The sequence below is a fragment of the Capricornis sumatraensis genome, chromosome 14, assembly GCF_032405125.1.
Source record: "Capricornis sumatraensis isolate serow.1 chromosome 14, serow.2, whole genome shotgun sequence".
Taxonomy (NCBI): domain Eukaryota; kingdom Metazoa; phylum Chordata; class Mammalia; order Artiodactyla; family Bovidae; genus Capricornis; species Capricornis sumatraensis.
The window spans coordinates 14,708,061-14,852,239 of NC_091082.1; the positions used below are offsets into that span (position 1 = coordinate 14,708,061).

Genomic DNA, 144,179 nt, shown 5'->3' on the forward strand with positions numbered 1-144,179 from the left:
GATGGTGCTAGTGGTACAGAACCTGCCAGCCAATGCAAGAGATGTAAGAGGGTAGGTTTGATCTCTGGGTGGGGAAGATCGCCAGGAGGAGGAAATGGCAACCCACTGCAGTATTCTTGCCTGGAGAGTCCCATCGATCCAGGAGCCTGGCAGCCTACAGTCCATAGGGTCTCACAGTCAGACATGGCTGAATGCACAACAGCCTGTATTTTGACTAGATGATTCTTATGCAACTGTATAAACTGGTCAAAGTTTTAACTCTGTGCAACTCAATTCCTCCATTAAATATAATTACTTTTAAGAGTGATTTTGAAAACTATTTTATTCAATATATTTTCATAATTAATAAAAGATCTTAGACTTAATTATCCTTGCTGGATTTAAAAGATTGATTTCTCATAAGGCATTAGTGTAAACCTAAATTTCCTTCCAGGTGTTAGACTTGGGCTGTATAATTTATCATTTTCATCTTAGTATGTGTATAAGGCCACTTCTCCCAAAGAGAATTGACTGTGTGTAGGATCTGTTCACAATTCTTTAATTTAAAAAAAAAGAAGTTTGACATATACCGACTACTATATATAAACTAGATGGCTAATAAGGACCTGCCATGGAAGACAGGGAACTCTACTCCATACTCTGTTACAGCCTATATGGGAAAAGAATCTTTAAAACGTGTGTATCTTTAACTGGGTCACTTTGCAAGGCATCTGATACTACACATTATAAATCAACTATGCTCCAATAAAAATTGTTTTTAAAATAAGAAAAATAAGTCTGAGATTTGTTCATATTCTCATATGTGCATGTAATGATCCATGCATCGTACATACTCATCTCATGTTTAGCTTAGAAAATCATAACCTTTCACTGAAACTGAAAAAACAATTTGTGTTCTTACTGTCCAGATTACTTTCTTAGGCTCACTATTCATTATTTTTTCCAGACTTGCATCTTGTATGTGATCCTTTTTCCCCTGGTGTTTCACATTGCAGACTTACAAAATATGTCTAGATTCTCCTCTCTAGTACTTATTTAAGGTGCCAGATCATGATCTGTTCTCTAGTACCTCAAGTGATGATGCTTTCATTTATCTCCTAGAGGTACATATTTATAGATATATATTTTTTGTCCTATGTTTTCCAAAAAGATTAGATATCTTAGTACAATTAAGAAAAGACTAAAAAGAAAATTGTAACAAATTTTATTTATAAGTGGCCTTCTGAAATACTGGGACAACTGTAAAACAATTCCACTGTTTTACCTCCCACACCTGCACACCGGATTCATGCAAACTGTTAACTTTACAGCACTATTTTGACTTCTTTAAAAACAAAACCCTCAAAATACGCTTAGTTAAAGTCCATCACAGCTTGGAAATTAATACTCCTTACTCAGTGTAAGCATATAAATATGGATGAATATGAATCAAATTTAAATCTCCTATTCCCTAGATTACCTTCAATAACCAGGACTACACTGATAAAAGGTATGATGCTTTTCTTGTCTTTATAGTAGATTTAATTAAAACCACTAATTATGTATATATATATACACATACATATACATATATGTATGTGTATATATTTACACAAGGGTTTAAGTAACTACAAAAAAGAAAGAATTTTTGTCATTTTATACAACATGATTAGACTTGGAAGGTATTATTTTTTGTGAAATTTGTCATACAGAGAAATACAAGTACCATATATATCACCTATATGTGGACTTAAGAGAAAAAAGTAATTGAAGGTGACACGTGTAGCTCAATGTTCATCACAGCACTGTTTATAATAGCCAGGACATGGAAGCAACCTAGATGCCTATCAGCAGATGAATGGATAAGAAACCTGTGGTACATATACACAATGGAGTATTACTCAGCCGCTAAAAAGAATGCATTTGAATCAGTTTTAATGAGGTGGATGAAACTGGAGCTGATTATACAGAGTGAAAGCCAGAAAGAAAAACACAAATACAGTATACTAACACATATATATGGAATTTAGAAAGATGGTAACGATAACCCTGTTTGCGAGACAGCAAAAGAGATACAGATGTATAGAACAGTCTTTTGGACTCTGTGGGAGAGGGAGAGGGTGGGATGATTTGGGAAAATGGCACTGAAACATGTATAATATCATATATGAAACGAATCACCAGTCCAGATTCGATGCAGGATACAGGATACTTGGGGCTGGTGCACTGGGATGACCTAGAGGGATGATATGGGGAGGGAGGTGGGAGCGGATTCAGGATGGGGAACATGTGTGTACCCGTGGCAGATTCGTGTTGATGTATGGCAAAACCAATAATGTAAAGTAATTAGCTTCCTATTTAAATAAATAAGTTTATATTTAAAAAAAATTTTTTTAAATGAATGAATATAACAAAACAGCAACAGATTCACAGATACAGATAATGAGCAAGTGGTCGCCAGTGGGGAAAAGGAAGCAGGGAGGGGCAATAGCCGTATTTGATTAAGAGGTATTATGTATAAAATGAAGAATCTCCAAGGACAAACCATACAACACAGGAAGCATAACCAATATTTTCCAATAACTCTAAAAACAGTATAATCTTTAAAAATTGTGGATCTCTGTGCTATACACCTGAAACTTGTAAATCAACTAGATGTCAACTACAAATTATTTAAAAACAAATTATTTTAAAGATTTGCTAAAACATTTTAGGTTAAAGTTGATCATGAACAGAGTCTGCAAATTAACACTCATCTTTACACAGAATGACAATAAATGCAGAAAAATGATAGAAATGATCTTTAAAAATCACCATTTTCTAGACAACAGTGAAATAACTGTTTGCAGCCTTGGGTCATAAATAGATTCTACAAACATTAGTTGAAAAATTTGGAGAAATAATATCTTCAAAAATGTTGACATTTATAGCAAAGATAACTTGTCAACTTAACAATTTCATTAAAGGGTGAGAAAACCAGCTGTTACCAGCAATTCAGATTTAAATCAATTAGCACCAATGCTGATGGCCATGCTTCTTAGACTAACAAGGTCACTTGACTTGATGCAGTACAAAGTAATAAGATATCACCTTCAATATTCTAGCTTGATTATTTAAATCTATTTTAATAATAAAATTTTTATGATATTTAGAAATTTAAAATGTTTATAGTTAACTGATTTAAGCTTAATATGCTGTTTAAAATGTATGAACAGAAAAATCACCTTTCAGACTGGTGGTGAATGTTTCTAAAATGCTCTGTACCAGCAAAATCAGGAAAACGTTACTAGACCTGAAGTTTATTACCAAATTGATCTCTAAAGCTCCTGTTGTGTCATTTTGCATATTTATTTTAGAAACTATTTTGAGGTTCAAAGTTGATATACACTGAAGACAGAAAAATTCAAGAATTCATGTAAGTAAAAAGAAGTAAAACACCTTTTACACCGATTATCTGTGCATTCAACTCTAGCTATACTAAATAGTTTCTTACATTTCTTGCCAGTATTTTCTATAAAAGTTATTCAGTGTTTAAAGCAGAGTGTCTTTATGTGTGTGTGTATATTTAATGTTGAATTTTTAAATCACTTATATGTCGTGTTATAGTAGTTATGCAATGTGATTGTCATTGTTCTTTATTTGAATTATATGCACTTTGATAAGCATCTTGTAAAATATTGAGAGATCCAACCAGTCCAGCCTAAAGGAAATCAGTCCTGAATGTTCATTGGGAGGACTGATGCTGAAGCTGAAACTCCAATATACTGGCCACCTGATGTGAAGAGCTGACTCCTTTGAAAAGACCCTCATCCAGGGAAAGATTGAAGGAGGGAGAAGAAGGGGACGACAGAGGATGAGATGGTTGGATGGCATCACTGACTCAATGGACATGAGTTTGAGTAAGCTCCGGGAGTTGCTGATGGACAGGGAGGCCTGGAATGCTGCAGTGCATGGGGTCGCAAAGAGTCGGAAACGACTGTGTGACTGAACTGAACTGAAAATATTATGTATTTCATCATTTTTGGTTTATTCATCTATTGATGAGCAAAAGTAAGATAAACTACTTATATTTAATTGCTGACATAAGTATGACATAGTTTGCTTTTATATGTTTGATAAGTGATATTATCAATATGTTGAATGTTTTCCATTTCATTCCACACTTTTTTCCCATGTCTTCTAAAACAGAGTTTCAGAAACCCTCAGAAGTAATGGAGAAAGCTTTAAGAAAGTTAGGAAACTGATGGATGGAAGGAGGCATGGAAGTGATTGAATCTCATTTCTTGCTGTAAATGTTTCATGAACAGGACACATAACATTTTGATTTGCCAAGTTTAATGAGGTACTTTTAAGAAGTGATTCATTGGACCCATCTCTCAATTACACTGTCCCCATAATATTTAACACAAATCTGATTTATGATTCAAGATGAGTTTAAAAATATTGATAAAATAAACAAAATTGAATTAATAAGGAAAAATCTGAATACATGTACATATTTCAGTTTTACAACTGCATTTAGTCTATCCACATTGAGGATACACCACCTTTCCTTCCCGACAAGTTGTTCGAAATGTATGTAGTGCTGTCCGTGGACGATAACCATATCGACACGTAAATTCAATAGTATCCTCTGTTTTGGAGTAAAGTTTTTTATCGTGTTTCCATTTTAACTGTATGTGATGTTTTCTCATTGTTTCTTCTGAAATTACACATGCCTCTAAAATTAAAGAAAATAAACATAAACCTTTGAGTAATATGCAAATATTTTCTACAGAATTTCAGGGTTTCAAGAGCTTTGGTTCAAAAATTCTTCCTCAAACCTTTTCCAAACCAATACACTTGAAATGTATAATGTAGGTTTCATCATATTTAAAAAATTAATGTTATAAGCATGAGATACCTTGTTTAGTGTAATCATTAAGTGTTATAAGATTCATAATGTCAGTTATCATATGAAGAGCTTTCATAAAGGAGCCATTGTTGCTTGAACATGAAGTTTTCTAACTTTATTTCTATATACAGATATTAATCCTTGGTGTGCAAGCATTAACTGGTTGTTATTTAATCCATGAAAACTCTGTTATAAACAGTTAAACATTATGCTGTGTACAAGGACTATCCCAGGATCCAAGAGAAGTTTAAAGCATTTACCTAAGCATTTTGGTGGTTCTGACCACTCTCCATTCCGACATACTACGTTTCTGTTTCCCTGAAGTTCATAGTAGGCCTGACACCGGTACTCAACAATCATCCCTGGAGGGTACACCGATTGCAGGAGTGAGGTAATGTCTCCGTTGTCTATCGGTGGAGGAGGCCCACATTTCCCTTTAGAGTCTAAAAAATAATGGCGTTTGCTTTATTCAAAGACAACTCCTACAGTTTTAAACAAATAAAATAAAAATGCAGCCAAATATGTCATATCAAACCTTAAGATTTCTGATGACAGAAATGTTTTATAGAAGGAATTTCAATCACTTAATCAGAAATACACATTTTAAGACCTTATTTTACTACCATGGAAGCACATACAGTACTTTAACGAATATGTCTGCTTTGCAGTGTCCTGATGTTCAAACATGTTTCCTTTCAGAGTATATGCTGGGAAGACGGATAGCTAAGATTAAAAAAAAAAAAATTTACCCTTTTATACAACATGTGGCAGTGCCTGTGAAACGAAACTTTGGCTTCCATTTCTGGACAAGATGAGGTAAAAATATTTGTGCTTACAGCATCTGCTAAGTATTCCTTCTGCCAAATAAAGGCCCTGAACATATTATAAAAACCAACACAGGTGACTGTGAAACAAGTAGTAAGTCAATCTGCTTAGGGACCTTGGGATTCAAAGAGTTACACTGAAGAGAGTCCTTGGGGGTTTCATTTTGCCTTCTATGTTCCCTAATGGGCCACTGAGACAGCAACCCAGAAATAATACAAGTCCAGAAAGAAAACAAGTCTCATGAAGCAGTTGATCTCTTTAAGAAAAGGCCCAGAAAAGAGTAGCCTAGCAAGATAAAAATAGTTTTCACAATACTGAATTAGTCTAGAAATACTACACTAAGTGTGCACACTACATTCTTGTGTGCACCAGGACCCAGAGACCCAAAAGAGACTAAGCCAGAATTATGTCTGAGTGTCTCCTGCAGAAGTACGGGTGAGCAGTGCACTGCTACAGGTGCAGGGGCTCTGGGTGCAGTAGACTTCCGTATTGCATAAGCCCTCTTGGAGGAGGCTGCAGTTAACTCCACCACAGAGCAGAGGAACCTACACAAGACAGCAGAAACAGACTCTTAGAGTGCACAAACAAACCTTGTGCACAAAAGAACCCAGGAGAAAGAACCAGTGACCCCACAAGAGACTGACCCAGACTTGCCCATCAGTGTCCAGGAGTCTTCAGCAGAGGCATGGGCTAGTGGTGGCCTGCTGCAGGTTTGGGGGCATTGAGTGCAGCAGTGCATGCATAAGACCTTTTGAAGGAGCTCACCAGTATCCTCCTTATCTCCACCACTGTTTTGGCCACAGGTCAAAAAACAAGGAGGGAACACGACCCCACCCATCAACAGAAAATTGAACTAAAGATTTACTGAGCATGGCCCCTTCCATCAGACCAAGACCCAGTTTAATCCTGAGTCAGTCTGTCTCATCAGGAAGCTTCCATAAGCCTGTTATCCTCATCCATTAGAGGGCAGACGGAATGAAAACCACAATCTCAGAAAACTAACCAATCTGATCACACAGATAAGAGCCTTGTATAACTCCATGAAACTCTGAGCCATGCCATATAGGGCCTTCAAGTTGGACGGGTCATGGCGGAGGATTCTGACAAAATGTGGGCCACTGGAAAAGGGAATGCCAAACCACTTCAGTATTCTTGCCTTGAGAACCCCATGAACAGTATGAAAAGGCAAAAAGATAGGACACTGACATATGAACTCCTCAGGTGGGGAGGTGCCCAATATGCAGGAGATCAGTGGAGAAATAATTCCAGAAAGAATGAAGAGATGAAGAGAAAGCAAAACAACCTCCAGGTGTGGGTGTGACTGGTGATGGAAGTAAAGTCTGATGCTGCAAATAGCACTACTGCATAGGGACCTGGAATGTTAGGTCCATGAATCAAGGCAAATTGGAAGTGGTCAAACAGGAGATGGCAAGAGTGAACATCGGCATTTTAAAAATCAGCCAACTAAAATGGACTTAAATGGGTGAATTTGACTCAGATGACCAGTATATCTACGACTGTGAGCAAGAATCCCTAAGAAAAAATGGAGTAGCCATGATAACCAACAAAACAGTCTGAAATGCAGTGCCTACATGCAATCTCAAGAATGACAGAATGATTGCTGCTCATTTGCAAGCCAAACCATTGAGAAGCACGGTAATCCAGGTCTATACCCTGAACAGTAATGTTGAAGAAGCTGAAGTGGAATGGTTTTCTGAAGACATACAAGGACTTCTAGAACTAACAAGCAAAAAGCTGTCCTTTTCATTATATTGGACTGGAATGCAAAAGTGGGAGGTTGAGATATCTGGACTGGCAGGCAAGTTTGGAGTTAAGAGTACAAAATGAAGCAGGGCAAAGAGTAACAGAGTTTTGCCAAGAGAACACACTGGTCCAGCAAACACCTTCTTCCAACAACACAAGTGAAAACTCTACACATGGACATCACCAAATGTCCATGGAAAACTCTACACATGGACAATAGCAAAATCAAATTGATTCTATTCTTTGCAGCCAAAAATGGAGAAGCTCTATACAGTCAGAAAAAACAAGGCTGGGAGCTGACTGTGGCTCAGATCATGAACTCCTTGTTGCCAAATTCTGACTTAAATTGAAGAAAGATGTGAAAACTACTAGACATTCAGGCACGACCTAAATCAAATCCCTTACATTTAGAGTGGAAGAGACAAATAGATTCAAGGGATTGATAAGACAGAATGCCTGAACAACTATGGACAGTGGTTCCTGACTTTATACAGGAGGAAGGGATCAAAATCATCCCCAATAAAAATAAACATAAAAAAGGCAAAATGATTGCCTCAAGAGGCCTCACAAATAGCTGAGAAAAGAAGAGATGCTAAAGGCAAAGGAGAAAAGGAAAGATAAAATGATCTGAATGCAGTGTTCCAAAGAACAGCAAGGAGAGATAAGAAAGACTTCCTCAGTGATCAGTGCAAAGAAATAGAGGAAAACAATAGAATGGGAAAGACTGGAGATCTTTTCAGGAAAATTAGAGATATCAAGGACATTTCATGCAATGATGGGCACTATAAAGAACAAGAATGGTATGGACCTAACAGAAGCAGAAGATATTAAGAAGAGGTGGCCAGAATACAAAGAAAAACTATACAAAAATATCTTCATGACCCAGATAAACACAAAGGTGTGGTCACTCACCTAGAGCCAGACATCCTAAAATACAAAGTCAAGTAGGCCTTAGGAAGCATCACTGTGAACAAAGCTAGTGGAGGTGATGGTATTCCAGTTGAGCTATTTCAAATCCTAAAGATGATGCTCTTTAAGTGCTGCACTCAATATGCCAGCAAATTCAGCAGTAAACAAAGGTCTGCAAAATATCAATTTTCATTCCAATCCCAAAGAAAGGCAATCCCAAAGAATGTCACAACTACCGTACAATTGCATTCATCTCACACACTAGCAAAGTAATGCTCAAACTTCTCCAAGCTAGGCTTCAATATTACGTGACCCATGAGATTCCTGATGTTCAAACTGGATTCAGAAAAGGCAGAGAAACCAGAGATCAAATTGCCAACATCCACTGGATCATCAGAAAAGCAAGAGAGTTCCACAAAAAAATCCACTTCTGTTTTATTGACTACACCAAAGCCTTAGACTGTGTGGATCACAGCAAACTGTGGAAATTAAATAGATGGTAACGCCTGACCTGCCTCTTGAGGAATCTGTATGCAGGTCAAGAAGCCACAGTTAGAGTCAGACATGGAAGAACAAACTGGTACCAAATCAGGAAAGGAGTACATAAATCTGTATACTGTCACCTGCTTACTTAACTTATACGCAGAGTACATCATGCAAAATTCCAGGCCGGATGAAGCACAAGCTGGAATCAATATTGTCAGCAGAAATATCAACAACCTCAAATATGCAGATGGCACCACCCTTATGGCAGAAAGTGAAGAAGAACTAAAGAGTCTCCTAATGAAAGTGAAAGAGGGGAGTGGAAAAGTTGGCTTAAAAATCAACATTCAGAGAACTGAGGTCATGGCATCCAGTTCCATCACTTCATAGCAAACAGATGGTGAAACAATGTAAACAGTGAGAGCTTTTATTTGGGGGCTCCAAAATCACTGCAAATGGTGACTGTAGCCATGAAATTAAAAGACACTTGTTCCTTAGAAAAAAGTTATGACCTACCTAGACAACATATCAAAAAGCAGAGACATTATTTTGCCAACAAAATTCCACCTAGTGAAAACTGATTTTTTCAGTCATCATGTATGGACGTGAGAGTCGGACTATAAAGAAAGCTGAGCACCGAAAAATTGTTGCTTTTGAACTGTGGTGTTGGAGAAAACTCTTAAGAGTCCCTTGAAATGCAAGGAGGTCAAACCAGTCAATCCTAAAGGAAATCAGTCCTGAATATTCATTGCAAGGACTGATGATGAAGCTGAAGCTCCAATACTTTGGCCAGCAGATGAAAAGAACTGACTGGAGAAAATCCTGATGCTGGGAAAGATTGGAGGCAGAAGGATAAGGGGATAACAGAGGATGAGATGGTAGGATGGCATCATTGACTTGATGGACATGAGGTTAGTCAAGCTCTGGGAGTTGGTGAAGGATGGGAAAGCCTGGTGTGCTGCAGTCCATGGAGTTGCAAAGAGTCAGACACAACTGAGTGACTGAACTGGACTGATTTAGTCTAGAAACATACAATGGCAGAAACCTCAGACCAATCCTTTCCATGCCTTGATCTACAGGGTCCAAGGAAGCAGCCCCTATTTCCACCCACATAATGAGAGAACTCTTGAGAGTCCCTTGGACTGCAAGGAGGTCCAACCAGTGCATCCTAATGGAGATCAGTCCTGGGTGTTCATTGGAAGGACTGATGTTGAAGCTGAAACTCCAATACTTTGGCCACCTCATGTGAAGAGTCGACTCATTGGAAAAGACCCTGATGCTGGGAGGGACTAGGGGCAGAAGGAGAAGGGGACAACAGAGAATGAGATGGCTGGATGGCATCACCGACTCAATGGACATGAGTTTGAGTGAATTCCCCGAACTGGTGATGGACAGGGAGGCCTGGCATGCTGCAATACATGGGATCGCAGAGTCAGACATGACTGAGCGACTGAACTGAACTGAGCTGAATGATCGAATAAGAAACCTCTGTCCTTTCTCCTGGTGTGAGAGGAGCCCAGGTGGGAACCTTGGACTTGCCCCCTACATGGCAGTAATGGAGGCCTGATTAGTGAAGGAGACCAATAACATCCTTAGTCTCAAGATACAAAAGCTCAAGTGTCTGAATACAGTTGAAGATCATTTATCAGACCAAAGACCAGGTAAACCTCAAAAGAAAAAAAGCAATCAACAGAAGACAACACTGAGATGACACAGATATTGAAATCATTGGATGATGGTTTTTAAAAATCTAGTCCAATTGGTAGAACTAGAAAATAGATTATTAGAAAACCACATGGTTTGACAATATATTGCAGATGGCAGAATGATCAATAAGTTTGAATATTAACTAACCTTGAAAATAGACTGAAAAGAAAATGGACATAGCTTCAAGGACCTGTGGAAGATAGCAAAGAAGGTTGAACATGAAGTTGAAAATAAAGAATAAGAGATAAAAAAAAAATAATGGCTGAGTTCCCTGTGCCATCATTCTCTGATGGTCTAAATGTAAAGGAAATCCAAAAGAATGGGGATATGTGGATATGTGTATATGTGTAGCTGATTCATTTTGATGTACAGTGAAACCAACACTATACTGTATAGGAAATACATTCCAATTTTTTTTTTAAATAATGGCTGATAATATCTCAAATAGGGCATATGACTTAGTGACTAACCAAAAACAACAGCTACATGTAAAACTGCTCAGTGAATTCCAAATGGGACAGAGCCAAACAACTTAATGTCAAGATACAACATAATCAGTTCCTGTTGTGTTGTTCAGTCGCTCAATTGTTTCTGACTCTTTGCAACCCCATGGATTGTAGAAAGCCCGGCTTCCCAGTCCTTCATTAACTCCCAGAGTTTGTTCAAAGTCATGTCCATTCTGTTGATCATGCCATCCAACCATCTCATCCCCTAATGTCCTTCTCCTCCTGCACTTAATCTTTTCCAATATCAGGTATTTTTCCAAAGAGTCAGCTCTTCTCATCAAGTGGCCAAAATACTGGAGCTTCAGCTTCAGCATCAGTCCTTCCAATGAATATTCAGGACTGATTTCTTTTAGGATTGACTCGCTTGATCTCCTTGCATTCCAAGGGACTCTCAAGAGTCTTCTCCAGCACCACAGTTCAAAAAAATCAGTTCTTTGGTACTCAGCCTTCTTTGTGGTCAAACATTCACATCCATATATTACTGCTTGAAAAACCATAACTTTGAAAATATGAACCTTTGTTGGTAAAGTGATGTCTCTGCTTCTTACCATGCTGTGAAGGTTTTCATAGCTTTTCTTCCAAGGAGTCTTTTAATTTCATGGCTGCAGTCAGCATCCACAGTGATTGTGAAGCTGAAAAAGAATGAAGTCTGTCACTGTTTCCATTTTCCCCCATTTTTGACAGACAGTGATGGAACCCGATACCATGATCTTCCTTTTTTGAATATGGCTTTAAGCTAGCTTTTTCAATCTCCTCTTTCACCATTATCAAGAGGCTCTTTAGTTCCTCTTTGCTTTCTGCCATTAGTGTGATGTCATCTGTGTATCTGAGGTTATTGGTATTTTTCCTGGCAATCTTGATTCCAGCCTGTGCTTTTTCCAGCCTGGTGTTTTGTGTGATGTTTAAAGTAGCAGGGTGATAATATACAGCCTTGACACACTCCTTTCCCAATTTTGAACCAGTTTGTTGTTCCATTCCGGTTCTAACTGTTGCTTCTTTACCTGCATACAGGTTTCTCAGGAGGCAGGCACAGTGGTCAAGTATTCCCATCTCTGTAAGAATTTTCCACAGTTTGTTGTGATCCATACAGTCAAAGATTTTAGTGTAGTCAATGAAGCAGAGTGTTTCTTCAATCCCTTTCCTTTTCCTATGATCCAACGGATGTTGTCAATTTAATTTCTAGTTCTACTGTCTTTCTAAATTTAGCTTGTACATCTCGAAGTTCTCGGTTCACATGTTGTTGAAATTTAGCTTGAAGGATTTTGAGTATTAACTTGCTAGCATGTGAAATGAGCCCAGTTGTGTTGTGGTAGTATGAACTTTCTTTGGCATTGTCCTTCTAGAGACTGGAATAAAATCTGACTTTTTTAAGCCCAATAGCCACTGCTGAGTTTTCCAAATTTGATGGAATATTAAGTGCAGTACTTTCACAGCATCATCTGTTAGCATTTGAAATAGTTCAGCTGGAATCCCATCACCTCCACTAGCTTTGTTTGTAGTGATGCCCACTTGACTTCACACACCAGGATTTCTGGCTCCAGGTGACTTGTGGTCATCTGGGTCATTAAGTCCTTTTCTGTACAGCTCTTCTGTATATTCTTGCCACCTCTTCTTAATACCTTCTGCTTCTCTTAGGGGCATACTCCTTCTGCCCTTTACTGTGCCCATCGTTACATGAAATGTTCCCTTTCTCTCTCTAATTTTCTTGAAGACATCTCTAGTCTGCCCCATTGTATTGCTTTCCTCTATTTTTTTGCATTGCTCACTTAACAAGGCTTTCATATCTGTCCTTGCTATTCTTTGGATTCTGCATTCAGATGGGTGTATTTTCCCTTTTCTCCTTTGTGCTTTGCTTCTCTTCTTTTTTCATCTAGTGTAAGGCCTTCTTAGAAAGCCATTTTGCATTGTTGCATTTCTGCTTCTTGGGGATGGTTTTGCTCACTACCTCCTGTACAAAGTTACAAACCTCTATCCATAGTTCTTCAGGCACTCTCTAAGATCTAATCCCTTAAATATTTTTATCCTTTCTGCTATATAATCATAAAAGACCCAAATGGCCTAGTGGTTTTCCCTGCTTTCTTCAATTCAAATCTGAATTTCACAATAAGGACCTCATGATCTGAGCCACAGTCAGCTTCCAGTCTTGGTTTTGCCAACTGTATAGAGCTTCTCTATCTTTGACTGCAAAGAATATAGTCATTCTGATTTCAGTACTGACCATCTCGTGATGTTCATGTACAGAATTGTCTCTTGTGTTTTTGAAGAGGGTGTTTGCTATGACCCATGTCTTCTCTTGTCAAAACTCTTTTAGCCTTTCCCCTGCTTCATTTTGCACTCCAAGGTCAAACTTGCCTGTTACTCCAGGTATCTTTTTATTCATACCTTTGCATTCCAGTTCCCTGTTTGAAAAGCAGATTTTTTTGGTTTTGATGTTTTGATCTAAAATGTAATATAAGTCTTCATAGAACCAGTCAACTTCATATACTTTGACATTAGTGGGTGGAGCATAGACTTGGATTACTGTGATTTTAAGTGACTTGCCTTGGAAATCAATGGGGATAATTTTGTCGTTTTTGAGAATGCACCCAAGTACTGTATTTCAGTTTGTTTTGTTGGCTGTGAGGGCTACTCCATTTCTCCTAAGGAATTCTTGCCCATAGTAGTAGATATAATGGTCATCTGAATCGTTTGCCCATTCCTGTCCATTTCAATTCACTGATTCATTAAGTCTTGATGTCATAATGAGTATCTTTTTTTTTTTTTTTTAATGTCTAGAGCTTTGTAGTATAGTCTGAAGTCAGGGAGTGTCATTCCTCCAGCTCCATTTTTCTTTCTCAAGATTGCTTTGTCTGTTTTTGGTCTTTTGTGTCTCCATTCAAATTTTAAGGTGTTTTTTTTTTTTTTTTCCTAGTTCTGTGAAAAATTGCCATTGGCAATTACATATGGATTGCACTAAATCTGTGGATTGCTTTTGGTAGTACAGTCATTTTGACAATATTGGTTTTTCTAATTGAAGATAATGGTATATCCTTCTATCTGTTTTTGTCTTTAATTTCTTTCATTAGCATACTATAGTTTTCAGATTATAGATCTTCTGTCTCCCTAGGTTTATTCTCCAAAGAAGACATTCAGATGGGCAAGACACCCATGAAAAGATGTTCATATCACTAATTATTAGAGAGATTCAAATCAAAACTACAGCATGATATCCCTTAACATGAGTCCAAAGAGCTATGCTGGCTGGCGAGTATGTGAAGAGAAGGTAACCCTCCTACACTGTTAGTTGAGACAGCCACTATGGAGACAAGTATTTATGCTCCTTTGAAAACTAAAAATAGAGCTACCATATGACCTTCCAATCTTGCCCCGGGCATGGATCTGGTGAAAAACTTGGTCTAAGAGGAAACACACACCCTAATGTTCATTGAAGCACTATTTACAATAGTCATGATATGGAATCAACCTAAATGTCCCTCAACAGAGAAACGGGTAAAGAAGATGTGGTACATATACAATGGAATATTACTCATCCACTAAAAGAATGAAATAATGTCATTTGCAAAAATATGGATGGACCTAGAGAGTGTTATACTGAGTGAAGTTAGAGAAGGAGAAAAATTGTAAGACATTCCCTATATATGGAATCTTCAAAGAAATTTTGCAAACAAACTCATTTGTGGAACAGAAACAGACTCACAGACTTAGAGAAGGAATTTATGGTTGCCAGGGGGAATGATGGGAGAAGAGACAGGGAATTTGGGTGGACATGAACACACTGCTATTTTTTAAGTGGATGACACATAAGGACCTACTGTATAGCACAGGGAACTCTGGAGTGTAATGTGGCAGATTTGACAGGAAGGGAGTTTGAGTGAGAATGCTCACATGCATATGTGTGGCTGAGTCCCTTCTCTGTTTACCTGAAGTGAGCACAACAGTGTTAATTGGCTATATGCCAAAACTAAGTAAAAAGTTAAACAAGATACGTCATGTTCAAATTCCTGAAACTTACAGAAAAAAAACTCATCAGCAGCTTCATAGATATGCAATACTTATTTGGGATAAATATTATGCAATACATATTTGGAAAAAAAGATTCAAGCATCAGTGGAAATTTCATTAATGAGCATAGAGCCAGAAAGATGTGAGAAAATTTTTCCAAAGCTGGATGAAAATAATTGTCAAGTCCAAATTCTATATCATATAAACTATCCTTTTGAATTAATGGGAGAAAGAAAGAATTTCCTGAACAAAGCAAAACTGAGAGAATTTGTCTCCAGCAGAACTATACTTAAGAATTTTTCAAAAGAAAGCAAAGTAGAAAAAGAATCGAGATTTTAGAATGGAGTTTTGTGTTTTTTTTAAAAAAAGGTAAATATAAGAAGAATATGATTTCCCTGGGATTTCTTTGGAAGGAATGATGCTAAAGGTGAAACTCCAGTACTTTGGCCACCTCATGCTAAGAGCTGACTCATTGGAAAAGACTCTGATGCTGGGAGGGATTGGGGGCAGGAGGAGAAGGGGATGACAGAGGATGAGATGGCTGGATGGCATCACTGACTCGATGGACGTGAATCTGAGTGAACTCTGGGAGTTGGTGATGGACAGGGAGGCCTGGCATGCTGCGATTCATGGGGTCGCAAAGAGTCGGACACGACTGAGTGACTGAACTGACTGACTGATGATTTTCCTGCTGATTTTATTATAGTTGTACAAAACTGTCATCTGATATGGTGCTCAATGTATATAGAGAGGATACTACAGACATTTATGTTAAAAATGTTGAGAGAACCAATAAGTCTAAATGGAAGCAAGCATTCCACATTTCATCTGAGGTGGTAAAATGTCAGCAACAGTAGGGAGTGATAAACTACCTGCTGCTGCTGCTAAGTCACTTCAGTCATATCCGACTTTGTGCGACCCCAAAGTTGGCAGCCCATAAAGCTCGCCTGTCCCTGGGATTTTCCAGGCAATAGTGGACTGGGGTGCCATTGCCTTCTCTGGATAAACTACCTATGTGTATCTTAATACCTAGAGAGACTAAGAAAACCATGTAAAGACATATACTCAAAAACAATGCAGGTCCAAGTCAAATTATTTTATAATGTTCAAAAATCCACAAGAGAGTCAAGAAAAGAAAAACGTTGAGAATTGAAGGAAACACACACAAAACAAATAAGAAAATGGCAGACTGTCCTTAATAGTTAATAAGTTTTGCAAAATATAAATGGTCCTAAATATATCAATTAAAAACCTGAAAATGGCAGGGTAGACACCTAAACAAGACTCAGATGTATGTTGTCTAAAACAAAAGTCGCTTCAAACATGAAAATATGTTCAAGTGGAGATTGCAAAAATTACACACCAGGCAAAAGTTAACTTGAAAAGTTAGAAGTGGCTAATGTACATGGAATAATAGACTGGTTTCAAATAGGAAAAGGCTGTATATTGTCACCCTGCTTATTTAACTTCTATGCAGAGTACATCATGAGAAACGCTGGGCTATAAAAAGCACAAGCTGGAATTAAGATTGCCAGCAGAAATATCAATAACCTCAGATATGCAGATGACACCACCCTTATGGCAGAAAGTGGAGAGGAACTAAAAAGCCTCTAGATGAAAGTGAAATTGGAGAGTGAAAAAGTTGGCTTAAAGCTCAACATTCAGAAACCTAAGGTCATGGCATCCAGTCACATCACTTCATGGCAAATAGATGGGGAAACAGTGGAGCAGTCTCAGACTTTATTTTTGGGGGTTCCAAAATCACTGCAGATGGTGACTGCAGCCATGAAATTAAAAGACGCTTACTCCTTGGAAGAAAAGTTATGGCCAATCTAGATAGTATATTGAAAAGCAGAGATATTACTTTGCCAACAAAGGTCCATCTAGTCAAGGCTATGGTTTTTTCAGTGGTCATGTATGGATGTGAAAGCTGGACTGTTAAGAAAGCTGAGTGCCAAAGAATTGATGCTTTTGAAATGTGATGTTTTAGGAGACACTTGAGAGTCCCTTGGACTGCAAGGAGATCCAACCAGCCCATCCTAAAGGAGATCAGTCCTGGGTGCTCACCGGAAGGACTGATTATTCTGAAGCTGAAACTCCAATACTTTCACCACCTCATGCAAAGAATTGACTCATTGGAAAAGATGCTGATGCTGGGTGGGACTGGGGGCAGGAGGAGAAGGGGACAACAGAGGATGAGATGGCTGGATGGCATCACCGACTTGATGGACATGAGCTTGAGTGAACTCCAAGAGTTGGTGATGGACAGGGAGGCCTGGCGTGCTGCAGTTCATGGGGTTGCAAGGAGTTGGACACGACTGAGCGACTCAACTGAAATGAACTGAACTGAATGTACTTCTTGTTTTGGATTCCCATCCTGTCTGATCTCTAAACACTGAAGTGTCCCAGTACCAAGTTCAGACTCTATTTTTATGTGTACACTCATTTCCTGAATGAGTTCAGCTAGTTATCGTTCAGTCGCCAAGTCGTGTCTAACACTTTGTGACCCCACGGACTGCTCACGCCAGGTTTCCAGGTCTCTGACCTCTCCCGGAGTTGCCTAAGTTCATGTCCATTGAATCAGTGATGTCACCCAAACATCTCATCTTCTGTCACCCCCTTCTCTGTTTGCCTTCAACCTTTCCCAGTTTCAGGGTGTTTTCCAAGGAATCAGCTATTCACATTGAACATAACCTTACTAGCATGGGAGATGACTGCAATTGTCTGGTGATCTGAACATTGTTTAGCACTGCCCTTCTTGGGAATTGGTGAGGACTGACCTTTTCCACTCCTGTGACTACTGCTGGGTTTCCCAAATTTGCTGACGTAATGACTGTAGCACTGTAGCATCATCCTGTAGGATTTTAAATAGCTCTGCTGGAACTCAGCTAGTAACCTACCTTTAAATATCATCCATAGGTACAGCTGCCCACATTTATGTCAGATTTTGTGATCAGGCCCCAGCTGCTTATTCCATGTCTCAAAGTGGAATTTCTTGGGCTGTTAAATGTAACTATGGTTATCTTTTACACACTTATCTTCAGAAAACAACTGATTATCTTAATGTTTTAAGACAGGAAATGTCCCATGATTCCAACTGCTCAAATTTGGTCAACACTGTCATACAATAAACATGTTAGATTACATAATCGGACCACAAAAAAACTGGATTTTCAGCATTATTTTTTTTTTTGCAACTAAAAATTATTCCAGAAAGGCTACTTCATCCTAATTTTGATTCAATATAGTTTGTTATTATATTCTCTAAATTGGGTGGACATGGTGAGTAAGATACTCTACCTTTGCACTGAGGTGGTTTTGTCCAAGTTCCATTTAAACACACGACATCTATTTCCCCAAAAAGGTCATAATTCCCAATGCATTCGTAACGGGCTCTCTCACCACTTTGATATCTAGACTTCTGATTTTGTATAACAGCATTTTCCACTTGAGGTGGATTCACACAGGAAACATCTGAATAGAAAGGGAAAAAAGTATCTCTAATCTAATGATTATCATGAACAGCAAGGAGGAATTAGAATGTCAAATACATTCCATGGTTGTTTTGATTGAACAGTTAATCTGTCATGAAAGACTGCTAATTGTCATCAGTTTATATGTAAGGTTAAGGGAAAGGAAATAAAGCAATATTTTTCAGCATGAATTGAACTTATGTATCTTAAATCTCTTCCCTATACTTCACTATAAAAGTGATACACAATTTTTAGGGCACTGAAAAAAAAGAGTTTTCCTGGAAATCTCTTTTTGAGGTTAGTAAAATAAAAATTATAAAGTATATAAATTCAAAATGTATTTATAAACCATAAGCAAAACATAATAAAAGTATCATTTGACATCAAGATTTGGTTTACATTCCTCCTGTTTATGAGATATAACTTTAGGGCCTTTCAGAATATAAACACAGGAGGTTCTTCTTTAGAGACTTGATCAAGAATTAACACACGCTGAAGAATACTATAGTTGCAAAGAGAAGATTAATTAAAGATTTGAACAGAAAATCTGGAAAAATATTAGAAAAATAAAGTGTAAATTTACAAAACTATACTTTAATTATATTTGGGGGCAAATGCTAAGGACACCACCATCAATGATGTGCATTCCTAACTGTGATTCAGGGGATGAAGAAGCTGTAACTTCAAGAGGCTGTAGCCATGGGTCCTAAACTGAAATATACACAGAATTCCTTGGGAATCATCAAAACATTGTCAGAGTTGCAGCCCCAGAGGTTTAGATTCAACAAGTCTGAGTGAGCCTGTGAATCTGGTTGCATATCTAACAGTTTACAGAATGTGCTGAGAATGCTCTGCCAGGACTGTGCTTTGAGAACTATTGGGCTACATCTCCAAACACTGGGAACACAAGTCCATCCCTTATGTTCAGGCACAAACTGGTTTTGACCTGGCCTAAAAGTAATCTATGTCCATTTAATGATAGTGGAGGCAATTTTCTACATTATATTACTTCAGATACTTATATACATTTTAAAATTTTACCAAAGTACCTCTGCATGCTGGCCTTCCTATCCATTTGCTCTTAATACACTGTATAGTATTAGCTCCATCCAACTGATAATATGATACACACTTAAAAGCCACTTGTTCTCCTGACTTATAGGAATCCTTCTCCTGATCTATGAGTACAGCATCATCAAAGGTGGGCAAGTTAACACAATTTGTGCCTGAAAGAAAAAAGAATATGCATTAGTTTAGTACATCTTTAAAGATTCATAGTGATACTGATTATATTAGAGAAAATAAATAGTCACATATCAAACCAACGAATATTCTACAGCATTTCTCTTATACCTTGAGACAAATGTCAGAAATCTTGATTTAGTCACGTTGATCATCTCTATATTATCAAAAATACAATATGGGAATGGTGACATTCTAAGAGGTAGAGCTGGATACTTCTTAAATTTAAATTCTCTTCTCCCATGACAGCCCACCTAAATTATGAATGTTTCTATTTTTCGCTTTTATCAAAATGTTACCTTGAGTTATGTTAAATGTCTTAGAAAACTGCATATTACAAAGAGATGATTGACAAATTAACAGCAAATTGAGTAGTGATAAGAGCAGAGTTCAGCCATAGGACAGGAACAGAGACCAGAAATCTGAGATGTATATCAGAGGATGTTCAAACTGCACCCAAGATGATGAGAAAGAGATCGTTCAGTGTTATCAAATTGCCAGCCTCCACTGGATCACAGAAAAAGCAGGAGAATTCCAGAAAAACATCTACTTCTGCTTCATTGACTACACTAAAGCACTTGATTGTGTAGATCACAACAAACTGTGGAAAGTTCTTGAAGAGATGGGAATACCAGACCACCTTACCTTCCTCCTGAGAAAACTATGCAGGTGAAGAAGTATCAGTTAGATCCGTACATGGCCAATTGACTGGCTCAAAATTGGAAAAAGAGTACTTCAAGGGTGTATATTGTCATCCTGCTTATTTAACTTAAATGCAGAGTACATCATGCAAAATGCCTGGCTGGATGAAGCTCCAGCTGGCATCAAGATTTCCGGGAGAAATACCAATAACCTTAGCTGTGCCTCAGATGACACCACCTTAATGGCAGAAAGTAAAGACAAACTAAAGGGCCTCTTGGTGAAGGTGGAAGAAGAGACTGAAAAAAGTTGGCTTAAAACTCAACATTCAAAAAATGGAGATCATGGCATCTGGTCCAATCACTTCATGGCAAATAGAGGGGGGAAAAATGGAAACAGTGACAGACCGCGTTTTCTTGGGCTCTAAAAGAACTGTGGATGGTCACTGAAGCCATGACATTAAAAGATGCTTGCTCCTTGGAAGAAAAGCTATGACAAACCTCAACAGTCATGTATGATTTGAGAGTTGGACAGTTCAGAAGAGTCAGGCTGAGTTCCAAAGAATTGATACTTTCAAACTATGGTGCTGGAGAAGACTCTTGAGAGTACCTTGGACTACAAGATCAAAGCAGTCAGTCCTAAAAGAAATCGACCCTGAATATTCGTTTGAAGGACTGATGTTGAAGCTGAAGCTCCAATACTTTCTTCACCTGATATGAAGAGCCAACATATTGGAAAAGACCCTGATGCTGGGAAGATTGAGGGCAGGAGGAGAAGGGGACAGCAAACGATGAGATGGTTGAATGGCATCACCGATTCAATGGACATTAGTTTAAGCAAACACCAGGAGACGGTGAAGGACAGGGATGCCTGGCTTGCTACAGTCCATAGGGTCTCAAAGAGTCAGCAACGACTTAATGACTGAACTACAACAACAAATCAAACTTTTATTATTTCTAGGGTTATTAATTCTCTACCAGAATTCAGAACTTTTCATAGATACTTTGTTAAATTCTAGAATTACTGCTTAATTTCATATTTGGGCCATTTATGCTTTGAATTAAAAGATATTTGTCAGCTTTAGAATAAAAGGAAAAATACTATACTTATGCAATCTTGTGGACGAGACCATTGCCCCCCTAAACATCTTATAGATGCAGGTCCATCAGTTCCAAACCCTTCATCACAGTCATAAGTAACTTCTTCTCCATATTGGTAACTGTCGTTCTTGTGAGATACAACACCATTCTGAATATAAGGTGGAAGTCCACAAGGAAGTCCTAGGAAGAAATGAAAGAATGATTTCATGTTTTGCTATCTTTGAAATTTAATTTGATGTACTGGTCAACATATTTGGTAGTGTTACTTGAAAATAATAAATCCTTATACAGGAACTTCCATGACATGGGAGGAAAATGCACAATTTTTTCCTAAAATTACCATTCTGGTGTGTGTCCACTTGAGCAAGAACTTGAAACTGAAGTTTCCAATATATGAAAGAAACCATCAGTGCTTCTCTAACCAATCATGAATAATGAAAGAAAAACACATTGAGACTCCACACATCATCTTAGGAAACGTACTATATATTGTAAGAAATTAAAAGGGACATTTTAGGGAAGACATAGGACATTTTTTTGAAACTTAAATAGATAGGAATATAAATGGGTTTACTAATATAAATAGTTAGGTTTGGTTTTATTGCATATCCAGTGCTAATACAAAATAACTGCCAGATTGAAAAGCGATTCTCTATAGAAGGAACAATATTATTAATAACAAAAATGATTAATTTTATATGTCAAATTTAATATATAAATATATACATTTTAATACATAAATGACCTATAAATAGATAAGTTACTTGATGTATTTAGAAATCTAATGGATCGAGTCTCATGACTTTGATGACAATTGATTAGTTTTAATGAATGGTACTGAAAATAGATTTTGGTTTGCCTAGTGTCCGCACCTACACACTGAGGCGGAGAGCTCCACTTTCCCATGTGGCATATTATCACATTATTTTCAGATATCTCGAAGCCTTCTTCACAAGTATAACTTAACTTCGTGCCATGTGCATACAGCCTTTGTTCATGTATTTCTCTCCTTTTTTCTGCAGATTTAGATGAGTTAACGGTTCCATGGTCTATTTGAGGTGGTTGAGAACATCCAATTTTTTCTATATGAAGTACAGAGGTCAAAGAGTAAAGTACAAATATAATCTTTAAATTTAACATGTTAATACAATCAAATATTACTTTGGATTTTAAAATAAGAATAGAAAGAAAAGAATACTCAGAACAATTTACAGAATTTTAAAACTGACAGATATTTGAAACTTGCAAGCTATTTGTCTCCATAAACACTATGCTACTACCACTTGTTCAATATGCCCCTTCATCCTTTTTTAAATGAATTTCTTATTGAAATGTTGGATGTATAACAGTATGTTAGCTTCAAATGGGCTACAGAATGATTTTACTTTTACATACATTATAAAATGACTAACAATATGTCTAGTAACAATATTTCCTAACAAATTTATTACAATATTATTGACCACATTCTGTATGCTGTATATTACATCCCCCTGGCTTCCTTATTACATAACTGGAGTTTGTACTTCAAAATCCCCTGTATCTACTTTGCCAACCCCCTCCTCCTTTCTTGCAACTCACTAATTTTCTGTATCTGTATGAGCCTGTTTTCCTTTTATTTTTAGATTCCACAAATAAGTGAAATCATGTGGCATTTGTCTTTTTCTATCTGACCTACATCTCTTAGAATAAATACATCCTAGACATATCCACCTTGTTGCAAATGGAAATGTTTCATATTTTATGGCTCGGTCATAGTTCATATAGTGTGTATATATAAAACGCCTTCTTTATCTACATATATATCAGTGAACTCTTTAGGTGGCTTCCAAACCTTGGTTATTGTGTGTAATGCTGCAGTGAACATTGGAGTGCATATATCTTTTCAGATTAGTGTTTTCGGTTCCTATGAATAAATACCCAGTAGTGGAATAGCTGGATCATATGGTAGTTCTAGTTTTAATTTTTAAAGGAAATTCCACATTCTTTTTCATAGCAACTCTGCCAGTTTACAGTCCCACCAACAGTGCACATAGATTCCCTTTTCTCCACATCTTTGACAACACTTGATGTTGTCCTTTTCATGGTAGCCATTATGACAGGTGTGAAGGGACATCACACTATGCCTGCAATATGTTTTTCATGGATACTGTAGTCTTGCCTGAAAGTTTTTTTTCCTTTCATTACTTTGTATATGTTGTGCCAGTCCACTGTGACCTAAAAACTATTCTTCAGAAGCTGTTGATACTTGTAAGGGTCTCCTTGTAGGTAACTACTGCCTTTCCTCTGGAAGGAGAGGGTGACAGAGGATGACATGGTTGGGTGGCATCACTGTTTCAATGGACATGAACTTGGGCAAACTCTGGGAGATGGTGAGAGACAGGATAGTCTGGCATGTTGCAGTACATGGGGTCGCAGTGAGTTGGACATGACTTGGCAACTGAACAACAAATTTCTTTCAATTAATTTTTAATTTAATTTTTTAATTTTAATTGGAGGCTAATTACTTTACAATATTGTGGTGGTTTCTGCCATACATTGACATGAATCAGCCATGTTTGTACCCCCATCCCAAACCCCCCTCCCACCTCCCTCCCTATCCCACCCCTCTGCGTTGTCCCAGTGCACCAGCTTTGAGTGCCCTGTTTCATGCGTTGAACTTGGACTGGTAATCTATTTCACATATGGTAATATACATGTTTCAATGTTATTCTCTCAAATCACCCCCCCCCTCACCTTCTCCCACAGAGTCTAAAAGTCTGTTCTTTATATCTGTGTCTCTTTTGCTGTCTCGTGTATAGGATCTTTCTAAATTCCTTATATATGCATTAATATACTGTATCAGTGTTTTTCTTTCTGACTTATATCACTCTGTATAATAGGCTCCAGTTTCATACACCTCATTAGAACTGATTCCAATGCAATCTTTTTAATAGCTGAGTATTATTCTGTTTTGCATATGTACCACTACTTTCTTATCCATTCGTCTGCTGATGGACATCTAGGTTGGCTCCATGTCTTAGCTATTGTAAACTGTGCTTTGATGAACACTGGGGTACATGTGTCTCTTTCAATTCTGTTTTCTTCAATGGGTATGCCCAGCAGTGGGATTACTTGGTCATATGGCAGATCTGTTTTCAGTTCTGTTTTGTTTTTTTTTTTAAGGAATCTCCACACTGTTACCCATAGTGGTTGTAGTAGTTTGCATTCCCACCAACAGTGTAAGAGGGTTCCCTTTTCTCCACACCTTTTCCTGCATTAGACTTTTAGATAGCAGCCATTCTGACTGGCATGAGATGGTACCTCACGGTGGTTTTGATTTGTAGTTCTCTGACAATGAGTGATGCTGAGCATTTTTTCATGTGTTTGTTAGCCATCTGTATGTCTTCTTTGGAGAAGTGTCTGCTTAGTGCTTTGGCTCATTTTTGGATTGGGTTGTTTGTTTTCCTGGTATTGAGCTGCATGAGTTGTTTCTATCATTTTGAGATTAGTTCTTTGTCAGTTGCTTTGTTTGCTATTATTTTCTCCCACTCTGAAGGCAGTGACCTTGCTTAGAATTTTCTTCATTGTGCAACACCTTTTACGTTTAATTAGGTCTCATTGGTTTATTTTTGCTTTTATTTCCATTACTCTGTGAGGTAGGTCATAGAGGATCTTGCTGTGATTTATGTCAAAGAGTGTTTTGCCTATGTTTTCCTGGAGGAGTTTTATAGGTTCTGATCTTATATTTAGATCTTAAATCCATTTTGAGTTTACTTTTGTGTATGGTGTTGGAAAGTGTTCTAGTTTCCTTCTTTTATAGCTGGTTGACCACTTTCACAGCACCATTTGTTAAAGAGATTGTGTTTACTCCATTGCATATTTTTGCCTCCTTTGTCAAAGATAAGGTGTCCACAGGTGCATGGGTTTATCACTGGGCTTTCTATTTTGTTCCGTTGATCTATATTTCTGGCTTTGTACCAGTACAACACTATCTTGATGACTGTATAGCTTTGTAGTATAGTCTGAAGTCAGGCAGGTTGATTCCTCCAGTTCCATTCTTATTTCTCAAGATTGCTTTGGCTATTCGAGGGTTGTTGTTTGTTTTTGTTTTTGTTTTTGTTTTTGTTTTGTATTTCCATACAGATTGTGAAATTATTTGTTTTAGTTTTGTGAAAAAAATATTGTTGGAGCTTGATAGGCATTGCACTGAATCTATAGATTGCCTTGAGTAGTATACTCATTTTCTGTATGTTGATTCTTCTGATCCATGAACATGGTATATTTCTCCATCTATTTGTGTCATCTTTGATTTCCTTCATCACTGTTTTATAGCTTTCCATGTATAGGTCTTTTGTTTCTTTAGGTAGATTTATTCCTAAGTATTTTATTCATTTCATCACAGTGGTGAATGCTATTGTTTCCTTAATTTCTCTGTTTTCTCATTGTTAGTGTATAGGAATGCAAGAGATTTCTGTGTATTAATTTTATATCCTGCAAATTTACTATATTCATTGATTAGCTCTAGTAATTTTCTCATGGTGTCTTTAGCGTTTTCTATGTAGAGGATCGTGTCATCTGCAAAAGATGAGAGTTTTGCTTCTTCTTTTCCAATCTGGATTCCTTTATTTCCTTTTCTTCTCTGAGTGTTGTGGATAAAACTTCCAAAACTATGTTGAATAGTAGTGGTGAGAGTGAGCACTCTTGTCCTGTTCCTCACTTTAGGGGAAATGATTTCAATTTTTTGCCATTGAGGATAATGTTTGGTGCAGGTTTATCATATATGGCTTTTATTATGTTGAGGTATGTTCCTTCTATGCCTTCTTTCTGGACGGTTTTTATCATAAATGGATGTTGAGTTTTGTTAAAGGCTTTCTCTGCATCTATTGAGATAATCATACGGGGTTTTTTTCCTTCAATTTGTTAATGTGGTGTATGACATTGATTAATTTGTGAATATTGAGGAATCCTTGCATCCTTGAGATAAAGCCCATTTGGTCATGATGTATGATCTTTTTAATATGTTGTTAGATTCTGTTTGCTAGAATTTTGTTAAGGATTTTTGCATGTATGTTCATCAGTGATATTGGCCTTTAGTGTTCTTTTTCTGTGGCATCTTTGTCTGGTTTTGGAATTAGGGTGGTGATGGCCACACAGAATGAGTTTGGGAGTTTGCCTTCCTCTTATATTTTCTGGAAGGGTTTGAGTAGGATAGGTGTTGAAAAGAAAAGTGAAAGTGAAGTTGTTAAGTCGTGTCCGACTCTTTGCGACCCCATGGACTGTAGCCTACCAGGCTTCTCCATCTGTGGGATGTTCTAGGCAAGAGTATTGGAGTGGGTTGCCATTTCCTTCTCCAAGGGATCTTACCTACCCAGGGATTGAACACGGGTCTACCACATTGCAGGCAGATGCTTTACCCTCTGAGCCACCAGGGAAGGATAGGTGTTAGCTCATCTCTAAATTTTTGATAAATTCACCTTTGAAGCCGTCTGGTCCTGGGCTTATGTTTCTTGGAATATTTTTGATTCCAGTTTCTATTTCCATGCTTGTGATGGGTCTGTTAAGATTTTCTCTTTCTTCCTGGTTCAGTTTTGGAAGGTTATATTTTTCTCGGAATTCGTCCATTTCTTCCAAGTTGTCTATTTTATCGGCATATAGCTGCTGATAGTAGTCACTTATGTTCCTTTCTATTTCTGTGTTGCCTGCTCTGATTTCTCCATTTTCATTTCTAATTTTATTGATTTGATTCTTTTCCCTTTTTTTTCTTGATGAGTCTGGCTAATGGTTTGTCTATTTTACTTATCTTCTCAAAGAACTAGCTTTTAGTTTTTGTTTTTGTTTTTTTTTTTTGCTATAGTCTCCTTTGTTTCTTCTTCATTTATTTCTGCCCTAATTTTTATGATTTCCTTCCTGATACTAAACCTGGGGTTCTTATTTTTCTAGTCGCTTTAGGTGTAAAGTTAGGTTATTTATTTTTGTATGTTTCTTGAGGTAAGCTTGTAAAGCTATGAACCTTCCCCTTAGCATTCTTCTTACTGATTCCCATATGTCTTCAGTTGTTTTGTTTTCATTTTCATTTGTTTCTATGCATATTTTGATTTCCTTTTTGATTTCTTCCATTATTTTGTTAGTGATTAAGAATCATGTAACTTAACCTCCATATGTTTGTATTTTTAATAGTTTCTTTTTCCTGTAGTTGACATCTAATCTTACCACATTGTGATCAGAAAAGATCTCTGAAAGGATTTCAATTTTTTTGAATTTACCAAGGCTAGATTTATGGCCCAGGATGTGATGTATCCTGGAGAATGGCCCTTGTGCACTTGAGAAAAAGGTGAAATGCACTGCTTGGGGGTGAAATGTCCTATAGATATCAATTAGGTCTACCTGGTCCATTGTATCATTTAAAGTTTGTGTTTCCTTGCTAATTTTCTGTTTGGATGACATGTCCATATGTGTGAGTGGGGTACTAAAATCTCCCACTATTAATGTGTTATTATTCATTTCTCCTTTCATACTTGTTAGCATTTGCCTTCTGTATTGAGCTGCTCCTATGTTGGGTGCATATATACATATATAATTGTTATATTTTCTTTTTGGATTGATCCTTTGATCATTAGGTAGTGTCTTTCTTTGTCTCTTTTCACAGCCTTTATTTCAGTCTCTTTTATCTGATATGAGTATTGCTACTCCTGCTTTCTTTTCGTCTCCATTTGCATGAAATATCTTTTTCCACCTTTTCACTTTCACTCTGTATGTGTCCCTTGTTTTCACGTGGGTCTCTTTTAGACAGCATATATAGGGGGTCTTGTTTTTGTATCCATTCAGCCAACTCTTTGTCTTTTGGTTGGGGCATTCAACCCATTTACATTTAAGGTATTATTGATCCCACTGCCACTTACTTTGGAACAACAACATTACTAATTTTTTTTTTCCATTAAATGATAATGTGTTCTGGTATGGACCTCTTCAGGTTCATCTCTTTTTGGGACTGTCTGTGATTTTGAGACCTGAATGTCTCTTTCTTTCCCCAGGTTAGAAAAGTTTCGCTATTATTTCTTCAAATAAGTCTCTGTCTCTCTCTATTTTAGATCCCCATAATGAGAATGGTACTGATGTTGTCCCAGATGTCTGTTAACCTATCCTCATTTTATAAATTCTTTTTTCTTTTTCCTATGCTGTTTGGGAAGTTTCCACTACCCTGTCTTCCACATCTCTGATCCATTCTTCTGAATCCTCTAAACTACTAAAGATTTTCTCCAGTGTATTTTTCATCTCAGCTGTTGTAATCTTCAGTACTGTTTAGTCTTTATATTTTTCTTATTCTTAAAATTCTGCTTTCATCCATTCTTCTCTAGAGTCTACTGAACATCTTTATGGTCATTACTTTGAATGCTTTATTGGGTAGGTAGATTGCTTATCTTAACTTTGTTTACTAACTTTTCTGAGATTTTGTCTTATTTCTTCATTTGGAATGCATTTCTCTGTCTCCTGATTTTACCTAACTGTGTTTATTTCTAAGAGTTAGGTGTATTCCTGATCTTAGAGAAGTGGTCTTATGCCAAAGTCTATGGGGCCCAACAGAATGGTCCCCTCTGTAGGATCTGTGCAGCAGATCTAGATGATATAGGGGTGCCCTTCTGTTGTGTCAATGCCAACTACTCTGGGTGCACTGGTAGGCAAGGTTCCCACCTCCTCCCCAGGTGCCTGACAGACTGTGCCTTATGTGGTGGCTGCCAGCCGACTCATAAGCAGGATGAAGTGTTGATGGAACTGGCTTCAGGGCCTAAGCATATTTGAGCTGGTGATATCACACCCAAGAGCAGGGTGAGATGCAGGTGTAGCAGCTGTGGAGCCCAGTGGAGTCTGGGGTTGGTGTTGTCATGCCAGTGAGTTGTTAAGCCTCTGGTGCTAGTAAGTTATGTACGTGTGTGTTAGGGAGAACTCTAAAGTGGTACTTGTCTCTCATGATGGCTGGTACCAGTATCTATGATCCCAATTGTCTCCTATCTCTCTAGAAGTTTCACTAAGATAAACAAATTAGTCTAACCCAAGCCTCTTTCCCACTGATGCCTCTTCACTTGGACACAGAGTATGTGAGATTTTGTATGCCTTTAAAGAACAGAAGAAGCTCTGTTTCCTAAAGCCCTCTGGCTTTCTTGTGCACAAGTTACTCTGGACTTCTAAGTCAGAATTTCTGGGGGCTTATTTTTCAGGACCATGACTCCCAGGCTGGGCAGCCCAGTTGTCCCTTCATTCTTGTCTTTTGATCATCAGGAATAAAATTTGCATAAACATAAAATGCACCTGTTATTTGCACAGTAGCCCAAGGAGTTTGTCTGTGTTTCACATCAGAAGTTAAAGAGTGTTCATCAGTTCATAAACTGAAACTGTGATTTACTGTTTCAAGATAAATTGGAAGAAACAGAGAGGACTTAATCTTGCTGATCCATACAAAGATTGTGTGCATGATCAGTCACTTAGTCATGTCCAACTCTTTGTGACCCAGTAGACTCTAGTCCACCAGCTTCCTCTGTCCATTTAATGTCCCAGGCAAGAATGCTGGAGTGGGTTGCCACCCTCCTCCCCAGGGGATCTTCCCCATCCAGGATTTGAACCCATATCTTCTGCATCTCTTGCATTGCAAAAGTTTCTTTACCACTGAGCCACCATGGAAGGATACAAAGCTTAGAGGAGTATTAATCTTCTTTAAAGAATATTTTAAACAAACTTATGCATGCACTGCTTACCAATACAACGTGGGATTGACTGCCATCTCCCATCCTTGCACACAATTTCTTCTGCATCTTGAATTAAATAATTTTCTTTACATAGAATTGATATTTTTTCTCCATCCTGATATTTCACAGTAGTTGTCATACCTCGAGCATTGGGAATCTGAGGTGGAGGTGGGCATGTTTGTATTTGTGCTTCTGAAAATATTAAATTTAGATTTCTTGATTAAAAAGCATAAGTTCAAATATTAAAGGAAAATTTTTCAATAAACAGAAAGCTCTAATGTTATATCATAAATGATCAAATAATATGATACTCTGTAATTATACTCTTAAACTTGTTTAGCACTTCAGTATATCACATTTGGTTCATTGTCTCATGGTCTTAGTTTCTTCCTTTTATTCTTCCTGTGCTTAATCTTGCATGATTTACGTAAAACAGATTTTATGTTTTTTCTAACCTTTAGGATGCCCTAATTGAATTGCTCACTCAGTTATAGGTACTGAGGAAAAACTGTTATCAGGGTCGTTGTTGGGTTTTTTTTTTTTTTTTAAAGCAGGTATTTATGATCAGATATTTTGGAATTGGATTGAAGCCCTCACAAATTTTTCTATCATGCGAGTTGATTAGCCAGATGAGAAACTACATTTAGTTAATAACCTATTAATTTGATGCTGATTCTTGAACCAGGTAAGAGTTAGATAAGTTCACTGGGATTTAGAGTGTATTGTTTACAGTTCAGTACTCTCCTGGAGGTACAATTCACTAGCTCGCCTGCACTGTCAAATGATATATACATAGATGAATGAACCTTCTTTAATGGATTAGCAAGCCTGGCTTTTTCTATGTGACCAGAGGGTATAAAAGATCCCTCTGTAAACTGTGTCTGAGTCCATCAAATGGAGATACCTCAAATATCCAGTTCATAATCTGAAGACAAAGCCTGTTCTGCTCAACTGAGGGAAGACTGTGTGAATACACCTGGAAGAATTTGGAGCCCTCTATGACTCCTTGGTTTTGCTTTCTCCTGTCATACTTCATTTCTATTTCATTAGAAACACTATGCAAGTATAGGCTGGAAACTCATAAATCCTTCCAGCGATCCAACATTTTGTATTAAATTCAGGGAAATATTTGACTGAATACACTTTATTCATCATTAGTAATATCATCAGATTTTCTATTCTGATCTAAGTCAACAGGAGTATTTTTTGTGCTGTGTTGTGCTTAATCACTCAGTTATGTCAGACTCTTTGTGACCCCATGGACTACAATCTGCCAGGCTCCTCTGTCCATAAGGATTCTGGATTCTCCAGGCAAGAATACTTGAGTGGGTTGCCTTGCCCTCCTCCAATAGATCTTCCCAACACAGGACTTGAATCGAGGTCTCCTGCAACTCGGGTGGATTCTTTACCATCAGAGAGCCACCAGGAAAGACTTGGAATCTTTTATGTTTCATCAGAAATATTTCTCTTATTTCTGTTTTAACTATTTTGACATTTTTATCAATGTATTTTCAAGAATTTATTTTCTTTTATGTCTGATGTTTAAACATTTTTGTCCTAATAATTTTAATTTGTTAAAAGTCTTACAAAAGTTAGTCTATATACTACATTTTCCCATAAACTGAATATTTTGCAAATCAGCTACTTATACTTTTTAGCTAATTATAAAAATTGACATTTTACTTTTAGGTTTTTTTTTTCCTTCTATGTTCTTTGGATGTATGTTCTTTTCTAGATTCTAGATTGTACTACCTATAACTTAAGTCCCTTTATTTTGTAAAGCAAGTTTTAATCTATACATATCTTTGGTTTTTTTGCTGTATACCATAGATTTCAAAATATACAGTTTTCATTTTACTTAATTTAACATATTTTCTGTCAGTAAATCATAGAAAAAAATTTTTTTAATTTTCAAGTTTTGTTATATGGGTGAATAAGTTGTTTAGCTAGCTTTCTTTTAATTTATAATTGCTTTTAATTGATAGAGAATAATTTGAGGACAAATTACATGCAATTGATTAGGAATTCTTTTATCACATGAAAATAATCAGGTGTTTTAAATTAATTATCTACATTTCAATAAATTAATGTGGACTTCCAGAGAAGGCATATTATGATAACTATGAAGACCTATTTTATAAATATTAAAAAGGTAATTCACAAGGACTATGCCATTATAAATATATAATGTATCTAAGAATATATCAGAATACATGAAGCAAAGATGGGCAGAACTGAAAGAAGAAATAGACAAATCCACATCCCTTTTTAGTAATTCTGAGAGCCTTCCTACTCTGATGGATAAAACAACTAGAAAAAGCTATTTTAAGACATAGGTACATTTTAGAACACTATCAACAATGTTAACCTGATCTAGAAACTAGAATTCACATATACTTTATATGAAATGGAAACATCACAAAGACAGACAATATGCTGCGCAACAAGAATAAAATTCAAAATATTAAAAATTTACAGAGTGTGTTCTATGACAAGGGAATTAGATTAGAAATCAATAAGAATAAATTATCTATGTAATCAACGATGATAATCTTCAAATTGTGTACAGTAAATATAGGCAGCTCTCTAGATAAAAATCATACCACAGTATTACTGTTAATGGAGAATGAATTATTTAGAAAACCATAAACGTGAGAATTAAACAACACATTTCTAAATAACTGTTACATCAAAGAAGCCACTAGGAAGATTAGAACATATTTCACATACAGTTAATTGAAAATAAAATTGATACATATTTATAAATTTTTGAGGCACAGGTAAAGCAATGCTTAGAAGTGAACAAAGGTAGTTTTACACAGGTAAAGCAATACTTAGAAGTAAAAAAAGGTAGTTTTACAGGCTTAGATTTAAAAAGCAGGATGGTTTGAATCAATGTTTTCATTTTTTATCTTAAAAAATGAGAGTAAAATTACAATGAAGCGATCAGAAAAAAGGAAAATTAAGTCCACAAGAGAGAAAAAATTGAGAAAGATTAATAGAAAACAGAAAACAGAAAATTAAGAAAGTTAAAAATCATGAATATTAACAAGGTAAAAATTAGACAAGAGAGGAAATGGAAGAAGCTGAGTGTGTTTAAAAGGTTAATTTGAAAATGATAATGTTGAAAAACAAAACTTTATTCACAAAATAAAGGAGGAAACTACTCTCAATACCAAAAATGAAAGAGGTGATATTACCAAATATACTATAGGATTAAAAGAAAAATAGAATGTTAAGTGACTATTAGAAATGATTTTTCATCAATTAATTTCGTAAGTTGGGTAAAATAGAGATATTTCTTGAAAAATGCAACTTTCACACAGTGATAAGACAATGTAGAAAATGTGAATAGCATACTCCCTATTAAAGAAACTGAATTCTTCAAGGGAATTTTTTGAAGAAACAAACTGCGTATCAGATCTCACGTGTGCTCAGTCGTGTCCAACTCTCTGCAACCCTATGGACTGCAGCCTGCCAGGCTTCTCGGTCCATGGGATTCTCCAGGCAAGAATATTGGAGTGGGTAGCCATTCCCTTCTCCAGGGAATCTTCCCTACTCAGGGACTGAACCCGGGTCTCCTGAATTGCAGGCAGATTCTTTACTATCTGATCCCCCAGGGGAGCCTATTGGTATGTCTGGAAAAATTGAAGCAGAAATAGAGACATATCATGTTTATGAATTCAAAATTCAATATGGTAAGGAAGCCAATTGTCCAAAATTCGTTTCTCATTACAAAGTCATCCTGTTCAATATACAACCCAATATTTTATCAAAATTTGTAAGTTTCCCCTGAAATTTCTATGTTCAAAACCAAAATAACTAAAGGAAATTTGAGTGAGAGAAACATACTTGGAGACTATTATGAGACTTTCAGCCTGCTAAAAAGCTAGTTACAAAGGTAATTTGGCAGCAGTGAAGATAGTTAAATGACTAAATAGAAAGTTCAGAAATAAATCAACACTTTCATATTTAACTGATTTTTCACTTCAATGGCTTTTCCATGCATATTCTTAAAATAATTGACAATCCACCCATAAAAAATCAACTTGTACTTTATGCAATCCTCAAATGTTAACATGAGACAGATAACATACTTAAAAATACTCACTTAAAATTATAGTTTCTAGAAGAAACTGTAGAACATATGTACTTCACTACCTGTAGATGTTATTCGTTTCCTTAAAGATGCAGTTGTGTAGCAAGCTCTTTTAATTTTTTATTTGCTACTAATTTAGAATAATTTATAAACATGAATTCCTTGATATATGTTGGGAATTCCTTCATCATATGAAATGATAAATTGTTTTAACTATATTTAATAAGCTAATACAGATTTCCAGACAAGGTGCATGACAAAAATTAAGAAATACTTTATAATTATGAAAAAGTTAATTCACAAGGACCAAGCAATCATAAATATATAATGATTAATATACAATGCTGTGCTTAGCCACTCGGTCATGTCCCACTCTTTGTGATCCCATGGTCTGCAACCTGCCAGGCTCCTCTGTCCCTGGGGCTTCTCCAGGCAAGAATACAGGAGTGGGTTGCCTCCATGGGATCTTCACAATACAGGGACCGAACCCAGGTCCCACCCACTGCAAGCACATTGTAGACTGATCTACCAGGGAAACTCAAGAACCCTGGAGTGTGCAGCCTCTCTTCTCTAGGGGATATTCCTGATCTAGAAATTGAACTGGGGTCTCCTGCATGGCAGGCGGATTCTTTACCAGCTCAACTACCAAGGAAGCCCATAATAAACAATGTACACTATGTATCGTCATGGCAGTTATTTAGAAGCTTGTTGTTTAATCTCCAAATAGTTATGCTTCTCTAAATAATTTATTTTCCATTAATACAGCTTTATTGTTGTATGATTTTTATATTAGGATCTTTATAAAAGTATGAATTATGAGGTTGAATATTAGACAGTAGATCTGGCTTTCTATTGATTTGAAGCTTCTTTCTAGATACTCTAGGCTTGTAGAAACTGGTAAACATATTGAGGATAGGGAGTCAAGATGTCATAGAGTCAGAGAAGAGAAACAGATATTAAAAGTGGAAAACTGAAATGAACCTATTCAATTGGAATTCATCATGTAAACATAACTCAAGACTTTTCAAGATAGTTAAACAAATAGAGAAATTGATGAATAGATAGATAAATAAATATATATAAATAGATATATAGATTGATACGTATAGATATGCCAATAAATGCATAACAGTTCAGCATAAGCATAAGTACATTTATGTGTAATACACAAAATCAAAAACAATGGCTTTCCCATAGAAATGAGCACACCTACTGCCCAGATGTTAATTTAAAGTCACAAAGTCTCTGAGTGGTTTGTCACATAGCTGACTAAGGCACATTATACAATTAATATTTAGACACAGTATTTTGATTAACTTCTAAATTACCTTGCAGATGGAAAATATTTGGAATGATAAATAGCTAAATTTCCTTGAAGGAGACAAAGATACTACTTTTACAAGTTAGAGAGATATAGAATACATTTTTTAGAACATTATAGACAAGAGATTACCTTCTTTGCAGTCTACTTTAGGATCCCATTCTCCATTTATACAGATTGAGTGTTTGTGTTCTGATTTTCCTCGACATTGGTAACTTTTGTTGGTGTTATGGTCATATTCAATCGTATGTGCTGGTTTTCCCTCAGGTGGAAATAATGTTGACCCTTTACACTTCTTAAGTTCATCTGTTGCTATAAAATGAAAACATTCTCTTGAAAAGACTAATTCTAAAGAACCAATTAGCTAAGTATGGCAAAACCAAACAATACTGTAAAGTAAAAAACAAATAAATAATTTTAAAAAATAGCTATGGAGTGAATAAAATAATGATGTTAGAATTTATGCTTACAAATTCCACCAGCCAAGTTCTTGCTGATCAAATTGCATGAGATGAAAAATTATACATGAGCCTGAGTCTTGCGTCCAGCTTTCGAAATTTCAGAAAAAATACCCATCCTAAAGATTTCTGCCTTTTTGACTAGAATACTTTTTGATGATCTACATAGCGAATAGTTATCACATGAATAACTTTGGTCCCAAACTTGACATCTGTGCAAATGTTCATAAAATTTGCTTGTTGACCTTAAGCATCTCTGCATTATTTTTAATTCACAATCTTAAAACAATAAAATAAAAACAATTTTCTGTGGACAAAGCATACCAAGTTGCTACTCTATAAATGTTTTTTCAAGAAATGTAATGAAACATAATAAGAAAACTACATCCAAGGTGTTTTGTAAGAATCTTAACTTCTAAGCAAATCTTTTATCTGACACCAAAAATAAACACTTGAAATAAGAAGATGGGTACTTAAAAGTTACAACCTATCTTGTATATATACTTAGAGTCTTTGAGCCACTATGTTATGTATCAGATCATTATAATGCAATATAAAGCCATGATAACAATTTTTCCTAGCTCCAGGATAAGTTAAATATGGACTAAAAAAGCTTTATATATATATATATATATATATATATATATATATACACACACACACACATATACACACATATATATATACACACCTATTTCATAAATTTAGTGCAGGTGGAAGTTCTTTTTGAATTTGAAAAAATACCCATATAGGTCATTGGCAGTATATGTTAACGATTTGTTAATGATAAAGGTTAAATGAAATGAATAAAATAAGGAAAGTCAAGTAGGTAGTCAAAGAAAAGAGATGATTTCAAAATGAAACTCTGAAAAATAAAATAACAAACTGAATTGAAAACACACTAGAGGCTTGAGAATTAGCCTGTTTTTAAGTTTTGTTCAGGGTGTAGAGGGACATAAAACCAGTAGTATTCTTCAAGGAATGGTGGCCAAAGGAAGATGTATACTCAAAAGGAGAAATAGTGGCTGCGGACCTCATCCTATGGTGGACTGGTTTCTGGAAGGAAAGCAGACTTATTTTATTAGGAGAAAACAAGCATAGTAGGAAGAAAGACAAGCTAGATTAGACAGAGTTACAAAATAAACCTTGAGAGAAGAAAACTGGAATAAGGTCTATTATAGCAAAGGGGGACTATAGTAAACTGAATACAGGTAGAGGATTAACCTTTGCAAGGAAAACTCTGAGGTCAGAAGAGTAATAAGAAGCAAACATTTTGGCATTAGGTAGAATTAAAAGTCAAATGAGGTGAGGTCATTTGAGGAGATAGAAGAGGGCAAAGATGAGGTTTGGTCTTGAAGAACTGGCAATACCTAGGACAGGAATGTGTTCATGAAAATACAGGGATTAATAAGCAAAAAAATTACTATGTAACTAAATAAACTCCTACTGAATGTCTCCCATCTGTCAACTAGTCTTTTGAGTATGGGTCTTTCGACATACTGTTGGCAAAGAAAACAGTCAGTCCCTGCCCTCACTCAGGGCCCTAGCCTAAGTCCTACCTTCTTCTTGGAATAATTAATGACTAGAAATATAATGAGTTAATAGGCCTGGGCGTCCAGGCCTCTCTTTGAATGCAGAGCCCAGGAAAAGTCTATTCCAAGAGAAAAAATGAAAGAAGGCAGCTAACATTGATTCTCCTGGTCAGTCATCAAAGACTTGGTCATCCAAAACTCAGTATGAGTCTCTTACAGGGAAATGTGTCAGGGCAGGTTCCTGGGCCCACCCCAAGTGCCTCCCATGACAGAGTTACCTACTAATAGGGAGGGCTTGAGCCCACCCTCCCCAGCACAGTAACTTCTCTTTGCAGAATTTGAAACAGATAGAGAAATATTCATTATTAGAAGCTTGACAAAGGCAAGACTCCTACACAAATGTATCAAATGGGTGTTTTCCTCCTCAACTATAATTCCTGATTTCAAATGTTCTAAAAGAAAGAGTATCATATAAAAGCAAAAATGGCATTTCTGCAATGATAGTTGTATTTTCCTGGTAACTAGTTCAGTTCGGTTCAGTTTAGTCGCTCAGTCGTGTCTGACTCTTTGCGACCCCATGAATCGCAGCACGCCAGGCCTCCCTGTCCATCACCAACTCCTGGAGTTCACTCAGACTCACGTGTAAGAGAAACCCAAGTAAGATGGTAGGTGTTGCAAGAGGGCAGACACACTGGAACCATGATCACAGAAAACTAGTCAATCTAATCACACTAGGACCACAGCCTTGTCTAACTCAATGAAACTAAGCCATGCCCGTAGGGCCACCCAAGATGGGGGGATCATGGTGGAGAGGTCTGACACAATGTGGTCCACTGGAGAAGGGAATGGCAAACCACTTCAGTATTCTTGCCTCAAGAACCCCATGAACAGTATGAAAAGGCAAAATGATAGGATACTGAAAGAGGAACTCCCCAGGCCACTAGGTGCCCAATATGCAACTGGAGATCAGTGGAGAAATAACTCCAGAAAGAATGAAGGGATGGAACCAAAGCAAAAACAATACCCAGCTGTGGATGTGACTGATGATAGAAGGAAGGTCTGATGCTGTAAAGAGCAATATTGCATAGGAACCTGGAATGTCAGGTCCATGAATCAAGGCAAATTGGAAGTGGTCAAACAAGAGATGGCAAGGGTGAACGTCAACATTCTAGGAATCAGCGAACTAAAATGGACTGAAATGGGTGAATTTAATTCAGATGACCATTATATCTACTGCTGCAGGTAGGAATCCCTCAGAAGAAATGGAGTAGTCAACAAAAGAGTCTGAAATGCAGGACTTGGATGGAATCTCAAAAACGACAGAATGATCTCTGTTCGTTTCCAAGGCAAACCATTCAATATCACAGTAATCCAAGTCTATGCCCCAACCGGTAACGCTGAAGAAGCTGAAGTTGAATGGTTCTATGAAGACCTACATACCCAAAAACTAATACCCAAAAAATGTCCTTTTCATTGTAGGGGACTGGAATGCAAAAGTAGGAAGTCAAGAAACACCTGAAGTAATAGGCAGATTTGGCCTTGGAATACGGAATGAAGTAGGGCAAAGACTAATAGAGTTTTGCTAAGAAAATGCACTGGTCATAGCAAACACCCTCTTCCAACAACACAAGACAAGACTCTACACATGTACATCTCCAGACAGTCAACACCAAAATCAGATTGATTATATTCTTTGCAGCCAAAGATGGAGAAGCTCTATACAGTCAACAAAAACAAGACCAGGAGCTGACTGTGGCTCAGATCATGACCTCCTTATTGCCAAATTCAGACTTAAATTGAAGAAAGTAGGGAAAACCACTAGACCATTCAGGTATGACCTAAACCAAATCCCTTATGATTATACAGTGGAAGTGAGAAATAGATTTAAGGGACTAGATCTGATAGATACAGTGCCTGATGAACTATGGACTGAAGTTTGTGACATTGTACAGGAGACAGGGATCAACACCATCCCCATGGAAAAGAAATGCAAAAAAGCAAAATGGCTGTCTGAGGAGGGCTTACAAATAGCTGTGAAAAGAAGAGAAGCAAAGGAGAAAAGGAAAGATACAAGCATCTGAATGCAGAGTTCCAAAGAATAGCAAGAAGAGATAAGAAAGCCTTCCTCAGTGATCAATGCAAAGAAATAGAGGAAAACAATAGAATGCCAAAGACTAGAGATCTCTTCAAGAAAATTAGAGACACAAAGGGAACATTTCATGCAAAGATGGGCTCAATAAAGGACAAAAATGTTAACTAGTACTCCCATTTTAATCACATGAGTATCTATCAATAAGATTTAGTTTCACACTTGTCAAGATAAACAATGTTAATATCAAAACAGAAAGATGCATAAAATTCTATTGCTAGTTTATATTTTTCCTCTTTAGACACGTATTGGACTATAAAAATCAAATGTTTGGGATCATTATAATTTAAGATCTGACATTTTTCAAGGATAACTTTAAATTTCAACAGAATTGCTGCAAATACTAAAGGTCAATTTGAGATGTGTATTCTGACCAATGCACTGAGGAGGCTGGGTCCACTCTCCACTAATACACGTGATAAATCTGGGTCCAATCATTGTAAATGCTTCTCTGCAACTGAACTCTACTGAGTCTCCATGGTGATAGGGAGGGACAGAAGGCTTGATATCGCCGTGATCAAGGTCAGGTATATCTCCACAGGTACGCTCCTCCTCTGAAAATCCACAAAAATATGTTCATCTTTAAAATATTATTTAAATGTGTATATGAATACAAAATAAGAGTAATGTTTTACCTTTAAATATTACTACTTTTAATACATTACCAATACACACAGGTAAAGCTGTCCATCTTCCATCAACACACTGAATTTTATGAGAACCCTTCATCAGAAATCTGGGGTTGCAAGCATATTCCACGACCTCATTGTGTGCATATTCTTCTTTGTGTATTTCTTTCCCTTTCCCATTGAGAAGTTGAGGAGGTGGAGCACACGCTTTTACTTTCTTTGCTGTAGAAATATTGCATAAATTATGGTTACATTGTGTCTTATAACTGAAAAATCCAGCTAATGCAGAAATTTATTTCTCTAAATGATCTTTTATTTGTTATATAATTTACTTTAGCATTCTTAAACAATGAAAAAAGAACAGTGTTTACTGATTCTGTTACTCATCTTAAACTAGCATATTGAAGTTATGTATGCTCAGAAAGCATGTTCATTATCCAGACATGCTAAATAAATATGCAAACCAGTTACTCAATCTGGGTGTACGAATTATAGCAATACTTTTATTCCACAGAAATACTGTATGAAAACATTTTGAAAAAAATATCATTTGAGAGAAGCATTTGAACAGTTTAACTTTGATTCATGTGATTTGATACATGTGACTGTATTGACTTTAAGTTACTTGAACACTCTTTAGACATACTTGAGGACATTAGATGCAAAGCCCACAGTATATGAACTCTCCAATATTAATGGTGGAATTGCAGGAAAAAGGAAAACTAACAAGAAATCCTGCCAGTGTCAGGTTCCTCATGCATTTCTGTGGATTCTCCACCACATATTTCAAGAACCACCCAGAGGTTAATTTCTTAAAGAAGGAAAACTGAGGTATCTACTACCCAGAACATGTCCTCGATGAGTATGCTCCTGCTAAGTCGCTTCAGTCCTGTCCGACTCTGTGCGACCCCATAGACAGCAGCCCACCAGGCTTCTCTGTCCCCAGGATTATCCAGGCAAGAATACTGGAGTAGGTTGCCATTTCCTTCTCCACCTTGGTGGGTATATCTCTGCCTTAATGCATTAGACTATAGATGCACTAGAAGTGGACAGAAAATTAAGGGAGGGAAATAAAAAGGTTGATATCTGAAATCCCAACTCTTGCTCCAACAACTGTCAGATAAATATTTACCTTTACACGCTGGAAGTCTAGGGGACCATCCAAAGTGGTAGCACTGAACTGAATCTGCTCCAACCATAATACGGCCTTGACTGCAGGAGAATTTCAGCACATCCCCAACTTTGAATGTGTCTTTCCTGGGATAAGCATTTAAGTATGTATCCATTTGGGGAATACTGCATTCTCTTTCTATCGAAAAAATTGAGTGAGAATATTTAACCATTGCAAAATAAATATTTGTGTCACATAAAATGAGGTGCTGGGTACTGCATACACAGAGGACATACATTAATGCACATTAATGTTCTTCCTTGAAAAACATTACATGTTAGGTTTTATACACCCTCTGCACTCATCTGGGGCTTTTGAGAAATATTAAGGTATTGAGCAGCAACATATATGTCCTGATAATTTATTTGTAAAGTCAACTTGTTGATACTGGATCTGATTTTATCACTGACATTTATAAAATATAATGCTACTTTTTTGGTCTCAAAATGTATAAATATTCTCTCAGAATAAAAGTAAAAGACAATTTTAAAATTGAAAACAAATGAAAAAATGGTATTATATAAAATATAACTGGGAAACTAGAACACACAAGAGAGACATTTCTCTTGTATTTGAGTTACAGGTACATTAAAAATCACTTAATTTTATCTACAAGTGTAGAAATCAAACCGAAACATGAAACAAACTGAGTAAACATGTTCAAGGTCACACAGGCATATTTTAGGTGTCTTGATTATGTATATGACAACACAAACATCTAGTCTTATTGTACCTATAAATGATCTTAACTATTAATATATGCTTAATTATTGATTCATTTTAAAAATTATATTTATCATTGAAAATGTGTAAAATCTATGAAATTTGTGACATTGCTGTGTGTGGCTTAGTCGTCCAGTTGTGTCTGACCCTTTGTGACCCCATGGAGTATAGCTGGTCAGGCTCCTTTGTCCATGGAATTCTCCAGGCAAGAATATTGGAGTGGGTAGTCATTCCCTTTTCTAGGGGATCTTTCTAACTCAGGGATCAAACCCAGGTCTCCCACATTATGGGCAGATTCTTTACTATCTGAGCCACCAGGGATTGTTACATATTATCAAAAATTTCATTATTCTTTATTTGGAATCTTCCTATTGCTAAATCAATTATAAACTTCAAAACTGGAATTTAAGAATTAGAATCTCACCAAAAAGAAGGGTCATACTATCTAAAATTCTTCAAACATTATCATAAAATTATATATAAGCTAACTAGTTTTAAAAGTAATGCCCCCTCCCCCAAAATCAATAACTTTTTTTCTGCTTTTGTTTTAATGTTGAGTTTTGTAGCTTACATGAAAGGTTACTATTGATGAGAACCATTGGAATTCCTTTCCTAAAATTCTATTCCAAACTTCCACATAGCAATACTTCTAATGGTATGTGACTTTGTTTACATATTTTATGCTTATCTTATGTAAAATTCCTATTTTATCATACTGTGTTAAATACTGCTTTAACAACAACAAAAAGATCTTGGCGTTAGGCTGTTTTCCAACTGCTGTCTTCACATAGAGTGACTGTAAGAAAGCCATGATCATCTTAAAAGCCTTTCCCTTTACTTAGAATTGTCAGTAGCTCAGTCATGTCCATCTCTTTGTGATCCCCTGGACTGCAGCTCGCCAAAATTCCATGGAATTCTTCAGGCAAGAATACTGCAGAGGGTTGCCATTCCCTTCTCCAAGAGATCTTCCTGACCCACAGATTGAACCCAAGTCTCCTGCATCACAGGCAGATTCTTTACCATCTGATCTTTGTAAAATAAGCCAATTGCTTTGCTGTCTCGGCTGCTGCAAAGGCGTGTGTCTCTGCTGATAAATGGTTTCCAGGCTTTCTTTGCATAGACATCTTCCTACATAAACTTGACCAGCAGTCCCTCCTACTTTCTAAGCACTTGGATTCTTTTGTTCTTAGAATACACTTATTGGAACAATATAATAGAAATATTTTTACTTTTTGGTTCATTATTTGCCTTAATTCATCTTTTTTTTTTTTTTTTTCCATACTGGCATGAAAGCTCTTGAAAGACATACCACCGTCCCCCACTGTATTCTTCACAATTACTCTTAGGCAACTTCTGGCACATATTAGGTGCTTGCTGACAGCCTGAAAGTGAAATTACCTGGGCTCTGGACACTGTTGAACAAGCCTGGCCCGTTCCTCTAACAAGCTTCCCCTGTGTGTCTATCTGAAATCTCTATCCTGAACCTCTTGTTCTCTGTCACAGCCAAGCCTTTTCAAAGTTATGTCCGCATGCTGTATTGCATTTCTTACTAATAATTTATTTAGCAGATTCTAAGTAGGTTTTTCCCTGTCTACTCCATCTTAAACCGTCTCTCTCACAACTAATGTTGGCACCACATTTGTAGTCTTTTAACCTGGCTTATTAACTGAATTAGAAGTATTCATTAGTATAACTATTCTAATGTAATTAGTTTACAATTTCCTTGACTAAACTGTATGGCAGGCATTATGACAAGTGTATATGAATAATTTATTTTAATAACTAAAAGATCTTTTGAAATATTAGAATATTTGTAAATATTAAATCTTTTTACAGATTCAGAGGAGTGAGCAAAGCTTCAAATAGGTTGTTGCCCTTAGATTCATAATTAGCAAATGGTGGAATTGGATATAGAGCCATTTCTGGCTGATTCCATAGGAATTACTATTAAGCCAATTTATTATCCCTTATTCTTACATCATTTTCTTCTGTCCAATCTATGCAACATTCATTCTGACATGTTTTCTCCTAAATTCTCTGGGTCCTCCTTTCTTTCTGTCCACTTTGTCATCTATTCTTCTTCTGTCAGACACCTCAGTGTTGGAAGCTTCAGGACTCAGTCTTGAGCTTTCTTCTATTTTCATTCTACATTCTTTTCTAATCTGAGGTCATCATTTAGAGAGTGTTAATCTCATGTGTATATATCCTGGTTAAACCTATGCATTCAACACTACAGTTGATGTATCCTATGTTTATGGTCCCCATTGGCCCAACCACAATGTGTTCAGGTCAAAGTTGTGATGCTCTTGCGAGAGTGTGCTTTCTCCTGCCAGTACCATGTACAAAGTCATTTCCATTTGCTCGCTAGCTTATGAGAAAATGGTATTCAAAACATGAGTCCTTTCAACTTTTGCTCTTTCTGACAATCAACATTTAGCAATGTTATGTGCATTTATGACCAGGAAAATATATCCCAAATCTATTCTCTGTTTGGAATCACTTCAGCCAAAAATTTATCTAATCCCCACACTTTTTCACCCCACATGATTTCTTGAATCTTCTCTCATCCATCATAAGCACAGCATACAGAAAAATCCACAAACAGCCTTCAAAAATCCAAATAAAATTATATCAATCCTTTTATTAAAATTCCCTATGCCTTTTCATGAATCATAAAATCAATCAATGTTAATATGTCTTGAAATAACCCAGCTCATCTTTCCTTTGCCTCATATCAGTTTCAGCTCATAAAATCCTCTCTCATTCAATCGAATCTGCCCACCTTCATATATTCCAAATATTACTTTGCTGCCCAAGTTTGCACATAACGCTTCTCTTGACTTGGGACACTCAACATCCACTCAGCTTACCAGAGACTGAAGCCCTATTTCCAACCCTGGATAAAACACATCTGATTGGCAAAATAAAAGAGATCCAGGCCACTGTCCTCAGAACTTGTCAAAGTCAGAAAATAAAAAGCACCTGTCAAAACCTGCAGAAGTTAACATTCAAGGTAGGAGATATAAGCAGAAACTCAAGAGCAAACTTGAACAGGTTGCAAGACCCTGTCATTTTGGTATTGAGTGAGTCGTTGGACTTTAAAACTTCTCCTCCTTCCAGTTTACATTAAAGTAGAAGGAAGCATCATTCCTTAAAGATGATTCTAGATCAGCGTAATTTGGTAAAAATAAAACACTTCTGACAATTACTGTTAAATTTTGCTTATCTTGAAGGAAAGAACATCTGGAAAAGAGCACTTACCATAGCATGCAGCTTTATCGGACCAGCCGTCTTGACCACATACTATGGAGTCTGTGGTTCGTCCCTCTCGAGTCTCATACCCATCAAAACATTCGTAGTCCAGCCTGTCATTCAGCCTGAACCACGTGTCATCACTTTTGACTCTGGCCTTCTCAAATACTGGCCTGTCACAGGATTCTAAGGGATAATGGGATTGTGATTTCATTTCTAATATTATTTAGTGGGCAATTTGACTGAGTATCATCTCAAGGGAAAAGGGCTTCCCAATTAGTATGTACTAATCATAAAAAATTAGCCAAGAATCCCAGTGATAAATCACTGTCCTGAAATAATTACTCAAAGTGAAAACAAGTATATTTCTTGCAAAATTTTTCTCAACACTTAATGTTCCTGAATTATTTACTTTATGAACATGTTCTTCAGTTGCTATACTTATGCATGTTTTTCCAATGCTAGTATTAAAATAAGCCATTACAGAAGTATTATACTATTTTCATAACAGCGTTTTCTGAATTAATATGCCAAATTAATTAGCAGTTCTGACATATTTGCCAGAGAAAACTTCATTGGAAGGGGTTTAGGGTTGGGAACTCATGTACTCCTGTGGCGGATTCATGTCAATGTATGGCAAAACCAATACAGTATTGTAAAGTAAATAAATAAATAAAGTAGGAAAAAAAAAAAAGAATTTCTACACCATTTCTAGATCACAGAAAAAAAGAAAAAAGAAAAAATGTAATTTTCAAAAGGCAAGTTAATTTTTTAAAAATGTTATAAAATTTTTAAAATTCACATGCTGACTTTCCTTTTCCAATATATTTCTAATGGTTGTATATTCTTTTATAGTTACCAAGGTTGAATACAGACATAATTCTTTATTTATAGCTATTTACAAGAAAATATGTTAACAATTAATCTGTTTTCACTAACACCATAGACTGATGTTAATAAATAGTTTACTTCAAATTTTCATAATGTGTTAAAGAAAAATTGTACTAGTAAAATATAATAATAGAGACATTTTTCATAAGAGTGTTAAAATGGAAAGCTGTCATATATTAAAATAAAATAATTTTGATATGTGCAACTTTTTTCATTTTAAGGGTGTAGTGCCTGTAGCAAGTATAGACACTGGAAAAAATAAAATGGAACAGTAGAAAGGGATATTATAAATACTCACTTCACTTAAAGTGAATATGTAAAATATCACTTCAAAAATATCATTGTGTAGCTTTGGGATGAATAAGACAAACTCATTAACTGTTCTTAGAAAATCTTCATAAACATCTATGTGTTGCTACAAGAAAAACCTTCAGCACAGCAGAATTTGGTCCTGTCTAGAAGTGTTTCTCTGTCTCCACTAACTAGATGCTTATGAAGATTTCCTAAGAATTTTTCACAAGGATATCTATCCTAGAGACTCAAACATATAAATTATATATCATATTATTTGAAGTTTATGCACCATGGCCTCACATCTTTACTTAAAAACATAACTTTTAGGCTTAGGAGCAGAGACTCTGGCTTAAGAGTCTCCTAAAAGAAAAGCAGATGCAATCAGCATAAAGGTATCAGCTGAAAATAAATGAATTTATCCCGGAAGAAAGGTAAGGCTCTAAGCAAAATTAGCTTTTAGTCACAGGATGTTTTGAAGTGACGTTGAACTAAATAGTACAATGATATTCTACTCCACTAGTAATTAATCATTAAGGCAAAAAAAAAAAAATTTTTCAAAGCTTTGTAATTGATCTTTTCAAATACAGCCATGGAACCACAAAACACTTCATATGACCCTGCCCCAGAAAAAAAAAAAAAAAGAAAGACAGAAAAAAGGAAAAAAGAACAAAGTTAAAGAATACTTCTGTATAGTTATCATCAGGATAAAGAATACTAAGATAATGAATTACTTACTGATGCATACAGGTTGAGCTGACCATCCATCTTGCAGACATGTAATTAACCCTGATGTCTTACCATCTGCTGTTACATATCCTGGTTTACACTTATATTCTGTTTGTTTATTTAGGGGATACGTAAAGGCAGATTCAGACAAAAATCCATTCTCAATTCTTATTTCAGATTTTGAACATGTTTCTAAAAGGGAGAAAGCATAAAGAAAAGGTAAGCATATATTTGATACATATTTCATAAGAACCCAAATAAGGTAATGATACAAAAAAGGGGAGTTGCTTATGACTATAAACCAAGAAAATTTCTAATCATTTAAGGTCCTGTGTAAGAGAGAAAAAAAAAAAAAAAAAGAACTATGAGTTTCCAAAGATATTAAACCAAAACACTTGATTTCCATTTTCTAGAACTAAGCAAGATTTAAAATACTCTGGATCCCTTCTAGGAAATTATTAGAAATCTGTTTGTCTAAAGGATCTGGAATCCCACAGCATGTCAAAAATCTTTTAGCAATGGGTTTCCTTTCCTGGGACTTGTTGAAACTATTGCCTAGTCTGGATTTCTTACACAACCCAGAATACAGATCAGGTGACGATCACAGAATCTTCCATCATAGTTACCCCAGCCTTTGTCTCTGAGAATTTGAAATGCTGTCATCAAAACTGAGTGCTTAAAGCCATATCAGTACATGGAGTTCAATGAAGATGACAAAGATCAATACATCCATTCATTTTACTAAGGACAAAATGTTGATCCTTCAAACCATGAATAACTAAACTTGGGAAAGTACAATTCTGTCACCTAATAGATATCTTCATAGAATTCAGCTAATTTTTTATAGTACTTCATGGATAAAGAAGAAATCAAAAGAGAAAACTTTGAATATTTTGAATTTAAGGAAAATAAAACCATGATAAGTAAAGTTTTATATGGTTTATGAGATGACACAAAAGTGTGCTGAGGGGAATTTTAAAATTACATAGCAATAATAGTAATGATAAAGACTGAAAATCAATCATTGCTTTTCCTTAAAACTGAAAATAGAAAAGCAAACAAGCCCAGCACATATAATTTGGAAACACTGCAGTGACATTAGTAAGAGAGTGGAATAGGCCACCTTGACCTTTCCTTCCCTCCACAGACACACTGAATTAACAACTATGTGTGTATCAGCTCCTTCTATTCAAAATAGAAACAGTAGATGAGAAGTTCTGCATTCAAGGCAAGTGAGAAAATGCCAAAATCCTAAGTGGGAGGGAAAACTAAGACACATTCCTGCAATAAGATCCATGCAGCAGAGGACCATACAGTTTGAAGGGAACACTCAATTCCCAGCTTCTCCTGGAGGAGCAAAGAGTTTGATCCACCATCTAGGTCTCTGATTTTGCAAATGCTAGTCCAGGGTCCAGCTTCCAATTTACCGGCCTCTGGGAGGCCTAGGATTTTCAGTCTCCTGGGATTACAGAAATGAAGTGGCAGTTATGAATCTGTACCAGCACTTCTCACATGTCTTCCCCTAGCTTAATGGAGAGTGAACAACTCCCAGTTTCTCCATGGAAGGAGTCAGAAGGCACATGTGGACCTTCATCTTTTCCCGCTCTGCCTGAGGAGTTGGCTTCTAACTAACCTGTCCCTGAGAGCTGATGAAACCCAACATTTGCATTTGTGCCTGGATACTACAGAGAGCCAAATCATGGTGCAGAAGGCACAGGGTTTGAAGTAGCATGCAAGCATTAACCACAGCTCCTTTCCCTAGGTCAGTGCAGAGTGAGCTAGGTGATAAACTCCAATTGCCTGTTCCACCAAGTATTCTGACTTGTAGATCACTGCATACTCTGGACTCCTGGAGGAGGCTGACTACAAACATAGAAGTTTGGATGAGCAGAGAGGTTAGAGAGGTAACCAAAATTCTGGCCAGGCTGATTGAAATGGCTGAATTCTGGAAAGGCTCTAATTCTGAGGCCAATCTGTGAAGTACAAGTGGATGTTTAGTCTAATGCACAGATATCAACAGAGAGAGTCAAGAAAAATGATCAACTGAGAAGTATGTTCAAATGAGAAGAGCAAGATATCCATTGCTTTTTATCCTGACCCAACAACAGAATTCAACAACTGCCCACAGCAATCCTGACTTGGAGTGAAGTGTGGGCTCTATACCATACTGAGATCCACGATGGAGAATAGTAGGTGCACGTGGAGGTCATCTCTCTCCACGGATACATCAGGAATACACCTCCAGACACAGAAGATCTTGCAGAAGCCAGCTGAGAACCTGACCACGGGAAAAGAATATATAGAACCAGGCAACACTCAGCAGGACAAAGGAAGGAGGGCAAAAAAAGAGGAGAGTGAGTAGAACTGGATCTGCATCTGGGATTGGGAACTGAAGCAGGGACAGAGCTGCAAGGGAGGGCAAATGTTTGCAACAAAGGTGAAGCACTGAGACTGCTGGAGAGTGAAGCAGCTGACCAGTGAGAGTCTCAATGGAATGAGGATCACACAGACAATCCTTGCCACAGCTGTACCAACACCAGACAGGGATGCAAGTCTCCTAGAAAGTACTTCAGGTTGGAGCTGGAACATAGAGATTGGAAAGCAATCCCAGGGCAAGGTCTGCTGTTGACTGAAGGGAGATGGTGTGAGGAAACCTGAGAGAGGAGAGAGCAGGGGGGAAATGCTTATGAAGGAAAGCCAGCTAACCTGGAGGCATCGTGATACTGCTGAGTCACACACAGAGGATGGAGTCATCTCTATAGCCTCTGTCTCTGCACATATCTGCACCAGACAGCTGAAGCAACACAGGGAGGGTGGCCCTCTAAGGACCTGACGTGCAAAGCAACACAGAAGGACCTCCAGCCAGGGTTATCTTTAAGTCCCTGATGCGAAGAACAACAGACAATGACCCCAACTGGGGGGCCTGTAAGCGCCTGAAGGGGTCAAGCAACAGAGCAGGACCAGCCAAAGAGGCCCTCTGATGGCCAGGTGCCAGAAGCTAGGAAAAGACTCTAATAGGACCATTGCTTCTGCAGCTGAGTCAGTTGGTTTCCTTGCACGCGTGGCACTGCCAGCGTTCCCATAATTCAAGCAGCTGTGTCACCTCCATGCTCAATTCTCACTGGGCAGAGCTGTCAGAAGCTAGAAAAATCCCTAATAGTCACATACCGCCTGTGACAATAGCCACAGCTAGATCCGAAATTGCCATGGTCTTCATTATCCAAGCTCCTGTGTCACTCCCTAGCTCAATCCCACAAGGACAGTACGAGCAGAGGCTACAAAAATCCCTAAGGGCACCATATTTCCTGCTGTCCTAGCCAGTGGCTCCCCTTAGTACCTGGTACTGCCAGGGTCCCTGCAGACCAGGCAACTGCACCACCTCCACATTCGGTTCTCCCTGGGGCACACCTAAGTCCTCCAGGGGAGCCTCAGGAGTAACTCCTGTGGACGACTCACATGCAAAGATGGAGATAAAACCACAAGTGAAATCCAGGGGCAGGTGGCTAAGGAATAGAACCAAAACATTCCCATCAGTGGTATAAGCTGAAGATTGAATCCACATGATCAACTGGCAGACTTTGTACCTATGGAATATATAAAGGACAATGGGAGTTCCTGGAAAAGAAAACACACTAGCACTGGCAGATGTGGACATTAGAGCAAGAACATGCAAGAGTAGGACCAGATTAGAGTGCAAGCTGTGGCCACAACAGGTAAGAGACCAGCCCAGAACTGGAGGGCAACCTAGGGAGGTGAGGTGGGCTGTGACTGACATTGAGGAAAAGGATGCTGACAGCTGATCCAAGAAAAATATTTATTATTCTTATATTTTAATTTATTTAGAAGTTGCTACTGGGGTTTTAAATTTTTGCTTGTTTTTTGCTCTCTGTTGTTGTAGCTGTTGATTTTAATACTACAATTAAATCTATTTACAATTTTGAGAAATTTTTTTAACCACACATTTAATTTCTTTTAAATACTTCTGCCTCTACATTAGTCTTTTGTGGTTTTGAGGGTTGTTTTCCTCTTTAATTTTCAAAGATTTTTAAAAAACTTTTATCACTTTTTTTCCACATATATTCTTTTGCTTGCTTTTCTTATTCTTTTTCTGTTGTTGTATTTCTTTAATATATGTAAAACTTCTTTATCTACCTCTATTTAAATTTGCTTTTCTAGCATTTCTTTCTTTTTCTCCTTTTCTTGCTTTTCCTCATTATGTTTATTAGTCTGTTTTGCTTTAGTTGTTTTATTCCCCAGTTGACATATGGCTCTGATTTTGTTTTCCAGTTTATGCTTTTAGTCAGATTTGTTAATAACTAGTTGATATCATTCTTACTTTCCTTTGCTCACTGAATCAATCTCTTCTACTTTTTTTTTTTCCCACTGTTTTGGTTTTGTTTATGTGTGTATACATGTGTGTATATTTCTCAGTTTTTGTTAGTACTTGCCTGATTTGTATCTGCCATTTGTCTGAGGTTTGTAGTTTGTTTCTTGTTTTAGTGTGTTTGTTTTACCCCTTTAATGCCATTACAAACTATCTGTGGTATCTCACTTGCCCAGCCAGATATCAGACCCAGAACCTTTGAAGTGGGAGCACTGACAAGAGTCTAGACTGCTGTAAACCTCCTAACCCCAGGGAGTATCTATTAGTGAGAATTCCCATAAAAGCCTCCACCTGTATACACCTGGCATCACCCAACTGCCGGCATCACCCAACTGCCAGCAGCACCCAGTGTAGGATGCCTCACCCCCCCAAAAAAAAAAAACAAGATAAAAACACAAACCCAGTCATCAGCAAACAGGACTGCCACCTCATATGGCCCTGCCCATCAGAGGGGAAAAAAAAAGGAAACTTATCTCCTTTCACCAGAGTACAAACAAAAGTCACCTCAAAAGAAGCCTACACAAACCAGTGACACAACCTTACACAGCAAGGGCAGAAGCCAAAAGGAATGAGGAACTCGACATGAAAGGCTGAGAAGAGGAGACATCAAATGTAATAATGAAAAAAAGAAAAAAAAGCAAAGGTAAAAAAATATTGCTCAAATGAAGGAACAAACTAGAAGCACACAAGACCTAAAAAAAATAAAATAAAATAAACCCTAAGAGGAAGTAGTTCAAATACCTTAAAAAAAATTCGGAATAATGATGGTAAAGATGTTCCAAAACCTTGAAAATAGAATGCATAAAATGCCAAGAAGCAATCAACCCAATTAACACAATTACCAAGGATATAGAAGAACTAAAGAATAAACAAACAAAGATGACTAACACAATTACTGAAATTAAAAATACTCTAAGGTAAGGTAAGGTAAGGTGAAGTCGCTCAGTCGTGTCCAACTCTTTGCGACCCCGTGGACTGTAACCTACTAGGCTTCTCCGTCCATGGGATTCTCCAGGCAAGAATACTGGAGTGAATTGCCATTTCCTTCTCCAGGGGATCTTCCCGACCCAGGGATCAAACCCAGGTCTCCCGCATTGGAGGCAGGTGCTTTTAACCTCTGAGCCACCAGGGAAGCCAAAAATACTCTAGAAGGAAACAATAATAGACTAACTGAAGCAGAAGAATGGCACAATAAGCTGGAAGATAGAATGGTTGAAATAGTTACTGATGAGCAGAGTAAAGGAAAAAGAATGAAAATAAATGAGGAGAGCTTCAGAGACCTCTGGGACAGTATTAAACACAACATTTGAGCTATAGAGGTCCCAGAGGAAGAAGAGAAAAGAAAGCCACTGAGCAATTTTTTGAAGATACTATAGTTGAAAACCTTCCCAGCATGGGAAAGGAAATAGTCAATCAAGTTCAAGAAGCACAGAGAGTCCAATACTAGATAAATTCAAGCAGAAACACATCAAGACACATACTAACCAACAGAGATTAAACACAAGGAAAGAATATTAAAAGCAGCAAGGGAAAAGCAACAAGTAACACACAAGGGAAAAACCATTCAATTCACAGCTGATGTTTCAGCAGAAATCCTGCAGGCCAAAAAGGAATGGCAGGATATCTTTAAAGTGCTGAAAGGGGGAAATCTACAAGCAAGATTACTTTACCTGGCAAGGATTTCATTCAAAATTGATGAAAAAATTAAAACTTTACAGACAAGCAGTAGTTAAGAGAATTTAGCACCACCAAACCAGCTTTACAACATATATTAAACAGACATATAGGCAATAAGCATAAGACAAAGGAAAGACCTACAAAACCCCAAAACAATTAAGAAAATGCTAATTGGGGAGCAGTCTTAAGATGGCAGAGGAATAGCATGGGAGATCACTTTCTCCCCCACAAATTAATCACAAGATCATTTGAATGCTGAGCAACTTCCCCAAAACAACTTCTGAACACTGGCAGAGGACACCAGGCACCCAAAAAGGTGGCCCATTCTCTTCCAAAGGATGTAGGACAAAATGTAAAAGACAAAAAGAGAGACAAAAGAGTTAGGAACAGAGACCCATCTTGGGGAGGGAGTTGTGAAGGGGGACAAGTTTCCAAACACCAGGAAACCCTCTCACCAGTGGGTCTGTGGGGAGTTTTGGAATCTCAGAGGGCAACATAAAGTGAAAGAAAGAAAGAAAGTAAAGTCGCTCAGTTGTGTCCAACTCTTTGCGACGCTATAAACTGTAGCCTACCAGGGTCCTCTGTCCATGGGATTTTCCAGGCAAGAATACTGGAGTGGGTTGCCATTTCCTTCTCCACGGGATGTTCCCAACCCAGGGATCGAACCCAGGTCTCCTACATTGCGGGCAGATGCTTTAACATCTGAGGCACCAGGAAGAAGGCAACATAACAGGGAGGGAAAAAACAAAAAACAAAAAAAAACACAGAATACGTGCCTTAACCACAACTCCAAGCGGAGAAATATCTCAAACGCTCACATCTGCCACCAGTAAGTGGGGGAGGCACTGTTGCATTACTTAGGGTTAAGGACCAGTCCTGAATGCCCTGAGGACAATCTGAGGGAGCTAACATGAGATAGCAGCACAAACTGTGGGACAGAGAGAGAGAGGGATAAAGAGAGAGAGAGAGAGAGAGAGAGAGAAAGAAAAGCTCTAACATAAGCCACATACTGGCCTGCTCACAGAACAAAGGATTGAGCGAATGCCAAAGGAGAGCTAGCAGGCTGCAGACCAGCTCCTTCCCCACCACCCCCCCACCCCCTGCCCCACTGGAGGCAGAGAGGCAGGCAGGTGACAGCCAGAGCCAGAAGGCAAGGGGCAATTTTGGCCCCAGAGACGGCATCCTCCAACAAACTGGGAGTAGGCTCCCACTTGCTAACCACGTCTTCCTGGGATATTGGTCAGTTGACATCTGCCAGGACGGTTGCAACCTGAGATCAGCCCCTCAGGGGAGACACACGGCACACCTGAGACAGTGCTCTTGCAGCGCACCCAGTAAACCAAGAGACTGGGACCAGAGAGGTGATAAGACGCACTGCACACCTGGGACAGTGTGCTTGCCAAGTACCTGGTTACCTGAGCTCCTTGGACTTGGGAAAGACACAAAATGCAGGCCCAGCCGAGTCTATGCCTTTATGGAGAACCTGAACCTGAGCAGCTTAGACCTGGGAAGTGCACGCAACCTAGGGCCTGCTTTGGAAAGTTCCCCTTCCAAGCAACCTGGAGTCTGAGCAGTGTAGACAGGGAAAGCGCAGGCACCATGAGCTAGGGCAACCCAGTGTGGTCCATACACTGTGAGCACTCCTCACACATGCCAGTGATATTTGTTTGCAGTATTCCTCGCTCCCCACAGCACTACTGAACAAGTGAGTCTAAATAAGTGGCCACCTCACCCCCTTGTGTCAGGGTGGAAATTAGACACTGAAGAGACTTGCAAACAGAGGAGGCCAAAATAAACAAATAACAGGGAACTGCTCACGAAGTGACAGGCACAACAGATTGAAACCCTGTAGTTAGCATTGACCAAGCACTGGAAGGGGCCTGTAGACCTTGAAAAGAAGTATAAGTTGGAACAAGGAACTATGTGAAACTGAACTGACCCCACACTGCCCTCAAGAGCTCCAGAGAAATTCCTAGATATATTTTTACTATTATCATTTTTTAATTTTTCAGTTCTTTATTATTCCTTTAATTTTCATTTTTATAACCTATTATTACCTTGCAAAAAAGACCCTATTTTTTAAAGCAAATTTCACATATGTATTTTTTATAATTTGTGATTGGTTTTGTATTTTTAGTGTTGCATTTTTCAGAGTCTAACCTCTACTCTAGATTTTAAATCTTTGCTTTTTGTTATCTGTTACCAATTTTGTACCTTTAAGAATCTAATCTTCAGCACCCATTTTTACTTACGGGTGTGATTACTGGTTTGATTACTCTCTCCCCTTTTGACTCTCCCTCTTCTCACCCAGGTCACCTCTACCTCCTCCCTCCCCGTATGCTCCTCTACTTAACTCTGAATCTCTCTGGGTGTTCTGGGCTATGGAGAACACTTAGGGAACTGATTACTGGCTAGATTGGTCTCTCCCTTTTTGACTGCCCTTCTTCTCCTCGTGGTCACCTCTATCTCTCTTCTCCCTCTTCTCTTCTCTATTTAATTCTGTGAACCTCTCTGGGTGTTCCAGACTGTGGACAGCACATAGGGAATTGATTATTGGCTAAATTGCTCTCTCCCCTTTGGATTCCCCTCTTCACCTCCTGGTCACTTCTGTCTTCCTCCTCCCTCTTCTCTTTTCCATGTAACTCTGTGAACCTTTCTGGGTGCCCCTCACTGTGGAGATTCTTTTCACCATTTATCTAGATGTTTTATCAGCAGTGCTGAATGGATGGAGAAGTCTTGAGGCTACTGTAAGATTAAGACTGAAAGCATGAGGTAAGAGACATATATCCAAAACTTGAGAACACCAGAAAACTCCTGACTCCAGGGGCCATTAATTGATAAGAGCACATCCCAAACCCTGCATACCTACACTGAAACCAAGTTCCACCCAAGAGCCAACAAGTTTCAGAGCAAGACATACCATGCTAATTCTCCAGCAACACAGGAACATAGCCTTGAGCTTCAATATACAGGCTGTTCAAAGTCACACCAAACCCATAGACACCTCAAAACTCACTACTGGGCACTTCATTGCACTCAGAGAGAAGAGATACAGCTCCACCCACCCGAACATGGACTCAAGCTTCCATAACCAGGAAAACTTGACAAGCCAAATGTCCAACCACACCCACAGGGAGCAACCTTCCTTTATTTTTAGTCAACAATAAAGAGGAACCACAAACTTACAGCATACAGAAAGGCCACCCCAAACAGAAAAATCTAAATAAAATGAAAAGGCAGAGAAATATTCAGAAGGTAAAAGAACAGAATAAATCCCCAACAAACCAAACACAAGAGGAAGAGATAGGGAGTCTACCTCAAAAAGAATTCAGAATAATGATAGTAAAGATGATCCAAAATCTTGAAAACAAAATGAAGTTACAGATAAATAGACTAGAAACGAGGATTGAGAAGATGCAAGAATGTTTAACTAGGACCTAGAAGAGATAAAAAAGAATCAATCAATAATGAATACTGCAATAAATAAGATCAAAAGAACTCTGGTGGGAACCAACAGGAGAATAACTGAAGCAGAGGATAGGATAAGTGAGGTAGAAGACAGAATGGTGGAAATAAATGAAGCAGAGAGGAAAAAAGAAAAAAAGAATTTTAAAAAATGAGGACAACATCAGAGACCTCTGGGACAATGTTAAATGCCCCAACATTTGAATCATAGGGGTCCCAGAAGACAAAAAGAAAGGCCATGAGAAAATACTTGAGGAGATAATAGTTGAAAACTTCCTCAAAATATGGCAGGAAATAGGCACCCAAGTCCAAGAAAGCCAGAGGCTCCAAAACAGGATAAACCCAAGGTGAAACACCCCAAGATACACATTAATCAAATTAACCAAGATCAAACACAAAGAGCAAATATTAAAAACAGCAAGGGAAAACCAACAAATAACACACAAGGGGATTCCCATAAGGATAACAGCTGATCTTTCTACAGAAACTCTTCAGGCCAGAAGGGATTGGCAGGACATACTTAAAGTGATGAAAGAGAAAAGCCTACAACCCACATTACTATACCCAGTAAGGACCTCATTCAAATATGAAGGAGAAATGAAAAGCTTTACAGACAAACAAAAGCTGAGAGAATTCATCACCACCAAACCAGCAGTTCAACAAATGATAGAGGAACTTCTCTAGACAGGTAACAAAGAAAAGGTTTATAAGTAAGTAAGTGTTAGTCACTCAGTTATGCCTGACTCTTTGTGACCTCAAGGACAGCAGCCCACCAGGCTCCTGTGTCCATGAGATTTTCCAGGTAAGGATACTGGAGTAGTTTGCCATGTCCATCTCCAGGGGATCTTCCCAAACAAGGGATCGAACCCGGGTCTCCTGCATTGCAGCCAGATTCTTTACCAATTGAGGTACAAGGGAAGCTATTAAGGTTTATTAACTTGAATCCAAAACAACAAAATAAATAGCAATGGAATCATACTTAACAATAATTACCCGAAAATGTAAGTGGGTTGAATGCCCCAACCAAAAGACAAAGACTGGCAGAATGGATACAAAAACAAGACCCCTATATATGCTGCCTACAAGGGACCCACCTCAAAACAAGGGACCCACCTCAAAACAAGGGACACATACAGACTGAAAGTAGAGGGTTGGAAAAATATATTTCAAGCAAATGCAGACCAAAAAAAGCAGGAGGAGCAATACTCATATCAGACAAAATAGACTTTGAAATAAAGGCCATGAAAAATTACAAAGAAAGACACTAAATAATGATCAAAGGATCAATCCAAAAGAAGATATAACAATTATAAATATATATGCACCCAACATAAGCACACCGCAATATGTAAGGCAAATGCTAACAAGTGTGAAAGGGGAAATTAACAGTAACACAATAATAGTGGGAGACTTTAATATCCCACTCACACCTATGGATAGATCAACTAAACAGAAAATTAGCAAGGAAACACAAATTATAAATGATACAATGGACTAGATAGACATAATGAATATCTATATGATATTTCACCCCAAAACAATGCATTTCACCTTTTTCTCAACAGCACATGGAACCTTCTACAGGATAGATCACATACTGGGCTAAATCTACCCTTAGTAAATTCAAAAAATTGAAATCATTCCAAGCCTCTTTTCTAATCCCAATGCAGTAAGATTAGATGTCAACTACAGGGGAAAAAAAAAAAAAAACTATTAAAAATACAAATATATGGAGTCTAAGCAAAATGCTTCTGAATAACCAACAAATCACAGAAGAAATTTAAAATGAAATCAAAATATCCATAGAAACGAATGAAAATGAAAACACAACAACACAAAACCTAAGGGATTCAGTAAAAGCAGTGCTAAGGGGAAGGTTCATAGCATTACAAGCTTACCTCAAGAAATAAGAGAAAAATCAAATAAATAACCTAACTGTACACCTAAAGCAACCAGAAAAAGAAATGAAGAACCCCAGGGTTAGTAGAAGGAAAGAACTCATAAAAATTAGGGCAGAAGTAATTGAAAAAGAAACAAAGGAGACTATAGCAAAAATCAACATAACTAAAAGCTGGTTCTTTGAGAAGATAAATAAAATAGAAAAATCATTAGCCAGACTCACCAAGAAACAAAGGGAGAAAAATCAAATCAACAGAATTAGAAATAAAAATGGAGAAATCACAACAGACAACACAGAAATACAAAGGATCATAAGAGATTACTATCAGCAATTTTATAACAATAAAATGGACCACTGGGAAGACATGGATGAATTCTTAAAAAAGTCTAACCTTCCAAAACTGAACCAGGAAGAAAGATAAAATCTTAACAGACCCATCACATGCACAGAAATGAAACTGTAATCAGTAATCTTCCAGTAAACAAAAGCCCAAGACCAGATGGCTTCACAGCCGAATTCTACCAAAAATTTAGAGAAGACCTAACACCTATCCTACTCAAATTATTCCAGGAAATTGCAGAGGAAGGTAAATTGCCAAACTCGTTCTATGAAGCCACCATCACCCTAATACCGAAACCAGACAAAGATGCCACAAAAAAACGAAAACTACAGACCAATATCACTGATGAACATAGATGCAAAAATCCTTAAAAAAATTCTAGCAAATAAAATCCAACAACATATTAAAAAATCATACATCATGACCAAGTGGGCTTTATCCCAGGATGCAAGGATTCTTCAATATTCACAAATTAATCAATGTGATACACAATATTAACAAATTAAAAGATAAAAACCATATGATTATCTCAATATATGCAAAGAAAGCTTTTGACAAAATTCAACATCCATTTATGATAAAAAAAAAAAACCCTCCAGAAAGCATGCATAGAAGGAACATAACTCAGAATGATAAAGGCCATATATGATAAACTCACAGCAAACATTACCCTCAAAGGTGAAAACTTGAAAGCATTTTCCCTAAAGTCAGGAACAAGAGAAAGGTGCCCACTCTCACTACCACTATTCAACATAATTTTGGAAGTTTTAGCCATAGAAATCAGAGGAGAAAACAGAAATAAATGGAATCCAGATTGGGAAAAAGTAGTAAAACTCTCACTATTTGCAGATGACATGATCCTCTTCATAGAAAATCCTAAAGACACTACCAGAAAATTACTAGAGCTAGTCAATGAATATAGTAAAGTTGCAGGATATAAAATTAACACACAGAAATCCCTTGCATTCCTATACGCTAACAATCAGAAAACGGAAAGAGAAATTAAGGAAACAATTCCATTCATCAGTGCAATGAAAACAATAAAATAGTTAGGAATAAATCTTCCTAAAGAAACAAAAGACATATATATAGAAAACTATAAAACATTGATGGAAAAACTCAAAGAACACAAATCGATATAGAAATATACCCTGTTCATGGATCAAAAGTATCAATATAGTAAAAATGAGTATACAACAAAAAGCAATCTATAGATTCAAAGCAATTCCTATCAAGCTACTAACAGCATTTTTCAGAAAACAGGAATAAATAAATTCACAATTTGTATGGAAATACAAAAAAATCTCGAATAGCCAAAGAAATCTTGAGAAAGAAGAATGGAACTGGAGGAATCAACCTACCTGACTTTAGACTATATTACAAAGCTACAGTCCATAAGACAGCATAGTACTGGCACAATGCCAAAAACATAGATCAATGGAACAAGATAGAAAGCCCAGAGATAAACCCACACACCTATGGAAACCTTATCTTTGACAAAGGAGGCAAGAATATACAATGGAGAGAAGACAATCTCTTTAACAAGTGGTGCTGGGAAAACTGGTCAACCACTTGTAAAAGAATGAAACTAGAACACTTTCTAACACCATACACAAAATTAAACTCAAAATGGATTAAAGATCTAAATGTAAGACCAGAAACTATAAAACTCCTAGAGGAAAACATGGGCAAAACACACTCTGACATAAATCATAGCAAGATCCCCTATGACCCACCTCCCAGAGTAATGGAAACAGAAGCAAAAATAAACAAATGGGACCTAATTAAACTTAAAAGCTTTTGCACAACGAAGTAAACTATAAGTAAGTTGAAAAGATACCCTTCAGAATGGGAGAAAATAATAGCAAATGAAGCAACTGACAAGGAATTATTCCCCAAAATATACAAGCAGCTCATGCAGATCAATTTACAGAAAAACAAATGACCCAATCAAAAAATGGGTCAAGGAACTAACAGACGTTTCTCCAAAAAGACATACAGATGGCTAACAGACACATGAAAAGATGTTCAACACTACTCATTATCAGAGAAATGCAAATTAAAATCACAATGAGGTACCATCTCATGCTGGTCAGAAAGGCTGCCATCAAAAAGTCTACAAACAATAAATGCTGGAGAGTTTGGAGAAAAGGGAACCTTCTTACACTGCTTGTGGGAATGTAAACTAGCACAGCCACTATGGAGAACAGTGTGGAGATTCCTTAAAAAACTGGAAATAGAACTGCCATATGATCCAGCAATCCCACTGCCGGGCATACACACTGAAGAATCCAGAATTGAAAGAGACACATGTACCCCATTGTTCATCGTAGCACTGTTTACAATAGCTAAGACATGAAAGCAACACAGATGCCCACTGGCAAATTAATGGATAAGAAAGCTGTGGTAATGGTATACACAATGGAATACTACTCAGTGATTTAAAAACGCATTTGAATCAGTTCTAATGAAGTGGATGAAAATGGAGCCTATTGTACAGAGTGAAGTAAGTCAGAAAGAAAACACCAGTACAGTATATTAAGGCATATGTATAGAATTTAGAAATATGTTAATGATGACCCTAAATGTGAGACAGCGAAAGAGATAGGATGTAAACCATAGACTTTTGAACTCTGTGGGAGAAGGCAAGGGTGGGATGATTTAAGAGAATAGCATTGAAACATGTATATTATAATATGTGAAATAGATTGCCAGTCCAGGTTCGATGCATGAGACAGGGCCTCAGGGCCAGTGCACTGGGATGACTTTGAGGGAAGGGATGGGGAGGGAGGTGGGAGGTGGCTTCAGGATGGGAGACACATGTATACTCTTGGCTGATTCATGTCAACATATGGCAAAAACCACTACAATATTGTAAATTAATGAGCCTCCAATTAAATTAAATAAATTAATTTTAAAAATGCTATAGGAACATGCAGCATTAGATTATAACAGTAAAAGGCTAATAGCAATATATAAATAATTACTTTAAATGTAAATGGATTAAACTTTCCAACTAAAAGACACAGATTGGCTGAATGGATAGAAAACAAGACCCATATATAGGCTTTCTTCAAGAGACCCACTTCAGACCTAGAGACACATACAGACTGAAAGTAAAAGGATAGAAAATATATTCCATGCACATGGAAATGAAAAGGAAGTTGGAGAGGCAATTCTCATTTCTGACAAAATTGACTGTAAAATAAAGAATATGATACAAGATAAACAAGGGACATTACATAATGATCAAGGAATCAATCCCAAAAGAAGACAAAATTCTAAGCATCTATGTACCCAGCATAGAAGCACCTCAGTACATAAGTCAAATACTAACAAACATAAAAAGTGAAACTGACAGCAACACAATAATGGTAAGGGATGTTAACATCCCAGTTATACCAATGGGCAGATCATCAAAATAGAAAATTAATAAGGAAACACAAACCATAAATGAAACATTAGACCAAAGGGACCTAATCGATTCAGCATTTTCCACACAAATCCAAAAGAAGACACTTTCTTCTCAAGTGTGCTTGGAACATTTTCCAGGATAGACTATCAGATCAGATCAGTCACTCAGTCATGTCCGACTTTTTGCAACCCCATGCACTGCAGCATGCCAGGCCTCCCTGTCCATCACCATCTACCAGAGTTCACTCAAAATCACATCCATCGAGTCGGTGATGCCATCCAGCCATCTCATCCTCTGTTGTACCCTTCTCCTCCTGACCCCAATCCCTCCCAGCATCAGAGTCTTTTCCAATGAGTCAACTCTTCACATGAGGTGGCCAAAGTACTGAAGTTTCAGCTTTAGCATCATTCTTTCCAAAGAAATCCCACGGCTGATCTCCTTCAGAATGGACTGGTTGGATCTCCCTGCAGTCTAAGGGACTCTCAAGAGTCTTCTCCAACACCACAGTTCAAAAGCATCAATTCTTCAGCGCTTAGGTTTCTTCACAGTCCAACTCTCACATCCATACATGACCAATGGAAAAATCATAGCCTTGACTTGAAAGAACTTTGCTGGAAAAGTAATGTCTCTGGTTTTCAATATGCTACCTAGGTTGGTCATAACTTTCCTTCCAAGGAGTAAGTGTCTTTTAATTTCATGGCTGCAGTCACCATCTGCAGTGATTTTGGAGCCCCTCAAAGTAAAGTCTGACACTTTTTCCACTGTTTCCCCATCTATTTCTCATGAAGTGATGGGACCAGATGTCATGATCTTCGTTTGTTGAGCTTTAAGCCAACTTTTTCACTCTTCTCTTTCACTTTCATCAAGAGTCTTTTTAGCTCCTCTTCATTTTCTGCCATAAGGGTGGTATCATCTGCATATCTGAGGTTATTGATATTTCTCCCGGCAATCTTGATTCCAGTGTGTGCTTCTTCCAGCCCAGCATTTCTCATGATGTACTCTGCATAGAAGTTAAATAAGCAGGGTGACAATATACAGCCTTGATGTACTCCTTTTCCTATTTGGAAACAGTCTGTTGTTCCATGTCCAGTTCTAACTTTCGCTTCCTGACCTGTATATACGTTTCTCAAGAGGAAGGTCAGGTAGTCTGTTATTCCTATCTCTTTCAGAATTTTCCACAGTTTATTGTGATCCTCACAGTCAAAGGCTTTGGCATAGTCAATAAAGCAGAAATAGATGTTTTTCTGGAACTCTCTACCTTTTTCCATGATCCAGCGCATGTTGGCAATTTGATCTCTGCTTCCTCTGCCTTTTCTAAAACTAGCTTAAACATCTGGAAGTTCACGGTTCACATATTGCTGAAGCCTGGCTTGGATAATTTTGAGCATTACTTTACTAGCATGTGAGATGAGTGCAATTGTGTGGTAGTTTGACCGTTTTGGGGCATTTCCTTTCTTTGGAATTGGAATGAAAACTGACCTTTTCCAGTCCTGTGGCCACTGCTGAGTTTTCCAAATTTGCTGGCAGATTGAGTGCAGCACTTTCACAGCATCATCTTTCAGGATTTGAAATAGCTCAACTGGAATTCCATCATCTCCACTGTAAAGGAGCAATATTACATAGGAACCTGGAATGTCAGGTCCATGAATCAAGGCAAATTGGAAGTGGCCAAACAGGAGATGGCAAGAGTGAACATCGACATTCTAGGAATCAGCGAACTAAAATGGACTGGATTGGATTAATTTAACTCAGATGACCATTATATCTACTACTGTGGGCAGGAATCTCTTAGAAGAAATGGAGTAGCCATCATGGTTAACAAAAGAGATTGAAATGCAGTACTTGGATGCAATCTCAAAAATGACAGAATGATCTCTGTTCGTTTCCAAGGCAAACCATTCAATATCACAGTAATCCAAGTCTATGCCCCAACCAGTAACGCTGAAGAAGCTGAAGTGGAACGGTTTTATGAAGACCTACATGACCTTATAGAATGAACACCCAAGAAAAAGAGGGTAGACTATATTTGGGCCAAAAGTCAAACCTCAATAAATGATTAAACATTGAAATTCTATGAACCGTTTTTTCTGTCCACAATACTATGAGACTAGATATCGATTACAGTAAAAAACACAAACACTTGGAGATTAAACAATATGCTTTTACATAATGAACAAGTAAGTGAAGAAATCAAATGGGAAATCAAAGAATTCTTGAAACAAATGACAATGAAAACATGACAACTCAAAACCTATGGAATGCAACAAAACAGTCCTAAGAGGGAAGTTTATAGCATTAAAAAAAAAAGAAGAAGAAAAACATCAAATAGACAACCTAACTTTACACCTAAAACAACTGGATAAAGAAGGACATAAAAAAAAAAAGTTAGTAGAAGGAAAGAAATCCTACAGATCAGATCAGAAATAAATGAAAAAGAAATGAAGGAACAATGGTAAAGATTAATAAAACTAAAAGGTGCTTCTTTGAGAAGATAAATAAAATTGTCAATTAGTCAAATCCATCAAGAAAAAAAGGGAGAAAAATCAAATCCACAAAATTAGGAATGAGAAAGGAGAGGGTAACAGACAACACAGAAATACAAAGGATCATAAAGGGTTACTATAAGCAACTATATGCCAATAAAACTGACAACATCTATTCTTAGAAAAGTTCAATCTACCAAGACTGAACCAGGAAGAAATAGAAATTATGAACAAGCCAATTACATGCACTGAAATTGAAAATGTGATTTAAAAAACTCCCAGAAAATTGAAGCACAGGGCCGGATAGTTTCACAGGTGAATTCTCTCAAACATTTAGAGAAGAGCTAATGCCTATTCTTATAAAAACTCTTTTAAAAAACTGCAGAGGAAGGAACACTTCCAAACTCATTCTATAAGGCCATCATCACCCTAATACCAAAACCAGACAAAGACAAAATAAAAAAGAAAATTACAGGCCAATATCAGTGATGAAAATAGATCGAAAAATCCTCAACAAAACTCTAGCAAACAGAATTCAAAAATACATTAAAAAGATAGCACACTATGATCAAGTTGTGTTAATCCCAAAGATGCAAGCATTATACTTGTGTATATCCATCAATGTGATATACCATATTAACAAACTGCAAGATAAAACCATATGGCCATCTCAATAGAGGCAGAAAAAGCTTTTGAAAAATTTCAGTACCCATTTATGATAAATACTCTTCAAAAAATGAGCAAAGAAGGAACCTACCTCAACATAATAAAAGCCATATATGAGAAACCCAGAGCAAACATTATTCTCAAAGGTGAAAAACTGAAAGCATTCCCTCTGAGATCAGGAAAAGACAAGGGTGCCCACTCTCACCACTATTAGACAACATTGTTTGGAAGCCCTCGCAACAGCAATCACAGAAGAAAAAGAAATAAAAGGAATCCAGATTGGAAAAGAAGAAGCAAAACTCTCATTGTTTGCAGACAGACGATACTATACATAGAAAATCCTAAAGACGTTCAGAAAATTACTAGAGGTAATCAGCGAATTTAGCAAACTGACAGCATAGAAAATGAATACACAGAAATCACTTGCATTCCTCTGTACTAACAATGAAACATCAGAAAGAGAAATTAAGGTATCAATACCATTTACCATTGCAACAAAAAGAATAACATGCCTAGGGAAAAAACCTAAGGAGACATAAGAGCTGTATACAGAAAAGTACAAGACACTGAGGAAAGAAATCAAAGACAACATAAAGAGATGGAGAGCTATTCCATGTTCCTGGGTTAGAAGAATCAACATTATGAAAATGACTATACTACCAAATATAATCAGAAGATTCAATGCAATCTGTATCAAAATACCAATGCTATTTTTCACAGAACTAGAACAAAAAGTCACAATTCATATGGAAACACAAAAGACCTGAATAGCCAAAGCAATCTTGAGAAAGAAAAATAAAGCTAGAGGAATCAGCCTTCCTGACTTCAGACTGACTACAAAGCTACAGTTATCCAGACAGTATGGTACTGGCAGAAAAACAGAAATATAGACCAATGGAACAAGATAGAAAGCCCAGAGATTAACCCATACACCTATGAATAACTTATGTTTGACAAAAGAGACAAGAATATACCATGGGGCAAATAGAGGGTCTTTCATAAGTGCTGCTGGGAAAACTTTGACAGCTACATGGAAAAGAATGAAATCAGACTACTTTCTAACACCATACACAAAGATAAACTCAAAATGGATGGAAAACACAGGCAGAGCACCCTATGTCATAAATCACAGCAAGATCCTCTATGACCCACCTCCTAGAGTAGTGGAATAAAAATGAAGATAATCAAGTGGGACATAATTAAACTTAAAAGCTTCTCCACAGCAAAGGAAACTATGAATAAGGTGAAAAGACAATGCTCAGAATGGGGGGAAAAAAATAGCAAATGAAATAACTGACAAAGGATTAACTTCCAAAACATACAAGCAGCTCATACAAATCAATACCAGAAAAACAAACAACCCAATCAAAAAGTGGGAAAAAGACCTAAACAGACATTTGTCTAAAGACCTAAAATGGCTAATAAATGCATGAATATATTCACAATATCACTATTAGAGAAATGCAAGTCAAAACTACAATGAGACATCACTTCACACCAGTCAGGATGACCATCATTAAAAAGTCTACAAACAATAAATGCTGGAGAAGGTGTGAAGAAAAGGGAACCCTCTTGCACTGTTAGTGGGAATGTAAATTGATATAGCCACTATAAAGAACAGTATGGAGAGTACTTACAAAGCCAGGAGTAAAACCACTATATGACCCACCAACCCCACTCCTAGGTATATACCCTGAGGGAACCAAAATTGAAAAAGACACATGTACCCCAATGTTCCCTGAAGTTCTATTTACAACAGCTAGGACATGGAAGCAACATAGATGTCCACAGATTAATAGATAAAGAAGCTGTGCTACATACATACAGTGGAATATTACTCGGTCATAAAAAGGAATGCACTTGAGTCAGTCCTAAAGAGGTGGATGAACATACAGCCTAGTATACAGAGTGAAGTAAGTCAGAAAGAGAAAAACAAATATCGTATACTAACACATATACATGGAATCTAGAGATATTGTACTGATAAGCCTATTTGCACAGCAGCAGTAGAGACACAGACACTGAGAACAGACTGATGGACACGGCTGGCAGGGAGGAAGTAGGGGGTGGCATGTATGGAGAGGGTTAGCATGCAAACTTAAACTACCGTATGTAAAATAGCCAATGGGAATTTGCTGTATGACTCAAGGAATTCAATCCAGAGCTCAGTAACAACCTAGAAGGATGGGATGGGCAGGGAAATGGGAGGGATGTTCATGTGGGAGGGGACATGGGAAAATCTATGGCTGATTCTTGTTGATGTTTGGTAGAACCCAACATAATACTGTAAAGTAAGTATACTTCAATTAAAAATAAATAAATATAAAATAAACAACCACTCACCCCTGAAATTCAATATGCCCATGGACCCAGGAGGAGGCTCGCTCATGCATGCATGAGGTAAAAGGCAGACAGATCTCTGTCTTGACTGTGATGCCTACAGTGGCTCATGAACTATCTCAATTCCTCCTCAGCTGCACTCTAGCAGTCCTGGAAAACCTATCTTTAAAATTCATGCATGGACCTAAGTCCTTCTGTGAAACTCCAGGTATTGACAAGTGGACCTCTGTCTGCTTCATTCACACACCCTTCCACCCTGTGGCCAGATCCCGGTGGTTACAACTGACCCAGAGGGAAGAGCAACCTTTGACAGACCACCAGTGAGCTCGCACATAAATTTGGCTTAAATCTGTGGCCCAGAACAAGAACACAAGATTAGTAGCACTGAAACATATATATTGTCATATGTGAAGCGGATTGCCAGTCCAGGTTTGATGCATGAGACAGGGTGCTCAGGGATGGTGCACTGCAATAATCCTGAGGGATGGGATTGGGAGAGAGGTGATTGGGGGGGGGGGGTTCAGGATGGGGAACACATGTACGCCCATGGCTGATTCATGTCACTGTATGGCAAAAACCACTACAATATTGTAAAGTAATTAGCCTCCATTTAAAATAAAAAATTTTTAAGTAAAAAAAATAATTAAAAAAAGATGTAGTGCTACTTTGGGGGAAACAAAGGACAGGCTGTCAGTACCATTTCTTGTGCACTAATGTATCTAGACAAGACATACAAGCACAGGAATTCTGACAAAACAGGGATGAGAAGTGTCAGCAGGTCCACTACAGAAGATCCGAAATAGCTGTGGAGTCTCTAGCAGGGTTGAAGGAAGTTGTCTCTCACCCAAAGGAGACTGGAACTTTAATTGGAAAAACAGCACCACAAAACTTTAAGGAACATGAACAACATGTATAAAACAAAGTATAAAAATCTTCAGTATTCACATCCAATTGGCAATGTGTGATTTATTCAGTGAAGAATTCAAAATAGCCATTTTAAATAACTCAGTGTGCTATAGAAAATACAGTAAGATACTTGAACAAAAGCAGGAAAACAATAAACAATGGACAAAACAAGCAGTTTAATAAAAATATACAAATCATAAAAAACGGAAACTCTGGTGCTGAAGGTTCCAAGGATGAAATGAAAAAATTCATTAAAGAGCATCAACCACAGAGTCAAAAAGGTAGAAGAATCTGTGAGACAGATGATATATCAAAGTTACCCTGTCTAGGGAGATTAAAAACAAAATTAAATTTAAAAAAAAAGAATGAAAAAGAACAAAGAAAGGCTACATGATCTATGCTACATTGAAAACAGAACTGATTTGCAAATTACTGAAGTTCCAGGAGGAGAAAAGGAGATGAGGCAGAAAACATATTTAAGGAGTAATGTCTGAGAACTTCCCAAATCAAGGATGCTATTTGAATATCTAAGTTCAGGAAGCTTACAGGTGACCAAACCAAATCAACTTAAAAAATCCTCTACAAAACACGTTTATAATAAAGTTGCAAAAATCAAAGAAAAATAGAGAAGCCTTCAAGCAGCATGAAGAAAAAACAAACAAGCTAACAAAACAAAAACCTTGAAATTTACTAAGAAGCCTTCATTTGGATCTTAGCAAATCTCTCAGCAGAAACCTACTCGGCCAGGAGAAAGTGGGATGATATATTCCAAGTGTTGAAAGAAAAAACTACCAAAGAAGAAGACTTGAAAATATCATTCAGAAAAGAAAAGAATATAAAGATTTCACCAGACCAACAAATACTGAGGAAAGAGGACACAACTAGACTTTCCTTGAGGAGGGCATGGCAACCCACTCCAGTATTCTTGCCTGGAGAACCCCATGGAGGGACGAGCCTGGCGGGCTGCTGCCCACAGGGTCACAAAGAGTCAGACACAGCTGAGGTAACTGAGCAGGCACACAGACCTTCCTTACTGAAACACTAAAAGGAATTATTGAAGCTGAAATAAAAGAATGCTAATTCATTCCATGAAATTACCTAGTACACTGGTAAATTTAAGTGCACACTCACATTCAGAACACTGCAGTACCTGGATATGGAATGTTAAACACAGCTATTTAAGAGTTAAAGGACAGGAATATAAAAATTACTATAGCTACAATTATTTTTTAATTAAGTACACATTATAAAGAGAGGTAAATCATGATATCAAAAAGATAAAATGGAGAAGGGTAAAAGGAAGGAGATTTAATATGTGGATGATGTTCATATATTATCAGCATAAAATACAGTGCTCTCTCTGTAAGGAATTTTACGTAAATCTCAAGGTAAACGAAGCAAGAATCCATACTAGATTCACAAATGGTAAAGAAAAGTTTATTAAATGCCTCCTACTACTACAAAAATCATGAATTCAAAGTGGCAAGCCATCAGAGGAAGGAAAGAATTCAGAAACTATAAAACATCCTGTAAAATAAAAAAGATAATATTAATACATCCTTATCTATCAATAATTACTCTAAATATAAAGGATTGCATGTTTGCATGCTAAGTCACTACAGTTGTGTCTGACTCTTTGAGACTCAATGGACTATAGCCCTCCAGGCTCCTCTGTCCATGGGATTTCCCAGGCAAGAATACTGGAGTGGGTTGCCATTTCCTTCTCCACTGTTCTCTTCTACCTCAATGAAATTCTTAAGCAATTATTTGAATTACTTATCAGACAAATCGTCCATATCTATTATTTGGGGTCAGTAACTGAAAAACTATTGTATTTCTCTGTTAACATTTTAGTCCTTTGATGTCTATGTCCATTGAAGTCTCAAGTTGCTGTGTTTGCATTTAAAGAAGCAGTCACTCCCTCCAGTCTTTACAGACTGACCTGGGGAGGGAAGTACACTGTCACATTGATAGGGATTTTGAGACTATTCAGACATTTTTAAAGGAGACACCTGTCCCATGTACTCAACTCCTCCTAGGAAAGAATTCTGAAGCTCATATGCTTCTATCCACGCAGCACAGACAGTCTCTGTGCCGACAGTTTCCTGGCTGCTTCCCTGGGGCAATGCCAAATGCTCACATTCATGTGCTTTCTCACAGACCCACGGGGACAGGATGGCTTCTAGATGTCCCACAGGCCATCTGCAAAGGTCTAGGTGCCACCATGGGGACTTACACAGGGAGCTGGCCCTGGGGAGGGGATGTAGATGAGATGAGGGGCCCAGGAGTGAGCAGAACCACAAGCACCATGTCTGCAATGGTTTGGGGCTCCCTGGTGGGGTCTCCACGTGGTCAGTAGAACCCATGTTCCTTGAAGAATTCTAGCCCTGGATGCTGTGCTCCTGGCCTCTCCCCATCCCAGCCATGTAGGTGACCCCAATGGTCTGGATAAGGGGAGAGAGAAGAGGGCTGGAAGATGAGGATGCATCACTTGCTCACACGCTTTTATTTTCCCCACAGGTAAAATCCTGTGCTGAGGGGTCTGTCTTGGCACTAAGCAGTGCCACCTCAGGGGCAAAACGAGGCTACTGCTCTAACCTTCAGTGAGAAATCCAGTCTTCAATCTTTGTGCTCTAGCAGCATGCTGCCGTTTCTCTGCTAGACTCCTGGACCCCCACAAAGATCCTCTTATCCACAAATGATGGTCAAAGTCTGTGTTTATATCAGGAGAGACAGTGAGACTCCTAACATCTTTCTGACCTCACTCTGTTATTACAGGTTTCTTCTTTGTGGATCTTTTCCTATTTTCTTGACTAATGTCTATCAATAGGTACATGTATTTTGTTATATGGAGAAGGCAATGGCACCCCACTCCAGTACTCTTGCCTGGAAAATCCCATGGGTGGAGGAGCCTGGTAGGCTGCAGTCCATGGGGTCACGAAGAGTCGGACATGACTGAGCAACTTCACTTTCACTTTTCATTTTCATGCATTGGAGAAGGAAAATGGTAATCCACTCCAGTGTTCTTGCCTGGAGAATCCCAGGGATGGGGGGAGCCTGGTGGGCTTCCGTCTCTGGGGTCACACAGAGTCGGACAAAACTGAAGCGACTTAGCAGCAGCAGATTTTGTTACATACTTATCAAGACGTCTATAGGTACACTCATAGACACTTGTAAACAATAAAATAGGTCCGTTGACAAAACAAGAATTTCATATAAACTTTTTGAGTGGATAATACAGCTGAGTCTTAGAAAATTATGAACACACTGGGATCTCAGCCCAGTTTACTCACTGACACGGTTGCATCTGGGAGGAGGAGACCAGCCGCTCTCTGTGCAGGTCATTGTGTTCTGATCATTTTGAAGACTGTAGCCTTCATAGCAGCGAACTTTTACAGTTTCACCCTGTAAATATTTTTCTTCACGATGTGGGTTATATCCATTTTCCAAATAATTGAAAATACATTGTCCTTAGGATCATAAAATTAATATGAAAGAAGTACAACATAAATTTGGGAAAATAGTACATTAAAGATTATAGAATTTACATAAGAATGCATTAGTATTCAAATAAAACATGTAACAATAAAAATGGAAGCTACTACCACATCTGTGGAAAATGAAAACGATAACATTCCATATTATTTGCCTTTAGTTTTATGACTAAAATATGTATAAATGATGCAGATATTCTTGTAAAGTCTCTGTATCTCTCACAGGATTTACATGAAAAGCCTCTAGTAAAGGGAAGTTCTATTGGATATTTTGCTCATAGAACTCATCCCTTGGCCTTACCGTTGTTAGATAATACTTAACTGTACTCACTTGTCAACTTTTGTCTCTTCACTCTTTCAAAGATTATGCATATAAACTTAAAGAGGTTTACTTACTGAGGCACGGTTCTTCTGGAGACCATCCTTGCGCTGTGCAAGTCAGGTGGTCCCAGGAACGTTGTGAAGGAGGCACAAAATACCGATCACAGGAATAGACAAACTGTTGATTTACATATGCTGGAAAGTATCCTCTGTATGAATAATACAGCCATCCATGTTTGATTACTGGATAATTACAAGGTTTCCCTTGGAATAAAAAAAGTAGAAATAATGTTTTACCTCAGTATACAATTTGAATTAATATTTCATCTATGCATTATATCCTTGTTCAGTTAATTACACTCATTGCATTATGCTTTCTAGGGAAAAAAAGTTATAGAAAATTCAGATCATTGAAGTGTATAAGGAACTCCTTGCTAATGAAGATCAAATTATGTCTTGTGGGTCATATTATGTAAAATGTGTATGTGGATTCTCTTGGTAGGAAACTATTACAGACCTATTAAATAAATTCTCCTTAAGTACAGAAGTCCCAACCTTGGTTGACTACATTAGCATCTTAATCAAGAGATGAAAGTACAGATTTTATCTTGTGGCTCATCTGCTTTCTTTTTCTTTCTTCTCCATTCTCATCAGAAACCAGAACCCTGACATTTATTTTCATACCAAGTCAATGTAGGAATCAAACAGATTTTTTTACAATTATCATTCATTAGTTTACTTTTCTGTTTATTGGAAATATGTGATATATAGAGAGAACCACAACAATTTTTCATTGATCAGATCACACAGAGTAACATTCTTATTTATCCATCAAACTAGACATTAAGATATCTTTTCCCTTGCTTGTCTAATCAGAGAAATGAACAATGAATAATTCTTAATATTTAAATGGTTAAGATGAAGGGAAACCCTTGTCACTTATGGTCTAAATTTAATTGGAGAATGATGTATTTTTCAGTATTTCTTACAAATATTCTAAATGAGGTATAACATAATTACATTTTATTGTTATTAGCATATATTGAGTAATTTTCATGTATATGCTTGCTATGTGAATTATAAAATTTGCTTTTTGCATATCTTAATCCGTTTCTTTAACAAAGACTTGTCAATTATACCCTCTCATGGCCTATGGTCTGCATTTCTCATCACTGATAGATTTCTCCCACTTTTTTGAAGCTTGTCTGCATTTTTAAGTTTGAAATGCTTACATAGTTTGATTCCTCTTAAGTAATAGTTTAGGTTTCTGTCCACTACTTTTTGGAGATTAGAACATTGTCTCTTCAGCCTTGAATTTTACAAATTTCATCATGTATGTTAAGATATGTGTATCTTTCAATAATTCTATGTTGGGCAAGTTTGAGTCTTTGTATTTGCAAGAACCAAGTGAAAAGAATTCAATTAACCTTGTCATTACATTGTAGAGGAGAGATCTGAGTTCTGATGATCTGATTTCAGAATGAGTACATTTATCATTTTGATGCATCATAGAATATGAATACAGTAAAATAATCCTCTGACACTCACTTCCAAAAGGTACACAAAGAGGGCATAATTAAGTAAGCATCATTACTATCACTGGCGTGAGCTATTTTCCTCCTCTCTTATATTTGGGCACATGTGAATCTGTCTTTGTCTCTCTAACCAGATCATTTATTGAAGCACATATAAGAGTCCACTATAGTTAGAATGGCATTGACTTTGTCAGGACTCAGAACAGCCTTATTCTTCTCTTACACTCCTACCAACACAGGTTCAGGTCTCATGAGCAGGCTTGGCTGTCCATCATAATGTTGGCTCAGATTGATCTCAAAATTGATAAAAAGTATTCACTCAGTTTTAAAGTGTTTCTAGTCTTTCTGTACCTCTGCAACTTACTCCAAAGATCCAGGCCCAGAATCTTATAATTTTTAAGTTTAAGTTTTAAATGTCATGTTATTAGGTCCACCCTCACACATGGGAGTCGTTCTGAGTGATGAATTTGTCCTAATATAGGTTCACTTTCAGCACCTGTGTACCATTCCAGATGCATCTCCTTTGCAGCATTAAACTAGCTGATGATACAAAAGAGGAAGGGAACAGGCCTGACAACAAAGTCCTGCATCTGAAAATCAGCTCATCTAATGAAACTATGAATATTGATAAACTATTTAAATAGTTTCCTCATGTTGTCAACAAGAACTTCACAAGGTGCCTTGTGGGATAACCTTGTTGTGATATAAATAGAATTGGGTTGATCTACCATTTTCAAAGGGCTTCCCTATGGCTCAGTGGTGAAGAATCCATCTGCAATGCAGCAGACACAGGAGATGTAGGTTTCATCTGTGGGTCAGAAAGATTCCCCTGGAGAAGGAAATGGCAACCCACTGCAATATTCTTGCCTGGAGAATTCCACAGACAGAGGATCCTGGTAGGCTATAGTCCAAAGGATCACAAAAAGTTGTACATGATTGAGCGACTAAGCACACAGCACCATTTTCATAAATCCATCTTAAACAAGATTAAATATTTTTCTTAAAATTCTTATGCAGATTAAAATCTGTTTCATACTGCTAATACCTTCATTTTAATGGAACTTATGCTTTGAAAATTCATTTTAAACGTATGCTTGGAATTACCATTAAGGTCACTGAACTGTTTTATATCATTACAGTTTTCTTTCATGGAATAACTGGTTTAAGTATGCTGAAATTTTACAGTGTACTGTAAGAAAGAAGATTGTTTAGAGGCAACTTAGAGGAAGTTGAGGAGTAAAGGAAGCATCCCCAGAAAATACTCTGTTCAGCTCACCTGCCATTTTTCTATATTTTATGGTTTTAGGAAAGTCCACAACGCCTTCCACACTCCTCTCTTCAAACATTAGAACCTAAGTCCTCACCACTGAGTGTGCAGTTAGTGTTCATTTCTAAAGAATACACATGACTGAATGACAGTGTGCGACCAAGTCATACCTGGTGTAGAGGATTCCTCCTCCCTCTCTGGGGTCACTGCCCCTGAGGAAAGCTAGCTGTCTCTCAAGTGACCTGCAGAGACGCCCAGCTGGTCAGGTACTGAGGCCTCCCCACAAAGCCAAGACAGTGAGCCAACTTGGAAGCAAAGCCTCCAGCCCAGCTGAGCCTCCAGGTGACAGTGGCCCAGGTCAATACCCTGACTGCCAGCCATGCATAGTGATTCAGAACCAGACAGTGAAGGCCCTTCCTCATTCCTGACCTACAGGAGCTCTAAGAATATGGAGGGGTGTTGTCCTAAGCCAAAATGTTTTCTGGGAAATGTGTTAATTTGGCTATGTATCTAATACAATGGTTTCCCAGTGGGCACAAGTGGTAAAGAAGCCACTTGCCAATGCAGGAGACATAGTACATGCAGGTTTCAATCCCTGAGTTGAGAAGAACACCTGGAAGAGGGCACTCCAGCATTCTTGCCTGGAAAATCCCATGGAGAGCGAAGGTGGCAAAGAGTCAGGCATGACTGAGCAATTTAGCATATGCGCACGCAGGCATCTAAAACAATAGGTGCTATGTGATGATATTTTTACTTAATGGCTTAGATCCAGTATTACAATTATTTTGCATGCTAAGTCGCTTCAGTCGTGTCTAGTTGTTTGTGATCATTGTAGACTATATCCTGCCAAGCTTCTCTGTCCATGGGATTCTCTAGCCAAGAATAGTGGAGTAGGTTGTTAAGAGATTTATATATTCAAAAACACAGCCATATTTTATCTTTGAGTGGCAAAAATGTAAAGAGTTTTTAGTTTACAAAAATGTTTTTATTCCTTATTAGAACTGCCTACTTCAAGAAGCAAATAATGCCTCTAAAAGCCCAGAATTAGCATACAGAGTAAGGCAGATACTTGGATTTGCCCTATGCATAGGGCATGGTGCCCCATTGTTGTATGTTTAAGAGAAAGAAATTTCACAATTAAGAAGGTCAAGATATGAATGGAACATACAAGCACATCTTGGAGCAGGTGCCCAGCCATCTCTGGTACACGTTGCCTCAGTTCCACGGATTTCAGGAATAAAACCCTTTTTACACTCATAAGTGATTTTATCTTGACCTCTGTATTTGCTTAATTCAGGCCTGTACACACCATTTGGAATACGAGGAGGATCACATATTATTTCTGAAAAGACAAAAGGTATGTTCACAGTATAGAAATCACATCCCTTAAAATAATCAATTATATAAAAATATAAAAGTAGATGTTATTAATTTGTTCTTAGTACAGCACAAAAGTCAGTAAAATGAGCATAGCCTCATACCCCTCCTGCTCTATCACTTACATTTCCCTTCACTGTGTTTCTCATCTGATATATCTATACCCTCAGTACTCTTGAACCCTCTTTCTCCACAGTCAACACACACTTCATGATATTCCACATCTGGCAAAGAATTCATGATGTATCACTTCAGCTATTCTTTCCACTTTATGCAAGTTTCTCGGCTTCTGTATTTCTACAAGTACTGCTGGCAAATATTCTCCTCCCTCCAGACACTTGTTGCAATAACACACCCTGTCCTTTTGAAGTAGACTTAAATACAGGGGTTGCATAGGGCAATGAAATGAATGTGGAAGTAATGTTTTCCTTTAGGGAGGGAGTTGAAAAAGTCATTGAATTTTCATATTCCCTTTCCCACAGCTACAGTGATTAAAGAAGAACATGGAAGGTCATACCTCCATTCCCTGATTCTGACAATTAATATAATGAGGAGGGTCCCTGCTGACCTATGTTTTCTGGGAAAATTGTTAATTAAGACTATATATCTAATACAATGGGCTTCCCAGTTGGCACAAGTGGTAAGGAATCCACCTGCCAATGCAGGAGACATAGCAGATGCAGGTTCTGATGAAGGTTGGAAGTGAGCATATATAGAAAATAAACTTTAGTTTTTTAAGCCACTAAGATTTTGGAACACATCATTCTTATTGTAATAAAATAACCTAATCCAGGTTTCAAAACTCCTTTTAGTATACAGACTCAGGTAAAAGGTATCTGTTGTAAATACTGAACTCCACCATTGTAGGGCAGAAGTAGCCATCAGTCAGTTCAGTCACTCAGTTGTGTCTGAATCTGCGACCCCATGAACTGCAGCATGCCAAGCCTCCCTGTACATCACCAACTCTCGCAGTTCACTCAGACTCATATCCATCCAGTTGGTGATGCCATCCAGCCATCTCATCCTCTGTCCTCCCCTCTTCCTCCTTCCCCCAATCCCTCCCAGCATCAGAGTCTTTTCCAATGAGTCAACTCTTCACATGAGGTGGCCAAAGTACTAGTACTAGCTTTAGCATCATTCTTTCCAAAGAAAACCCTTTAGACTGATCTCCTTTAGAATGGACTGGTTGGATCTCCTTGCAGTCCAAGGGACTCTCAAGAGTCTTCGCCAACACCACAGTTCAATAGTATCAATTCTTCGGCACTCAGCTTTCTTCACAGTCCAACTCTCACATCCATATATGACCACTGGAAAAATCATAGCCTTGACTAGATAGACCTTTGTTGGCAAAGCAATGGCTCTGCTTTTCAATATGCTATCTAGGTTGGTCATAACTTTTCTTCCAAGGAGTAAGCATCTTTTAATTTCATGGCTGCAGTCACCATCTACAATGATTTTGGAGCCCATAAAATTAAAGTCTGACACTGTTTCCACTGTTTCCCCATCTATTTCCCATGAAGTGATGGGACCAGATGCCATATCATCGTTTTCTGAATGTTGAGCTTTAAGCCAACTTTTTCATTCTCCTCTTTCACTTTCATCAAGAGGCTCTTTAGTTCCTCTTCACTTTCTGCCATAAGGGTGGTGTCATCTGCATATCTGAGGTTATTTATATTTCTGCTGGCAATCTTGATTCCAGCTTGTGCTTCTTCCAGCCCAGCGTTTCTCATGATGTACTCTGAATAGAAGTTAAATAAGCAGGGTGACAGTATACAGCCTTGACGTACTTCATTTCCTATTTGGAACCAGTCTGTTGTTCCATGTCCAGTTCTAACTGTTGTTTCCTGACCTGCATATAGATTTCTCAAGAGGCAGGTCAGGTGGTCTGGTATTCCCATCTCTTTCAGAATTTTCCAGTTTATTGTGATCCACACAGTCAAAGGCTTTGGCATAGTCAAGAAAGCAGAAATAGATGTTTTTCTGGAACTCTCTTCCTTTTTCCATGATCCAGCGCATGTTGGCAATTTGATCTCTGCTTCCTCTGCCTTTTCTAAAACCAGCTTGAACATCAGGAAGTTCACAGTTCACGTATCACTGAAGCCTGACTTGGAGAATTTTGAGCATTACTTTACTAGCATGTGAGATGAGTGCAATTGTGCAGTAGTTTGAGCATTCTTTGGCATTGCCTTTCTTTGGGACTGGAATAAAAACTGACCTTTTCCAGTCCTGTGACCACTGCTGAGTTTTCCAAATTTGCTGGCAGATTGAGTGCAGCACTTTCAGAGCATTATCTTTCAAGATTTGAAATAGCTCAACTGGAATCCCATCACCTCCACTAGCTTTGTTCGTAGTGATGCTTTCTAAGGCCCACTTGACTTCACATTCCAGGATGTCTAGCTCTAAGTGAGTGATCACACCATCGTGTTTATCTGCATTGTGAAGATCGTTTTTGTACAGTTCTGTGTATTCTTGCCACCTCTTCTTAATATCTTCCCCTTCTGTTAGGTCCATACCATTTCTGTCCTTTATTGAGCCCATCTTTGCATGAAATATTCCCTTGGTATCTCTAACTTTCTTGAAGAGATCTCTAGTCCTTCCAATCTGTTGTTTTCCTTTATTTCTTTGCATTGATCACTAAGGAAGGCTTTCTTATCTCTTCTTGCTATTCTTTGGAACTCTGCATTCAGATGCTTCTATTTTTCTTTTTCTCCTTTGCTTTTCCCTTCTCTTCTTTTCACAGCTATTTGTAATGCCTCCTCAGACAGCCATTTTGCTTTTTTGCATTTCTTTTCCATGGGGATGGTCTTGACCCGTCTCCTGTACAATGTCACCAACCTCCGTCCATAGTTTATCAGGCACTCTGTCTATCAGATCTAGGCCCTTAAATCTATTTCTCACTTCCACTGTATAATCATAAGGGATTTGATTTTGGTCATTCCTGAATGGTCTAGTGGTTTTCCCTAGTTTCTTCAATTTAAGTCTGAATTTGGCAATAAGGAGTTCATGAACTGAGCCACAGTCAGCTCCCAGTCTTGTTTTTGCTGACTGTATAGAGCTTCTCCATCTTTGGCTGCAAAGAACATAATCAGTCTGATTTCAGTGTTGACCATCTGGTGATGTCCATGTGTACAGTCTTCTCTTGTGTTGTTGGAAGAGGGTGTTTTCTATGACCAGTGCATTCTCTTGGCAAAACTCTATTAGCCTTTGCTCTGAAGTAGCCATAGACGATACATATAATAAATGGGCATGTCTCTGTTCCAGTAAGTCTTAGATTACAAAAAAGGGACAGGCTGGATTTGAGCTAGGGCTATGGCGTGAACCACACATGGGACAACAAACTGGCTCAAATTTGAGAAAGGAGTACATCAAGGCTGTATATTGTCACCATGCATATTTAACTTCTATACAGAGTACACCATGTGAGTTGCTGGACTGGATGAATCACAAGCCTGCATCAAGATAGCCAGGAGAAATATCAACAACTTCAGATATGCAGACAATAGCACCCTAATGGCAGAAAGTGAAGAGGAACTAAAAAGCCTCTTGATGAAAGTGAAAGAGGAGAGTAAAAAAGCTGGCTTAAAATTCTTTTTTTTTTTTTTAATGTTAAAATCTTTAATTCTTACATGTGTTCCCAAACATGAACCCCCCTCCCACCTCCCTTCCCATAACATCTCTGTGGGTCATCCCCATGCACCAGCCCCAAGCATGCTGTAACATTCAATAAACTAAGATCATGGCAATTGGTTCCATCATTTCATGGCAAATAGAGGAGAAAAACTGGAAGCAGTGGCAGAATTTATATTCTTGGGCTCCAAAATCACTGCAGATGGTGACTGCAGCTATGAAATTAAAAGACACTTACTCCTTCAAAGAAAAGTTATGACAAACTTAGACAGCATATTAAAAACCAGAGACATCACTTTGCCAACAGAAGTCTGTCTAGTCAAAGCTATGGTTTTTCCCGTAGTCATATACGGATGAGAGAGTTGGACCATAAGAACGCTGAGCACCAAAGAACTGATGCTTTCAAACTGTGGTGCTGGAGAGGACTCTTGAGAGACTCTTGGGTAACAAGGAGATCAAACCAGTCAATCCTAAAGGAAATCAACCCTGAATATTCATTGGAAGGACTGAAGCTGAAGCTGAAGCTCCAATGCTTTGGCCATCTGATGTGAAGAGTTGACTCACTAGAAAAGACTCTGATGCTGGGAAAGATTGAAGGTTGGGGGAGAAGGGGACAACAGAGGATGAGATGGTTGAATGGCATCACTAACTCAATAGACATGAGTCAGAGCAAACTCTGGGAGATAGCGAAGGACAGGGAAACCTGGCATGCTGCCGTTTATGGGGTTGCAAAGAGTTGGACACAACTTCATGACTGCACAACAACTGTGTGCTACACAATAGTGTGCTACCCCTTGACATAGTCCTTTCTGATTTGTAAAGTTCTACTCAGTCATTTATATCAACTTTGTTAGTACACAACAAGGATCAATTTGCAATAATCTTTTTTTTTTTTAAGTCATGCTTTCCAGGTGGCTCAGTGGTAAAGCGTCCAATGGAGGAGATAGAGGTTCAGTCCCGGGGTCAGGAAGATACCCTGGAGAAGGGAGTCCCAATCCATGCCAGTATTGTTGCCTGGGAAATCCCAAGGACAGAGGAGCCTGGCGGGCTACAGTCCATGGGATCTCAAAGGAATCAGACATGACTTAACAACTAAACAACAACAAATAAACATCAATACTCCATTATCAGAAAAAATAAACTGCTTAATGGTAAGGAGTATATGAGTTAAAGGAACTGTAATAAAATATACAACAAAAGATATAGAAGAAACGTAACATTACCTATACAAGCAGGAGCTGGAGTCCATCCAGATTTAGTGCATATTGTATCTCCCCTCTGACCATATTCAAAACCGGCTGCACATCTATATTGAACTCGTTCATTTGCCTTATAAGTTGCCTTTGGAAGTACAGCGTGTCCATTTAAAATGACAGGTGGTTTGCAGAAAATTTCTAAACAAAAGGGGTTAAATTCCAAAATGTCCATTATATGTCAAAGTACTATATCCCAGACATAAGTTATATAAAGATACAACTTTTGTTTCCATTCCGTTAAGTAAATTAGGCCACCAAACAAAGTCCTGTTTTGACTGGCATGCTTGATGAAAAATTTATCAGTTGTTCTTAACATTCATTTTGGAAGAAAGTTAAAATTCTGATTTAAATCTTATTGCTGATTTATTTAGTTGGGGGATAAATTAGTCCTCTTGAAATAAATAATGTCCAGTAACTTCATCAGCTATATATATAAAACTGAATACCAAAGTAGTTTCATTGTGATTTATGTAAAACAGCCTATTCATACGTATCCTGGTTTTCCATATAGTTTGCTTTATTTTAGATTAATGTTATATAAAGAAGATACTCGTTATAACTTAAGCATTTTATATATTATAATATTCTGAATGAATCTGAACATCAATGTCTAGAGCTGTGGGAAATTACATCAAAAGGATATTTACCCATTTGGTATTACTAAATATTTATGTTGTACCCTGTCCTTCATTTGTATAAAGCTAGAAAACATCATGTACTTAATGCCTTTCTCTTTTTTCCAACTTTTTCTAAGCTTTGTTTTTATTTTTATTTTTATTGGTATTTATTTGCTTTACAGTGCTGTGTTAGTTTCTACTGTACAGCACAGTTAATGAACTATATGTATACATATATTCCTTCTTTTTTTGGAATTCCTTTCCATTTGTGTCTCCACAGAGCACTGAGTTCCCTGGGCTATACAGTAGGTTCTCATTAATTTTCTATTTTATACATAGTATCAATAATGTCTCTATATCAATCCCAGTCTTACCATTCATCCCACTTCCCCTTCCCCCTTGGTATCCATAAGTTTGTTCTCTACATCTGTGTCTCTGATTCAGCTTTGTAAATGAGATCAGCTCTACCGATTTTTTCAGATTCTACATATATGTGTTAACACCCAATACCTGATTTTCTTTCTGACTTACTTCACTCCATATGATACTGCATAGGCCTCTTCTACATAAATCATTTTTTAAAAGCTTTTCATAAAAATTTTCAAACATAATCAAAAGTAGAAAAAATACGTGATCTCAATTCCAAATCATTTAAACTTGCTTTAAAAAATAATAATTAGCAATACATAATGAACTTTTTTCATATCATTCAATATTCTTTTACCACATAATATTTCCAGTTGTAATGCTGAGGCACTTATTAAGTGTTCTAATACTTGCATATAATGGGAAAGTAAAAATCAATGTATTCAAGAAGAATATATGTGTTTTTTGAGCAAAAACATTCTCATGGAAATAATTTACATAGAAATAACTACAGAATTTTTTTTAATATGAAGGAATTGTATCACAGATATTGCATTCAACTTACATGAATTCATGTAGTTCTGCTATGTAATTAAAATACCATATTTTTTTAAAGTAGGTCAAATTTGATACATAATTTCAGCAAATGATCTGTAAAAATTATATATATATTTTGTTATTGATAATAATTATTAACAAGATACTTTATCAAAGAAATTAATTTAACTCGTTGTATTACATCTCCAAAAAGCAACTGACCAGCTCTTGTGATTGCCATCCCTTCAAGTTTCTGTCAAAAACAAACAAACAAACAAACAAAAGCTGGCCATCATCTTTCACACTGTCCTCTCTCAAACATTTTCCCCTGGGATTCCAGCAACAGCTACTAGTTTCCCAGATTCTATTCTCCCTTCATCTCAATCTTTTCTTTCCTGTTTGCAACTTAATGATATTTTTCCTGTTACTTCACTATTCCACTTAAAATGCTGCATTGATTCCCAAACCAGTCTGCATAAAAGCCTAATCCTTCAGCATGGTGTGTGCCACCCCTCAGAACCTTGGACTCCATCACTGCCTTGTTCTCTGCCTGCATCCTACATTAAGGCCCCTGAGAACAATGGAAACAAGGGGCTTCATGCTCAAAGAGGCCTCAAAGCCACTGCCCCTTCCTCTCCATCTGACTGGTTTGCTTTTCCCTGCCTCAATTCATCTAAAGATTCTCATTCTTCCTTTAAGACATGTTTTGCATCAGTCATTTCTGAAAGATTTCACTAACCACAGAAACTTATGCAAAAAACAAACCCCACCCACAATCCTCTAGAGCTTCCCTGTTCGCTCAGTTGGTAAAGAACCTGCCTGCAATGCAGGAGACCCAAGTTGGATTCTGGGTCAGGAAGATTCCCTGGAGAAGAGAATGTCAACCCACTCCAGTATTCTTGCCTGGAAATCCCACGGACAGAGGAGCCTACTGGCTACAGTTCATGGGGTTGCAAGAGTCAGACACAACTCAGCAACTAAATCACAAGTCCCACCATATGATCTTTAGAGCATATGTAACTACTACACTGCATATAAATATGTTCATAGTTATTAACTTGAAATAGTTTTGTAAAAAGGACTTTCTAGGAAGAGGAACACTTCTCTTTGCGTCTCAATGTAGGACAGACTAGATTAGGAAAATGTAAATAATTTGGAGATATTAGATAATGTTAAAAAAATATTTATCCCAAACAAGTATTGGTAAAAAAAAAAAAAAGGTATGGTAATTTTAAATAAATTGGACATAATATATTATGACAAAAGCAAAAACCATCATGAGGTTCTCAAGGGAACATTTCACACAAAGATAGGCACAATAAAGGAGAAAAACAGGAAGGACCTAACAGAAGGAGAAGTGATTAAAAAGAGGTGGCAAGAATACACAGAAGAATTGTACAAAAAAGATCTCAATGACCCAGATAACCACAATTGTGTGGTCACTCACCTATAGTCAGACATCCTGGAGTATGCAGTCAAGTGGGCCTTAGGAAGCCTTGCTACAAACAAAACTAGTGGAGGTGATGGAATTCCAGCTGAGCTATTTCAAATCCTAAAAGATAATGCTGTTGAAGTGCTGCACTCAATATGCCAGCAATTTTGGAAAACTCAGCAGTGGCACAGGACCGGAAAAATTAAGCTTTCATTCTAATCCCAAAGAAGGGCAATGCCAAAAATGTTCAAGCTACCACACAATTGCACTCATTCACATGCGAGCAAGGTAATACTCAAAATCCTTCAAGCTAAGTTTCAATAATGTTTGAACAAAGAACCCCCAGATGTACAGCTAGATTTAGAAAAAGCAAAGAAACCAGAGATAAAATCACCAACATCTGCTGGATCATAGAAAAAGAAAGGGAACTCCAGAAAAAACATCTATTTCTGCTTTATTGACTATTCTAAAGCCTTTGACTGTGTGGATCACAACAAACTGTGGAAAATTCTTTAAGAGTTGAGAATGCCTGATCATCTTACCTGCCTCCCGGGAAACCAGTGTGTAGGACAAGAAGCAATAGTTAGAACTGGACATGGAACAACTGACTGGTTCAAAACTGAGAAAGGAGTATGTCAAGGCTGTATACTGTCACCCTGCTAATTTAACTTACATGCAGAGTACATAATGAAAAATTTAAAAAGCAGAATCATCACTTTGCAAAAAAAAAAGGTCTGTATAGCCAAAGTTATGATGTTTTCCACTAGTCATGTACTGATGTGAGAGCTGGACCATAAAGAAGGCTGAGTGTTAAAGAACTGATGCTTTCAAACTGTGGTGCTAGAAGACTCTTGAGAGTCCCTTGGACTGCAAGGAAATCAAACCAGTCAATCCTAAAGGAAATCAGTCCTGAATATTCATTGGAAGGATTGATGCCAATGCTGATGCTCCAATAATACTTTGGCCACCTGATGCAAAGAGCCGACTCATTGGGAAAAACCTCTGATGCTGGGGAAAATTTAGGGCAGGAGGAAAAGGAGGCAACAGAGGATGAGATGATAGGATCGCATCACTGACTCAATGGTCATGTGTTTGAGCAAACTCTGGGAAATAGTGAAGGACAGGGAAGCCTGGTGCATTGCAATTCATGGGGTTGAAAAGAGTTAGACACTACTGAGCAACTGAACAACAATAAAATCATCATATTGGTCATGAGGCCAAGGTCAGCAGTATTACGACTGAAGAAATGCTGATTTACAGGTTACTACAGAACTTTTATTTACAGACAAAAATTTATTTAGTGGATTCAATTCAGATCAGCAATATTTATACTAAACTTCCTGTAGGGAACAAGGTATAAAGAAGGTTGAGAAGTGCTTGCAAACGAGACTCTCAACCAGGGCTGAACATTCTTGCAAACGAGATGTTCTGCCCAGTGTAGGGAACTAGGTTTAAGGAAGGTTGAGAAGTGCTTGCAAACGAGACTCTCAACCAGGGCTGAACATTCTTTTCTCTTTTTCTCGAAAGTCCTCCTTTCAGCCTTTTGCTCCGGGGTGTTTACCCTTTCGGATTTTTATTCTTTTCTCTTTTTCTCGAAAGTCCCCCTTTCAGCCTTTTGCTCCGGGGTGTTTACCCTTTCGGATTTTTATTCTTTTCTCTTTTTCTTTTCTATTTCCCGAAAGTCCCCCTTTCAGCCTTTTGCCCCGGGGTGCTTACCCTTTCGGTTCCGTCGTGCCCCACGTTGGGCGCCAGATGCCGGCGACGGAATGAAACACCAACACTGCAGAGTGGTTTAAATCTTTCTATTTTAACACTTGCTTCTTACAGCTGCTTTATTTTATATCCCTTGCACAACAACCTACAGGGCAAGCTGCCAAGCACTATGATTCCGAGACTATACAGTGCGCAGGCACAGGGCAAAATAACCTTTACCTTGACTTACTTACTGCAGCTAAGACTTTGTTTTGGGGAACTTCCTTATCAACTTAGAATCCGTTTTGTCCCAGGGTCTGTTCCTTTTGAGGAATCAGAGAAACATCCTTGTGTGCAAGAAATGTTCTTTTCCCACGGGAACAAACAGGATTCTTAGCTGAACATCTCGTTTGCAAGAATGTTCAGCCCTGGTTGAGAGTCTCGTTTGCAAGCACTTCTCAACCTTCCTTAAACCTAGTTCCCTACACTGGGCAGAACATCTCATTTGCAAGAATGTTCAGCCCTGGTTGAGAGTCTCGTTTGCAAGCACTTCTCAACCTTCCTTAAACCTAGTTTCCTACACTGGGCAGAACATCTCGTTTGCAAGAATGTTCAGCCCTGGTTGAGAGTCTCGTTTGCAAGCACTTCTCAACCTTCTTTATACCTTGTTCCCTACAACTTCCAGTGCAAGTATAAAACAGGACCACTTTTAGAAGTGTTATTCAAAGACAGAATGTCATCATGATACATCAGTAGAGATAAACATTGAATGTTTAGTTTTTCAAATATAAAATGACCTTTTAGAGTTTTAATACTAAAACTTATAGCAGAAATGCTTAAAATTTTAGTTTAGTCATGAGTCAATTACACTTTAATTATGGTTATGAGAATGGACTTTAATGTCATATAACCTAGGTTTGAATCTTACCTCTACCATATACACCATGATCATTCTGGACATGCAATTTAATTTCTTTGCACCATGATTTCCTCAATTATGAAACAGAGATGAACACAGTACATAAGTTACATGACCATTTGGAAGGTTAAATAGATGACACTTGTAAACAGTTTAGATCACCTACTGTAAAATAGTAAGTGCTGAATAAATGCTAGCGATTGCTAGTATTTTTCAAATCCTATAGGATGCACAATGTTTTGAAAGGCATATTTTCATAAAAAAAAACTAAACTCATGCAATTAATCAAACCAACAGTAAGTGAGTAAGTTTATCTTACCTACACATTTTGGAGTTTCTGCACTCCAAACACCACCTGCTGAGCAATGTATTTGTTTGGGTCCATTCAGCATGTAGCCTGAATTACACTCAAACTGTACCACTTGTCCATAGGTATATTCTTGGTCTGGTTCCAGGGCACCACTGAAAATTTTCCCATTCTCTGGTTCTGTCACCGGGAGACACTTAACAACTGAAAAAATAAACATAACTTCTTCTAATGAAATTGGAAAACTTTAAAACCTTATCATGAAAAAATGAGTATATATAAATTTGACATTATTGGTTGTATATATTGTATATATATTGTATATATATACATTATATATATATATATATATATATATAACCAACAGCAAGATTACTTTTTTAAAGATGTGTTTATTTGCTAAAACTGTTAGCCAGAAATAAATTCTACTAAGTAAAAACAAAGAAAAACAATAATAGTAGTAAGCTTATCTCTGATTCTTTCCTGTGGGAGTAAGCAAAAAACACTACCACCTTGAGTTTTGTAATGAAAGTATATATATTTTCACTTTCATTTTTAATGAAAGTGTATATATTTTCCATGAACAGTATCGAAAGGCAAAAAGATAGGATACTGAAAGATGAACTCCCCCAGTCAGTAGGTTCCCAATATGCTACTGGAGATCACTGGAGAAATAACTCCAGAAAGAATGAAGGGACAGAGCCAAAGCAAAAACAACACCCAGCTGTGGATGTGACTGGTGATAGAAACAAGGTCTGATGCTGTAAAGAGCAATATTGCATAGGAACCTGGAATGTTAGGTCCATGAATCAAGGCAAATTGGAAGTGGTCAAATAGGAGATGTTAAGAGTGAACGTCGACATTCTAGGAATCAGCCAACTAAAATGGACTGGAATGGGTGAATTTAACTCAGATGACTATTATATTCCTACTGTGGGCAGGAAACCCTTAGAAAAAATGGAATAGCCATCATACTCAACAAAAGGGTCCGAAATGCAGTACTTGGATGCAATCTCAAAAACAACAGAATGATCTCTGTTTGTTTCCAAGCAAACCATTCAATACCACAGTAATCAAAGTCTATGCCCCAATCAGTAATGCTGAAGAAGCTGAAGTTGAACGGTTCTATGAAGACCTACAAGACCTTCTAGAACTAACACCAAAAAAAATGGCCTTTTCATTATAGGACTGGAATGCAAAAGTAGGAAGTCAAGAAACAACTGGAGTAGCAGGCAAATTTGGCCTTGGAATACAGAATGAAGCAAGGAAAAGGCTAAAAGAGTTTTGCCAAGAGAACACACTGGTCATAGCAAACACCCTCTTCTAACAACACAAGAGAAGATTCTACACATGGACATCACCAGATGGCCAGCACTGAAATCAGATTGATTATATTCTTTGCAGCTAAAGATGGAGAAGCTCTATACAGTCAGCAAAAACAAGAACGGGATTGACTGTGGCTTAGATCATGAACAACTTATTACCAAATTCAGACTTAAATTGAAGAAAGTAAGGAAAACCACGAAACCATATGACCTAAATCAAATGCCTTATGATTGTACAGTGGAAGTGAGAAATAGATTTAAGGGAATAGATCTGATAGACATATAGTGCCTAATGAACTATGGACTGAGGTTCATGACATTGTACAGGAGATAGGGATCAAGACTATTCCCAAGAAAAATAAATGCAAAAAAGCAAAATGGCTGTCTGATGTGGCCTTACAAATAGCTTTGAAAAGAAGAGAAGCCAAAAGCAAAGAAGAAAAGGAAAGATATACCCATTTAAATGCAGAGTTCCAAAGAACAGCAAGGAGCGATAAGAAAGCCTTCCTTAGTGATCAATGCAAAGAAATAGAGGAAAATAATAGAATGAGAAATACTAGAGATCTCTCAAAGAAAGTTAGAGATACCAAGGGAAAATTTCATGCAAAGATGGGCTCATTAAAGGACAGAAATGGTATGGACCTAACAGAAGCAGAAGATATTAAGAAGAGATGGCAAGAATACACAGAAGAACTGTACAAAAAAGATCTTAATGACCCAGATAATCATGACGGTATGATCACTCACCTAGAGCCAACATCTGGAATGGGAAGTCAAGTGGGCATTAGGAAGCATCACTATGTAGAAAGCTAGTGGAGGTGATGGAATTCCAGTTGAGCTGTTTCAAATCCTGAAAGATGATGCTGTGAAAGTGCTGCAATCAATATGCCAGCAAATTTGGAAAATCCACAGTGGCCACAGGACTGGAAAAGGTCAGTTTTCATTCCAATCCCAAAGAATGGCAATGCCAAAGAATGCTCAAACTACCCCACAATTGCACTCATCTCACATGCTAGTAATGTAACGCTCGAAATTCTCCAAGTCAGGCTTCAGCAATACATGAACTGTGAACTTCCAGATGTTCAAGCTGGATTTAGAAAAGGCAGAGGACCCAGATATCAAATTGCTAACATCCGTTGGATCATTGAAAAAGCAAGAGTTCCAGAAAAAACATCTATTTCTGCTTTATTGACTATGCCATAATCTTTGACTGTGTGGATCACAACAAACTGTGGAAAATTCTTCAACAGATGGGCATACCAGACCACCTGACCTGCCTCTTGAGAAATCTGTATGCAGGTCAGGAAGCAACAGTTAGAACTGAACATGGAACAACAGACTGGTTCCAAATAGGGAAAGGAGTACAACAAGGTTGTATATTGTCACCCTTTTTATTTAACTTATATGCAGAGTACATCATGAGAAATGCTGGGCTGGATGAAGTAAAAACTGGCATTAAGATCACTGGGACAACCATCAATAACCTCAGATATGCAGATGATTATCACCCTTATGGCAGAAAGTGAAGAAGAACTAACAAGCCTCTGGATGCAAGTGAAAGTGGAGGGTGAAAAAGTTGGCTTAAAGCTCAACATTCAGAAAACAAAGATCATGGCATCTGGTCCCATCACTTTTGGGAAATAGATGGGGAAACAGTGGAAACAGTGGCTGACGTTATTTTGAGGGGCTTCAAAATCACTGCAGATGGTGACTGCAGCCATGAAATTAAAAGATGCTTACTCCTTGGAAGGAAAGTTATGACCAACCTAGACAGCATATTAAAAAGCTGAGACCTTACTTTGCCAACAAAGATCCATATAGTCAAGGCTATGGTTTTTCCAGTGGTCATGTATGGATGTGAGAGTTGGACTGTAAAGAAAGCTGAGCACCGAAGAATTGATGCTTTTGAACTGCGGTGTTGGAGAAGACTCTTGAGAGTCCCTTGGACTGCAAGGAGATCCAACCAGTCCATCCTAAAGGAGATCTGTCCTGGGTGTTCACTGGAAGGACTGATGTTGAAGCTGAAACCAATTCTTTGGCCGCTTGATGCAAAGAGCTGACTCATTGGAAAAGACCCTGATGCTGGGAGAGATTGAGGGCAGGAGGAGAAGGGGATGACAGAGGATGAGATGGCTGGATGGCATCACCGACTCAATGGAGATGAGTTTGAATAAACTCCGGGAGTTGGTGATGGACAGGGAGGCCTAGCATGCTGCAGTCCATGTGGTCGCAGAGTCAGACACAACTGAGCGACTGAACTGAATTGAACTGACATATTTTGTAGTAGCAAAAAAAGTGTTTCTTACATAATTGAGAAATATAAGTTGGAGATACTTAAATACAAAATTTCCATTTAAGTCCCACAATAATACAAAGCTGTATTCTTAAAAGGCATAAAAGCAAACTTTCTGATTATATGTACTTCAATAAATAAATAGTCTTTAATTTTTCTTCTTCTTCTATATCAAAATAACTAGAGCACTTTTTTTATTTTCCTTATTATTTTCCAATATCCCTTAGGTTTAAGAAAGTCAACCTTTATTTTAGAATAGAATCTCCCAGGATGCTTGTTAAATGGAAACTCTGTGGCTAGCTCCCTGCCCTATCACCCAAGGAACACTGATTCAGTCGATCTTTATGATCCAAAATTTCAGTTTTTAAGAATCACTCCAGATTATTCCAGTGTGGATGTTCCCTAGAACATTTATCCCCATCCTCTCATTTCTGTTGATGAAAGATCTCCCACTCTCTTTTTCAGAAAACAGGAATTCTGAGTGATCACTGTTTTTCTTTCCTTCTTCCTCTGCCTCTGTCTTTTTCTCTCTCTTTCCTCCCTTCCACTCTCTCTGCCTTGCATTTACCTCTTCTTTTTCCTCTCTACTTACTCATCACCATTCAACTAGGAAAAGTTAAATTCATGATGACAACAGATTATTCTTTCTATTTTATATTGGAGTATAGTCAACAATGTTGTGATAGTTTCAGGTGGACAGCAAAAGGACTCTTATTTTCATGATGACTACAGATTGTAATCAGTGGTTTAAAATCTGAAAACAGGATGTGCAATTTTTCCATTCTCTCTGCTTTATGAATCAGTAAGAAAGGGCAGAGCTTTTCTTTAGTTTCTGGCTCTTTTCAGTAAACTAAAACCATAGAAAAACTCCTCGTGTCAGGCAGGAGGAAGGAGATGCCTAAACTATGTTCTCTAGTTAAGCTTTTATCTGAGATCCTTGCATTGGGGTAGTCATTTGGCTGAGTGCTCCTTTAAAGCTGAAACTCTCTTCATTTTAATGTGATATATATGTTATTCCCAGTGGTTAGAATCCAAAAGGAAAAACAAAACTTAGATTTTTTTTTTTTTCTAGTCTGTAATACTTGGACTATTAGATTAGATGAACCTGTATTTATTTTTGGTTATTGAAACACTTAACAGCATAGCAATAAAAGATTACATCCAACTCTGTACTATAGTAGAATCCACAAAAATAATTTGAGTAAGAAATATTTAATTATAGAATTTAAGAATATTTAATGTAAGACATTTCCCCCCAAAATCCATATTTTAAACATATGCTTTAATATACTTGTTAATCAGTTTTACATCTACCTTCACATATGGGAATATCATTGGTCCATCCATTTGTGTCACATTCACGGAAATTCATCTCACCCAGCATCTGATACCTGAAAATCAAAAATAACAGAATTGTGAGCTGATGTGTGTTTATGTGCACTTTTAAGTTTGATACCATTTCAAATATCCAGAAACTCTATTTCAAGGAAAACTATTAATAAGAGCACATGCTTCCCTCCCGCCTCAGGAAAGACCCTTAATTAAGCCCTCAGGACCATGGACTTAAATTATCAAAATCCTTGATTTGTGAAACAAACTCATAACTGTTTCATGCACTTTTATTTTTCCGGTTGAGTCAGTTAATGAGGTACACTTAACAATGTAATAAGCTCCATGAACTATCACTAAAACCAAAGATAAAAAACATGAGACAATGATAAAAGCAGTAAACAACAGTTCACTGTATGTTACCCCAGTCCACTCTTTTTCTATATTTCTATCCATAGTCCTACCCTCCACGATTGTGATATTTTCTGGACACTGTACTTTTTTTAAACATGATCAAGGACAATGCTAGCAAGAATATTTCAGTGTGGCTTATTGTCAGCACTTGTCTCCATCTCTCATCTCCATCCTGGCGATGTTTTCCAGACTGTGGTCACCAAGTCAAGTCCACTTACATAAGTAATTCAGTGTGAAAGTATACTAACTCATCAAGCCTGAGCTTCAAACCAAAGATGCTGTACTTGCACAGGGAACAATGCTCAATGTCATGTGGCAGCCTGAATGGGATGGGAGTTTGGGAGAATGGATACATATATGTGTACGGCTGAGTTCCTTTGCTGTGCACTTTAAACTATCACAACATTGTTAATTGCTATATTCCAATACAAAATACTGCTGCTGCTGCTAAGTCGCGTCAGTCGTGTCCGACTCTGTGCGACCCCATAGACAGCAGCCCACCAGGCTCCTCTGTCCCTGGGATTCTCCAGGCAAGAATACTGGAGTGGATTGCCATTTCCTTCTCCAAGGCATGCATGGTAAGTCACTTCAGTCGTGTCTGGCTCTTTGCAACTCCATGGAGAGCAGCCCACCAGGCTGTCCTGTCCACGGGATTCTCAAGGCAAGAATATTGCAGTGGGTTGCTATTTCCTTCTCCATACAAAATACAAAGCTTAAAAAAAAAAAAATCCTTCTCAAATTTATTACATTTGACAATTGGAAGCAAAAAGACATTTTTTTTTAACTCAAAAAATAAATAAGGAAAGGCATTTTGATAACTACAAGCGAGAGAATTTGGGGGGGGGGGGGGGGAAAGGCCTCTTATAAACTTCCAAAGAATTGTACCTGGACAAACATTTCCTTTGACCCTGAATGAGAGCTGTCCTGCTAGTTACACAAGTGAAAAAACGCTCTCCTTCAAAAAACACTTTGCCTTCTTGGATTGGGGTTGATTTGTTTCTAATTCTCTAAGGGAAGAAATCGTTTCAGTAGAGTACATGGAAGTTACGGGAACTTGAACTCAAACTTTTACTCTGTGCCCCTGTCACACGAAGGAACAAGATAATTGGTTGTCAAAGGTTCTTCTCTGGCTCCTTTATTGGCTCCGCCTAACAGAGGAACATTTCCTGCTGACTATTTTCCACCAGGGACCCAGTCATTCGCGCAAACCTCTCTCCGGAGTTCTGCGAAATTCTACACAAATCCTCCTACTGCCACCGGCTAACCCCGGAAATTCAAATTTCTGGGGAATGAAAATAGAACCTGGGGAATGAAAATAGAACCTGGGGAATAAATCTAACCTTATTTCCCCTCCGCGCTAAGTTTCCTTTGGCAGGCTCACAGGGTCCCGCATACCGAAGCCGCAGAGCCAGCTCTTCAGACGGCGCTCCCAGCTCAAAATGGCCGCCCGGGCGCCTCAGCCTGGGGCCCTGTGCTGGCGCCGCGCTGCCCACTGCGCTCTGGAGCCTGAGCCCCGCGCTGCCCCGCCCGCGGGAATCCCCCAGCCCGGCCCCGCGTTCCCCGCTGAGGAGACCCTGAGAAGCAGCCCAGCTTGCTCATAGCCTGCCGTACTTATTTCTCCCACCAAGTCCGTGATGCGCTTGCTATGTTTCTGCTTTTGTAAGTGAGGAAATTGGAATAAAGAGCTATTTTCTAAAAATACATATAGTTATTAAGTGGTAGCGTTTTGGAATACGGACTTACTTCAAAGCCTAAGCTCTAAAATATTATATTGCCTCAAATCAAGAAATAAATAGGGAGTGATTAGTGATTCTACGTGTAATTTCTTCACCCTATGTATATTTATGTAATATAAAAGTACAACGATCCAGTTTTCCTATGTATAAAACTTTCTTCAAAACAAGGTGCTGGGAGTCACAAGAAAGAACACTGAGGAGGTCACAACACAGGGTTAAGACTAGCTGAGCTGTGGGAATCCAGCAGGTGCTTAGAAGGTACAAAGTCACCTCTTCTGAGCATAGCAGCATTTTTGGTCTGCATGATAAGCGTAATTTACAGATTGTGGAAACTTAAAGAATGATAGTTATTATTTCAGTGTTCAGTTAGTCTGATTTCTCATAAATTGTATAAAATTTTATCAAAATAGAGCCACGTTCTCTAATTTTGTTACCATTCCCACTGCCCCTGAGATATGGAATTCTTATTCTGCACATAATAGGATACGGTGAGGACACATTGCAGAGAATTTTTATTTAAATGTGTACAATTTTCCCACTTTCTTGTAACTTATACTCTACCAGAGTAATTATAATTTGTTTTAATTGTTCAATGTTGAGGAGATGATCATATTATCCAAATATAATGATTTTCATTATAGTTTACATTTTCAGATTACTTGTGTGTTACATATAAAAATGCTCATAGAAAAATATAATAACCTTAAACACATAAATAAGGTCAGTTTCTATTTACTCTTTCCAGTATGAAAGATCTGAATTATAAACTGCTCTTTCTGTTGATGACATACCCCTCATCACACGTATAAACAACTTTTGCACCATATTCAAACTGAGTTCCTTCTGCAAGATGGAAAGAACCAAATGGAGTGTCTCCAGGGTGTGCACAGGGCTTTTCTAAAATGAAAAAGAAAAAGAATATGATGCTAGCATGTAGCACAGAGAGTAACAATTTACATAAGAGTTAAAGAACAAGGATATCTGATATTGTTTTAGAGAACAGAATTGGAAATATAGAAAAGTGAAAAATGCCAAAGTTATCTGTATGACATTTTTTTTTTTAATTTTGGAAGATGACAACCCCTGTTTAAGAATGATGAGGATATATTGCTTTGTATTTAAATGACACTAGTGATAGAATTCAGCCAGTATTGCCACAATAGCATTTGTTAGTTATTTATTAATTAAATAGTTATTTTCACGACTTTTCACAGTTTTCACAAAAGTAGGAATTACTTACTCCGACATATCCTCGATGGATGAAGAGACACCCATTTTCCACCCTTGCACACCATTACAATACTCCCCAGAGTTCTGTATCCAGGGCTGCATTTATATGTAGCCTGAGTGCCCTCTTGATATGTTTGTTCAGTCCAAGAACCTGAAAGGATTTCTGTTTCCTTTCTGGGAGGGGGTTCTTTACAGTCTACAAAAAAAAAAAAAAAGTGTTTAAATACAATGAAAAATGAAGTATTTTTAGGTTATTTTTGCTTTAAAGAAAACCTATACAGGTCCATCCAATGTAAGTCTTAATATATATTTTTTAACCTTGCAAAAATTAAATCTAAATAGATTTGTAAGAATAACTTTCAAGATAAAGTTACACTTTCAGTTCAGTTCTGTTTAGTACAGTTGCTCAGTCGTGTCAGACTCTTTGTGACCCCATGAATCGCAGCACACCAGGCCTCCCTGTCCATCACCAACTCCCGGATTTCACTCAAACTCATATCCATCCAGTCGGTGATGCCATCCAGCCATCTCATCCTCTGCCGTGCCCTTCTCCTCCTCCCCCCAATCCCTCCTAGCATCAGAGTCTTTTCCAATGAGCCAACTCTTCGCATGAGGTAGCCAAAGTGTTGGAGTTTCAGCTTCAGCATCATTCCCTCCAAAGAAATCCCAGGGCTGATCTCCTTCAGAATGGACTGGTTGGATCTCCTTGCAGTCCAAGGGACTCTCAAGAGTCTTCTCCAACACCACAGTGCAAAAGCATCAATTCTTTGGCACTCAGCTTTCTTTACAGTCCAACTCTCACATCCATCCATGACCACTGGAAAAACCATAGCCTTGACTAGATGGACCTTAGTTGGCAAACTAATGTCTCTGCTTTTCAATATGCTAGCTAGGTTGCTCATAACTTTTCTTCCAAGGAGTAAGCATCTTTTAATTTCATGGCTGCAGTCACCATCTGAAGTGATTTTGGAGCCCAAAAAAATAAAGTCTGACACTGTTTCCACTGTTTCCCCATCTATTTCCCGTGAAGTGATGGGACCAGATGCCATGATCTTCGTTTTCTGAATGTTGAGCTTTAAGCCAACTTTTTCACTCTCCTCTTTCACTTTCATCAGGAAGCTTTTTAGTTCGTCTTCACTTTCTGCCATAAGCGTGGTGTCATCTGCATATCTGAGGTTATTTATATTTCTGCTGGCAATCTTGATACCAGCTTGGGCTTCTTCCAGACCAGCGTTCCTCATGATGTCCTCTGCATAGAAGTTAAATAAACAGGGTGACAATATACAGCCTTGATGTACTCCTTTTCCTATTTGGAACCAGTCTGTTGTTCCATGTCCAGTTCTAACTGTTGCTTCCTGACCTGGATATAGGTTTCTCAAGAGGCAGGTCAGGTGGTCTGGTATTCCCATCTCTTTCAGAATTTTCCACAGTTTATTGTGATCCACACAGTCAAAGGCTTTGGCATAGTCAATGATGCAGAAATAGATGTTTTTCTGGAACTTTATTGCTTTTTCGATGATCCAGCGCATGTTGGCAATTTGATTGATTTCTATAATTCTGCTCTTTTCTAAGGGCTTCCCTGGTAGTTTAGCTGGTAAAGAATCCACCTGCAATTCAGGAGAACCTGGTTCAATTCCTGGGTTTGGAAGATCCCCTTGAAGAAAGAATAGTCTATCCACTCCAGTATTCTTGGGCTTCGCTGGTGACACAGACGGTAAAGAATTCGCTGCAATGTGGGAGACCTGGGTTCAGTTCCTGGGTTGATACGATCCCCTGGAGGAGGGCATGGCAACCCACTCCATATTCTTATCTGGATAGTCCCCATGGACAGAGGAGCCTGATGGGCTACAGTCCATGGGGGTCACAGAGTTGGACACGACTGAGCGATTAAGCACAACACCGCACATTCGTTCTTAAATTCAGGAAATATTAGGCACTATTCTAAGGTATGAAGAAACAACAATGGATATGGAGACAAAGTGTTGTCACTCTAGTAAGGAAGTTATTGCATATGTATTCAAAGAGATGACTTATCCAGGTGTCTGAAATCTTCATCAAGATCTTGTATAGTCTGCTCTACCACCAATTCTATATAATCTCTTGAGCCTCGGTAACCTTGGGGCTGGAGCGGTCAAGTATATGTGTAAATGTGATTGACAATCCCAAATTGAAACCCACTCTGGCACTCTAGCAATTAGAAACCACTGAAGATAAAAAGGAATAAAATCGAATCCTTACTTTTCTCAGAAAACTGTCATTAGGAAACTCATGAATTCAGGAAATAAATTGTAAAAAGTATACACATATTAGAATGTTTTTAATTAAAATCCTATTTATGAAGATTTAATCTATACAAAATTCAAAGGAAAATTTTCTGCAAAATTATTGTCCACACAAAAGCACTTCTTGCAATAACACAACCAAAAGAAAAATACAGGAGGATGATAGAACATTTTCTTAAGAATGGCTGATAATATAACCATTACTAAAATAAAAGACATCATAATTAAGTGATTTTTTTTGGACAAATTTCAATGACAAAAATGTAAAGGGAATGACACCTGATTTTGTAGAAAAAGAAATGTTATAAATATTATATTAAATAAAATTAGAGGTATAAATTACTAAAGCAATTTGATGACAATTATAAAGAATCTTAAAAATGCTCATGTAAATTAAAGATTTTCAAACCAAAAAAAGATCCTAAAGCAATAATAAAAGTTTTTCTAAGATTCTTACATACAGAATGTTTATTCCAACATTTTCATAGTGGAAAAAATAAGATATGTTAATGTGAATATTGTCATATTGTAGTACATTCACCTGAGGAAATATTTTATGGTTTTTGAAAATTGTCTTTTGGGGAATATTTAATCATATGGCTAAATGTTAGCACAAGAGTAAGGGGGAAGGTATTATAGATTTTTTGTTTCTAATAAAGATATATTATAGTGATCAAGGATCAGAATGGTCAGTAGTTAAAGCTGACTTTCAGCAGCACTAATGGAAACCAGAAGATGTTAACTTATCACTTCTATCTGCATAAAGCAATAATTGTCTACTTAGAATCCTACATAAAGGAACAATTTTTTTAAGGTTCAAGATTTCAGTTAATGGAATGTGAGAGAATTTGCTTTATAGATTCACATTAAGGGGAAATAAAATATGTACTTTAGAAAAAAGAAAACTTTCTCAGATATAAGGTTTGCAATGAAAGAAAAACAAAAACAGCACCTAAACAAATAAGTCTAAGAGAACACCAACTGTGAAACAATAAAACTGTAGTCTTATGTAATTTAAAATACATATATATTCATACATACATACATATACATAAAATACAGGACAACCATGTGTTAACTGAAGAATAGAACAGAAAATGAAGGATATAACTTGAAGGATAACAATGTCCAGAGGAATGAAGAGATATGAATCAGCTGTGATAGCTTTGATGAGGGGTCAGCCTAACTGGGCATCCATCCTCAGTTATTTAAATCAACAGTAACCTAGGTACTGCTGAGAAGCTACATGACCAGATATAATCCTAAACACTTAATTTTAAACAAGCTGATTATCCTGGATAACTGGTGTGGGCCTGATTACGTCACTTGAATGGCTTTTAAAGCAGTACTGAACCTGATCAAAAAGAGAGAAACTGTACTGTGGACTCAGCTTCCTTACCTGTGCTCCGTCCTTTCTGACAAACAGCCCTATGAAGTTTAGACCTGCTTACCCACAGTGCAGGCTTCCCTGGTGTTTCAAGGTAAAGAATCTGCCTGCTAATGCAGGAAATGTGGGTTTGATCCCTGATCTGGGAAGATCCCATAGAGAAGGAAATAGCAGTTCATAAAAGACTCTGAAATGCAGTACTTGGATGCAATCTCAAAAATGACAGAATGATCTCTGATCATTTCCAAACCATACAATATCACAGTAATACAAGGCTATGCCCCAACCAGTAAGGCTGAAGAAGTTGATGTTGAATGATTCTGTGAAGACCTACAAGACCTTTTAGAACTAAAACACAAAAAAGATGTCCTTTTCATTATAGGGGACTGGAATGCAAAAGTACCAGATCAAGAAACACCTGGAGTAACAGGCAAAATTTGGCCTTCGAATACAGAATGAAGCAGGGAAAAGGTTAATAGAGTTTTGCCAAGAGAATGCACTAGTCATAGCAAACACCTTCTTTCAACAACACAACAGAAGACTCTACATATGGACATCACCAGATGGTCAATATTGAAATCAGATTGATTATATTCTTTGCAGGCAAAGATGGAGAAGCTCTATACAGTCAGCAAAAACAAGACCAGGATTAACTGTGGCTCAGATCATGACTGCTTATTGCCAAATTCAGACTTAAATTGAAGAAAGTAGGGAAAACCACAAGACCATTCAGGTATGACCTAAATCAAATACCTTACAATTATACAGTGGAACTGAAAAATAGATTTAAGGGATTAGATTTGATAGACGGAGTGCCTGAAGAACTATGGACAGAGGTTCGTGACTTTGTGCAGGAGGCAAGGATCAAGACCGTCCCCAAATAAAAGAAAAGCAAAAAAGCAAAATCGCTGTCAGAGGAGGCCTTATAAATAGCTTTGAAAAGAAGACAAGCCAAAAGCAAAGGAGAAAAGGAAAAATATAAACATCTGAATGAAGAGTTCTAAAGAATAGCAAGGAGAGATAAGAAAGCCATTCTCAGTGATCAGTGAAAAGAAACAGAAGAAAACAATAGAATGAGAAAGACTAGCAATCTCTTCAAGAAAATCAGAGATACCAAGGGAACATTTCATGCAAAGATGGGCACAATAAAGGACAGAAATGGTATGGACCTAACAGAATAAGAAGATATTAAGAAGAGGTGGCAAGAATACACAGAAGAACTATGCAAAAAAGATTTTTACAACCCAGATAACCACAATGATTTGATCACTCACCTAGATCCAAACATCTTGCAATGTGAAGTCAAGTGGGCCTTAGGAAGTATCACTATAAAGAAAGCTAGTGGAGGTGATGCAATTCCAGTTGAGCTATTTCAAATCCTAAAAGATGCAGTGAAAGTGCTACACTCAATCTGCCAGCAAATTTGGAAAAACTTAGCAGTGGCCACAAGACCGGAAAAGGTCAGTTTTCATGCCAATCCCAAAGAAAGTCAATGCCAAACAATGTTCAAACTACTGTGTAATTGCACTCATCTCAGATGCTAGTAAAGTCATGCTCAAAATTCACCAAGCTAAAGTTCAACAGTACATGAACCATGAACTTCCAGATGTTAAAGCTGGATTTAGAAAAGGCAGAGGAACCAGAGATCAAATTGCTAACATCCACTGGATCATCGAAAAAGCAAGATAGTTCTAGAAAAACATCTACTTCTGCTTTATGGACTATGCCAAAGCCTTTGACTGTGTGAATCACAACAAACTGTGGAAAATTCTTCAAGAAATGGGAATACCAGACCACCCAACGTGCCTCTTGAGAAATCCATATGCATGTCAGGAAGCAACAGTTAGAACTGGACATAGAAAAACAGACTGGTTCCAAATAGGAAAAGGAGTATGTCAAGACTATATATTGTCACCCTGCTTATTTAAATTATATGCAGAGTACATCATGAGAAACGCTGGGCTGGAGGAAGCACAAGTTGGAATCAAGATTGCCGGGAGAAATATCAATAACCTCAGATATGCAGATGACACCACCCTTATGGCAGAAAGTGAAGAAGAATTAAAGAGCTCCTCTTGATGAAAGTGAAAGAGGAGAGTGAAAATGTTGACTTAAAACTCACCATTCAGAAAACGAAGATCATTGCATCTGATCCCATCACTTCATGGGAAATAGATGGGGAAACAATGGAAACAGTGGCAGACTTTTATTTGAGGGGGCTCCAAAATCACTGCAGATGGTGATTGCAGCCATGAAATTAAAAGATGCGTGCTCCTTGGAAGGAAAGTAATGACCAACCTAGATAGCACATTCAAAAGCAGAGACATTACTTTTCCAATAAAGGTCTGTCTAGTCAAAACTATGTATGGATGTGAGAGTTGGACTGTAAAGAAAGCTGAGTGCTGAAGAATTGATGCTTTTGAACTGTGGTGTTGGAAAGACTCTTGAGAGTCCCTTGGACTGCAAGGAGATCCAACCAGTTTATCCTAAAGAAAATCAGTCCTGAATATCCATTGGAAAGACTGATGTTGAAGCTGAAACTCCAATACTTTGGCTACCTGATACGAAGAGCTGACTCATTTGAAAAGACCCTGATGCTGGGAAAGATTGAGGGCAGGAGGAGAAGGGGATGGCAGAGAATGAGATAGTTGGATGGCATCACTGACTCAATGGACATGAGTTTGAGTAAACTCCAGGAGTTGGCGGTGGACAGGGAGGCCAGGCATGCATGCTTCAGTCCATGGGGTCACAAAGAGTTTGACACAACTGAGTGACTGAACGGAATTGAACTGAACTAGTATTCTTGCCTGGGAAATCTCATGGACAGAGGTGCCTGGTGTGTCACATTGGGTCACAAGAGTAGGACACGATTTAGTGACTGAAGAACAATAAACAGCCACAATTGCATTGGAGAACTTCTTTCTTCTGATAGATCTCTATCTTGATAGGCAGGTAGGTAAATAGATAGATAGATTTCTGTTGTTCCTTTGCTGCTAAGTCATGTCTGACTCTTTTGGAACCCCCTGGGCTGAATCCTACAGCGGGTTGCCATTTCCTTCTGCAGGGGGTCTTCCTGACTCGGGATTGAATCTGCATCCCCTGCACTGGCAGGCGATTATTTACCACTGAGCCACCAGGGAAGCCAGATTGATAGATACATAGATGAAAAACTTTTACTATTATGTTTCTCTAGTTGAACCCTGGCTGATAGATGAATACCAAACTTTGAAAAGAAGGCATATTTTAATTTCTAAGTTAATTGTCAAAATTATAGAAGCAGAATTTAGATAAAAATTCCATCCTGCTTGACAGGAAAAGATTAAATAACAAGAAATAACTAAATCAAAAGATGGCAGGGTCAAAGAGAGGAAAAAATACAGAAATGGGGATTGAATGTTAGATTTTAACTCAAACATAGCAGTAATTTTATCGGATAGAAGTAGATTAAATATAGTTCAAAGTCAATGGTCTTTACTAAATTAGTATCTTTGATATTTGCACTCCCATCCTCACTTCAGCATTACTTAGAATAGCCGAGATAAGGAAACAACTTAAGTGGACCTTGACAAATGAATGGATAAAGAAAATGCTCTATATATCTATAGTGGAATATTATTAGGCCATAAAAAGAGGTCAGTTGTGCCATTTGCCACAACATGGATGACTCTTGAGGGTTTTTGCTAAGTGAAACAAGTCAGAGAGAGAGATTAAAAAACTATGATATCACTTATGTGTGAGGAAAAAGAAAGATAATGGGTAAAAGATGAATGGATTTCACCAAAAAGAAAATCCAGGTTGATCAATAAACTTATTAAAAACTGCTCAAAATGCAAATAAAAATTAAAACCATAATAAGCTGCAAATAAAATAATATGACATTGGCAAACTTGTTTAATGTCTAAAAATCCTACTACTTGGAAAGATTGTGGAGCATTAGTAACTGTTGTTGGGAAGGAAAATTGGAACTCCCAGGACAGAGAGGAACTTAGCAACTCACAGTGAAGTTGAAACTATCTTTATCACTCAGCTATTTTCCAGCTGAGCTATTTCAAAACCAAAAGATGATGCTGTTAAAGTGCTGCAATCAATATGCCAGCAAATTTGGAAAACTCAGCAGTGGCCACAGGACTGGAAAAGGTCAGTTTTCATTCCAATCCAAAAGAAAGGCAATGCCAAAGAATGTTTGAACTACCGCACAATTGCACTCATCTCACATGCTAGCAAAGTAATGCTCAAAATTCTCCAAGCCTGGCTTCAACAGTACATGAACCATGAACTTCCAGATGTTCAAGTTGGATTTAGAAAGGGCAGGGGAACCAGAGATCAAATTGCTAACATCTGCTGGATCATTGAAAAAGCAAGAGAGTTCCAGAAAAAAACATCTACATCTGCCTTATTGACTACGTCAAAGCCTTTGACTATATGGATCACAACAAACTGTATAAAATTCTTCAAGAGATTGGAATACCAGACCACCTTACCTGCCTCCTGAGAAATCTGTATGCAGGTCAAGAAGCCACAGTTAGAACTGGACATGGAACAACAGACTGGTTTCAAATTGGGAAAGAAGTACATCAAGGCTGTGTATTGTCACCCTGCTTATTTAACTTCTATGCATAGTACATCATGTGAAATTCTGGGCTGGAAGAAGCCCAAGCTAGAATCAAGATTGCTGGGAGAAATATCAATAACCTCAGATATGCAGATGATACCACCCTTATGGCAGAAAGTGAAGAAGATTTAAAGAGCCTCTGGATGAAAGTAAAAGAGGAGAGTGAAAAAGCAGGCTTAAAGCTCAACATTGAGAAAACTAAGATCATCTGATCCCATCAATTCGTGGCAAATAGATGGGCAAAGAATGGAAAATGAGAGACTATTTTTTGAGGCTCCAAAATCACTGTTGATGGTGACTGAAGCCACAAAATTAAAAGCTCCTTGGAAGAAAAGCTATGACCAACCTAGACAGCATATTAAAAAGCAGACATTTGGCCAACAAAGGTCCATCTAGTCAAGCTATGGTTTTTCCTATAGTCATGTATGGATGTGGGAGTTGGGCTATAAAGACAGCTGAGCACCAAAGAATTGATACTTTCGAACTGTGGTGTTGGAGAAGACTCTTGAGAGTCCCTTGGACTGCAAGGAGATCCAACCAGTCCATCCTGAAGGAAATCAGTCCTGATTCATTGAAGGACTGATGCTGAAACTCCAATATTTTGGCCACCTGATGCGAAGAACTGACCCATTTGAAAGATCCTGATGCTGGGAAAGATTGAAGGCAGGAGGATAAGGGATGACAGTGGATGAGATGGTTGGATGGCATCATCGACTCGATGGACATGAGTTTGAGTCATCTCCAGGAGTTGGTAATGGACAGGGAAGCCTGGTGTGCTACAGTCCATGGGGTCGCAAAATGTCGGACAATATTGAGAGACTGAACTGAACTGAAGAGCTATTTTATTCCTAGGAATACACTAAACTAGATTTTCATGTATGGTAATATTTTATAGTCATATGTGGTTTTTTTCATAATTAAAAATGGAAATAACTTCAAAGTCTGTCAACGATTGAATGGATTGAAATTTGTGTATGTTTCTGCATTTCAACACCACACCAATGCCACAAAATGGTAAAGAAACAAATGATAGCAATCACATGAAGTAAGAAAACATCAACGGCTACAAAATTATTTCATCTACATAATATTCAAGAACAAACATATATAAGACGGATGTGTATATAGACCTTTAAAAACTATGAAGGAAGTGCAAAAATATAATTACCATAAATATTAAAATAATGTTTTCTTCTGGAAGAAAGGAAGGGGTATTAATCCAAAAGAAACCCAAGGGTATGTTGGGGATGCTCAGAAAGCTCTATTTGTTTCCATGGGCAGTTTTAATTATTTTTAATACAGCACACATATTTTATTCACTCATATACTTCACAATAAAGGTATTATGTAATAGAATCTGCCTATACCATATGATTCTTATTTTCTGAAAAAGTAATTCATTAACAATATGACATATAAAGAGAGGAATAGATACAATTAATAATGAAACTGTCTACTTATTATAATTGATAATCTTTTCAAAACTTCTTGCTACTTAATTTAGATATAACTACTCTCGTTATTAGGATGATTTCATTAGTATATGCTCAGCACATTACTTAAAAAATGGCAAAGTCAAAGATACTTCTCACCATATTTATTTGTTGATATTATTTTCATTGCTAAACTTCGTTTCTTAGTTGGTTTTATAATAATGGTCTAACATTTTATTCTAGAATTTCTTTTCATAAAGACAAGGGGAAAAAATAATCTACTGAGCTGGATCCCATTTTGAAAACTTTCCACATTTCATAGAACAGAAAGTTCACATGAAAATTCATTTTTCTGTAATATATAACACTTATGTGGGCTTTCATATGCACTAGTTTTTCCTTGACGTTTTTGCAAATCTGTGGCACATTTTTTAGGGAACTTTCGTGAGTCCACATTCGTTTTGAGTTCTAAAATTTAAGTAAACATACTTTCTCTCCACTAGATGGTGCGAACACCCCGCCATAAAACAACACAAACTGCCTGTACCTCTACCTACCAGCGCCCCCTCCCTCTCTCCAAGAAGCCCGAGCTTTTGATTTCGCTTTTTCAAATCAAAGATCTTTTTTTTTACAACATGAAAATTTTGTGTTTAATTACAGGATAATTCCACTTTCTAAATTCAGATCCACTTCATGGCATTCAGGTTACCGGAAAAATTAATCTGTCCAATTCCAAATGTAGATGGCAGCATCATGAGTGGAGCACCAATTTTCACTAATATACTAACATTCTGACGAATTTAGTTCCTATCCTTTCCTTATGCTCATGCAAGGAAAAAGTAAAATTTTCTTATCCATTAGCTTATTCAATTTAAATGATTTTTATTAAAGCAATGTAGTTACACAAAGGATATTTATCCCTCTGTTACTTGCTTTGAACAACCAGATGTGAAAGACAAGAATATATCACTTTCATAAAATCTTCCTACTAGTTTCTCACAATATTTACTCTAGGTAGACATATTTACTATAAAAAGAGTTCTCATATTGATTACACTTCAAATGATACTAAAGCCTCTGGTGCTTTTTCCATGAATTTTTTTTTTCTTTTAGTAGATGAATCATTTACCTGAATGAGTTCAGGACTCTGAAAGAATAAATTTTAAATTTTATACTTAACCACTAAGGTACAGCCATTGTGGAAAACAGTCTAGCTGTTCCCTAAAAAGTTAAACTGTTAACATATGATTCAGCAATTCCCAGGGGGCGCTAGTGTAAAGAACCCAATGCAGGAGCCAATACAGGAGACATAAGAGGCATGAGTTCGATTCCTGGGTCAAGAACATCTTCTGAATAAGGGCATGGCAACCCCCTCCAGTATTCTTACTTGGAAAATCCCATGGACAGAGGCGCCTAGAGGGCTACAGTCCATTGGGTCACAAACAGTTGGACACAATTGCATTAATTTAGCACACAAAGCGTGCTAAAGTGGTTATGAATGGTCAGCAACTCAACTCCTAGGTATGGACCCAAAAGAAATGAAAGCAGGGACCTGAATAGATACTTGCATACCAATACTCAAAGGAGCACAAGAGCCAAACAATGGAAACATCCCAGTGTCCATCAATAGACAAATGGATAAACAAAATATAGCAGATATACAATGGAATATTACTCAGCCTTATAAACAAAGGATACTTTGATACTTGCAACAACATGGCTAAACCTTGAAGACATTATGCTAACTGAAAACACACAGACACATCCAAGAACTTTAAATGGCATCTCTTGTCTCCATTAGCAAAAAGATATTACCATCAACTACACTGTTTTTTCATCTTTCCACTGCCATCTCTAAAATGTTAGTTCTGATTACCATCATCTGTCAGCTTGATGATAACTCAACCTGCTAACTAGTCCCCAAGCTCCCCTCTTACATTAGCATCAGAGCCACAAGTGATTTTTGCAAATTTGGTCATGTCGTTTCTGGGATTAAAATTCCCCGACTTCTCCTATCCTTGTTATGTTTCTTCCCCTTGGCTTTAGAATCTGTATTTGGCTCTTGTCATTCTCTGATTTCATCTTATCACCTCCATCGTTTATTCACAATGCCAAAGCCACCACAGTTTGATTGTTTATATTTAGTTGAACATCTCAGATGAATTTTTTCCCTTAGGCCTTTTGCACATGTTGTTTCACTCCTCAGTCTCTTTAACCTCAGGCATTTGGTGACTAGCTGTCTCATCTTTCAGGCTCTATTCACATGTTGCTTCCTCCAAGGGATCCACTTATCTCTAGGCTCCAAGACCTACTGGACACCCCACTACCCCTTCTGTGTGATGTTCCCTCAGCCCCTGCTTCGCTTTCTTCACAACATAATTCATGATTCAGAGTTATGTTTATGTTTACTAGAATTTCATCTGTCCTCCTATCAAAATGTAACTTCCCAGAGAATAAGCACTATCACAACAATTGTGGGGATACATATGAAAAGAGAAAGGGGAGAAAAACAGCACACATGATGCTCAATTTTACCCATATTATTTGGACAAGCTCAATTGATTAAAGAATTAGAAATATGGATTGGATTCCTCTGGCATTATAGGGCTACTTTTAGTCCTTTGAGTATACATTTGAATCTCCTTAAAATCAATATCCTCCTTGTCACCCCTCACCTGGTTAACTCCTATTCAACTGTCAGAACCTACCCATGATGTCATCACAACTCAGATATATTTCCCTCTCCTCATTGCACTTCTTACAAACCAATTCCTCAACCCCACCCTACTCCATTCTTTCATTCCAGTCTGAGTATATTGCCTTCCCTAAGTGATCCTACAGTGTTTTCAATTATCTCCACCAAAATATATGATAAAGTGAATATATTAGCGATATATAATAATCATTGCTTTTTTTCCTCCCAAGTAGGAGGTGCTTGGAAAGTGTTTATTGTCATAGTGCCTGGTATTTAGCAATCACTCAAAAAAAAAAAAAGATTATTGAATGAACAAAAAGAATGAATGAATAAATGCAAAGCTAACCCAGAGACTTTCCATTTTATCTGAAGATTATGGATAACCTGCAAAATGTCAAACTGGATGAAGCACAAGCTGGAATCCATATTGCAGGAAGAAATATCAATCAATAACCTCAGATATGCAGCTAACACCACCATTAAGGCAGAAAGTGAAGAGGAATTAAAGAGCCTCTTGATGAAAGTGAAAGAGGAGAGTCAAAAAGCTGGCTTCAAACTCAACATTCAAAAACTGGAGATTATGGCATCTGATTCCATCACTTCATGGGAAATAGATGGAAAAAATGGAAAAAATGACAGAGTTTATTTTCTTGGGCTTCAAGATCACTGCAGATGGTGACTGCAGCCATGAAATTAAAAGACGTTTGCTCCTTGGAAGAAAAGCTAAGACAAACCTAGACAGCCTATTAAAAAGCAGAGACATTACTTTGCCAACAAAGATTCATCTAGTCAAAGCTATGGTTTTTCCAGTAGTCATGTATGGATGTGAGAGTTGAACCATAAAGAAAGTTGAGTGCCAAAGAATTAATGCTTTTGAATTGCAATGTTGGAGAAGACTCTTGAGAGTCCCTTGGACAGCAAGGTCAAACCAGTCAATCCTAAAGGAAATCAATCCTGAATATTCATTGGAAGGACTGATGTTGTAGCTGAAGCTCCAATACCTTGGCTACCTGATGTGAAGAACTGACTCCTCGGAAAAGACCCTGATGCTGGGAAAGACTGAAGGCAGGAGGAGAAGGGGACGACAGAGTAGAGATGGTTGGATGGCATCATAGACTCGATGGGCAGGAGTTTCAGCAAGATCATGCTGGGTTGGTGATGGACAGGGAAGCCTGGCATGCTGCAGTCCATGGGGTCACAGTTGGATGTGACTGAACTGCACTGAACTGAATGGATAACCCGGAGAAAAGGCATCGTAGATGAGAGCAAAGTAAAAGATAAGACAAGGGTACAAATGTTTAGTGCTCTGTTGCATGAACCCCAAAATTTAGCATCTGTAAAATTCCATTCTACATCTTATTTTGGGGTCCTATATTTGAATTTATTTTATACTTTTTGAAGTTCAGAATCATTTTAATTTAGTTCAGAAAACTTTGAAGGAACATTTCTATAATCACTTTTCTATCTATTACATTTCTGGTTAACAAGGTTTAGGGGAAACTTGGCTCTCTCAGTCAAAATGTCAAAACAAATAAAAGTACTCTGTCAAACCTTTTTACTTGCATTATTTTTGGGATTTTTTTCCTGTTCCATTACTTTACTTTCTCTGAACCATTTTTATAATGTTTCCTTTTAGTCTTAAGCTAAAATGCAACACTATTTTTTCAGTGACATCATGTCCCTTTTAAGCACTATGTCCTGAGACTGGTTCAAGATGTTAAGAAATGGGTAAAGTGCACATTAGTTAAGTGACCACAGGACAGGTTGCTTGGCAGAATCTCAGGGCAGGCAGGTGGGGGATGGTGTGTGGGGTGAGAACGGGGAGGAGGAGAGCTGAGCAGAAGGAAACATGGCCAAAAGCGAAGGACCGTCACAGACTGAGGGAATAAAAATGGGTCAACTCAGACTGAGGCTCAAGCCCTAGCCATAAAGGCCCCCAGATACAGAATGCCTCCTTATCTGTGCTTCCGCTTGTATCTGAAAACATACTTCGAGCTAAGAATAATTTTGAAGTGAAGTGAAGTTGCTCAGTCGTGTCCGACTCTGCAACCCCATGGACTGTAGCTTATCAGGCTCCTCCCTCCGTGGGATTCTCCAGGCAAGAGTACTGGAGTGGGTTGCCATTTCAGCAATACTTAAATAATTTAGTTCTAATTTAAAATTGCGTGCTAAGGTAGTTCAGTTATGTCCAACTCTTTGTGACCCTATTGGCTATAGCCCTCCAGGCTCTTCTGTCAATGGAATTCTCCAGGCAAGAATATTGGAGTGGGTTGTTATGCCTTCCTCCAGGGGATCTTTCCAACTGAGAGATTTAACCCGCATTTCCTGTCTCCTGCATTGGCAAGCTGGTTCTTTACAACTAGCGCCACTTGGGAAGCCCCTAGCTTAAAATTACGTGCAGGCAGAAGAGTAGAATATGCATTCCCAGGCTGGACCTAAACTTAAAATCAGCAAGGCTTTCCCTCTCCTGGCCGTCCGGGGGGCATTTGCTCCACCCTTTGTCAAAGAACCCAGAGAGCACTTTTTCCACCAGATCTTAGTTCCTGGAAACACCTCATCTTCCAAATTGCTTATTGTGTTCTTGCTACCCTTTGCCCACTAAAACTGTTGCAGAAAACTTATCAACATGTAATTCACAGTGAATCATGATGAGTAAATTTAACTACCCCAACTCTTACTCACATATGGCCTTCCACATAAATTTCAGACTGGTTGAATTTATGGTATTATTAATATGTACATTTTAAGAGAACAGAAGATATTGACAAAAACTTTTCTATTGCTCTACTTTAAGTCACACCATATAGGTAAACACTCACACTACTAGATCTGAAAATGTGAGATTTTCTGGAGAGGATGGATTCTTACTTATCTATCACACTAGAATTGAAACACAGAGTTAAGTTTTCTAGATTAGATAACTATATGTGACATTCACATCTATCCTTGTAAAAGAGCAATTGTTATTAATTTATAATTAATTCTTATCATGTCAGTTATTCTTGCATTAAAAAGTATTTTTATGAATTTATAATTAATTTTTATGACCACAGTATCAAATTTTTTACATTAGATTTAACTCTGATTCAAAACCACCTTGTACTTGAAACAGTAAAATATATTAAAAAAGTGTTCTCCTCTCTGTGTTGGAATAGAATCTCTCTGATATGTAACATATTTCAGGTCCTGAAAGACTGTTTTTATCCTTTTAACCTCCAGAATTAGAAAACACATATCTTGCCAAGCAACATAGCCATCATGCCTTGGACATGCTTCAGCTATGTTTTGATTTATTTACTTTAATCATCCTGGAATTTGGGGGCCATGGTTAATTTCAAAGTGTATACACTTTTTGGATCTTAAAAGGTCTTCTTGAAAAATTGGTCACAAGATATTCCAGAAGGCAGAAACAATGTGTTATAACTGAGGAACTGTCATTCTAAGCTCTGTAAATCTGACCAGATTCTTAGTAGCCTGGGGTGACTCCCCTTGAAGCGACTGATGTTCTTGTTCAACTAAGGATGAAAGAGCAGATAACCTACTGCATTAAAAAGGTACTACTTGGTCTCCAGTATAAAGGAAAAACTAATGGAGAGTTGCGCTTATAAATTCTTCCTGTTGGTTACTATTCCTCTTCAGTAGTGATTAGTATTGTTAAGGAATGTTCACTCCTAACAAGACAAAGACCATGTAGGAAATGCTGAAATGCTATATCTAGTTGAGTGAAGCCCATTGTGATAGCAGACACAACTGTCTTTTTCCAATGTCTCAACTTAGCATTCAGTATTCAATTTAGTATTTCTCAACCTCTCAATTTGTATTCTGTAGTTATTTCTACACAGGAGACAAAAAAAAAAAGAGGCCGGTGTTGAAGTATATGTGTATATTTTTAAATGACTAAGGCCACTCTTTAATAAAATTTCTGTTAGGTATGCTAGACCGATGAAATTGATTGACATTTTGAACTAATAGTTTCAGAAATATTTGGTGAACAAGCAGTAAAAGAGCAGTTCTATACCCACTGAAACAGTGAAAGTCACTCAGTCATGTCTGACTCTGTGACCCCATGGACTTCTCCAGGCCAGAATACTGGAGTGGGTAGTCTATCCCTTCTCCAGGGGATCTTCCCGACCCAGGAATTGAACTGGGGTCTCCTGCATTGCAGGCAGATTCTTTACCAACTGACCTATGAGGGAAGTCCCCATATCCACTGAAAGCTCATGTAATTTTTCTCTACTAGCTTGTGCATTGAGGGTGTTTTTTGTGAAAACCATGAGGCTAACCTAAACATTACTTTAAATACTAAAGCTGTACTTTATCTAAAATGCAACCAGGTTGATATCCATTCTCACTGTAATGGGTATAGTGCTAATGCTCAGTTCATTAGTGGAAACTGATGTCACATTCTAACATACATCGATGAAACATAAAATACAAATGAAACGAGTCGTCTGGAATAAATTAGAAATGCAAGGACTTTAAATCACTGCTACTTAGTTTTTGTCATTTATTCTTTGTAGCAAACAATTTTAATAATAATTCAAATTCCACTTTGTTATAACTGAAACAGTTTAATTAAATTTAGCATCAATCCTTAGCTTTAAACATGAGCTAGAAACAAATCTTCCCTAGCTTGACAAATGCAGTCGACAGAAAACCTCAGCAAACAGGATGTCAATCAGGAAGCACTAAAATTATTCTTATTAAAGAAAAGACAGAAACACTTGTGTACAGAAAAAGATGCTTGGTATTGATAACATTACATTGTTTCAGAACTCTTTGCCAATGTAATCATCTCTTCATATATTTTGTTGTAATATTAGTTATTATTGCAATATTTTTATGGATAGGGAAATGATTTTATACCTAGTTTTAAAAAGTGGCTGAATATAAGGTTTATAAGCTAAAAATCAAGCAATTGCATATTAGCATGTATAACAAGAAAATAATTTATCTTTAAAAAAGTCTTAAACACATTTGAGAAAATCTGAAAAAATTACTAAAGGATATACCTTAAAAAGAATAACTGCCTTTATTTTCTAGATTGAACCATCCTCAAGAATAGGGGTTTTGTTTATTTGCTAATATTCTTCATTGCCTAGAGGTTGACTTAAAATAAGCATTTGATCAAAATTTGTTGACAGTGAAAAATGCTGGGAATTCATAAATGATAGCTTAAAAAAATGTCAATCAAACATCTATCCCATAATTGGTTACCTAACATGAACTAGAAAACCAAATATCCTCCACAAAGAAATTTTTTTATCTATAAGGAAAAAGTAATAGAGTTGAATTATCCAGAAATTTTCTTATTGATATAAAGAAAAATACCCTGCACTTAGATGTACTACTCCTAAAGGCTATTCTTCTAGAATATCTTATATACAAATTTTGAGGGAAAAAAAAAACCTATTTTTTCCTTTCAACAAAGGTTGCATATGCAATTTTTTTCAAATTTATATATTTTCATTCTAATGATGCAAGTGGTGTTTGACCTCAAGACTTTTAAGGCCATCACAGTATCAGTTGTAAATGATAAGTAAATTTTTCTTTAGAAAGATTTAACATCTCTATCTGAAATAAGTCCAATCATTGTAATAAGAAGGCTTTTAATTTCTATTTTATTTTCTTGTTCTGTATATGTTCACATACTTCTTAATACTTTCACATAAGGTGAAAATTTTAAGCAAAAAAAAAGTTAAGTGCATTCTATGATAATTGCAAGTACGACATGTTACAGTTTTTGAAAATAATTATTAAAACATTTTCTAAAATTTTATATTAAATAAAATTATGATGAATGATCAGATATGCCATTCAAATAAGCTGCTTATATTTTTTGACATTGTTCACAATGTCAAAAGTGTCTCACACAGAAGGCCACAGAACAGTAATGAAATCACATCTTCTAGACCAAGTTTTTCATACTGCCATAAAAAGCATGTTAGCAAATGTTTTGCAATATAGGAAAAAAATAAAAAGCAAAACTCCTACCTTCTGCGACACAAACAGTCCACAGCAGAAACCACACGATTTTTGCTGGAAATCTCATTTTGGAGACCCTTCAGGGCACATCTAGCATTGACAGTGCTCACCACTGTGTCAGGTTCTCCTCTGCTAAAAACTGTGAAAAGTGCAGGAAACCACTTGCTCCAAAAGGAAGTTGAAACACAGCTTGGGAAATAAAGGGATTGCTAGATGTCCCGCCCATCAGAAACTTTGCAAAGCAAAAGAAAAATCTCAGTCAGGAGCCCCAGCAAAGCCAGAGTTTGAACCTGCACTCCCACTGAAAGTGAATGCCGTGACCTGCCCTTGATTTGTTTTTTTAAACCCAGGCTAGTTCTCTGGAAATGTTCAGGTTCTTGGAATGTGCATAACTGGTAATACTCTCTGCATTTCATAAACCCTCCGATTAATCAGACCTAACCATATCTACCATCTGTAACCTCAGGAGATTAAAAAATAAATAAATAGAAGCTCTTTCAAATTCATTTACAGAACTTGAGGTTAGGCAATGCTTTCACAATCAAGATCCAGACAACAGGAATAGACTTTGCCAAGAATGCAAGTGCTGGCTGATTTGGAGGCGTGCTTTTCCTGCCATTCAAGAAATTAATCTCTTAAGGATTTGTTATAAATGTGTGTAAAGCAACAGGCTCACTCTCTTTAGGTACAAAAGAGTTTAATAATTCAAAATTCAAGAAATTGAAATGCTGAATTTTTTAAACTTTGTACTGAAATATAATATACTTAAAGAGACCTAAGCAAATGGTTTGCTGAATATAGAGAAAGTGAAGAAACACATGCTAAGAGCACCAGGTGAAAAACAGCTTCTCAGGAAAACCCCAGCACCCCCCAACCCCCCCAACCCCATCCTCCCATTCAACACTTTAGTCAACCTCAATCCTGCCCCACTGTACCCTCTCCTGATTTTTGTGCACAGGGGACAAATTTGCCTGGTTTTATACTAATACTGTATATACATCTGGCAATAAGATATTCATCTTTTTGTGCTTGGAGTCCTCCACTGAAAACAATGTTTCAATTATTCAACCACACCATTGGGTGTTGCTGTAGATTATCAACTCTTTTTGCTGTATGACATTCAATTCTTTGAGTTTCCCTGGTGGCACAGATGGTAAAAAAAAAAAAAAAAAAAAAAATCTGCCTGCAATGCAGGAGGCCTGGGTTGCATCTCTGGGTCAGGAAGATTCCCTGGAGAAGGAAATGGCAATCCACTCCAATATTCCTACCTGGGAAATCCCATGGACAAAAATCCCATGGTGGGCTACAGTCCAAGGGGTTACAAAGAGTCTGACATGACTGAGCAACAAACACTTTCATTTTCACTCAGTTCTTTGACTATGCCACATTTTATTTACCTGGTGCATGTGAGTGGGCATCTAGGTAGATTGTGGTTTGGTGGGAACACACAGAGTGCTGCTATGAACACCATAGTATGAGGTTTCAGTAAGCACATGCCCTCATTTCCGATAACTACATACTGAGGAATGGAATATCAGGACATCATGTATGATTATGTTTGGGTGTAATAGGGATCATTAGACATTTTTCCGAAAAGACTCTATCAGTTGATATTCCCATCAGCAAGTTGTAAGTTTTTCCACACCCTCAACACACCCTCTATCTTTGTAATTTTTGCCCTTCTGGTGAGCATAGAACAATAAACCTTTGTGGCTTTCATACGCATTTTGCTGATAAGGAATGGAGCTGAGTGAATTCATGCCATGAGGAAGCATTTAACTGAGCTACAGACAATTTAAGCCATTTCTTCAAAGTCAGAAAACATGGTACTAGAACTAGATATCAAACCCAGTGATCTGATTCTCTGAATTTTATTTTTTATGCGTACAGATCTGCCCTTTCAAATTATTTGCTTCCCATAGTATTAAACACTTGTAAATTAAAATAGTATAAAATATTTCCATATGTATTTTAGTAAATGCTTCACATTTACCTATTTATCTTATAATTATGTAAACATGAATATTCACTGGAAGGACTGATGCTGAAGCTCCAATACCTTGCCAATTGATGTGAAGAGCCAACTCAATAGAAAAGACCCTGATACTGAGAAAGACTGAGGGTAGGAGAAGAAGGGGGTGACAGAGGATGAAACGGTTGGATGACATCACCAACACAATGGATGTGAGCTTGAACAAACTCTGGGAGATAGTAAAGGACAGAGAAGGCTGGTATGCTGTATTCCATGGAGGTGCAGAGTCAGACATGACTTAGTGACTGAACAACAACAGCAATCACCCTAAAGGCTTTTAATATATACACAAACATACACACACATACATACACATTTATGTATGTGTGGATAGAGATTTTACACAATTATGGAGATTTTAAAGTATTTTCAGGGTGATATTCCTTTACAAATTTTTGCTTTATTTGCAGAAGATGAACATAAGATGTCACTCAACTATTTAAGTGAAAATAATGGCTTCAAATTAGTTTCAACAATATCTTTTAGATGTATTATTTTTACCATTTTTTCCTTTTTATTTGATTTCAAAGACCTATGCTTAAGGCATTAGTTGACTGCTTTTGTTTTCCTTTTTATTGTCCATCAGTATTTTTAAAAAGCAAATGTTTATTTCAAAGAGATTTAGAAAAACATAAAATTACCAACATGATATTATTTCATGACATGAATTTGTTATATGCTATTACATTACTATAGCAAGAACAGACAGTAAATAGTTAACCATTATACTAAAATTAAGCCCCAAACACTCCTATTTATTCTCATTATTCACATTGACACTTTCTCAACAAATGTATTCTATGTATAGTAAGGCAAAAAGTTAGGCAAAATTTTACAAGACTTAACAGACTCTATTTTTAAAATTAGAAGTAATATCTGCACTCAGTAACAAATCAATATTATGTAACACAAGAGGAAATTTTCCCCAAAGGCTCTATTTGGAAGGGTCTCAAGAGGTCTCCTGAAAGTCCCTTGGACAGCAAGGAGATCAAGCCAGTCAATCTTAAGGGAGATCAACCCTGAATATTCACTGGAAGGACTGATGCTAAAGCTGAAGCTCCAGTATTTTGGTCATTTGATATGAACAGATGACTTACTGGAAAAGTTCCTGATGCTGGGAAAGATCAAGGGCAGAAGGACAAGAGGGCATCACAGGATGAGATGGCTTGACGGCATCACCAATGCAATAAGCATGAACTTGGGCAAAGTCTGGGAGATGGTGAGGGACAGGGAGGGCTGCCATGTTGTGGTCCACATGGTTACAGAGTTAGACACGACCAGGTGACTGAACAACAACAAGGATATTTGGAATACTTGGTTATTAAATTCTAATTTAATGGAAGAGGACATCCAAGCAAAGACTCTGAGGTATGAGAATGTATCGAGACTGTCCTACAATTAAAAACAATATTAACACCATGTAGTGCTGGTGTAAAGAACCCACCTGCCAATGCAGGAGACATAAGAGATGTGGGTTCAATCTGTGGGCAGGAAGATCACCTGAAGGAGTGCATGGCAACCCACTCCAGTATTCTTGCCTGGAGAATCCCGTGGATGGAAGAGCCTGGTGAGCTACAGCCCATAGCGTCACAAAGAGTTGGACATAACTAAAGTGACTTAGTCTCTCAGTCAGTCTCTCCCATCAGGAAGCTTCCATAAACCTCTTATCCTTATCCATCAGAGGGAGAATGGAATAAAAACCACAATCACAGAAAACGAATCAAACTGATCACATGGACCACAGCTTTGTTAATTCAATGGAAGTATGAGGCATGCCATGCAGGGCCACCTAAGATGGACAGATCACGGTGGAGAGCTCTGACAGAAAAAAAAAAAGGCAAAAACCACATGATCCATTGGAAAAGGGAATGGCAAACCACTTCAATATTTTTGCCTTGCGAACCCCATGAACAGTATGAAAAGACAAAAAGATATGACACTGAAAGATGAACTCCCCAGGTTGGTAGGTGCTCAATATGCTACTAGAGAAGAGTGGAGAAGTAACTCCCGAAAGAATGAAGACATAGAGCCAAAGCATAAAGAATGTCCAGTGGTGGATGTAACTGATGATGGAAGTAAAGTCCGATGCTGTAAAGAGCTAAATTGTATAGGGACCCGGAATGAATCAAGGCGAATTGGAAGTGGTCAAACAGGAGATGGAAAGAGTGAACATTGACATTTTAGGAATCAGCAAACTAAAATGGACTGGAATGGGTGAATTTAATTCAGACGACCATTATATCTACTACTGTGGGCAAGAATCCCTCATAGTCAACAAAAGAGTCTGAAAGGCAGGGTGCAGTCTCAAAAATGACAGAATGATCTCTGATCCTTCCCAAGGCAAACCATTCGCTATCACAGTAATCCAAGTCTATGACCCAAACACTAATGCTGAAGGAGCTGAAGTAAAATGGTTCTATAAAGACGTACAAGATCTTCTAGAACTAACACTCCAAACGATGTCCTTTGTATGATAGGGGACTGGAACGCAAAAATAGGAAGTCACGAGATACCTAGAGTAACAGACAAATTTGCCCTTGGAACACAAAATGAAGCAGGACAAAGGCTAACACAGTTTTACCAAGAGAATGCACTGGTCATGGAAAACACCCTCTTCCAACAACACAAGAGAAGACTCTAAACATGGACATCACCAGATGGTCAATACCAAAATTAGATTAATTATATTCTTTGCAGCCAAAGATGGAGAAGCTCTATCTAGTCAGCAAAAACAAGACCAGGAGCAGACTGTGGCTCAGATCATGAACTGCTTATTATCAAATTCAGACTTAAATTGAAGAAAGTAGGGAAAACTATGAGACTGTTCAGGTATGACCTAAATCAAATCCCTTACGATTATACAGTGGATGTGACAAACAGATTCAAGAGGTTAGATCTGATAGACAGACTGCCTGAAGAGCTATGGATGGAGGTTCATGACATTGTACAGGAAGCAGTGATCAAGACCATCCCAAGAAAAACAAATCCAAAAAGCAAAATGGTTGTCTGAGGAGGTCTTACAAATAGCCAAGAAAAGAAGAGAACTGAAAAGGCAAAAAAAGAAAAGGAAAGATATACCCATTTGAATGCAGAGTTCCGAAGAATAGCAAGGAGAGATAAGAAAGCCTTCCTCAGTGATCAATGCAAAGAAATAGAGGAACACAATAGAATGGAAAAGACTAGAGATCTCTTCAAGAAAATTAGAGATACCAAGAGTAAAATTCATGCAAAGACAGGCACAATAAAGGACAGAAATGCTATGGACCTAACAGAAGCAGAAGGTATTAAGAAAAGGTAGCAAGAATACACAGAAGAACTATACGAAAAGCATCCTCATGACCCAGATAACCACAATGCTGTGGTCATTCACCTAGAGCCAGACATCCTGGAATGTGAAGTCAAGCAGACCTTAGAAAGTATCAGGATGTACAAAACTAGTGGGGGTGATGGAATTCCAGTTGAGCTATTTCACATCCTAAAAGATGATGCTGTTAAAACGCTGCACTCAATGAAGTCAGAAAGAGTAAGATAAATATCATATTCTAATGCATATATAGAGAATCTAGAGAATTGGTACTGAAGAATTTACCTGCAGGGCAGCAGTGGAGAAACAGACATAGAGAATAGACTTGTGGACATGGGGAAACAGAAGGAGAGGGTGAAATGTATGGAAAGAGCAACATGGAAACTTACATTGTCATATTTAAAATAGATAGCCAATGGGAATTTGCTGTATGGTCAAGAAACTCAAACAGGGGCTCTGCATCAACCTGGAGGGGTGAGATGGGGAGGGAAATGGGAGGGAGGTTCAAAAGGAAGGGGATATATGTAAATTTATGGCTGATTCAGTTTGAGGTTTGACAGAAAACAACAAAATTCTATAAAGCAATTATCCTTCAATAAATAAATAAATTAAAAAAAATTGCTGCACTCAGTATGCCACCATATTTGGAAAGCTCAGCAGTGCCCGCGGGGTTGGAAAGGTCAGTTTTCATTCCAATCCCAAAGAAGGGCAAAGCCAAAGAATGTTCAAACTACCACACAATTGCACTCATCTCACATGTTAGCAAAGTAATGCTCAAAATTCTGCAAGCCAGGCTTCAGCAGTATGTGAACCATGAACTTCCAGATGTTCAGGCTGGATTTAGAAAAGGCAGAGGAACCAGAGATCAAATTGCCAACACCCTTTCGATCATTGAAAAAGCAAGAGAATTTCAGAAAAACGTCTACTTCTGCTTTATGGACTACACCAAAGCCTTTGACTGTGTGGATCACAACAAACTGTGGAAAATTTTGCAAGAGATGGGAATACCAGACCACCTTACCTGCCTCTTGAGAAATCTGTATACAGGTCAGGAAGCAATAGTTAGAACTGGACATGGAGCAACAGACTGGTTCCCAATTGGGAAAGGAGTATGTCAAGGCTGTATAATGTCACCCTACTTATTTAACTTCTATACATAGTACATCATGTGAAATTCGAGGCTGGATGAAGCACAAGCTAGAATCAAAATTGCCAGGAGAAACATCAATAACCTCAGATACGCAGATGATACCACCCTTATGGCAGAAACTGAAGAGGAGTGAAGAGCCTCTTGATGAAAGGAGAGTGAAAAAGTTGCCTGAAAACTCAGCATTCAAAAAATGAAGATCATGGCATCTGGTCCCATCACTTCAAGGCAAATATACAGGGAAACAATGGAAACCATGAAAGACTTTACTTTCTTGGACACTGAAATCACTGCAGATGGTGACTCAGCCATGAAATTAAGAGACTTGCTCCTTTGAAGAAAAGCTCTGATCAACCTAGACCATATATTAAAACGCAGAGACATTCTTTTGCTGACAGCAGTCCATCTAGTCAAAGCTATGGTTTTTCCAGTAGTCATGCATGGATGTGAGAGATGGACTATAAAGAAAGCTTAGCAACAAAAAATTGATACTTTTGAAATATGGTGTTGGGGAAGATTCTTGAGAGTCCCTTCAGCAGCAAAGATATCAAACCAGTCAATCCTAAAGGAAATCAGTGCTGAATATTCATTTGAAGGCCTAAGGCTGATGCTGAAACTCCAATACTTTGGCCACCTGATGCGAAGAACTAACTTATTGGAAAAGACCCAGATGCTGAGAAAGATTGAAGGCAGGAGGATAAGGGAACAATAGAGGATGAGATGGTTGGATGGCATGACCTACTCGATGGACATGAGTTTGAGCAAGTTCCAGGAGTTGGTTATGGACAGGGAAGCCTGTCACACTGCAGTGCATGGGGTTGGAACCAGTTGGACATGACTGAGTCACTGAACTGAACTGATCTGAAGTGACTTAGCATGAATAGCATGCATTGACACCAGCACAGCAGTTTTGCACAAGGAAGCTATGGAAGAAGCAAGAGGGGCTTTGTTAAGGAGAGGTTTGAATTCCAGATAAGATATTTGTAAATCATTGTATAAGCAGTATGTAATTGTTGACGTGGATTCCTTACCAGCTGAGCCACAAGGGAAGCCCATAATTATTGATAGATCTAATCAAAGGAAAGGAATGTAGGAGAGGCAGTTTAAGTAGAATTGCTTTGACTGTTGTATTAGGATAGATGGAGAGAAAAGGACTTGGAAGAGTGGGTGCAAATCAAGCAGATAATTGGAAGAATTCATCATGCAACAATGATGTGGAAGCTCAGTAAGATGAAAAAAAGGGAAAAATTGATGGAAACAATCAGAGCTTCATTTCCTTTGAAACAAATTAGGTTTAAACTTCAGGGTTTCCCATTTGAACAGGAACCATCAAGGACCTGAGAGGTACCCTAGTGATGTTGCTTCATGGTCATATATTTTCATAAAAATTGGAAAGCAGTCTTAATTGCAAGAGAATAAACTACTGTCTTTTTAAAAATTTATTTATTTTAATTGGAAGTTAATTACTTTACAATATTGTATTGGTTTTGCCATACATCAACATGAATCCACCACAGGTATACACATGTTCCCCATCCTGAACCCTACTCCCTCCTCCCTCCCCGTACCATCCCTCTGGGTCGTCTCAGTGCACCAGCCCCAACCATCCAGTATCATGCATCGAACCTGGACTGTCGACTTGTTTCATATATGATATTATACATGTTTCAATGCCATTCTCCCAAATCATCCCACCCTTGCCTTCTCCCACAGAGACCAAAAGACTGTTCTATACATCTGTGTCTCTTTTGCTGTCTCACATACAGGGTTATCATTACCATTTTTCTAAATTCCATATATATGTGTTAGTATACTGTATTGGTGTTTTTCTTAATGGCTTATTTCACTCTGTATAATAGGCTCCAGTTTCATCCACCTCATTAGAACTGATTCAAATGTATTCTTTTTAGTGGCTGAGTAATATTCCATTGTGTATATGTACCACAGGTTTCTTATCCATTCATCTGCTGATGGACATGTAGGTTGCTTCCATGGCCTGGCTATTATAAACAGTGCTCTGATGAACATTGGGGGTACATGTGTCTCTTTCAATTCTGGTTTCCTTGGTGTGTATGCCCAGCAGTGGGATTGCTGGGTCATAAGGCAGTTCTATTTCCAGTTTTTTAAGGAATCTCCACACTGTTCTCCATAGTGGCTGTACTAGTTTGCATTCCCACCAACAGTGTAAGAGGGTTCCCTTTTCTCCACACCCTCTCCAGCATTTATTGCTTGTAGACTTTTGGATCACAGCCATTCTGACTAGAGTGAAATGTCTTTTCTAATCTGATATCCCTCTCATTATGCTTCCACTGAGTTTAATTGGTTTCACCAGCTTTGGAGAACTCAACCAAGAAGTCAAGGGGAGAATGCATGGAGTTGGAGATGAGTGAGGTATATTCTGTAGTCACAAGTGTATATGATTTGTTGACTGTTGTTCCACGTCTTCCTCTTTTAAATATATATCAGGATCAACCTATAGAAAATGTTGCCTTCTTTTTCATACCAACATGTTCATGTTGTTCAACTGCTAAATCATGTTTGATTCTTTTCCCCCCATGAACTGAAGCATGCATGGCTTCCCTATTCTTCACTCTCTCCCAGAGCTTGTTCAAACTCATGTCCCTTGAGTCAGTGGTGCCATCCAAACATCTTATCCTCTGTCACCCCCTTCACTTTCTGCCATCAATCTTTCCCAGCATCAGGGTCTTTTCCAGAGCATCAGCTCTTTTGCATCAGGTGGCCAAAGTATTGGAGCTTCAGCTTCAGCATCAGTCCTTTCAATGAATATTCAGGGTTGATTTGTTTAAGATTGACTGGTTTGATCTCCTTATTTTGAGAGCACCACCACTATTGCAAATACAAATTAAAGTTTCAAAAAAAATGAAAAAAAAAATGAAGAGTTCATTATCCTTTCTGTAATTAATTTAAACTAGAAACAGTTTTTAATTTTCTGTCACTGTTTCTGGTTTGAGGTTAACTTTTCCTCTCCTTACTTACTCAGGTATGTTATTATCTCCTTTCTCTCCTCACAGAAAGAGTTTAAAACATCTTGACACATTTCCTTGTCATCTTTCCTCCTGGATTATCCTGAAAAATAATATACAAGTTGTACTATACAAATATGGCCTTAGGTAAAGATCATTCTTCTAATTTATCTTAGAATCTCCCGTCATTTACATGGAGAAGCCCTGAACATTCCAGAGTTTGCTTCCCTGCTCCTTAGGAGGCTAGAAGTTTTTCTTTTTCCCATAGGGACACTGCCAGCATAATCCAACTTAATAATTTGCATAAAAGTGAAGAACAGTGATTCTGGATTTTGCTTAATTCCAGCTGAAACAAAGTGAAAACACACAATGGCTTCAATTCCTATTTATTGCACTTATTCTATTAGGTACATACCTAACACTAGATTGCAAGCACTTTCAAATAATTCAACACTTAGGAGGAAAAAGAAAAAAAAAATGTTGATATCTCCTTAACAACTCATTCAAGCATATGGAGCACATGCAGAAAGCTTTAAAAGCCCTCAGAGAAAACTAGTTCTCTCTTCCCTAATGTCCTTTTCTCCCAGTTCCTAGGCATTCACTATAGGGTACAACACACAATGTAGTTGCACATTTCTGAGCCTTTTCTAGATATCTGTGAGCAAAGGCAACTGATGGCCCCTGCAACTGGCACTGCTTCAACCTTCCACACTCTATTAATCTATTAGCAATTAATAACTTTTGTATGTCAGGTGCTATATTAAAGCTATTACATATTTTAACTCTCTCAGAAACCTTATGAGACAGTTCTATCATTCTCTTTTTCCACATAGGGAAGCTGAATTTCAGAGAGGATTATGTGACTTATTTAAGTTATGTTAGAACCCAGATTGTCTGGTTCCAGAGTTAAATATTTAAACACTAGGCTCACCACCTTTTCTGACTCCAAGTGTGTATTATTCCCAAGCTTCATCATCAGCTTTTCCTCTGGAGAGAAGAAACTCTTGGAGCTGGACTTTCTCCAGCCTCTAATGAAAACTCAGAGTTATACAATGCAGTATTTTTTATAATGACACCAACCTATGTTCTGGTAGATGATAATTTTTTGAAAGTCATCTTTCTAAAAACATCTAATAAATTATCTACTGTAAGGTAGAAATAATCATTTTTTGGGGCAGGGGAAATAAAGTGAGTCTTGTCTATGATATGTAGTTAGCCAAAATTAAATGGTCAGAAACCCAGTTAATATAACCAATTGGGTCAGATTATATGCCATCATTTAAATGAAATTCAAATACAAAATGATACCAAAGAATTCACAATTGTTTAAATTCTGATGTATATCAACAATCAAAAGAATAAAACAGATGTAAAAATCACACTGGGTACATGATCAGGTTTTAACCACGTTGCTTTTGATATGAAATAAATAGATTCTATATTATTTCATATCAAAAGCAACATGGTTGCTGCTGGTTCCAGTATTAACACTTTATATTCTATTAAGAAATCCTACTAATCATTAAATATTATGTTACTGATAATACTCATATTTAATGTCATCATCAGAAAGATTGCAAAACATAAACTTTTTCTTTTCAGATATTCTATAAGAACAAAATTCTTTCACAAGGAATTTCTGAAATGAAGAATTTTAAAATAAACTTCTCCAAAATTTTATTTTATAGAAATATATAATTGAAAGATTATTTACTAATAGTTCTGATACACCAGAAGATGACCCATACTCTTAATTACTTGTGAGTCTCCTTAATAGTATTCCAGTTTTAACTGTTTTCCTCTCTCAGAAGAATGATTAGAAATAAACTTGAATGCAAAGATTTTGATGATCTCTTAAAAATGCATATAAAATCTATTTTTTAATTGTTCACAGAATAAAATAGTCATTTCTTGAAAACTACAGTGCTAGGGTATCATATGTAAAAAAATGGTAGAATTACTGAATTAAATAGTCAACAGTACTTGTCTCATGTTTTATCTCTGGTCCTCTCAGTAGCAGTCCAAACTCGGGCCTATTGTAATGATCTATTTCATGGAAAAGGGTAAGAATGACTATTCTGATACTGACATCTTGAACTTGTTACAGGATTTAAATTTAAAAGACATTAATAGTGGGAAATATTGGTTCTACTAAGGCACTCCTATGATAAGATTTGTAATTAATGATCTCCTTATGTGCTTAAAGACAATGGTGAAGGTCAGTTGAAATCTATTCTTGATGAAAAAAATGGTTGCTTTGAGCTGTTGATGTAATCCCTCTACAAGCAGGATCTATCCTGAGGCAAACACAGCACAGGGTGAAAGGAGCCAAACAGAAGTACTGGTCTAGACTTTAAGATATTTTAAGATTGAACTACATACTGAGCTTCATAACATGGAAGGAAATGATATCCTGATTCTTAGCACAAATAACTGGGTGAAAAGGAAAGTTGAATTATATTACGCAGTAGGGAAAGAAAAGTGAAGGAAGGAAGAAAGACACACCGAGACAAAGAGATAACTCTTACTTCAATATGAACTCACCTGAAAATTGATTATGTATTGTTGGCTTTAAAATAAATTTAGGAAGGACATTTCTAAAATGACAATGAATATATGAAGTGTTATAGATGCAATGAATTTTTACATTTCAACAATTTCAAAGTGTTGGCTGAGAATGTTATCCTAATTCTCACACCCCTAAAGCATGTGGAAGCATGTTATCAGCTACTTTGTTGACTTTACAGAACTGCTGATATAAAACTTACAAAATTTTTTTTATTTTATAGTGGAGTACAACCAATTATCAATGATAGCTTCAGGTGGACAACGAAAGGTCAGGAATACACATGCGTGTATCCCTTCTCCCCCAAACTCCCTCCCATCCAGGCTGCCACATAACATTAAACCTAGTTTCCTGTGGTATGCAGTAGGTCAATGTTGCTTATCTATTTTAAATATAGTATATGTCCATTTAAATTAATATCCATTTAAACATAGTGTGTACATGTCCATCTCAAACTCCCTATCCCTTCCCCCATCCTTTACCCCAGTAACCATAAGTTTGTTCTCTAAGTCTGTGAAGCTTTTAGTTTTGTAAATTCATTTGTATCATTTCTTTTTAGATTCTACAAACAAGGGATGTTGTACAATATTTCTTCTTCTCTGTCTTACTTTACTCAGTATGATAATTATTATAGTATCTGAAAAAAGTGTAAACTATTTTACATTTATCACTTAAAATTTTTGCAATGCTGGTTCATGATTATGGAATTATTTCTTCACCTCTCATACATTTCCCAACTAGTCTTCATTTTGGCTTCTATCTGCCATCACAAACAACTACCTTGGAACAGTCCCAGCAAATTCTCTAATCATTTATCCCTTTTTGGTGTATTGGTTTCTCTGGACTATTCTGATCACAGAAATGTATTTTCTCACAACTACTGGAGGTCAGAAGTCTGCAATCAAGGTGCCAGCAGAGCCAGACCACCTCCAGAGACAGTGAGGAAGAATCTTTTCAATGAGTCTTCCTGCCTTCTGGCGGTGGTATCAATCCTTGTAATTCCTTGGTTTGCAGTGGTGCCACCTCGGTGTGTGCTCTGTGGTCATGTGGCTGTCTCCCCTGCGGCTGTGTCTCTATACTTATGTGAATAAATCTCCCTCTTCTTTCTCTTATAACAACACCCATCTATGGATTAGGGATCCTGCTCCAGTTTAACTTAATCTTACTTGATTACATCCACCAAATCCATATATTCAAATGAGGTCACATTCACTGGTACGAGGTTAGGACTTGAACGTACTGTTTTGGGTAACATGGTTCAACCCACAGTATTCAGTCAATAAGAATCACCCATATTCTGTCTGATGCGTTTGAAACTACCGGCCTTTCCTCTTGATAATCCCCTTTCTTGTCTTCCATGATACTGAATTTTTCTGTTGTCTGCTTTAACTTTGTTTGGCTGTGTCTTCTTGACTGTTTTATCTTGTTTTCTACATGCCCAGAATTTTGTCTTTAGTTCTTTATTTTCCCCCATAGTCTGAGTCTCCATGCATTTAATAAGCACATACTGGTAACTACATGTATTTCTATTTGCTGGAAACTGGCTATGTAGAGAAAATTAATCATAGTTTCTCCTTGGAAATTTACAGTATAACTGGGATACATGTAATATATCAGCAAGTATAAAGCTGAGTAAAAGGAAGATAAATAATTCAATAAGAAAGTCTGCAAAACTGAGAAGACACAAACCAGATTTTGACAAAAAAAAAAAAAAGAGAGAGAGAAAATGAGTACATATTCACCAGGTTACTTTTCATGACTTTCTACTACACTTTTGTTTTTCTTGATGGATAGGCTTTAATGATAAAGTGTATTTCTTTAACAAATAAAAGAATATCCATATTACTTGTTTCCACTTGTGTTAATTTTAATAACTTTTTATAGAATAGTTTTCAATTCATAGAAATATTGCAAAGATAGTGCCAAGAATCCCTCAATACTTCAGCTACCTCCACACTTAGCATCTCAGATTGTAGTTGTTGCTATTCAGTCACTAAGTCGTGTCTGACTCTTTGCAACCCCATGGACTATAGCCTGCCGGGCTCCTCTGTCTCTGGGATTCTCCAGGCAAGACTACTGGAGTGGGTTGACATTTCCATCTCTAAGGTATCTTCCAGGACCAGGGATCTAACTTGTGTTTCCTTCATTGGAAGGCAGATTCTTTAACCACTGAGATACCAAGGAAGTCCAGCTTCTTACATTACCCATATAATCTTTGTTACAACTAAAGAACCATTATCGATACATTGTATTCAACTAAATTCCATGCTTTACTCAGATTTCCTTCAGTTCAGTTTAGTTCACTCGCTCAGTCGTATCCTACTCTTTGCCACCCCATGAATCGCAGCACGCCAGATCTCCCTGTCCATCACCATCTCCCGGAGTTCACTCAAACTCACCTCCATCGAGTCAGTGATGCCATCCAGCCATCTCATCCTCTGTCGTCCCCTTCTCCTCCTGCCCACAATCCCTCCCAGCATCAGAGTCTTTTCCAATGAGTCAACTCTTCGCATGAGGTGGCCAAAGTACCACCTTTAGCATCATTCCTTCAGCTTTAGCATCATTCCTTCCAAAGAACACCCAGGGCTAATCTCTTTTAGAATGGACTGGTTGGATCTCCTTGCAGTCCAAGGGACTCTCAAGAGTCTTCTCCAACACCACAGTTCAAAAGCATCAATTCTTCGGCGCTCAGCTTTCTTTACAGTCCAACTCTCACATCCATGCTTGACCACTGGAAAAACCATAGCCTTGACTAGACAGACCTTTGTTGGCAAATTAATGTCTCTGCTTTTGAATATGCTATATAGGTTGGTCATAACTTTCCTTCCAAGGAGTAAGCGTCTTTTAATTTCATGGCTGCAGTCACCATCTGCAATGATATTGGAGCCCAAAAAAATAAAGTCTGACACTGTTTCCACTGTTTCTCCATCTATTTCTCATGAAGTGATGGGACCAGATGCCATGATCTTCGCTTTCTGAACATTGAGCTTTAAGCCAACTATCTCACTCTCCTCTTTCACTTTCATCAAGGGGCTTTTTAGCTCCTCTTCCCTTTCTGCCATAAGGGTGGTGTCATCTGCATATCTGAGGTGACTGATATTTCTCCCGGCAATCTTGATGCCAGCTTGTGCTTCTTCCAGCCCAGCGTTTTTCATGATGTACACTGCATATAAGTTAAATAAGCAGGGTGACTATATACAGCCTTGAGGTACTCCTTTTCCTATTTGGAACCAGTCTGTTATTCCATATCCAGTTCTAACTGTTGCTTCCTGACCTGCATACAGATTTCTCAAGAGGCAGGTTAGGTGGTCTGGTATTCCTATCTCTTTCAGAATTTTCCACAGTTTATTGTGATCCACACAGTCGAAGTCTTTGGCATAGTCAATAAAGCAGAAATAGATGTTTTTCTGGAACTCTCTTGCTTTTTCCATGATCCAGTGGATGTCAGCTTACCTATTGTCCTTTCTTTTTCCAAAGTCCCACCCAAATTATATTATATATAAATATCAGATTTTATTTAGTCATCATGTTTTTTAGCCTCAGCTGGACTGACAGATTTTTAGACTCATTTCCTCGACAATTTTGAGGGGGACTGATCAGCTGCTTTGAAGAATGTCTCTCAGCTGCAGTTTGTCTGCTGTTTTTCTCATGACTATATTGAAGTTATGGGTTTAGGGAGGAAGCTTACAGAAAGGAGTGTCATTCTTATTACACTATATCAAAGGTACCTGCTATCAACATGACATCACTGATGATGTTCACCGGTGTTATCTGGCTGAAGTGAAGTTTGTAAGATTTCCACACTAAGCTATTTGTCCCATCCTATATTATGTTTGTTGTAAACCAGGTACTAAGGATAACTCATACAGGAGGTGGGAAGTGAAACCCCAGCTCCTTCATGGGAGGGTCTACATAAATTATTTGAAATCCTTCCATACTGAAAATCTGTTTCTTCACTCCCACTTACTCCATCATTTATATATACCTGTATAGATTTTCAGATGTTTCTCTTTTTTTAACTTTTTTTGTTGACCATTAAAAAATTTTTTAACTATTTATTTATTCACTGTGCCGGGTTTTCATTGCTGCCCAGGCTTTTCTCTATTTGCAACAAGCGGGAGCTACTCTCTAGTTGTAGTGCTCTAGCTTCTCATTATGGTGGCTTCTTGTTTCAGAGCATGGACTGTAAAGGGTCAGTAGTTTTGGCACTGGACTCTGTAGCTGAGTTCCTGGCCTCTAGGGCACAGGCTCAATAGTTGTGGTGCACAGGCTTAGTTGCTTCATGGCATGTGGGATCTTTCTGGATCAGGGATCTAACCCATGGCTACTGCATTGGCAGGAAGATTCTTTATCACTGAGTCACCAGGGAAGCCACTGCAGATGTTTATTCTTTAGATGATAATCCAATTGTGCGTGTGTGTGTGTGTGTGTGTGTGTGTGTGTGTGTTAGTCTCTCTGTTGTCTCTGATTCTTTGTGACCCCATGGACTGTAGCCTGCCATGGTGCTCTATCCATGGGGATTCTCCAGGAAAGAATACTGGAGTGGGTTACCATGCCCTTCTCTGGGGGACCTTCCTGACCCAGGGATCAAATCTGGGTCTCCTGCATTGCAGGCAGATTCTTTACTACCTGAGCTAACAGGGAAGTCCATAATCCACCATTACATATTTACATTTTTTCTCAAATTGTCCCAACTTTGGCCATTGAGAATTCTTTTAGGTTGATGCCAGTGTACTTTTGGCACATCCCCAGCATCTTGTTTGTTTGTTTTAAAGCACATCCTTACTTTCTAGCACTACAAGTTGATTCAGGATCATCTTATAGATTTCTGCCCCAGGCCTAGAATCAGTGATTTCTCTGAGAAGCCCTGATTCCTTCTGTTGGAGAAGAGTATAGAAATAAAGTTCTGGATACTGACCTATGCTTGTTTCACTAGAGTGCTATTTTCTTCCAGGCTCTTTCAGCCAGCAGAGCTAGGAAATTTATGCATATATCTCAGTCTATGTTTATACATATACCTATGATAACTTATATATCCACCCATTTGTATATTAAGCCAAACATGAATTCAGGCTAATGGATCTGACTCTAACCTAAAACAATTAATACAAGCTTTATTCTAGCCTTCCTCCTTGCTTGCCTATCATCTTCCTTTTCAATGGTGAGAAGCCTGGTTCCCACCATCTAGTATCTGTTTGCATAAGTGAAAGTGAAAGTTGCTCAGTCGTGTCCTTCTTTTTGTGACCCCTTGTAGCCCGCCAGGTTCCTCTGTCCATGGAATGCTCCAGGCAAGAATACTGGAGTGGGTTGCAATTTCCTTCTCGAGGGGATCTTCCCGACCCAGGGATCAAACCCAGGTCTCCTGCATTGAGGCTGATTCTCTACTGTCTGAGCCACCAGGGAATCCTCTGCTTGCATGAGTGCATGCTAAGTCATTTCAGTCATGTCCAACTTTACAGCCTTATAGATTGAAGCCCACCAGGCTCCTAAGTCCATGGGATTCTCCAGGCAAGAATATTGGAGTGGGTTGCTATGCCCTCCTCCAGGTTATCTTCCCGATCCAGGAATCAAACGTGTTTCATATGTCTCCTGCATTGATAGGTGGGTTCTTTACTACCAGCACCACTTGGGAAACCCAAACATCTATTTAATTTTATTTAATACTAGTATAAGAAGGTTAAACTTTATTGTTGTTTTTGTCACTGTCTTGGAAACAAATTATTTTCCAATTAACAAGAGCTTTGGCAAAAAAAATGGAAATTATTTTATTCTTTGAAGAACATTCAATAAAAATTGTATTCAGAGAAGATTATTTGAAGACATGATCCCTCAAAAGCCTTCATGATCCAGATATCTACCACAGAATCAAGACAATGAAAAATTATGTATGAAAAAAGTATTTGCAGATAAATATGGTTTTATTTACTGTAAATCAATGTATCTTTGATGAGGATGTCTTTGGTTTATGTTTAACCATTTCCTAACTACAAATTATACAGAAAGAACACCTTTTTATTAAGTATTTATGGATCAGGCTCTTTGTATGGCCTTTTTCATGTTATCCCATGTAAAAGCCTTACATTTTCATAAAAAAAATAATGCTCCATGATTTTGATTGATAGATCTTTTTCAAATGTATTTTACCTTCTGATTCTCCTAAATGCTTATGAGGAAGAAATTCATAACTCCATTTTACAGATGATGAAGCTGTCTTGAGAGAATATGAATGAACTGACTGGGGAATAGCCAGTGGTAGAGCACTGCTTCTAGATCGAGTACTTTTTGGTGACCACAACTCTGTGTTTTATATGGCATTTTACAATGATTTAAAGATCCAGGAAGTTATAGCAGAGTTAAATACACTCTCATATAAATTTATGAGGCTTCCCAGGTGGCTCAGTGGTAAAAAAAAAAAAAAAAAAAAAAAAAATCTGTCTGCCAAGCAGGAGATCCAGGTTTGATCCCTGGGTTGGGAAATTCCCTGGGGAAGAAAATGGCAACCCACTCCAGCATTTTTGCCTGGGAAATTGCATGGACAGAAAAGGCTGATGGGCTACAGTCCATGGGGTCCCAAAGAGTTGGACATGACTGAGCCACTAAAGCACAGCACACATAAATGCATAACACTGTTAGAATTATCAACCCATGTCCATATAAGAAATAATTGGATTAGCTAGAGTAGTGCTTTCACACGACCTTCAGTTTTATAGCCTTTAGTTTCACAGTTCCAATAATTTTCAAAATTGCTTAGTGTAGCACCTTGTCTCCCCTTTCTCCTTTCAGTGAGGCTAGGTCACACTGAAAGGCTAGGTCACACATTTGTATTACACTTTATATTCTTCTACATTCTGTATTTCATCCTGAGTTCCCTCAACTTTGGAATTTGGGGAATTTGGTTATATTAATTTTACTCTTGTACTATAAAGTTTTATGAACTGTTGATAAAACCATAGTGTCATCTACCACCACCATACAGAGTAGTTTCACTGCCCTAAAAAATCTTTTGTGTTTCACCTAATCAAATTATGAATTTTAGCTCACTAATTTTTATTATGATTCCCTTGTACTCCAGTAAATCTCTTACTGTCTTGGCTAAGGCCCTGAACTGTCTCTCCTCTGAATTATTATACTGGAGGTTGGGAGAGAAGGGGAATATAATGCTGAAACATTCATTTTGTTTCCAAATAAGGAATTCCAGCTCTGAAAAACTACTTTCTTTTGCATTATATTTCTTAATGCATCAGTGTAGCAGTTCAATGAACCAAATCTGGCTACAACCAGATTTAATGAATTTGTCACCATATCCATATTTTATTACATTGTTTATCTTAATTTATTTGTTGCAGCTTTTCATAACTGTGGCTGTAGTATCATGCTGACATTAGTAGAAATTCTTCAAATGTTTCATCATTAAACTTCAGATTTCCATCTTTTCGAATTTATTTCATAAAGAAACCAAATAACTGAGGTTTGCCAAATATCTTTTTATGGTCTATGGCAGCTATCAGTGGGTTTTGAAATTTTGATTTTTTTTTTCTTTTAAAATATTTGTTTATTTATCTGGCTGTGTTGGGTCTTAGTTGCAGCCCTAGAGATCCTTGTTGCATCATGTGGAATATTTTTAGGAGTGCACAATCTCTCTAGTTGTGTTTCACAGGATCTAGAATGTATGGGTTTCAGTTGTTGTGGTACACAGGCTTAGTTTCTCCACAGCATGTGGGATCTTAGTTAGCCAAATAGGGATTAAGCCCACATTCCCTGCATTGCAAGGCAGAATCTTAACCATTGGATCACCAAGGAATCTTGAAATTTTCATTTATTAAGATAGCTATGTCAAGAGACTCCATAAGTTGAGGCATCAATCACTAGTGAATAGGCATCTAAAGCTTAATAAAATAAATTTCTATTTATATAGAAAATAAAGTTGTTTCACCAACTCTATCCTGAGAAAGTTAACTTTACCTTCAGCAGGTTGACACCAAAACCTGGGCAGTTCAAAAAAATTAGAGATGGGACAAGCAGGAATAATGATTAGGTACATGATCTGGTCCTCTACTTAGCTCACAGATGGAAGACTCCAAACATTCTTGAACTTGCCAGAGAACAGATTTTATATGGCTATTATTTTGTGTTTTATGTCTGGGCTGTCCAAATCCTGGAGTTTACTCAAACTCATGTCCATCGAGTCAGTGATGCGATCCAACCATCTCATCCTCTGTCATCCTCCTCTCCTCCTGCACCAAATCCCTCCCAGCATCAGAGTCCTTTCCAATGAGTCAACTCTTCACATGAAGTGGCCGAAGTATTGGAGTATCAGCTTCAGCATCAGTCCTTCCAAAGAACACCCAGGACTGATCTTCTTTAGGATGGACTGGTTGGATCTCCTTGCAGTCCAAGGGACTCTCAAGAGTCTTCTCCAACACCACAGTTCAAAAGCATCAATTCTTCGGCAGTCAGCCTTCTTCACAGTCCAACTGTCACATCCATACATGACCACAGGAAAAACCATAGCCCTGACTAGACGGACCTTTGTTGGCAAATTAATGTCTCTGCTTTTTAATATGCTGTCTAGGTTGGTCATAACTTTTCTTCCAAGGAGTAAGCATCTTTTAATTTCATGGCTGCAATCACCATCTGCAGTGATTTTGGAGCCCCAAAAAATAAAGTCTGACACTGTTTCCACTGTTTCCCCATCTATTTCCCATGAAGTAATGAAACCAGATGCCATGATCTTAGTTTTCTGAATATTGAGCTTTAAGCCAACTTTTTCGTTCTCCTCTTTCACTTTCATCAAGAGGCTTTTTCATTCTTCTTCACTTTCTAACATAAGAGTGATGTCATCTGCATATCTGAGGTTATTGATATTTCCCCGCCAATTTTGATTCCAGCTTGTGCTTCCTCCAGCCCAGTGTTTCTCATGATGTACTTTGCACATGAATTTAAGTAAATTCTGGGAGTTTGTGATGGACAGGGAGGCCTGGGGTGCTGCGATTCATGGGGTTGCAAAGAGTCGGACATGACTGAGCAACTAAACTGAACTGAACTGATACTTGCAGTTCTTATGTCATGTAGCTGATTAATAAAATATAAGAAAAATAAATTTTATCTCACCTCCATTTCTTCCTTCTCTGATGCTTGTCTTTTTTATACAGAACCAAGCTTTTGACTTATTTTCCTCTGCCTATGGAAAATCTTTTAATATACCTTGTAGGGCAGGTCTATCAGTAATAAAATACCCCAGTTTTCTTGTCTAACAAAGTCTTTCCTGCTTCATTTTTTGAAGGATACATTTTACGGGTATAGAATTCTAGGTTGGTAGATTGTTTTTTCAACACTGCAACTATCTCACCTACTCTCTTCTTCTGTGTTTCTGATGATAAATTACCGATAGTTCTTACCTAATAGGTAAGTTTTTTTTTTTTCCCTTCATAGACACTTCAGGATTTTCTCTTTGCTTTGCTTTTTACAAGTTTGAATGTGATAGCTTGAGAGTAAATTTTGGCATTTATTCTGCTTACTATTATCTAAGCTTCTTGTACCCATAGTTTGGAGTTGGTCAATAATTTTTAAAAATTCTTGGCCAATACTACTTCAAATATTTTTTCTGCTCTCTCCTATGTTTCTTCTCCTTCTGATATTCCTATATATTTATATATATAACTATAAATATATATATGTATATGTATATATATTATTACTTTTGATTTTGTCCAAGATTTCTTAGTGGTGCTCTGATTTTTAAAATTATTCTCTTTATCTTTGAATTTTAGTTTGGAAAATTTCTATTGATCAATCTAGAAGCTCACTGATTCTTTCGTTGGCCTTGTTTAGTCAACTGATGAGTCCACTAAACGCATTTTTATTTTTGTTACATAAATTTTGATTTCCAGTGTTTCCATCTGATTATTTCTCAGAATTTCTATCTCTATTTACATTTCCCATATGTTTGTGCATGTCCTCTATTTTATCCATTTAGAGATCTTAGCATATTAATCATTGCTATTTAAGACACTCTGTCTGATAATAACATCTGTGTCACATCTGAGTGTTATTCTAATGTTTGCTTTGTGTTTTCAGACTATTTTTGTTGTTGCTACCTTATGGCACAGCTTGCAAATGTTTGCTGAATTCTGGACATTTTATATCAGGTAATAGCCATGAAATTAAAAGATGCTTACTCCTGGGAAGGAAAGTTATGACCAACCTAGACAGCATATTAAAAAGCAGAGACATCACTTTGCCAACAAGGTCCGTCTAGTCAAGGCTATGGTTTTTCCAGTAGTCATGTATGGATGTGAGAGTTGGACTGTGAAGAAAGCTGAGTGTGAAGAATTGATGCATTTGAACTGTGGTGTTGGAGAAGACTCTTGAGAGTTCTTTGGACTGCAAGGAGATCCAACCAGTCCATCCTAAAGGAGATCAGTCTTGGGTGTTCTTTGGAAGGACTGATGCTAAAGCTGAAACTCCAATACTTTGGCCACCTCATTTTAAGAGCTGACTCACTGGAAAAGACTCTGATGCTGGGAGGGATTGGGGGCAGAAGGAGAAGGGGGTGACAGAGGATGAGATGGCTGGATGGCATCACCACCTTGATGGACATGAGTTTGGGTGAACTCCGGGAGTTGATGATGGACAGGGAAGCCTGGTGTGCTGCAATTCATGGGGTTGCAAAAAGTCGGCCATGACTGAGAGACTGAACTGAACTGAATAGGAATTGAGGTAAATAGGCCTCTATCATGAGAATTTATGATCTTATCAGGATCTGAGGTTTGTTTCATATTTGCTCAAGCTATAGGTGCCACAGATTTCAAATTTCTCTAGCGCCCTTGACTTTGTTTGTCTGCTGGAATTCAGGCTTTCCTGCATACCCTCCTGCAGAAAGAAAGTGTTTTACAGCAGTTTCATCTGTGATCAGTAGTAATCCCATAGGTGTGGGAACAAGGTGTGGGAGGGTAAATGTTCTATAATTTTCCATTTAAGTCTCATTCTGATAGTGGGCTTTCCTCTTTGACTTGTGACCTTCATAAGTGTGTGTTTTTTTTTTTTTTTATGGCCTTTAGAAAAATATCCCCTCTCCGCATAAAACTGGGAGGCGTCTGGAGTGAGAGGAATGTCCTTCCCCATAATCCCAGGATAAGGCTCAGGTCAAGTTTTTTCTCTTGAGGAGAAGGACTTTGGTATGGAGAAGGTCTGGGCATATTTCACAAGCATTACTCTCCCCTTGCCCCTGAAGACTCAGAAGGGGCATATTTTTCAGATCTTCATTTTGAGAACCTGGTGGGGTTCCTGGAAGTAAAGATCACAAAATTGTAGGGGTCTCCTAAAGCCCCCAGGAGTTTCTTATCTCATTCTATCAATTATCTCCAATAATTGTCAAGATGGTCATTTAAATCTTGCCAGTTTATGGATCAAGTGACTTGTGTTCCAGATAAGCAGATCTTGGCTGTGATTCTCTGGATCGCATTCCAGATTTCAGGGTAGCTATTTACTTACAAACTCAATTCTTTGTTGGGTTAAAGAAAACTTGCTGATTTTCAATTTATCCAGATTTTCTTCTTATAAGGACAGTAGAGAAGACTTGTTGGAACTAAAATTTCTCTAGATTATTTTTGTTTTCTGGCTCTTTTTATTTTTTATTCTGTTTTTGGCCATGCCATGTGGCTTGCAGGATCTTAGTTCCCTGGCCAGGTATTGAACCCATGTCCCCTGCAATAGAATTAAGGAATCCTAACCACTGGACCACGAGGGAATTTCCCTAAAGTTCTCTATATTGTTGATATCAATGTTTCAGCTGCTCAAATGCAAGAACATCTTGATTGGATATAGTTTTTGATGACCTCAGGTCTTGACTTCTAAAAAGAGTAATGCATGACTGAGAATGGTCCCTGTGATGTTTGTTTAGCTTGAACAATTGAGACAATGTCTCAGACTAGGAGAAGAAACAGTATTTGGCCTTTCACAGGGGGATTCAAGTTATCTCCAGTTTAAACTACCTTGACCAGACAATGGGAGTCACTCAGACTGTAGAGGCATACAGTAGTCATCATGGTTTCCACACCGAAATAACAGTGACTTTGAAGAAAGAAACCAAGTCGTGCTAAGGACAAATCATTAATAAGTTGGACAAATAGTAAAACAACATTTGACTTAGTGTATGCTCAGATTTTGTTACAATGATGAATTTTTCTTACAATGATGATTTTTGAACATAACTCATCTGAGAAAACTCCTTATATCACATAATGTGCCCTCCTAGCACAACTGACAGAATGGATTGACTTTGAATGAAACCAAAGTGCAAGGTACCACCAAGTTACCATGCGGGGAACTTTCTGGACCATAATTTATAGTTATGTTATGGACTAAATTGTACCTCCCCACATTCATACACTGAAGCCTTTACCCCCAATATAACTGTATTTAGAGATAGGGCCTTAAGGGAATAAGGTAGGTACCTAAGATTGAATAAGGTTATAAGAGTGGATCCTAATCTGACAGGACTGGTGTCTTTAGAAGAAAAGAAAGAGGTGCAGAGATTTCCCCTCCCTCCACATGTGCACAAAAAAAGGTCACTGTGTGCCAGCCAGCAAGAGAGAGCTCACTGGATACCAACCCTGGCACCTTGATTCTGGATTTCCAGCCTCCCAGAAGTATGAGAAAATGACAGGTGCTGTTTCAGTCACCCAGTCTATGTATCTTGCTATGGCAGCTCTAAGTACAAATGGTAGAGATGAACTCTTGGTTCTGTACCAGTGACTATAAAGAATTAGGCACAACACCTGACTGACTTCCATAGATGTTGCAGATGCATATAGCACAAGTGGATATTTTTCTGCTGCTTCTACACAAAGCCAACAGACAGCCTAGTCTCTAGAACTTTTGTTGTTCAGTGGCTCAGTTATGTCCAACTTTTGCAACACCATGGACTGCAGCATTCCAGGCTTCCCTCTCTTTCACCATCTCCTGGAGCTTGCTCAAACTCATGTCCATTGAGTCGGTGATGCCACCCAATCATCTCATCTTCTGTCATCCCCTTCTCCTCCTGCCTTCAATTTTTCCTGGCATTAGGGTCTTTTCCAATGAGTTGGCTCTTTGCATCAGGTGGCCAAAATATTGGAGCTTCAGCTTCATCATCAGTCCATCCAATAAATATTCAGGACTGATTTCTTTGAGGATTGACTGGTTTGATCTCTTTGCTGTCCAAGGAACTCTCAAGTGTCTTGTCTAACACATTTCAAAAACATCAGTTCTTCAGTGATCAGCATTCTTTACGGTCCAACTCTCACATCCATACTCATATCCACTACTGGAAAAACCATAGCTTTGACTCTATGGACTTTGTCAACAAAGTAATGTCTTTGCTTTTTAATATGATGTCTAGGTTTTTCATAGCTTTTTTCCAAAGCACAAGCATCTTTTAATTTCATGGCTGCAGTCACCATCCACAGTGATTTTGGAGCCCGGGAAAATAAAGTCTGTCACTGTTTCCATTGTTTCCTCATCTATTTGCCATGAAGTGATGGGACAGGACACCATGATCTTTAGAGCTAGAGACCTTGAAATCAATCCAAATGTTAATACCTCAAGAGCTGTCCTGAAGCCCACATCTCCTTCAGAACCCATGATATTACACATATCTGTGTATGGCTTTGTAGACTTTTGATGGAAACCTTTGTCAATAAACCATCAATATATCTCAGGCTCCAGGGTTCTCAGTCACTCAGTTGTGTTTGACTCTTTGTGACCCCATAGACTGCAGAACGCTAGACTTCCCTGTCCATGACCATCTCCCAGAGCTTGCTCATCGAGTCAGTGATGCCATCCAAACATCTCATGTTCTGTCACTCCCTTCTCCTCCTGCCCTCAATCTTTCCCAGCATCAGGGTCTTTTTCAATGCTCTTTGCATCAGGTGGCCAAAGTATTGGAGCTTTAGCTTCAGCATCAGTCTTTCCAATAAATATTCAGGATTGATTTCCTTTAGGATTGACTTCCTTGCTGTCCAAGGAACTCTCAAGAGTCTTCTCCAACACTGTAGTTCAAAAGCATCAATTCTATGGCACTCAACTTTCTTTATGGTCTAATTCTCACGTTCATATATGACTACTGGAAATATCATAGCTTTGACTAGACCGATCTTTTGTCAGCAAAGACCGATCTTTTGTCGTCTCTGCTTTTTAACAGGTTGTCTATATTGGTCATAGTTCTCCTTCCAAGGAGCAAGCGTCTTTTCAAGTCATGGCTGAAGTCATGTAGCAATGCAAAGGATCTACAGCTTGCCTAATAGATTCAGAGATTATCTCACTACAAGTCATGAATCTAATGGAGTCTTCAAATAACAGTCAAACAGGGCCTTAGGTCCTTGGCCATCCTAACAAATCCAGTGTTAGACACTGAGACAACAGGGTTCACTATAAAAGTGCCTGCCTCCAGAGAGAACACTTTCAGTGGGCTAATGCAGCCTTCCAATATAATGACTGATCACCAACAGCCCACAGCATTGAGGGTCTGCAAAGTGGGCTGAACAGCACTTCTCAACTCATTTTTATACTAACTATATACTTTATACTAACTATACTTTTTACTAAAGATGCTAACTCATCTTTATACTTGTGAGCCAGCACTAAAGGCCTAAAAATTGTTAGGCTATTGCATATGAACATAGGGCTATAATACTAAAAATATATCTATATGAAATTAGATATAATAACTTGTTCATGAACTTAATGTTTACATCACACAAGTGTATGTCCAAACAAAGGGATTATGTTTAAGTCAAAGTATTTTCCTAACAAAGTCCAATCAAGAATGCTGGGCTATTTTGTTGGATTTATTTATTTTTAATTTCCTAAGACAGAGGTTTAGCTCATTGATTTTTACACTCCTTTCTTAACTTAAGAATTTTAGTCTAACCATTTATCTCTATATATTGCTTCAACCCAACACTCCAAGTTATGCACTCTAGAATTTCCACTAGTTTAAATACCTAAAAATTGCCTAAGTTCCACAGCGATTTCTTCTATAATCCATGAGTTGCATGTGTTAATTTTATATTTCAAATGTAGTTTCATTTTGTCAACTTTTGTTATTATCTTCTTTAATTGCTATGTCATCTGCTGCTACTGCTACTAAGTTGCTTTAGTCGTGTCCGACTCTGTGCGACCCCATAGATGGCAGCCTACCAGGCTCCCCCATCCCTGGGATTCTCTAGGCAAGAATACTGGAGTGGGTTACCATTTCCTTCTCCAATGCATGAAAGTGAAAAGTGAAAGTGAAGTCGCTCAGTCATGTCCAACTCTTAGCGACCTCATGGAGTACAGCCTACCAGGCTCCTCCATCCATGAAATTTTCCAGGCAAGAGTACTGGAGTGGGGTGCCATTGCCTTCTCCTGCCATGTCATCAGACAAGTTCTACTACCAAATATTTGAAAGTTTTAAAAACTGCTTTTGTGACATGACCTATCATCATTTTTCATAAATATTCTATATATCCATAAAAGTATGTTTCCTTCAACTGTGAAGGTACAATAGTCTGTAAATATAATTAGTTTTAATTTGGCAATGGTGTGATCAAACCTGTCAAATTACTTATTTTTAAAATGTTTATTCTACAAACTAAGAGAGATGTGATAAAACAACACAAATAATGATACATTTGTTAATTTTCCCTGTAGATTCATTATTTTGCTCTTGCTCTCTCAATCTTTCTTCCTCCCTTCCCTCTCCCTCCTTTCTTCCTCCCTTGTATGTTGTTGGATAAAATTTAAAACTTTTTTTATAAATGATTAAATGAATATTTTGCCATTATACACTGATCCCCTTTACCTCTGCTAATGTTTTGCAATGTAATGGATTTTTTTTTCTTTCAGTTCAATTTGATAATCTAGATGTTCACTGGTGGATTTAGCCCAAGCAGTGTAATTGTGATTACCAATTGTTTCCACTTTTTTCCTTACCATCTTATAAAAAGTATTCCCTATTCCTATACTTTTCTAAATTTCTATTTTTCTGAAATTTTTCAGTGTTCTTCTCTTTCTTTCTTAGGAAGCAAAATCTTTATTACTGTAGTACAATAATTTAATATTAAATTTGACCCTGAACTTTGTGATGACAAGTATACAAAATGAAACACTGGTTCACATAATTAGCTCTCTTTAACATCTGCAAATTTAGTGTGAAAACAGATGAAAATACATTTTCTAGGAAATGAATGTACACTGATTTGGGTTTTTTTTTTTTTTTTTGAGAGAGAAAACTTACTCTAGTGTTAAAATCTAAAAGAATGTCTGGTATGGAACTCAATTTATATAAGGCAATACAACATGATGGTTGCTATTGACAACAGTTCACAGAAGAAGGGCAAGGGTGGTCAGAAACTAGTCTTCGTTTTTGTTTTTTTAATTGAAATGTAGTTGATATTATCTTAGTTTCAGGTGTACTACTTAATGTTTCAACATTTGCATACATTATGAAATCTGTATGCAGGTCAGGAAGCAACAGTTAGACCTGGACGTGGAACAACAGACTGGTTCCAAATAGGAAAAGGAGTACATCAAGGCTGTATATTGTCACCCTGCTTATTTAACTTATATGAAGAGGACATCATGAGAAACGCTGGACTGGAAGAAACACAAGCTGGAATCAAGAGTGCCGGGAGAAATATCAATCACCTCAGATATGCAGATGACACACCCTTATGGCAGAAACTGAAGGGGAACTCAAAAGCCTCTTGATGAAAGTAAAAGAGGAGAGTGAAAAAGTTGGCTTAAAGCTCAACATTCAGAAAACGAAGATCATGGCATCTGGTCCCATCACTTCATGGGAAATAGATGGGGAAACAGTGGAAACAGTGTCAGACTTTATTTTCTGGGGCTCCAAAATCACTGCAGATGGTGATTGCAGCCATGAAATTAAAAGATGCTTACTCCTTGGAAGAAAAGTTATGACCAACCTAGATAGTATATTCAAAAGCAGAGACATTACTTGGCAGACTAAGGTCCGTCTAGTCAAAGCCATGGTTTTTCCAGTGGTCATGTATGGATGTGAGAGTTGGACTGTGAAGAAGGCTGAGCGCTGAAGAATTGATGCTTTTGAACTGTGGTGTTGGAGAAGACTCTTGAGAGTCCCTTGGACTGCAAGGAGATGCAACCAGTCCATTCTGAAGGAGATGAGTCCTGGGGTTTCTTTGGAAGAAATGATGCTAAAGCTGAAACTCCAGTACTTTGGCCACCTCATGCAAAGAGTCGACTCATTGGAAAAGACTCTGATGCTGGGAGGGATTGGGGGTAGGAGAAGTGGACGACAGAGGATGAGATGACTGGATGGCATCGCTGACTCGATGGGTGTGAGTCTGAGTGAACTCCAGGAGTTTGTGATGGCCAGGGAGGCCTGGCGTGCTGCGATTCATGGGGTCGCAAAGAGTCGGACACGACTGCGTGACTGAACTGAACTGAACTGAACTGATCACCATGATAAATTAGTAACCATCTGTCCCCATACAAAGTTACTATAATATCACTGACCATATTCCTTATGCTTTTTCTCATGACTTATTTATTATCTAACTGGAGGGTATGTGCCTCTAAATCCTCTTCACATATTTTGGTCACCCTTGCC

At 37.7% G+C, this 144,179-nt stretch overlaps 1 protein-coding gene across 1 annotated transcript; it reads right to left on the reverse strand.

The window, feature by feature from the left end:
- Nucleotides 1–4,225: 4,225 nt before the first annotated feature.
- On the reverse strand, nucleotides 4,226–114,690 carry CFH (complement factor H). The gene is made up of 22 exons (XM_068986105.1): nucleotides 114,542–114,690; nucleotides 96,149–96,334; nucleotides 95,700–95,805; nucleotides 92,744–92,820; nucleotides 87,824–88,015; nucleotides 81,909–82,079; nucleotides 76,850–77,023; nucleotides 72,955–73,143; nucleotides 72,358–72,534; nucleotides 47,498–47,680; nucleotides 45,587–45,763; nucleotides 41,564–41,740; nucleotides 40,468–40,653; nucleotides 40,177–40,356; nucleotides 35,796–35,975; nucleotides 30,253–30,435; nucleotides 22,396–22,605; nucleotides 21,530–21,703; nucleotides 19,592–19,768; nucleotides 18,370–18,543; nucleotides 5,134–5,316; nucleotides 4,226–4,699 (listed from the first exon to the last, which is right to left on the reverse strand). The coding sequence occupies exons 1-22, from the start codon at nucleotides 114,597–114,599 to the stop codon at nucleotides 4,503–4,505; spliced, it is 3,711 nt and encodes a 1,236-aa protein (XP_068842206.1). The 5' UTR covers nucleotides 114,600–114,690; the 3' UTR covers nucleotides 4,226–4,502.
- Between the last annotated feature and the right edge of the window lie 29,489 nt (nucleotides 114,691–144,179).

Bases quoted from the DNA above. Each gene is read 5' to 3' on its own strand.
- CFH (XM_068986105.1), bottom strand. From the start codon at position 114,599: ATGAGATTTCCAGCAAAAATCGTGTGGTTTCTGCTGTGGACTGTTTGT. The intron at 30,436-35,795 runs GTAATCTCTTGT...TAATATTTTCAG, and splicing joins TAAAGTAGACTGCAAAGAAG to AAGCACAAATACAAACATGC. The intron at 19,769-21,529 runs GTATAGTATTTT...TTTTTCTTTCAG, and splicing joins TCGTCCACAAGATTGCATAA to GCACAAATTGTGTTAACTTG.